Source organism: Poecilia reticulata, chromosome 16 (assembly GCF_904066995.2).
Source record: "Poecilia reticulata chromosome 16, P_reticulata-male-v2, whole genome shotgun sequence".
In the NCBI taxonomy this organism is placed as follows: domain Eukaryota; kingdom Metazoa; phylum Chordata; class Actinopteri; order Cyprinodontiformes; family Poeciliidae; genus Poecilia; species Poecilia reticulata.
The window spans coordinates 16,266,673-16,394,190 of NC_088845.1; the positions used below are offsets into that span (position 1 = coordinate 16,266,673).

The following is a 127,518-nucleotide window of genomic DNA, read 5'->3' on the forward strand; positions in this document are numbered from 1 at the left end:
AATGGAGCAAACATTATTATGTATTCATCCACTCACCACTTCTTTCAGAGTTTTGCTTCTGCTCCTTGGAGCCGAAGTGGATGGCGGCGGAGGCTTTGGTAGGACTCCACAACGTGATGCAGGCACTCTTGGGTCGTGTGCCAAGCATGGCATAGCATCATAGAAAAGAAACTTGTTCTTCACGTCTCCTGAATTTCCACTTGTCCTTAGCATGTCACGTATTTTGATGGCGAAGTCTTTTTACCTTGGTGCGGCACTGTGCAACTCTACGAGGGAATCCCAATGCCTCCATTTTCACACTAATTAGCTTGAAAATCTCGTTTTTGTGAGTGGATTACACAATATATTTTCTTCTAACCATATTTGTATGAGGGCCTTTACCTCCTCTTCACTCCACGACCTTACACGAGACGTTTTTTCCGCTAATGGTGGAAACGCGCGTTTATTATGGTTGTATTGACCCAGAATGCCCTGCGCTGTAGTCCACTTCCTGGTTTTGGAACGGTCTCTAGTGCATTCAGGCATGTTTTCAACCGTGCAAGAGTTAAATTCAACCGGTTTGAGACCTAGGTTTTTAGGCGGATCAGAGTTCACCTTTTTAGTCCGTTGTGGAATTCAAATTTGCATTCTCACCTCTCAAATGAATCGGACATTCTAGACCAGAGGTCTCATTCTCGCGGCCCGCAGGACGATGTCTCGTGGCCCTCACCATGATATGACAGTATAGCATTAGTGCGGCCCACAGGGTGAATGGACCAATGAAGGAAGTCCCGCCCGCCGTTCCTCCTCATGGCTGACATTCGGTGCTAGGCTGCTAGCTGGCTAAAGACTAATGTGAAACGTAGAACAAGAGCAACGCCAAGTGAGTGCGTTCACACTGCAGCCTAAAGTGACCCCATTCCGATTTTTTTTTTACGTAATGTGACCTGTATAAGATCTTTTCATGACAGTCTGAACAGCACAGGTCGGATTCTTTTCGAATGCGACCCATATCCGATACGTGTCCGATTCAAATGCGACCTGACGTCCAGGCCGCATTCATCCGAACTGAATGTCACTGATACTCAACAAATTCAAATTCAAAAACAACTATAACGGACTATAGTGAGGATTAAGTTGTTAATATGCTGCTCCGGTTGGACAACAATTTCAAATATGTAAGCTAAGCTCCACCATTAGCCTCCATGTTTACTTCCGCAAACACTGAGCACTTCTTCTTCTTTTTATGACGCTTAGGAGAACGCTGACGATATTGCGCCCTCTACTGCGCTTGCGGGACACTTTCAGGTCGTTTGCCCGTTCAGACTGCAGAACACATACGTGTGGCAGAATGAACGGTCTGGGGGAAAAAAATCCGATTTGACAAAAAAATCTGAATTGGATCAGGCTGCAGTGTGAACGCACCCTAAATTTTGTCACACCCTCATCATGTCGTTGTCAAAGCCAAAGCCTGCAGTTTATGTATTGGATAAATAATTAAATGTTGATGACATTTGAGGATATTTTTAAATGTTTTTTGTGGAATCCTTTATGCAGCCCAGCCTCACCCAGACTCTGCCTCCAGTGGCCCCCGGGTAAATTGAGTTTAAGACTGAATAGTTCTAGACAAATGAATTAAGAGTCTGATTCAAGACTCCAATTCTGGGCTGGTGTGAATGAACTCTAAGGGACACAGACGACAGGTCAGAGTTAAAGCTGTGGAGAGATTTCAAGCAGGGTTAGGTGCTACAACCAGATACCAAACTCTGAACATATTCAGTCCAGTGAAAATGGAAGGGGTTAAGTACAAATTCCAAAAGTCATTCATAATGCCAGAGGAGGTACACAGATCCACAGTTTAGGTAAGAAAATAGGTTGACGGAACGCTATCCCAGGTTTTGTCTTAATCTAGAGGTAATCTGTTTTTCTATATTTGCATAGCATTTCCACAATATCAATAGTATCTATTTATATAGATTCTAAATGTTTATTTAAAAAAAAAAAAAACATTTGTTTAAACAGAAAATGTTAAAACATTTTTTATATTGTACACTCCATCAAATAAAATTTAACACACTTTATGAACAAGTTTAGTGGTTTCTTACTCGGAATGTTTTAAAAAGCTAAACTGGGCACACGCAAAAAAAAAAAAAAGCTCTTTCAGTTGTAAAGGTTGCTGAAATGTGATTTAGACCAAGGCATTTATGTGTTCAATTGAAATGACCTAGTCAAAGTCCAGCCCAAAATCCAATCAAGAAATATTGATAACTGACGCTCACAGAGGTTTTCCATCCTACCTGAATGAACTTAAGCTATTTTTAGAAGCGTGGGTTAAAAACAGTAACTAGATATGCCAGCTGGTAGAGGCACAACCAATTTAATTCCAGTAAATGCTCTCCCATTGTTCATTTCTACACTGTAACTAAGTTTGGTTGTAAGAAAAACACTGGAAGTCTAATACTACATCATTTTTCAGCCACACGAATCATTTCAGGCAATGTCCCGGTGTGTTTGTCGCACCACCACAAGCCACCCCATGACATTTGTGCTGTGATTATGAAGCCCCTGTTTATTGCCTCTTATATTACTGTTATTATTAATAAATCAAGCAGGCCCGTGAAGCCAGGACATAAAGTCAGAAGGTGTTATAGGGGGAAAGAGAGAGAAGGACCGACCTAAAAGTGGTAATTGCCGGTGTAACAGTGTGTGCAGCCCCGCGGTGGCCTCGTAAGCGACCCGCTTTATTAGATCGGCCGGTATCGATCGTCGCTGCGCCGCGTTGACTAATCTCAAGGCGGAGCAGAGAGAGAGAGAGAGAGAGAGAGAGTGAGTGGATCGATGAGCCTGGATTCAATCATGTCTGGAAACAGAGAAGGTAATTTATTGTAATCACGGCTGGCTAAATTGGAAAACGTGAGAACAACGCGCCCGTGAGGCCCGCCTGGAGAACTACAACATGTGAGGAGGGAGGCAGGGAGGCAGGGAGGGGGGGCATCCCGGAGGGGCGCTCGGTTAAACACGCAGCAGCTGGCCCGTCTCTGGATATAAAACACAGATTATTACGAGCCTGCTGGGTGACCTTCAGCTCTGTGTCCATGCTGCTGCACACACGGCGTCTTAAAACCTGATTTTCCTCACCTTTTCACATTTATTCACAAATGCACTCCGATAACAGCTGTCTGTCTGAGCAGATTATTTGATTTAGAAACAAGACAAATGGATCAATGAATAAAACACCCTGCTGGGGTGCTCTGAATATCCTGCAGATCTGTGTGAAATATGACAAAGGCCAAAAAGACACATGAACTGATGTTTTATTCAGCAGCTTCGAAAACACATTACTGTACTACACACTTTCTGTTCAGTCACATAAACATTGTGTGGAGTTTTTCCAATAATCACAAAATGCTGTTTATGAGAATATTGTGAATGTTAATCATTTATCTGAATAATTACAGTAATAAAACGACTAAGAACAGGGACGATTTCAGGCACGGGAGTTTCGCTCCTCTTCTTCATTCTCCAGGAGGTAGGCTGGTTTGTAGCGCGTCACTCCCCTCTCGTCCACCACCTGGAGGGCCTTGTTTCGGTAGGAGTTGTCCATACTGCCGAGTGACGTATACCTGCAGGTGGACACAAAAAAAAAAAAAGAAAAAAAGAACTTCAAAATGTTGCTCAAACCTCAAAGACCTAGGAGAAATAAGAGATATCTCTACCCTTTATCATACAGGATACAGTAGGGCACGTGTAACGTCCTCAAGAACGACCAGATGTCATGATATGTCCAGTCCTGTAGCGTGAAGGAGACATTTGATTAAACATCCAAATTCATTATGCATCTGCTTTGGTCTATGGGGAAATAGCTTCTAAATCAGTTTTAATTATTTGGGATAGGAAACACATTTTGGCAATGGAAACACTTTTGATTCTCTTATTTTCTTGTTCCACACTTAACCAGACCTGGACAATCTGGTTTTAGACTTTTCTAGAATGCCTAGAAAATATACGGAGAAAACTTCAAACTCATATTCTAAGATCAATCCAAGATACAAACATGGATATATGTTTATTGTGTTAATTTTTCATACACAGAACAAAATCAAGACTTGTCTTCAGGACAAAATGCTTAAAAAGATTAGAGTTAACATTCCATGTAGGAACATTGTCTTTGAGCTGTCAACTTTCTCAGGAACGAGGCTGCATCCTACAATTTGTTCTCTAAATCCTTACAAATGTGATTACTTATTAATCAAACTGATGAGGGTGCTGTATTATATAAAATGTTAATATTTATACCGTGTTTGACTAATTTAATCTAAATATAACTATTACAAATGCATTTGTTCATGCACTATACTCTTTTTATATCAGCATGCAAAAAAAAAGGAAATCACCAATGAAAATCGGTCTGTATAGCAAAATGTTGCAGATTTACTTAGTGTACTCATGCTGATTAACTACAGATATTTTATTCTGTGTTAGTGCAACACTGGAAACAAAATATTTTTTTCCATGCCAAAATCCACTGCTGCATATTATCTGTAAATTCCAGAATCATAATGTATTTAGATTATTTAACTGGACTGGTAGTTCTTAAACTGGATGCTGTTTAGGTGCCAAAAGATGCATTAACTATTTTGGGGAGAGGTTTTACAAAGAATGAAGGTATCATAGATCACAAGCTGTTCTTTAAAGAATCTGCATTTACTATAGGATAATTCTACGTTTGACAATAAATTTCACATATTTCAAAAATAAAGTTGATCTAAGATATTCTAGAAGACTTTAAAAACTCTGGCCCAACAGAGTCGATGGGCCAAAAAAAAGAGGTGAGGCTGCCTTTTTTTTACAGCTCAGTTAGGATTCATTTGTTTGTGTATTTCATTCAATGGCTCAAAGCTATAAAATTTTGTTGATAAAGTACATATTTTAAAGACAATAATTTTTCCAGAAAAGTTGATTTTTCTAGAACATAGAGTAAGAAATTAGATTTTGATACTTAATTCTAAGCACTTATTCAGACTTGGAAAGTGAAATCTAATGTCATGCTTTCCAAACGTAGGACCTGTGATAATGAGCACTGGGAACTGCAAACCTTAACAAGATACATTTCTGCATTAATATTGTGGGACTGAACATTAAAACACTACGGGGACATATTTGTGTAAAGAAACATAATAGTTTCTATCAACCTATTTAATTTGCCTTTAAATATTTAGGTTATTCCTGTAAACACAGAAGGAAAGCTACAACTATTCTGCGTGAGCTGGAACAAAACTGAAAACTTGGATGCTAAATAATGGTTCACCACTAAGTGCCTTTTTAATGACTAAAGTAATAAAACTAACCTCATTGAGGGGAGAGAATTCTTTCTTTCGCTCATGGAAAATAAAAAGTGTGCTTTTAAAAACACAAGGACACTTTTGTGCAACAGGATGTGTTAAGATTGTGCAAAAAAAATTTAAAAATAAGTAAATAAAAATACAAATGTGCAACGAATAGAAATGAAACAGCTGGACTTGCCAACAACATGACGTGGACATGGGCTTACCAGTAGCGGGTTGACTCTCATGTATTCCGGCCAGCCAGGATCAGTGGGGCACATCGGTGTGAGGGTGTGGGAATAGGGGTCACTTCTCCTGGTTCCCATCAGGACGGCTTTCAGCTCCGGCCTTCTGTCATGCAGCTCGTTAAGAGCCTGCCGGATGCTTCCCTCCACCGAGATCAACTCGAGGTCATATCTGTAAAAGACTGATGTGAATATTTGGACCAGAGGCATTGCTTGTAAAAAATACACAGTGCCTTCACATTCTGTCACATTACTACCAAAATCTTTCATGTGTTTTATTAAGGATTTCTAGTAGAGCATCACGAAGTGGAAGGACTCCAATGTGTGTATCAGAGTAAAAGGGGATGAATGTGCAAAACAAATCCAAACAACATAAAATAAAGGTGGCCATTTTAACGTCACAACGCGTGAAAAAGTCCAGCGGACATGAGTTCTGCAGCAAAGCACTTTAAAATCTGCAAAAGGGGTAAAAATTGAAATTGCCCCAGAGAGAATAGACTAATCTGCCGACTCACTTTTTTGTTGTGTCTTGGAGGAATCGCTCCATCTCCGGGAATGGGGAAACGTTACGGATATACAGAGCTTTAACCTTGTCTTTCCCGTCCGGATACCGCCTGAGGGTGGAAGGAAGAGAGAAATCGGACATTAAAGATAAACATCAGGACGGCAACAGAAGATTAGATAAGACAATCTGTCAAACGCAGTCAAGAATGTAAAGAAAAATAACCCTGTAAAAAGATGTTCTGTCTCAAAGCTTATCTGAGGTCTGTTTAGATGTGTGGTGCCATTATGTTGTTCATTTTAATTCTCCCCTCTGTCTCTCTTCTCTCAGGTGAAGCGTATTTTAAACAAGCTTCCTCCTTTTTTCTCCTTTCCTTTCCAGTTACCGTTTCAGTGTAGAGTAGTATAGATGGAGCAGAGCTGTGCAGTCTTTGCCTCCATTGTAGCCAACGCAGACCTGCTCAGTTGAATACTGATCCAGTGCCGTCTCTATCGTTTTCAGCGCACACTTCACTTTCTCGCCCAACGCTGTGCCTGAGGAAAGAACTCCACGGTGAGATTATGGTTCATAATCAAAAGTAAATACGCATAAATCATTCGTAATTCCTATTTATTTTGCCATTTGGTCTCATAAAATGTAATTTTTGTGATAATCCAGTATTACATTCTTATTATTTTGTTTCTTCATCTATTGGTCTCTAAACATCTAGCCTGTTGCTATGCAGATGTGCACAAATATGTTGCCTCTGGTAAAATTGCAGAAAAACTGCAAAATAAATTCAGATTTTCTTGCAGCATCATAATCTGGTAGAAAATAAATCTGAAAAATCCAACCTTTAATTTGAGAACATTTATTCAGTAGGGGGGGGGGGGATAAAAAGCAATCACAGATAATTTCAAATCATTGTGGCACACCTATTGGTACAACTAAAAATTCATTTAAAAAGAAAGTAATGGAAGTATTTTTATTCATAGCTTACTTTATAATATTTACCATAATTTCTGTTAACTTTTAAATACTCCAGGTAGGAAACTAAAGATGAGCACGTGGAAAGTAAATGTACTCAACATTAAATCCCCCCCCCCACAATCTTTCAATGAGATTTTGTTAGTACTATAAACTATGAATGTATTTTAAGGTGTTTTTCACCTGTGCACACCTGCACAGTTAAAAACTGATATGAAGCATGACTTTAGCTTTGCAGGCCTCACCACTGTTGGCCAGTCTGTAGACCTCTGCAGGGGCAATAGTCACTGGGTCTTTGATTAAGGACACAACACTTCCTTTGGGCAGCTGATCAACCAGCTGAGCTCGGGCTTTGTCCACCTCCTCCTGGCTGTCCGAGTCCAGAACCAGTCTGACTTTGCAATAATTACTCAACCAGTCGGGGTAAGAACCAAGAGCCACCCTTCGGCCCCAACTGGCCTGCAGTTTGGTGAGCACGGGCGCAATCTCTGTTTCGTCTGCATCTACAAACACCTGAAATGGGCACGTTTAGTCAGTTCAGTCACAGTAAAACACGAGGGTTCTTTTTTTTGTGTGTGTAATTAACAGCTGTGAGGTGATGTTACCTCTCGAGAGTGAAACGTGGTCCCTGAACTAGCAAAGAGGTGCTCCAGCCCTGTGAAGGCCAACTCCATTAAAGACGGGGTCCCTGGAAAGGCGTACACATTTCGCACGCTGACCTGCAAGAGGACGAGCAAAATGTTACAAGGAAAGACACATGCAACAATGGCTGCAACTAATTTAGTCAAACTGTACTTTTAAAGTTAAATATGCATCTTTATAACTATGATTATTCTCAGTCCAATTTTAGAAGCAATTTCCAGAGAGATATAATGCAAAATAACTTTTGCCTCTCCTGCAACAACCTGTTGTCTTACTTTCTTCTGCTAAAGTTATTTTCTTAAAAGATATTTTAGTGCTGACAGAGCTGGCAGGCTGTCTCCCAGGAAACAGGATTATGCACAAGTCTCTGACTGCACACAAGTTAGATACAGAGTTTATAATTTCAAATTCAAGACCTTTTACAGACTTAAGTTTTCTAAAAATTCACTCACTTTTTTTTAAGAACATTTTTAAACCAACCTATATCTTAGTGTCACCTATTTATGAAACATTTAAAGTTTGTACCTAAAATATATATTTTAGAAAATGGATTATGGAAACACAAATATTTTACTAAGGCTTTATTTCTATATGTAACCTAATTGCTTTTTAAATCAATGGCTTCAGTTCCATTTATGATTAAAAAAAACAATGTCGTTTTGGAGTCCAGTCTATCTGAGTCGTGTTTCATGGAACTAATGATGCCAATTTTGGTGGAGCTTTACGTTTGATGGCACAAATCTCTTCACCCACATACTCCAGGAGGATGTAGCGTAAAACAGAGGATGAATGTGAGGAAAGATACCCAAATACCCACTGTGAAGTACAGTGGAGGATGTGGAGTGCTGTGTGCTACTCTTTCAACAATCCAAGGAACATTGTTAGAGTGCAGACCACCAAGAACTCATCAATAGGTCTTTCAGCAGGAAAATGATTCCAAAATATACCACCAAATCAGCATAGAAATTGTTCACAAGACACATCATCATCTTTAGTTTGTGGTGATCTCAATCCCAGACCTACAAGACCAAAACTCTGTGAGAGAAGTTTAAGAAAAGAGAGCAGGAGCGAGTCCCCGGGACTATACTATAAACACTGAGCAAAGAGGGAAAGACAATGATCACTCTCTCTACTTGCTCCAATTTTGTAAAATCCTACAGGAGAAGACTAAGTGATATCCTACTCATTTACAGGTGTGTTTTCTTCATTTTATTGTCATGATGTTATTTTTTTTATCCTGAGCTCACTTACCACAGGGTAGCGCTGCCGTTTCCCAGTCTGAGGGTCGATCCCATAGTTAAGTTTAGCTGACCGAGGCACCATGGCTAGCTTCATGGCCGGGCTGTCTGTGTCCGTCACCCCAAAGTATTCCTCAACCAGCTGGGTGAGATCAGGATGGGGATACACCTCCTCCTGGAACGCTGCGGCAATGCTTTCAAAGGTGATATCGTCATGAGTGGGGCCCACACCTCCTGATGTTATAAGGTGGGTGTACTGAGAGGAGAGGACGACCACCTCCTTAGCTATGACCTCATGTATATCCGGTATGACCGTTATACGCTGCACTGATACGCCGAGCCTTCTGAGAGCTCGAGTTAGGAAGGTGCTGTTGGTGTCCGCTGTGTGACCCTGAAAGAGATGCAGAAGTTAGTTTCCGACCCAACTCCGACAACAAATTCAAGGACTTTCAAAAAAAAAAAAAAAAAAATGGAAGTTCCATCTGATGAAATTCAAGGACCCACTGTAGGTCTGTCTGGATGGTCAAGCCCTGACACTGACTGAATCAAAGATTTCATGTTTAAATCATTATTGTTTCAAGTCGTGGCGGGCTTGTCGTTTTAAGACAAAGCATCACTGGCTCATCAAACAAGTTTTACAAGGTTTTCCAGAGTTATGACAAGCCAACAGTGCAGAGGGTGACAGAGTTTATGTTTAGAATATCAAGTACATCAAAGCCTATAGATTTATTCAGGGAAAACATCCAAAACATGTCAAAAATGTTACTCACAACTGTGCAAACCCCAAAAAAAAACTACCTTGAGTATCTCATCTCCTATGATGAGAATGGCGGCTGTAGGAGCATCAGCGCTGACTGCAGAGGTCGAACTGGCGCCCTGGCTGTTAGTGGACATGGTTGCTTTGCTGAGCTGTGCTGCCAGTCTCCTCACACGCACCACTGCTCTGTTCAGACCGGGTAGTGAAAAGCTGAGAAGAACAGAGCAGAAATACAGAAGAAGGTCTGGGAATATCGGCGTTAAATAAAGCTAAAAAGCTTGTCAGGTCAACTAAAATTAATGAGGAAAAGATACGATGTACAGTGCCATCCAAAGATATTCATACCCCTTGAACAACTCAAAGTTTTGTCACAAAATTTACATTTATTTTACTGGGATTTTATGAGATGGAACAGTAATAGTACTTGAGGGAAAATCATACATGAATTTGGTATTTTTGATACTATTAAACTCTCTGATGCATCTAAATAAAATCTAGTGCAGAAAACTACTTTTAGAAGTCACCTTCTTAGTAAACAGTCCACCTGTGTATTAATCTCCAGCGGTTCTGTGAAGGACTCAGAAATTTGTTTCAGAACATTACTGAACAAATGGCATCATGAAGACCAAGCAGCAAAAAGGAAAGGTCAGTGGCAAAACAGTTGAGAAGTAGAAATACATTGTAAAACAATATCCCAAGCTTTGAAAATACAACAAAGTGCTGCTAAATTTATCATGAAGAGGCCTGTGGTAACTCTGGAGGAGCTGCAGAGGTCTACAGCTCAGCTGTGAGAATCCGTCCACTGGTATGCATTCCACAAATTTGCCCTTCACGGAAGCGCAGCAAGAAAGCCGTAAGAAATTCCTGAAGGGAGTTAAAATGTGAAAAGGTTCAAGGGATTATGAATACTTTTGCAAGGCACTGTATGTCATCTTAATGTACACTTTACCCCTTTGTCCATAAATATTAAGACTTTATAATAATCACATGATGACCCCATGTGGACAGAAAATGATGCTTACATCAACATGGATCCAATCCACATGGAGCATCTAAAATTATTCAAGTGAAGGTCAGGCCCTCTTGTTCTTCATAAATTGTCACCTAGCAAGGAGTATCTTGGGGGAAAGATATGAAAAGAGAATAGCAGAGAGAGAAAAAAAAACAAGGGAAAAAAAGGATGAAATATTGTGATTAAGGGAGGCATTTCAGCTGCACATAAGAAATGCTGCAAAGCACCACAGATCTACAGCCAGAGACTAGATTTTCACTTAATCAAATATTCATCTTCTCCTGTCTTTTTCAAAGCAAATTTCCTGAATCTTGTAAAACATGAGTTACTTTTCCCATGTAAAACAGTTGTTTTACAGTATGGATGTTTCACTGGATATTAGCCTGCAACTTTATCGCATATACTTCGGTTATTTTCGCATTGACTTAACCAACAATAATTTCGTAATTTAGACCAACAATTAGTTTTGTCACAAACTACCAGTCTTAAAATCAACCATTTCGTAATTTAATAAGAAATCTGAGTTACCTGAGATAAGCCTCGCCGTTATATGATTAATTCACCTCCTGTAAGTAGCACAAACAGCAAGCAATAAGTACGCTATCTTGCTGTTTTAACACATGTATTTAACTGCCTTTCAACTATGTACTCTACTTACATCTATTAGTTAATTCCAGAAGCACGCTCGCTGCAGTTTAGTTAGGATTTAACAGTTCAACTCTGAAATTAACATTAAAAATCTAGGGAACTTACTCCTGAACATGACATGTCCTTCTCACGTACGTACCCTTACAGTTGTGACGACATGTCGTTCAAGTGAAAGAGACCAATCACAATCAGGAAAGCCTCACTTGACAAGCTATCATTATTATGGAGGTGGGCTTTAGCTGTTAGCAATTTCATGTACGCGGAAACCATTGTTTTGCTTCAACTAATACATCCTATATATAAAATGTTATTAAACTCAATAAACATCTAAATTACCTTTATCCAGGCACGTCGAGCGCCTACTTTTTCCGTCATAACGGACACGAGAGATTGCTATAAAATGCTACAGATGCTAAATGCTGCAACCGCTTCTTCTCCCTGAGTTCTAAATGAGTTCTTCACCATGTGCGCCCCCAGTGGCGAAAAAGTCAGGATTGAACCACCTTATCAAACCTTTCTCGCACTAACGCCTTAATATTTGGATCTGCAGTCGTATAACGTAATTTTATAAATAATACAATAAAATCATAAAACCATAAGTACATGACGGTTGCACATAAATTTTATTATATAAAAAAATATTTCAAAAAGAGCAAGAAATTCCAAAAATAACTTCAAAAAACCATAAGTACAGTATTTGTTACATAAATCATGTTCAAGGGAAATGTACTAGTCTCGATATCTGGTATTTTTTGTCTGTAGCTAAACAGGCATAATTATCACATGAATAAAACATTTTTTATCTAAAACAATTGATATAAAAACACATTGAAAATCAAGTGAAACACATACGCAAAATAATTTCTGGTATTTATTTAAAATAAATAAAATGCTTGAGGAATATATGTTGAGGCACTGTTTCAATCTGGATGTGCAATTTAATAATGAAAGTAAAGTTAGTTTGGAATTCCAAACTTGACATATTTGGGATATCAGATGTATTACTTCCAAAAGCTAGAAAGCTAGAAGATGCATAATCAATATACTAAATTAGTCATGTTTATATTGGCCTCCAGCTTCTTATCTTACTGTAATGTTACTATGGAGAGCTGTACTTCATTTTTGTGTGGGAATGTCCAGTAATTTTTATTTTTATTTTATTTATTTATTTTATTTTTTGCACATTTTTACTCTTCAACTTGAAAGTGCATTATGGACCAAGCAACCTTCTTACGTACTCATGACTTATCCTTTCTGAATGTGAGTAGTCTCATACAAATGTATCTCAATACATCAGTGTCACCAAAAGAATTCTATTAAATTCAAAAAATGAAAATTATATTAGACTTTGCACACAGTAAACTTAATCTGCTTACAGCAGATAAAAACCAAAAATTCAGTTTCAGTTCTCTGCAGTTGTTTTTGGCTCCATAGCTGTTGCTAAGGTCAACATAGAAAGATGGACTAATTAATGAATGGTTTGATGAAATTTGATTTGCCTTTACACCTTCATTTTAACAATTTTACCCATTAATATTTTAATGTTTGGTTTGGCATATGGGCTCCACAATAGCATAGTTGGTAATATTATTATCCCTAATTAGTTAATGTCTTGATCTTGGCTCTTTCTGCATGGGTTTACGCTCATTCTTCCTCCTACAGTCCAAAAATGTATACATATACATCTCTACAATGCACTGTGATGGACTAGTGACCTGTCCAGGGTGTACCCTGCATCTTGCCAAATGACTGCCAGAGATGTGGACCAACCCACTTGTAAGGAAAAGTAGGTATGGACAATGATGGATGGGTGACTAAATATAAACTCTTTCAAAAAAATCGGAAGCAGACATTTCTCTACCTTTTTGGACTGTATAGGCAACTCTGAAATAAGATTAACTAGTGATTCATAAACTGGTTCATGTGGTTTTTGGGCAAGAGGTGGTGTACCACTTAGACAGGTGGCCAGCAGATTTTAGGGCAACACGGCACAAACATATGAGCAATTTAAGTTGCAAATTAACATGTTATGTTTTTTGAAGTGTGTGAGAAAGTTGGAGTGTTTGAATATACCTTGACAAGATTTAACAAATTTAACTGGTCTAATCTAAAATGCATATGTTGTTTCAGAGTTGTGAAACAAAGAAAGAGACAATATCTGACGATTTTCAGAGCTAATAGTTTGTTCTAAAATATCGAGGATTTTATAAAATCGCAAGAAAAAAAAAACTAGTGTGGAATTTTATTAAAATGTCTGAGAAATCTAAGTGGAAAACCAGGGCAAGCATTTATACTAAAACCGCCACTGCTAATATTATTTTTAAAGGAACAGTAAAGGGTTTCCTTAGCAGATGCATTGAAGGTGTTATATTAAACTTCTAACTTGTTTTAGTTCCTGAAACTGAACGAAAACGGAAGAAAAAACTTCCAGTAGTGAACAGAAATCATCCAACTGTTCAAGTAAAACAACTTTTGGTCACTATTTCTATTTTACGCAACCTGCAGACTGGTCCAGGTGCAACGAAGTAGCCAAACACACACCCACGCAGGAACCGCGGCCAGATGACGTTGCCATTTGTTCGCGGAAGTGGCTTCTGTCGTGACTGTTGAGGGGGGGAGCGTAGAGAAGAGGGGAGGAGAAAGGAAAGGCAGGGGAAAGAAGAAGAAGAACAACAAGAAGAAGAAGAAGCTGACAAAGAAGAAAAAGAAGTTTAGAGTAACCTTCTCTGAAGTTAAAGTAACTTGGAAGTAGTGCGTCGACATAAAACCCTCTCGACGCTGCGCGCTGTTTACATGACTTTAAGCTAAAGTTTGTGCAGCAACAGCAGGCTGTGAGGCAGGAGGAGCAGCTGCGGGAAGGAGAGGAAGAGAGCTGGTAAGTTTCTCGTTAAAAGTTAGTAACTGACCGCACTCTTTTTGGGTCACGGCTCGGACGCTGTGAGTCAAGCTTTCGCACTTTGCATGCATGTGAAAAGTTTCTGGAACATTTTAGAGTCTGTAATGTGCGCTGAGAAGTGCTTTTGCATTTGTGCTTTTCGAACAGTGTAGTATGTTCACACATTGGATCAAAAATATTTAACTTGTGATGCGTTCAGGTGTGTAGATGTATAGGTGTATAGCTGAACGCTGTACAGATGAAGGTGGGCAGCTATTTATTTTTTCAAATAGGTACATGAGAGCTGGACTCTAAACGATCTTCAATCTACTGCTTGTATCAGTAGTTGCTGCAAAAAGTGACTTGCCATTAAGACAGATGAAGCCTTTTGTTATCTTACTGTAAAAACTATTTTTAATGAAAAATAATCGGAAAAACATAATTTACACATTGTATATTGAATGTTGTTAGATGTAAATCCCCGAGAACAGCAATCTGCAAAACTTTATTTAACATGTAAACAATACAGACTATGTAGAATTTGTGGAAAAATACAATTTTCAAATTGTTTTTTAATCCCACCCACTTTCATTTAGTTATCAAACTGTTTAGCAAATATTATTGTACAAAATTCTATGGTGTAAAAACTGTGACTGGAATTTTCACCGATTTACATATTTCTCCGATTTTAGTTCCCCCCACTCCCCACACCTAATTGTGTTATAACATTTCCATAAAGGAGAAGGTTATGGATTCAGTGAAAGAGCACATGAAGTTAGTTGGTGTGAGTTTAGATGTAGAGGATAGGACAAAATGGAGACAAATGGTTTGCTGTGGCGACTCCTGAAAAGAAAAGCAGAAGTATTATGCCATATAGTTTAATATCAGACAAAGCTAACGTGTAAATACAAAAAGCAGTTTGGAAATGATAATTTTATGACCAGTATCTGGAAAAAACCCAAAAAACATTCAACTCATTGTGGATTGCTGCAGCTGTTCCCATGTTAAGCCATACACTAATGCCAACTAATGATGTAAGATGAGTTTGGTTTCACCAGCCACAGCTTGTGCTTATGACTGCCAGAATTATAGAATCAAGGAATAATGTAAATAGAACCTGCCTGACAACATGAAGTGGACTAAAAGTTCCACTTCATGTTGGAAAGCAATAAAGTTTATTGCTTTAAACACAATGCCCCGATGTGATATTCAAGTTACTAAACCTCAGCAGTTTAGAAAGATTTTAAAAAGCCGTTTTAAGGTTTTGGTACTTATGTGAACAGTACTAAGAGCTGCTATGGACAAACAGAGAACATAGGGAACAGTGGCGAGCCAGTGAACCAAAATCCACTTACCTCAGTTTGTCAATGTTCACGATTCAACAGCGACAAAGAGGCTGGTCAAAAATATCCTTCTTTGGAAAGATCAAATAAAACCTCTAAAAAACTAAATGCGTTTGGGTTGCAAGATATTTTAATATTTTTGTGTAATAATCTTGCTTCCAGCAATCCCCATGACTTTCACTATTTTGGGCACCATGATCTGCATCAACTGTGGTGGGACTCCATTCTAACATGCTAAATAACTTAATGGCATGCAACGTGTGCATGCAGGACAACTGCAATCCAACCAACAGATATTGCAATTCTTTGCGGTATTTTTCATGCACAGATTGATGCGATTATATGTGCAGTTCTTGAAAATCAATGTATTATTAAAAACTAATTTAACAACATTTTGTATCCATCCCCAGTTTTGCGCATGCTGACAGTGCGCCTTGGAAGGTGCGTAGATTAAAAAAAATGCGTTAAGATTGCCTGTGGAGATCTTCACATTGATCCAGTTTAAGACGTGTTAAGATGCGGATGTGACCCTTTGGGTTTAAATTGTCTATCTCAGCTTTAGGACACGATTCAGAACCTGTGTAGCTGTCCAAGTGACATCCTTGCACTAGACTTTAACTAAACAGTTAAACATGGAAGTCTGAGTCCGTCAAATAACAGCATTAAGGCTAAGAAAGTTAAGAGATGAAGCAGATACTCAGCTTCGTGGTTTCTGATGGCTAGACAGTATATTATAAAAAGCACACTATTGTTCCTCATTTTTAGAGTGTAGTTCCTTAGAGCTCCGTAGATAAATTGAGAATTCATCTTCACATAAAATACATTTTATCGATCTGCTATGTCTGATTATAGTTTTTTTTAAATGTATAGCCAATGAGTGGGTAAAGTTATAAATTTAAAGTCACTTACAAAGGCTGATGTTTGTTACAGTTCCAAAGAAATCAAGATTACTTAACACAATTGCTCATTGCATTTGGAAACACATTGCACACAGTGTGCTTAAAGAAAAAACTAATTTGACTTGCAAAACTGAATATTTTGACAAAATGATTGAATAAACATTTTTGTTATATAATCGCTGGGAACCATGGTTGAAATATACATTTTATTTGTTGCGCAAGCACCATTGCACATTGCCGACATAATTGAGGTATCATTTGTCTTTCTGCAATGAAATTTTAGGTTGTGTAAGATTGGCGAGTTCGCTTAAGACATTTACTCTTTAAAGGACACGTCAAGGGAGTGGTGCATTTCCCCTTAAACGGCAGTAACCATCCTTCTACAATGCAGTTTACCATATCCATGTAAATTCATATCCAGAAATGCATCATCCAATCAGTCCAGCCATGTAAACAGATTTTAATTAATATATTCCAGTTCAACTTGAGTTATAATACAATGCACTCAGATACTGATCATTGAGCCAGTTGGTAAATGAGAATCTAAGGAAGCCTAGCTGAATGCATTGAGTCTTTGACTTTGCAGCAACACTTCACCTTGAGCAAGGATGTGTGCAGAAAGATCATTTGCATTGTCCTGTTTAAGAAATGCTTCTATTGCTTTATAGGTTCTGTTTTTCACACACATGCTGGCATTGCATAAGTTTAAATTAAATTTGCGAAGGACAATGATACAACCCTGTAGGAACACACACCGTGGCTTTTGGACTTTTGCTGATAACTCTCTGTGTGCCCCTTTTTATTGACTCATATTTATAACGTCTTACATTTCAAAAGCAACCTTCTCCTCCTCACTAGCATAGGGCAAACCTTCTATGAAAAGGCCCATGTATTGTCAGAGTCAAGCTATGTTGCTCCAGTCTCTGCTAAATTGTCAGAGAGATAAGGCATAGAGTCAGTCAGTGCACACATGGGCACAAATCTGCACACAGTCAGACAAAAAAAAGTTTGAGCTACGCTCCACTATGTCTTATAATTATCTGTGGAGACCAGCCAGCGTAAACACACCTCAGATGTGCTGAAACAGGGTCACTGTGACAGAGTTGAAGTTCAGAGTGAACGAATGAAGGGTAGACACACCATTATGGAAACAGACTGAAGGCAATGCAGGATGATTGAGGCGACTGAAACCAGCGTGCTTGGTGTTCTTATCAGGGTCAGCCACAAGGCTCAGGCCAGCAGCCCGTGACATGATATTAAATGGTGGAAGTTATCATCACTGATGAAATGTAGGCGAAGAGAAGGTGCAATCAGCCAGAGATCTCCCCCCGCCCCAAAAAAAAAGTCTGATTCAGACACATGACAGGAGCCCAACAAATAACGCACACACACACGCACACACACACACACACACACACAAATAAACATACAAGGACAAACGTGATACAGAGAGAAGGACAGTCCGAGACGTGAACTGTCAGTAAGAGAGGAGCGTCATGGTCACACTGTCACAACATCGCCTCAGTCTAAAATCCATTTGATTAAAGTGGGATCTGTCCAGTTCTGCTTGGATCCCATCAGTCACCAGTAAGAACTTTAGTGCTGATTGACAGGAGAGAGTGACATTTGGTTGTTATTATTACTTCACTAACACAGGTTGTGCAGATGGCTACAAACTGCAACACACTGCTGTCCCACCAATAATCTGAGATTTTCTTGTGTCATGATGTGCATATTATTCAGAATAATTGAGTCTTTTTATAATAGAAAGTTTACTGTTTCCTGACGGGACATTCAGCGTTGTTGGTGTGTGACGCTGTGAAGATAAATTCTTCTGTCTTTTTATACTGGTATTGTTAGGGTACTCTTATTTGTGTGTGTGTTGTGTGAAAGAAACATAGAAGTTTGTTTTTGAGCTCATAGCATGTGGTTGTCCGTCTCTGCCATACACAATGGCCCTGAAGCTCAGCCGTGTTTCCTCCTGTGGTTTATTGCTCAGTGCTGCAAGCTCATGGTTGAGTGCACAGTGAGCTACAGGTTTCATCAACGCTTGATGTGTAAGGTGATGAAAACCAGAAGTAAGTATAGCTGCATAGCTGTTTATTCAAACTTTATACAAACTTACATTTCAATCTTAATCTTAGCTGACATATCTGTAGATTTTGCTTAGCGTAACTATATCATCATAATGGGCTACTCCTTATATCTGGTAGCCTAATTCAGTTTGGCTTTTAACCATCAAAATATTGAATATACTGGGCAACCAAGGTGTTGGATTTCACTTAGTTTGTAGTCTGTCACTCAGTAGAACATGATTAAATAATTAAATGATGACCTACTGAATCATTATGAAGGAGAAAGCTCAATGTTAGTAGATGTGGAATCAAATGACAACTGATCCCTGTAATATCAGTCATCATTTGGGATGTTGTGACAGATATTGGTCTATCGCAACATCCCTTTTGGGGTTTAGCAATACACTGAAAATATGTTGACATTCCATTATCAGCTCAATATAAATATAACAAACATCTATTTGGATGGTGAAATATGTTAATAAAATTTAGATTTCTTGTATACAAATTCTGCATGCCTATATTTTACCTTTTTAAATGTAGTAATTCGGTAATTTCACACACTCGTTTCAGACAATAGTACTCAAGATGCTAAAGACCAAGGAGAGTTATTCCAGGTATAGTGGCAACAAGAGAGATGTGAGGAAAATGTTAATTTCTCTTAACTAATGCTGTTGTCAAAATATTTAACAATAGCTTTGGTTTTCTAGCATTTTATCACCACTCTGAATAATCTAACTCACTTATTGGTCTTGTGGTGTTCAGCAGGGATCAGTCCTTTGTTCCATATTATTATTTATCCTACGCAATTGTTTATCGCCTATAACTGGGCTTCACAGTGGAGGAGTTGGTAGCACTATATTCTACACCTTACATCAAGAACATACTGAGTACAAATCCAGGCCCGAGGTCTTTTCTGTATAGAGTTTGCATGTTCTCCCTGTACATGCATAAATTCTCTCCCTGGCTTCGTCACGCAGTCCAAATTCATGACTGTTAGATTAATTGGTCTCTAAAATTGTCTGTGTGTGTGTGTGCGTGTGTGTGTGTGTGCACGTTTCTACGTCCTGTGTGCCTGTATTTTGCCCTGTGATGGACTGGCAAGCTGTCCTGGGTCTGTCTCTCCCCAATAACAGCTGGACATGGGCACCAACTCACTCCGTGACCCTGCAAGGGTAGAGAATAGATGAGAAAGCTGAGACTGCATAATTGTGTTCAGAATGACTGTCACAGTTATTTGGTTAAATAGTAAATATCATGCTGTGGTTATTCACATATCATTTTAAACTGTATTATAATAGCAAGTTTTAAATTGTATATTTTTAAAGAAGAAAAATGAGTCGTGACAATCCTGTAGAAACACTGCTTTCACTTCTTGATTTTGTTGTTTCTAATTTACAAATTTTAAATAAAAAAAATATAGGGCCTCAGTCTAAATTTTGCAATGAGATCACACAAGGTTGGAAAAAAATACCACTGAATATATCAGAGATAACTGAGTAGATGAAGATCAACAAATGCCACAATGTCTGGGATTGCATACATCATATTCTTATTCAGTTGATAAGCGGCATTGATTGGTGGGTTGGTATTTTGACTAGTTTCAGTAACATTTATACAATCTATTTAAACCTCATTTCCTAAAAAAAAGCTAAGAATTTGATGCATTTTTGTTTTTATTGTTTAGGTTGGAAAATAGCTTAAAGGTGGTAAATGTTATGTTTGACATACAACAATTTAATCAAAGCGTGTTTAAATAAAACAAGATGATGTAGACAGAATATCATAAGGTTTGGCTCCCTCTTGATAAAATATGGAAGTACTTGATATCTAGTTTGGTCAATTTAAATTAAGTGGTCAAACAAACTGTTGCAGCAACTGGGAAGTTGTAAGTGGAAGTTGTAGAGTAAATGGAGTGAGGTTGAGTGTAGCAGGAAGGGAAGGATGGAAGGAGATAGAGATGAGGGATTGTGGCTAGTGGGGTGATTGTGGGAGGGGGTGGGTCAAACAAAAATAGCCATCTCACATGTTTGCTGTGTGTGTAGTGAGCTGTGAAACAAGCGGAGAGAGACGTCCTGTTGAATGTCTGGCTAATCTAATGTCTCAGCCTGATTTTTGCTAATGTAATTGCCTTTTTTTCAACTGCTTTTGCATGCAGTCATGTCTTTTCTCAGCTACACAAATTCTGTCTGTTCTTTCTCTTCTCTGGACGACGTTGTTTTGTTTTTAATGAGTTCTAATGGCTAAACTGTGCCTCAGATGATAAATGTCTATGAGAACGGCCAAGCAACTGTCAAAACTTATAAGCTCATTTGCATTTATTTTTTTGCCCTGGTGTATTAAAAGGGCTGAGGCAGCTGATGCAAGGTGTGTATGAAATCCAGACCACTTTGCTTAGTTTATTTTTATTGTTTGACTCAATAAATACTGATTTAATGCTGTGTTTAAAGAGTCATTTGGTCTATATACAAATCAAATCAAGCCCTTGTTCTCCTGCACCGGGCAAGCTGAAACAGAAATATTTCACTCCTGGCTTCTTTGCAGGTAATTCCTTTCATTCCGCAAGGTGTGTTTTAACATGTTGTGTGGATTTTTGCCTTTCCTTTGTCACTGTTTCTCATTGGTTGTCCTGGCTTTCATTACTTTCTCCCCTCTCAGTTATTGCTCTGTTTGTGTCTGCGCCCGTGGTATCAAGGCAGTCTCGTGATTTTCTTTGCAATTGATACTGGGAGCAAAGCATGCTGGGGGTTGAGTAGCTGCAAGGGCATCATCGGAGCATGCTGCAGCTGGCATTCTGTGCTTAATGTCTGTGTCTTCATCTGCTGATGTGTTTTTAGTTTCACAGACTCACAGACAGCCTGTGTTGGCAGATGGAATATGTGGTAAGATATTCAAATTATACAACCAGCTAATGGTAAACATAATATACCACAGTGGTTGATTATGTGGTGAGGGTAATGTGAGAATTCATAAAATTACCTGCTGGGTGCACCCCAATGCTATAAAAAAAATTGCCGTCACAGATCATTTTAAACTGTACTACATCACGGTACCCAATCAGTCAATAGTTTTAGTCAGCATTATTCAAAAAGTGTCCATTAAGTTGATTTTAGCCATGGATATCTGCTTTGTAAAACCAAAAGAAAGCCAAATGAGAGATGTTTTGCAAATGTTCAGGTTCCCTGCCTTTAAAATATGATGAGTAGCTTTTTAGCATGAAATGGAGCAAAATTCAGTAGATTACTTAAAAACATCTAAATATTGATGCATCTGGAGGGCATATTTACTGCACATCTTTTAAATACATATTTAGAATTTTTTCTAGTTAAACAGTCTTAAAGGGTGTTTCAGTACGAGTTGTCCTTTATTTTTTCTGAAGCATAAAACTAAAGCCAGCACAAACTCATAGTGCCCGGCTTCTAAAAAATTATCGTGGGATTGCACAAATTGTACTCACTGGTCAGTTTATTAGTCTCAGCTACGTCAAACTGATGCAGTCTATAACAGCCAAGCAATAAATTCTACCTCCATAAAGACAGTCTGTTTTTTATTTTCCCCAGCAATATTTTGTTGGTGACTTAAAGGAAAAGCACAGGCGGTCAGTGTAGTGTACATTTAAGTAAAGAGCTAAAAGGCACACAGAGCATCCTCAAGTTAAGAATTAGAATTGAGAATTACAAAAGACATCTATCGGAGGTACGTACAGCGGAGGAGATAAATCAGTGACTGAGGCTGCGTGAATGAAATGTAGGAATTTATTTGGCTGCAACATCATATCTGATTGGCTGTAATATAGGACATTAATAATAGCACACATTTTCATACTTGTGCATCCTTGATTTACTGTTGATATATGCAACATCTCTAGTTTGCAGTTGTGGCACACTCATTTCAGTTTTAGGCTTGGTCTTCATTATGTTTACTGTTCACTGATGCTCTTTAACAAACCTCTGAGACCTCGAGTCCTTAACAGATCATCTGGATTTATATTAATTTTAAATTCCACACAAGGAAACTTGGTTCACTTAAGTGATTTCTGAAAGTGACTGGTTACACTGAAATCTTATTCAAGGATACAACAGTAAAATGCAAATTCATATCACATTTTTCAGATTTGACTTGTTAAAAAAAAGTTAAACTCATCAGTATTCACACACTTTACAATGTCTTGTACATTAAAGTCTTTGGTTTTATTGGCACTTTTGTGAGACGCTGTGGTGTATTTAACCAACTTTGAGGTTTTACTGTATTTTTACATGGAAGGGAACTGTTTTATCAACATGTAGGCGAAGAGCTAAACTGGTTCCTCTTTTTGCTTTTGTCCTAATCTTAAAACAAGGTGTCTACTCTTTATAAGCTACAGCTCAGTATCCAAACTGTTGTCTAAAAAACTCAAAACAAAGTCAGAATATCTTCTTTTTAACCAAAAATGCTGCATTTCTGAGGAACTGAAGAAGGTTTTTTGTCTGCCCTAAACCACTGTTTATTGTGTCTCACTGGTTGTGGGTAGGGTGCAGGCTAACTGTCTCACCATTCACCTCTACCACTCGTACCACTGTGTGTCGTAATGGACGTAATTCTGAACACATGTAGTTGGTTGATTCTTGTGAGTTACAGGAAGTCTTTCTGTATTATCCACTCTGCTGAGCTTCTGCGGCAACTTTCTGCTTTTCTGCAGCACTGACGTCTCATCAGATATGCTTGAATATTGGGGCCAATCTCTTGAATATCTTGTCTTTCTGTACTTTCCCCTGTAGCTGTAGTCATGTTATCTATTATGTGTAGTGGATATGGAAAAGAAATCAGCAGTCTTTTTTTTTTTTAATTGCCAGATTTTTATGATGTAAAAATTAGGCCAAGATTAATCTTTTCTGAGCTTTTTTCCACTTTAATGATCTGTAGCCTGTTGAACTCGACAGAAAACAAATGTTTTCCAAGAAAATGTAATCAACAGGTCACAGAAAAGTGCTTGCCTTGGGTGCACACCCATACACTAATGCTTTGTTGAAGTATCTTTTCATTGTATTGTAGCAGTGTCAGTCATAATAACCAACCCTAACCCTGCTCTAGATTTGAAGCATTGGAGTCTCAAGGTTTTGTGCTATCTTTGACTGGTACTTTCTTAGTACTAAAGCTCCAGTTCCAGGTGAAGAAAAGCAGCACCAGAGTTGATCCTGCCGACAGATCAATTTTCTGAAGTTAATGTTTCAATCCAAAGTGTTACGTCAAATTTAGGTTTAGTGTCCCTTAGTTGTGCAACACCTAATTTAGCCATTGTTAGAGGATGCACAATTTTAGTGTTGCAACCAGCACCATTCTTCTCTTTGAACATCATGTTCTTTAACATGATGTTAAAGAACATCATGTTAATGTGATTTGGCACCAAATCACCAAGACGTTCATGGTGATTTGGTGCCAAATGTACTTGTGGGAATAATAACTTTTTTTTTTCTTTTCAAACCCTAAAACACATCTATCCCACACTTTATACACTTTATTTATGGGAAGTCTACGACATAGTCATAGTAGTTGCTTGAAATTGCTGCAGCTTTTTGAAATGTTCCTATAGACCTCACTGCAGCCACCCTGACCAGTTTTCTTTTTATCTGTTGTGGAGTGACATTCACTTCTTGGTAATGTCACTGTTGCTCCATGTTTTCTCCACTTCATAATGACTGCTCTCACTTTGTTCAGCTGTACATCTAAGGACCCCAACATACTTCACTCCAAGCCAAACAGTCAACATATAGTCATGTAGTGACTGACCATTCATATTTGCACAAACCTTTCATACAACTGTACAGACCACCCGAGGGACATCTCTCCCACTTTTGTATATGTCATTCCCGTACACCCGCATCCCTCTTTTCTTCCACGCATCCTCTGTTTTGGTTACAAATTGTCACAGAGCTACACGCCCACACTTCCCTGCGACAACCTCCTCCTTGAACAACGACCTTACATTTTCCTTTCAGGAGTTATTAACCATCTCCCAGTCTTATTGCCGTAGCAGTTATTTAGTGAAGAATCATACAAATGTATATAACTCCTCACTGCGTTAGTTCAGCATTACCCAAAAGTATTCATGTCTCCTGCAGGTACAAAAACCGGATAGTGGAAGCAGACTAGTTGAAGAGAAATATCAACATTGCTGTCTGAGTGCATTTCCGCATAAAACATGGCAAGTAACTTCTGACCAATCAGACACTTTTTCACAGAGCACTGCTGAAATACATCTACATAAATGAGAGCTGATTTCAGTACTTAGGATGAAGTACGTCAGGGCTTTAATGCTTTAGAATTTCATTTGTGCCTTTCTCCTGACTGATATCTTTCAGAAAAGGATGTTGGACGCTCTCGGTTGATCCTGGCTTATACTAGATCAGCAGAAATTCATGTCGGGTTTTCAGAGCAACTGATAGCAGTCGAGGACTGACTCTTATTAAGCATCAGTTTGAATGGTTGTTAATTTTGAGCACAGCCACATCCACAAAAGCAAGGGGAAGTGCACACTCATGCAACTACATGATTTTAGTCTTTTTATATTTAATTTTATCCCCCACCTGAAATATTTCAGTTTCTATCTGAAATGAGTGGAAAAGGTGTTAGGTCACCTTAAAGGCAGATAGAGTTCTGAAATGATTTGGCTTAGTCTCACATCTACTGTAGATGTAAGTTTTTTTCCCCTTCTGTCTGCTTTCATCAAGGTTAAGTAGTGTGACCTTCTGTCACACTGCCACCATGTGAATGGAGGGGCTCCTCTTCTTTTCACTCTTTAACTGTTTCTCAGGTTACCAAACATGAATAAGGGAGGAGTTGTGACAAACATTATAAAGCCCAGTCTAACACACACACACACATCCACCCTCTCTTCTATCCCTTCCTTCTTCCACATCCCTATCTCTCCCTGGAGTGAGTGCATTAACGTGCAGGAGCGCAGCATCTCGCTGTGCATGCACATGTACTCTGCTAAATGACTCTGGCTGCAGAGAGGAGATGGGGGAGGAAACAGGAAGGAGGTAGCATGGGAGAAAAGAAGGAGGGGAGGGCACATACAGCGGCGCACGCATGTGTGTCTGAGAGGGAGAGAGAGAGGAAGAGGAGAGAGACGGTAAGAGAGAAAATGGGAGGCAGCATCACCCACCCAGACCAGGAGGAGAGGAGGGGAGGGCAGACAGCGTGCTCGTCCCTCCAACAGACAGAGGTGGAAGGGAAGTGGGCATGAGAGACAGAAGGGGAGCACAATGAAGGAGTGCCATTGTCCATCCTGGCAGCATTGCCGTTTCACTATCTGCTGAAAGATAGAAAGAGACGGAGGAGGGGACAAGAAAAAGAGGAAGAAGAAGAGAACGCGGAAGAGGAGAGGATAGATGGAGAAAAGCTAACGGCAATGACTTTGTGAATTGATCAAGCAGAAGAGTGAACCAGAGGAGAAGCACGTTTTTTTTTTTTGTTGTTTTCTTTTCTATGTCAGGGAGTAGAGGGAAGGAGAGCCAGACAGAGGGAGAGAACGGATGTTCGGACAGTCCGGGGATGTTTAAACATTAATGTGGCTTTCAGATTAATATGGAACTTGGCTTTAGATAAATGGCTGTTACTTATTAAGTGCATGCTTTCTAAACCAAAAAATTAACAACTAATGTTTTGCCATTTCTTTAAAAAAAAAAAAAAGGCAGATTTGTTATACTTAATTTATACAGAGAAGTCTTTATTACTTTTCAGATTTTTCTATCAGAATAAGATCTACTCAGCAGCAGGAGTTATGTTATACAATAATCTTTAACTGCTGCAGAGAATATTCAGGTGGTTTTTATGCAACTTTTCTTAGCATTAGTTCTCTTCTAAAGTCAAGCATAACGGTGTTGTTCTTTATAGAATACTGTTAATCTGAATTTTGTTGCTGTTCTTGCAATTTTTAAGTTTATCACTCCAACTGGAGTCGGTGCATTCAGCCAGTGGCGATGTCAACATTGATTGGGTTTTATGGCTGGTGCGATGTCGGTCAAACTTTGATCATTTCCTGAACTGTATTGATCTAAGAGTCGGTGGTTCTTTTTTTCCCCTGCATTGGATCAAAAAAAAAAAGCTCTAATGTAGAGTCTTTGATGCAACAGCTAGCAGATAATTGCTTACCAAAGCAGTTATCTCTTTGAAGATTTCTGCTGTTGTTGGGACTTCTTGGCATAAATCCTCCGCAGGCATTTCTCCTAATGTCTGTTGCCATCGCAACGGGCTGCAGCTGCAGACAGAACATGATGTAAAAATCTTTTCTTTTTGTCCTTTTTAAAACTGGTGCTGTTCCATTTGGTATTTGTACGCATTTTATAGATAACTAGTCATAGTTGCATCTTGTTTCCTTTTAACTGGATTTTACTTTTATTCTCTAGTCTGTGATTCAGGGTTGTTTCAGGTCATCTGTACCCTTTTACCCTTTCTGTAGGGTTGTCCAGTTTAACAGTCAAGCTTGATGTGCTGCTATCAGGCACTACTGGATAAATGAATTATCATTCTGATTTCTCTTGTACATATCAGTGAGTACAGCTGCTTGGCCTCAAGGCTGTGCTTCATGGTGTGTTGGTGACTCAGGATTTCTGTCCATTTTGAGGGTCGTCATCTTTGTCACCTGACCTACACTGTGTTCAGTGCACTGAAAAAATATACCAGGTCTGCTACGCCTTTGTTAAATAATATTTGTAGTTTTCTCTGTACTACTTGCTTATCCATGCATACTGGATCTGTTGCCTTTTTAAAGTGCTAATCTTTTTCCTGGAGTTTTAGTTGTTCTGGATAATAGTTGCCTGGGTATGTTTTTCCAGCCATAATTCTTTACAGCTTTCTGGAGCTCGTCCCAGCCTTTCCAACTGGCAGTGCTTTAGTATGACTGGATCCTCCATGGTGCTTTCTGGCCAACACCAGATGGATGGCTAGCTAGAGTTGCTAGACAATCCCTCTGAGGTGCTAGACTTGTGTAGGCGACTGTTCCTCTGCCATGAATCCAGCGCCCACTACAATCTTGAGTGGTGTTACTTCAGGCCTAGTAGATAATTTAAATGTTATTGTGGAAGGAAGGCATAAAATAAGCCGCTTGCTTGCAATTACTGAAACTTTGGTGCCAAATTAAAAACTTTGGCGCAAGTTGTTTGGATAAATAGGCCAGTTTAAATAGGCATGGATGAATAGTGCCTCATGAGGTGGGACTGTTGGTGTAGCATTGCCTCCTTCTGAGGTTGAACTGTTTTCAGACTGAATTATTGGAGGGGTTTGGAGTTTAAGGAGACTGTTAATGCAAACAGACTGTTTGTCTTTTCTAGGTTGGACTATGCAGAACATGAGAAGTTTAAGGGTGTTTGTGCACTGAAAGCTTTGCCTTAGATAAGGAATGAATATAAATCTGGGTTTGCGCACATTAAAAATGTCTGCATCAACACTCTTCTCTCAGGTAATCTGGGCTTGCTGTTTGAACTAGGAAGTGCTAAAGCAAGTTGGTGCAAAGTGCATTGGGTTCATGTTAAACATCAGTGAGTCTCCATTCAGGGAACCCTAAGTGAGGAAGTCTAAACCAGACCTGTCAGGTCTCATCATCGTCACCACAAGCCCGCCGGTAGTCACCATCATCCTGTGACCTACATTCTGCAGCGTTACATCACCGCCGTGCTACTGCAGTGTGTGTTAGTGTACCAGACACTGGCAGAATCTCAGACTCAATGTACCACTATCAAATGGTGCTTCAGAAAATAAAAAAATGCATCATTACCTAGGTGGCCAGTTTTAGGGAACAAACTTGAACCAAGGCCGGCTCTGTTGTTTTAGCCATATCAGTAACCTTATTCAGGAATGGGCTCAACTCTGCCAGCCCAGTCTTAACAAACTTTTCATCTGTCAGTTTTTCTAAAGCCACCATGTCTAACCTCTAGCTATCCACAATCCTCGCATAGAAAGGCAAAAAAGCACGGTTCAACTTTAGTATATTCAAATAACGAACTGTTAAACTAGGCAGCCTGGAGAACGGGCGAGCAATCGCGGGAGGGGGTGAGGGGGAGCGAGAGATCATCTGGAAGAGGCGAGAGGACGTGGTGGCACGTGAGAAGGCAGAGGCATTGGAGAGACAGAGGTTGGCAGAGTACATTGTGTGGAGGAAGAGAGAGGACTTCCAAGATAAAAAAGGAGACCGAGAGAAGGGAGGAAAGGGCTCTGAGAAAGGGAAGGAGGCTTCACCAGAAGTGATCTGGAAGAGGAGAGAAGAAGAGGAAGAAGAAGAAGGGGAAGCAGGGAGGGATAGAGCAAAGGCCATTCAGAGAGGACATGAAAGCATTTGGAGGAAGAGGGAGAGGGAGTGAAAAAGGCAGCCAGTGACAGATTTGCATTGCTTTTGAAACAGGTGTTCAAAAGACTGTACAAAGAATTTGGCAGTAGTCGTACATTAGTAAGCCTCCTCTCTCGCTTCTTTAGCAGCTCTGCAGGTGTTTGCTCTGTTATCGACCAGTTGAAGTTGTATATTATGCATGTGTTGGTGCTGTTTAGTTGGTGTGCACAGCGTCTTTTAGAAACCCCATGTTGGCCGCTAATAGGATTTTTATAGTCCTACATCAAGCAAGATAGATTTGGCAAAGGGAACTACTGCACACATACACACACACACACACACACACGAAGATATGTACTGCCCCACACAAGTAGACAGATCATTAACAAGTGTGCACCCCTAAGACAAACAGGAAGGGGAAAAAAGGGGGTGCGCTTAGAGAGACAATCACTTGTGTTGATTCTTCATGGTGCTGGTGACAGCTGAATAACACCTACTCTTTGCCGATTATGTCGGGATGAGGCACTCGCGGATGTCGTTTTACATTGGGTGCAAACACCAAGAGGAACCCTCTGTGGAGAGCTAAAAGCTTGTCTTCATCTATTCAGGGGAACTGAACAACAAAACTTTACTAAAGAACTGAGGACAACATGAGCTGTACTTGTGCACTAATAAACTATTTTCATCTGTATTCCAACTTTATGGTGGAGGCCCAGCTTCTCCAACGCACCATCTCCCATCTTGCACTCATTGTGGATAAAGCCAATTTTATTGCAGTTTGTTTTCGACTGCTTGGTAACGAGTGGAGGACAGACAACCAGACAGATGGATGTAGAGCTCTTGCAGTGAGCAAGAAGGACAGATGGTTGTATGTCCTTTCAGAGGGAAACTTTGAATTGTGAGACAAAAAGACTTTAAATCGCTGCAGCCAGTGTGGACTTAAAATCTCGCCCTGCATAATTATGGAGCTTGTGCAGAAAGCCAAGTACACCCACATTCGGAGTGAGTCGTTGAGCTCAACCGATGAAACAAACTCCAACCCATCATCGTTTCCACCTTCCAGCCCAGTCACCCCGCTTACCCCCTCCCCTGGTTTACCGTCTTCTCTCTCCTCCTCGTCGCTCACTCCCATCTTGCCCCCTACATCTCCCAGACAGGCTGAAAATAGCCCGACCACTCTCTGCTCCTTCTTCCCCAGTATGAGATCGCTTCGTCTGGGTGTCTCCGCTACCCTTCTCCCAGGACCCAGGGCTGCTAGCAGGCCACAGCCGGTTCAGGCGCCTGTTGAGTCCTCTGGAGATGACAGGAGCAATTCCAGCTCCTCTCCTCCGCTTCATCAACACGTTGCCCTCCTAACTGCTCCCTGTCCCCCTCCCCGACCTCCTCTGCAGGACATGAACCGGCTTGCAGGGGCCTCCAGAAGGGCACGGGTGGAAGGAGGTCAGCTGGGAGGAGATGAATGGACACGCCATGGCTCCTTTGTCAACAAGCCCATCCGTGGCTGGCTGCATTCAGACAATGTGGTCAGCACCAGTGGCGTTTGCTATACAGTACGGGTAAGCCAGCACTCTTGTATTATCACTCTCTTTGGATACATAAGGTGTGAAACCATGCAGCCAGTCAGAGAATACACAATACCAGGTTCAAGAGAACAATCTGAGATATTAACAGTATTTTAAGGATAAAAAGCATTATTTATTGTTTTTTTTTATATACATAAAGATTCACAAATCATAAGTGCTTTGAAGAGCTGTAGAACAGGGATGCTAAAAAAAAGGTAAAAATAAACATAGACAGGATGTCATGCTTACAGCTATCACTAGGCATGGGTCGGTCATCACTGATGACTGACGATTGGTATGACAGAAAATCTTTATTCTTTTTAAAGCTTAACATTAACTGAAACTGTCTTAATACTGACAGTTAGTAAATAGTACTTTAATGCATAGTCTTCACTTTGAAGTATTGTGAGTTTTTAATGTTGTGAGATCTCATTATACCACAATATAATTTTGCTCATAAGTTTACATACATGTTAAAATTTCAGTTTTTGTTGAAGCGTCTTTTCAGAGAATATAGATGAAACAACATTTATATGAAACATTAAGGTGCCCAAAGACTCACTACCTTTTTTTACACACACACTAATCGCAAGCAGTACCAGAGGTGAGGATTGTTGCCTTCAGGAGCTATTTAAGCGATGCGTTTCAGCTTGTAAGGTATGTAATCAAAACAAAACTTCCAGGCTCTGTGCATTTGTGATCAGGGTCTCCTGTGTAGTTTCTGTTGTCTATATGGTATACAGTTATCCTACACTTTTTTGAAAAATTTTATTTTTATTATATTACTTTCCTGGTCTGAACAATAAAAATATTTTCAACTGTTTTTCTGAACTTTATTCCCTGTCCTGTTGTGTAAATATTCTTTCCACTGTAACTTATATCCTTCCTTGTTTCCTTTGTTCCTTTATTTCTTCCTTCCTTTTGTCCTGTCTTCCTTGCGTATCCTTTCTTCATTCCATAAACCCTACCTTATTTGTGTCCTTCCTCCTCTGTCATCTATTCTCCCGTCCTTCCTTGCCTCCCTCCTTCCTTTCAGCTTCAGTATTTAAAGCCTGGCTGTTGCAGAAAAATTGGTCCTAAATTTGCAGTGTATTTATGGAATCTACGTTTTAAGAGGATCATAAAATGCCTGAGATCTGCAATGTCTGGAATATTTACATGAAAAGTGTAGGAATCCTGGGATTCAAAAGAGCAAACACAATTGTTGCATACTATACAGCTTCACCCAACAACTAAATGTGGATGAAAGAGAGTGAAATGCATTTTAAAAAAAGACCCAAACACTTGACTTTTTCCAGGGTATGTAAACTTATGAGCACAACTGTAAAGGTTTCTCTGGCCAGGCTGCAATGTGTTCATGATTTTCTTTAGTTTGCTTCCTGTGTGTTTCATGTTACAGCAACAAAGGAAATGTTTCTTGTTAACTCGTTGCCTTCCTGTTTCCTAAACAGTACATGGGTTGTGTGGAGGTGCTACAGTCAATGAGAGCTCTTGACTTCAGCACCAGAACTCAGGTCACCAGGTGAGAATGTGCACAGCTCATCATGTGCTTCAGCTGGCTTTTCCTTCTCTTGCATTGTGAGTGGGTGAGAATGTGAGAAAAGTGGCAGTGGTTAGCCTTAAAGACATATTGGGTCTGTATGCCGACATGCTCTGCTCACCTCTCAAGTCTTTTTCTGCTACCTCTCTTTCTGTCCTGCTTCTGGTCTGCTTTGCTTACTTGTTTTTTAGTCTCTCAGTGTCTGTTTCTGTGCGTGCGTGCGTGCGTGCGTGCGGGCGTGCGTGCACCCCCCTGCTGTTCCCTGAAGCCTTAAATTAGAACACTCTGGAATACTGTTGGTTTCCTTGTGGTTTCCGGAGTGATATTTGTCTCACTGGTAAAGAGCAGCACAGTTGCCAGGGGGACGATAAATTCTCCTACCATCTGCCAGATTTCTTTTTAATCTGCCTAAACGTGAGTCCAGAAAAGAGAAAGTAACTTGCCTGACCTGTATATGTATATTTTTTTTGTTTTTGTGTTTATTACCCTGTCAGAGAGGCTATAGCTGTGGTTTGTGAGGCAGTACCTGGAGCCAAAGGATCCCGCAGGAGAAAGGTACATACAGCTTACACCCGACCACACCCTTACTCAGAACATTATTTATTTATACAGCTTAAGTGGACAGCAGGAGGAAGGGTTTTCTGGATGAAATCTCTGTTTAGCTTTACTGTCCACCCTGTGGTCAGTTGGCTGTTCGGCCAGGTTCCCCTTCTGTCTCACGGACTCTCATTAATCTGCATAGGGACAGCAAACATGTGGAAGAAGCTGCCATGGATCAGTTTTGTGATCTAATTTGAAATCCTGTTAGAGGTTGCAAAAGACTTTAATTTGGGGCAGTCGATCACCTTCCAACAGGAACAAGACTAAACAGAGAACCAGAAATATAATGGAATGGTCTATTCAATGTCCAGACCTTAAAAGTAATTTGGGTATGAATACTTTTGCAAGGAAAACTCCTCAAACGTGCTTGGCATGGCAATGGTGTAATTAAAGAATCCAAAGATCATCTGTACTTTTAGCCCAAAAATGTGAATCCTATTGTCTAAACTGCATGCTGGTGGAAGGAGACAGAAATACCCAGATGTTCATTTGAGCTGACTGTAAACTCGATATTGATGCTTGGTCTCTCTCCTGCTTCCCCCACTGCCACGAGGGACGCTTATGTGGAGCCAATGATGTTCTTAAAGTACTTTAGATTAGCAGACACAGCCACCAGTCTGCTGTTTAAAGATTTTGAGTGTCTGTGCACAAATGAAACTGAAAACATCCATAAAACAGGTGGCTAAATCCAGCTGCCTGCTGCCATTGCAGGATTTGACCAAGGAATGTCTGGCAGGGAAGCACCCCAGACAAAATACAGTGGTAGTACTTATACTAGAATAGATTTTACTGGGCTAGGCTCTCTTATTTGGCAGGACTGAGGTTAATGTGGTAGGGCATGCTCATTCAGTCCCGATGGTGCTTTTCTCATCACATATTCTACACACTTGGAGATAGTCGTGAATGAAAGACATTAGAACAAGAAGATTGGACTAACACATTGTTGCTGTTGAGGTTTCTGTGACGGTCTCGGCCGAGGCTCCTCTGTTGGTCACAGTTGGCCTTGGAGAGCAGATTAACAATTGCAGCTGTTATGTCACTCCTACACATGCGTGCATGTTCACACATTCAGCCAAGTACTAGACTTCACAAAAGAAGCACCTTGTAGATATTATTATGCCTTATAGAAGAGGGAGAATAATAAAATAAACACTAGTTGTTTCTGCTGTGTTCGAAGTGTTTTGTTTACAACTCATAACCATGTATGCCTCTCTCTTGCAGCCTTCTTCTCGCTCTCTGACGTCCATACTGGGGAAAAGTAACTTGCAGTTCGCAGGCATGACAATCAGCCTCACTATCTCGACCAGCAGCCTCAATCTACTGGCCTCTGACTGCAAGCAGGTTAGACTGAAAGTGTTTTTAGAAATATGTGGAAAGGTTGGTCCTTTGGTTTTAGTTTTGACACATTGTTTGAGCTGTTTCAGCTGGCTTCATCTTTTAGTTTTACTCCTTGAATGCCACAAGAGTGATGCATTGTTAAACAGGGACTGCAGCAATGCCGGTACTGCAAGTGGCTTATATGGCACAGGTGTTTGTATCACAGAAGATAAATCAAGAAGATACAATTATTACAGTTCAATTCAGTTTCACTTCAGCTTACATATGGAGTGCCGATATGGGCTTTAATTCATTGTAATCATATAATCAGATTCAGATGTGTATTTAAATCCAGCTTACAGCAGGGCTGCATTGATTTATCGACTGGCCGATTTTCTTAATTTTGGGACATCGGTGGTCAGTCGTTGCTTACATGTAAAGCCAAGCTTATTCCCAGATCTTATCTACCTCAACAAAGGTCTAAAAATCAACCGCTGCCCTCCTTTGCTCTCCCGTAAAAAAGGTTTGACTGATAGATCAGCTCACCAGATCATTACTTCATGTTTGCATTTACTGACAGTCATCCCACTGTTGCCATCTCAGCAACTTTCTTGCTATTTTTAGCGAAATTTCAGACAAAATAAAAACTGGTATTGGCCAAAATCGGAATTGGCAAGTCAGACTTTTAAATAAGTTCAGTAAAATCAAAATTCAGTTCATTAAACGATACTAAATGTTATCAAACATTTATGTATGGAATGTAAGTAGTAAGCCCAGCCAGTTGGGTGAAGTCTCTGATTTTGCAGCAATTGTTCCTACAGAGCAAGCATGTGTAGGAGTTCAGGGGAATAACCCCAGTATGAATAGAAGAAACTTCCTGCAGACTCAGTTTAAGTGTTAGCATCCTAACCTGGGGTTGAAAGGACAGGAAGCAGCCTCAATCTACTGGCCTCTGACTGCAAGCAGGTTAGACTGAAAGTGTTTTTAGAAATATGTGGAAAGGTTGGTCCTTTGGTTTTAGTTTTGACACATTGTTTGAGCTGTTTCAGCTGGCTTCATCTTTTAGTTTTACTCCTTGAATGCCACAAGAGTGATGCATTGTTAAACAGGGACTGCAGCAATGCCGGTACTGCAAGTGGCTTATATTGCACAGGTGTTTGTATCACAGAAGATAAATCAAGAAGATACAATTATTACAGTTCAATTCAGTTTCACTTCAGCTTACATATGGAGTGCCGATATGGGCTTTAATTCATTGTAATCATATAATCAGATTCAGATGTGTATTTAAATCCAGCTTACAGCAGGGCTGCATTGATTTATCGACTGGCCGATTTTCTTAATTTTGGGACATCGGTGGTCAGTCGTTGCTTACATGTAAAGCCAAGCTTATTCCCAGATCTTATCTACCTCAACAAAGGTCTAAAAATCAACCGCTGCCCTCCTTTGCTCTCCCGTAAAAAAGGTTTGACTGATAGATCAGCTCACCAGATCATTACTTCATGTTTGCATTTACTGACAGTCATCCCACTGTTGCCATCTCAGCAACTTTCTTGCTATTTTTAGCGAAATTTCAGACAAAATAAAAACTGGTATTGGCCAAAATCGGAATTGGCAAGTCAGACTTTTAAATAAGTTCAGTAAAATCAAAATTCAGTTCATTAAACGATACTAAATGTTATCAAACATTTATGTATGGAATGTAAGTAGTAAGCCCAGCCAGTTGGGTGAAGTCTCTGATTTTGCAGCAATTGTTCCTACAGAGCAAGCATGTGTAGGAGTTCAGGGGAATAACCCCAGTATGAATAGAAGAAACTTCCTGCAGACTCAGTTTAAGTGTTAGCATCCTAACCTGGGGTTGAAAGGACAGGAAGACGACAGGAAAAAACACGAATTCGTAAGCCCGAAGTGCTTTCTGTGTGAAAGAAAACAAAAGAATTGAGCATTCAAACAGGGATACTTTTTTTAAAAAAGGAGTAATAAACAACAAGAAAAAGCTTAAAACACCAAAAACTCCATCAATGGTTTGAACCTTGAAAGAGATCCAACCAAACACACAACCATTGTAAACGACTCAAGGAGGAAGTAGAAGACGCATTAGTATTTTGTCCAGCAGTAAGGCTTTTGGCAGCACTTAACCATAAAATTTATCTTAAAGAATAGTCTTAAAGACACTAACCACAAGTTAAACGGTTCTCCTAGACCAAAGTCCATAGACTGCAGAGAACAATCAACCCTTAAAGAATTAGTTTTTCAAATCCTGTTTAAGTGTCCATTCAGTATTTGCCATCTCTGACAGAGGTCTTGTAGTTATTTATGGAAATAATTTTTCTAAGATCCTTGCTTGCAATACACACACCACCTTCCTTGTATGTTAAACACAAATCTTAAGGGTTTGCAACACAATTCACCGTTTTGATCAGCTGTGGGATTTTCTGGGCCATTAATGCAGATACATTAGTTACTCCACTTTGTGAGCCTCATTCACTGGACTGATTCCTCCTGGCTTCATTCTTGCCACTGGGCAGGATGTGCTGCTCCTCTAAGACCTCTAATGTGTTAATAGATGCAAAGTGGTCAGTCTGCTGGGAGACGGCGTACAGTCATGTATACCAACACAACGAAGCATGTTGTTCTGCACACGTATCCATTCAGGCATAGGGAGCAGATACAGGCGGAGGAGCATTAATACGGTTTAATGTTGATATTGATTCGTCTTGGATGGCTGTTGCAGACTGTTTACAAAAGTGCTCCATCCCATCTTAGAAGTGTCTGCTGCAGATGATGGTGTTCAGTGGAGGGAAAAAAATGCCTTTTCTCAGTAATGACTCCATGTTTGTGTCCCATCCAGACGCTTTCATTTCACTCCCCGCATACTTCATCTCACCCGTGTGTTCTCCTTTTCTTTTCTTTGTCCCCCGTTCTTCCCCTGTTTTTCTCCACAGATTATCGCCAACCATCACATGCAGTCCATCTCCTTTGCTTCTGGAGGAGACCCAGTGAGTCGCCCAGCTCTCTCTCAATCCGTCTCTCGCTCTCTCTGAGCCCAGACCTCACTCTGGCTTTTTTCCATCTCTCTTCAGCCTGCATGTGCTTCCTTCCTATCTTAAGTCATTGTCTATTCCTATGAATTCCACTTACCTCATTGTTGCCTTACTAGCTCAGAGTCTCTGACCACATCACTTCCTGTCTTCTCCTTTTCAGCTTGCCTTACGATTTTAACCCTTGTCCCAACTTAGAGACTACAGCTGCTGCTTTACCCGTCTGGTTGTCTTTATCTCAGTCTTTCGATCTTAAACCTGCCCTTCATTTTTTCCTGCTATTGATTTTTCCCTTTCCTTTCCTCCTCTAACTGTGTTTCCCCTGTCTCGTTCCCACAGGATACAGCTGAGTACGTAGCGTATGTGGCCAAAGATCCAGTCAACCAGAGAGGTGAGCAAGAACAGCAGCTGTCTCTGTCCGAAACCACAGCTTTGACTCCTTTGTGGGGAATTTTTACATGAATCACCTGATTGCTGTGTTGAATTGTGCAACACATGGAAATGGAGCCTGAAATTGCGCACTCTGATTATACAGTCATCATTTCTGCCTAACATTTCCATTGAAATATAAATTAATCCCATTAGGTGCATGAAAAAGCTTATCCGCTTTATTAGGGTTGGTATTTAAAACACCGCCTACCACAGCTGTGACATTAAATACAAACGGGACAGGAAGAAAGAATACGCAACATATCAAACAAGCATACCATGTAGGGCGTTAATAAATGCTGAATATGTTAGTTAGCTTATATTAAATATCTGGCTTTGTGTCCCAAACATAGCCATCCATCCAGACCCAAGCTGATTGAGTTTACATTTTAGGTTCTTAAACCAACAATCTTCGCTGCAGTAACACAGACTTGTGGCAGCAGTGAAACAGCTGTCCTGAAAATGCTTGACGACTGAAGTGCCGCTTCTGTTTCTGTTCACCATGAAATCTTACAGAACAGGATTCAAAACCAGTTTGACCTTTCTGGCTTCAATATTAAAATAATTTAGCTGACTGAACAGTGGTTCTTTTGTTACATTTATTACCTATTACATGTGGGCTCCTACGTGGCTCTAAACATAGCCCTGTCCTTGTCTTGTTGCTCCGTGTTCCCCGGGCAACGTGATAAAGTAACTTACGAGCTTTTATCAGCAAGTAGATGATATGCAGTTATATTTCTCTTTATCCCCAGTTGTTCCTGCATCTGTTATGCCTTATTGATCCAATGTTCCTGTGATTCAGCTACTACTGATAACATTTGGGTTATAAAAATACATACTACTTGTTAGAAAAGGACTGAGAACCATTGGACTAGATAATATAAATTTAAGTTGTTGAACTGAAAGAACAAAATTAAGATTCTTGTTATTGAAAATAAGATGCAGAAAAGATAAGATGTTTTTTTTCTTTGCTTAAAGAATAAAAGGAGGTTAGAAACGTTTGAGTAGGTTCTGACAGTAATCTGTTCTTCTGCCCCATCAGTAATGAATGCAGAGGAGTTCAGAGCGTGTCAGGAAGGAGGAGCAAATTACTCATGGATCTAAATACCTCTGCAGGCTTCCTGTTGCTTTTAGCAATGACTTTAGGATTTATTTGTTTTTTTAGGTTTTCACTTGATTAAACCCCCCTTATCTTATAAATATTAATTAAATTAGCATATTATTGAAAAGTTTATTTATTTCAGTAACTTGGTTCACTTAGTGGAACGCATTACATAGATTCATCACAATCGGACTGATTGTCTTTTTTTCTTTAAATTAATGAAAACAATTTTATTGGTCTTTTAATCTAAAATAATCTATTTTTAACACAGAAATGTAGGCTTCATTAAAAGTATGTTTGATACCTGCTTAAAGGTTTTTGTTTTCTTTAAAAGGTACTTTCGCTTTGACAAGCCTCATATGAATACATATTGTGGTTTGTTGAAATTGACGTTCCACCTAGATTAAAAGTAATTTACTGTACTGTACATAAGACTCTTATGACGAGGAATTTTCCCCCAAACACTTTGAGAGTACTTGACTATTTTAATACCTTTAAAAAGGATCTTAGAATTAACTGTTTCACCGATTAAGTTACTTTATTGTATTTAAATCTTCATTTGGTCTGCTTTTCTCTTTTGTTATACTTGTTTTGCCTTCAACCCAATCACTTTTACTTCATTTAAAGAATTTAACACATTTCAGATTTTTATTTGCTGTTGGTATAAGTTGATTGAACTTCATTGCCATTTTTAAAAAAAAATTTCTTTGTAAAGTACTTTGAAAATATTGCTAAAAAGGTGCTTTATAAATGCATACATTTCTTTTTTGCATTCTCATTCTCTCTTCTCTCCTTTACCTTTTTCTCTCTCTTACTTCTTTGCTCTTTTCCTTTGCTTTCGTCTGTTTTTCTCCTTTTTTGTTGTGCTTGTTCTTTTCCGACTCTTCGCTCTTCTGTTCTCTTTCCTCATTTGTTCTTCTCTCTTCTTACTATTTCTCCTTCCCTCTTCTCTCCTGCTCTCGTTCTTGCCCTGCCTCTGATTCAATGGTGTTGCCTGTCTGAGTGCTGCATTTATTTCAAGGGCATGTTGCTGCAGACTTCTTATCTTTTCTGTGTACCTCCTCGACTGCAGCATGTCACATCCTGGAGTGCTCTGAGGGTTTGGCACAGGAAGTCATCAGCACCATCGGCCAGGCCTTTGAGCTGCGTTTCAAGCAGTACCTGAAGAAACCCCCCAAACTGGTCACACCTCATGACAGGTACAGCTCACATATAAACTGCAGCCTTTTTTTTTTTTTTTTTTTTGTAATTTCTCAGCCACTCACTGTTTTTGTTTTTTTTTCCCACTTTTTTTCTGTATTTCATTTTCTAAACATCTTGTGTTTGTCAGAATGGCTCCTTTTGATGGCTCTGCATGGGAGGAAGAAGATGATGAGGCTGTTCCTCCTCCTCCTCCTCCTTCTTCCGAGGTTCCTTACTATAATAACTTTCCTGATAAGCAGCCTCCCCCTGGTGGACTGATTGACATGAGGACCCGTCCAGGAGCAACACTGGTAAGAATGAGTGGATTAGAGAGGGAAGAAAATCTGCTTATGCCTAAATTCACCACTGGCCTGGTTACACTGCTGGTTATTAACTTGTACTTTAGTGCATTTTCAAGTCGTAGTCTTGGAAGCTGTGGCAAATGTTACTGTAACCCAGAAGGAATAAATCTGCTTCATATAATTTTTTGACCTTTTTAATTACTTTAGTAATCCTAGAATACCTACATTATTTTGGTCTTCTGGTTGTTTTTTGTTTGCAGCCCTACGGGCAGCCAGGTCAGAGTGACATTCACAAACAGCCTGTGCCTCCTCTACCAGGTGAGCTCCGTCTTTGCCTCTCTGTGCCTGTCATTCTTTGGGAATTCAGAAAGAAAAAGTGTTTTTTTTTAGTTTTTTTTTTTACTGAAGACATATATTTTAGCCCTTATAATAGGTAAATGCTGTCTTATTTTCTTCATGTTCTTTTACCTGAAAGAAGAAAATGTCTTTGTACACCTTTTTATACATTTTTATGTGTTTTTTAGTGGGTGCCAAAGAAGGAGGTCGGGAGCTGTTTGACGACCCATCATACGTGAACGTGGAAAAACCCAGACCTCCTGTAGCAGCTAATGGAAATGCTCACAGAGACGTTTTTGACATGAGTGAGTCTCTCTCGATAGCTTAGCTTAGTTTAAAATGTAATTTCTTAACTTTCTGAGCTCAAATGCACGGTTGTGTGAAATGCACAGGTGCCACAATAAAGCAATTTGCTGGGAAATTAGGAAACACTGATATGAACTGTTGTAAATGAGATGTGTGGGTTGTAATCAAAACAGAAGAATAACTGGTAATTACTGTGTGCAGAAAATAAAGGTTGTACATTAACAGTGGAAATAAAAAGCTGTTATTCCAGCAGATTCAAACTAAAAGCAGAAGCTTCTGCAAAGAGAAGCAATGAGGAAAGATATGGGACTAAATTAGCATTTTACTAAACATTATTGCAGAGCTTCAGTTTTACACATTAAATTTGCATTGTCTGCAGAATTATGATGCAGCTTGGAAGATATAGAAATTTATATTTTTAATGATTTGCGAGTGTTTGACTTGAATATTTTTCTGTTGTACAAAATATGAACAAGTATGAAAGAGAATCCATTTTATTTCCAGAAATTAAATTATTTGTACCTGTCGATCCTTCAATCCACCAAACAGTATTCAAAGTTGATCATTGGTCAGTCTGTTTGTCCACTCAAATGGTGCTCTTAATTTCATTCTCCAGTGTGTCAGCACATTCAGGACAGAGAACCCTAATCAAGACAACCATGTTGTGTTAATCTATTTATAGTTTAAATAGAGGAGGAAGCAGTTTGCCTAGTTGAGGAAAGAAGGTAAAGTGCAGGAGTTAGAGTGTAACAGCTGCAGCACAGTGTACAACTAGATGCGTTACGCAGCCCTGCTCTGCTCCTGTCAATGCATCCCAGAAGATTTGCACTTGATTCACCCTGCGGTTGCAACAAGCGACAAAATGGAGCTTGAAGATGTTGGAACAAAAGCTAAAAATGGGAGAAGTAACAATGCACCAAATGGTGCAATAAAAACAAAAGCAGCAAAAGCTCAATTAAAACATGTTGGGTTTAATTCAACCTCAGGCCTCTAATTAAAGTTGCATCTGACGCAGACACAATCCCTACGAGTTCGGCCCAGGTCAGGTAGGATGCTTAAGGTCTGATGTAAACTCTAGTGCAGCTTTCTCCTCCAGATGCAAACCAGGAGGAAGTTGTTAGCTTGTGCGTTCAGACCACAGCAGGTGAATAGTTCAAAATTTAAGTGGAGTCGTTTAATTTCAATATTGTTCTTAGTTGCACACTGGTCTGCCTGCCCAACTATTAATTAATCAATTTTTCGATCATTCTCCTGTTTATCCTAGTGAATGTATGTATAACTGGATGGAGGCTGATCCTCCATCCAGTTATACATACATATCCATTTGTTTTTCTTCCATCTGTTCATTTCTCAGTTCATCTGTCCTTCAAGCTGTCCATCAGTTTGTCTGTCCAACAAACCATCAATCTGTTTATTCCATCTACCCATTTTTCTATCTTCCATTGTGTTTATATCTTTTATCATGTCCTCTAAACCAGGCTACAATGTTACAATCTGTTTTCATTTGTTATCTTCAAGAACCGCTCGATGATGCCTTGGGAGTGTCTGGACACGCTGGCCCAACATCAGTGGTGGTACCGCCGTCGCTGGTGCAACAGCTGCAGAACGAAATCTGGTTCCACGGTAGCCTGAGTCGAAAAGAGGCGGAGAGACTGTTGACCCGAGACGGAGACTTCCTTGTGCGGGAATCTGGAACCACTCCCGGGCAGTACGTCCTTACAGGGCAGCAGGGGGGTCAGCCCAAGCACCTGCTTCTTGTCGACCCAGAGGGAGTGGTAAGTTGAGGGGGGAGTTGAAGAAGCATTACATTTTAGTTGGATGTAGTGGCGTTGATGGTAACACATGATGCTTTTCCCCACCCCTCCATTAGGTACGCACAAAAGACCACCGGTTTGGAAGCGTCAGCCACCTAATCAGCTACCACATGGACAACAGACTGCCCATTGTGTCAGCCGGGAGTGAAGTGTTCCTGCAGCAGCCAGTGGAGCGCAGGGCCTGAAGCCACACACGCCAATGAAATACTCCACCAAAAATAGGCTCTCACTCCCTCTCCAAATCCACACAACACACTCCCAAAATCATATGCTTTATTACACACGACACTACACACAGCACTCCCATGAAACGACACGAGTACAAGCCAAAATAATGAAAATATATCACCTGTTTCTCAGCAAAAAAAAAAAAAAAAAAACTCACTTTCTTATTGCTGTTTCCACATCTTCTGCCAGTCTGTGACCTGCAGTTTCCTAGAAACCCATTGGACTCACCCACCCACCACAGAGAGGCACTGCTGCATTTTCTGAACCAACTGTGAAGCAGGGAGGAGCCCTTCACCAACATCACAACAGGGCAGAAAACCGATGCAATTCTTTTTCTTATGTTTTTATGCGTTTATGAGGAGAAAAACAGAACTGCTTACGAATACATGTCATTGTTTTCTAAAATGGTTGAACTGTGGAGGAACGTGAACAGACTTGGATTGAGATGGTTGGTGTCTTTATTTAGGAGGGGAAATATTTCTTCGCTGGAGCATTTATGTTGGGGGTTGGGGGGAGGAGGAACCAGGCGGTTTCGGGGACTTGACCGAGTTCAGTTCACCCTTCAAGTCTCACCGGAGAAGTAAGCGTGACAAGACGGGCAAATATGCATACATGGGTGCACAGCTCATCTTATGAGGAGTCACTCCGGTTTGAGGACTTTGGACCTTGGAGGAAAGACTGTATGCAAAAGCTACGCTAAAGACCATCATATCCTTCATTGTGTTTTTGTATATTTTGTTCTGTAATCATGAGTCAAAAAACTTACTGGACATGTGGAGTGCAGGAAGATCCAAAACAGCTGTATCTCCCCAAACCTTTTAAACACACATGCAAATGTATATACACACCTTTACACGCCATGCACACTCTCATGTCATGCCAAAGATCATAAACTCGGTTGGTATTTGCAAAAAAGACAACAACAAAAAAAAGAGAAGCCATGACTATTAGCAGTTGTCTCTAGGCATGGGTCTGTATTATATTCTCATAATGTAAAAATCTATAATGCAGTCAAACAATGTAAAAACCTGTTAAACAAATTAGTGATGTGATGTAATTCCCTTTATTTGATACAGAATATCAACAGTTATTTCTGCTGCTGCTAAAATTACACATATTGGTTGTTACAGTTAAAATGATGTGAAAACATTTACTTTATTACTAAACTGTGATATTTTAAACTGTAGCTACATAATTAGTCAGGTAGATAGCACAGTCGGATGCGCTCCAAAACATGCGACTGAATTTGTAAAGTGTTGCGCCATGTTTTATCACCAGCTGACCTGTAATGGGCAGCAACAAGTAAACAGTTAGTGGCGTTTTGCTACTCTATTCTCGTCTCATCTGAAACCCATTCTGTTCCACACATGTTTAAAACCTTGGTACACACGAGTACTGGTTAACTGGCCCATGCCTAGTTGCATCATATTCATTTCTAAATGGGCTTGTTTTTTAGTGGAGAAATAATTTGAGGTGATTGTGCCTGAATCTTGCGTCAAAGAGGAGATTTTTAAAGTACACTGATGTCAGCCACAGAGAAAAAGAAATGGTGCATTTTGAGAAGCATGAAGGTTGCTTTTCAATGGCACTTTAGTGTGTTTGCATTGACAATCTATGAGTTATAGCTTCAGAGTAAAAGCAAAGGTGAGAAATGCTCAGCAGTCTTTAAGTAAGAGCGTTCTGCTCGCAAAAACTAATGCAGTGTATTCTGTCATTGTATTGTTTAATAAGATGAAATCATCTTTTTAACAAAAAAAAAAAATCAAAAACCTTTTGTGAAACAAAGTGGCTCTACATGACTATAGATCATTTTTTGAAGCAGTTTCGATCTTCAGTGTGCTATTTTCAAACATACAAGGATTCAAAAAAAGGGGGGGGGGGAGTTAATGCCGTTGTTTTCTTCTCCCCTCAGTTCATGACGCGTTTTATATCTTTTTCGATTGTGCCTTGTTTCCTCAATGCAGTCATGTTTTTTCAATGCAGTCACCTTATGTACTTAATTCAGACGTAGTCAACTGCAGGAGAATCTCTCAGTTTAGCAAAAACTCTGCAAAAAGTAACACCCCGATGACGACAGCATGCGGCTCCAGTGATGGCAATCTCCTCTGATGCACATTCCTGCATTCAGCTTCTAGTCACAGATACTTGATGTCACCGTTGGGGAGGGGGTGGGGCGAGAGGGAGGATATGTTTCTTGATCACCTGTAAATAACATAATTTTTTGAGTGGTCAGCTTAAATATTGTTTCTATTGTGTATTTAATGACTTACTCAATGAGGAACGCAGACTGTACAGCATTAAGGTTGTTCGCATTAGAATGTTAAGAGAGGTTGAAACCAAAAATGTCGAAATGTGAGAAGGGACCTTTTAAGTCACATGTGATCAAACGTGCGCACATACCCAGAGTGGCAACTGTTCAGATGGGTCAGAAATAGGAAAACCAGGAAGGAGCTCTGTCGTTACTTTGTGTGTGCATGTTGTGCTGGAATAGACTCAGCTGACCCTCCTGTCATTAGTGAACCGGTCCTGTGTTGTTGTTCATCACAGTTGCCTTTTGTTGCATGGAAATATGTTTTAAAAAAGATGTTTTGTTGTTCGCAGTAGTAATAGTGTCGTTGATGCTGTTTATGATTTTAAGCCAAAGGTTCTTTTTGAATTGTGTGCAAAGATATTGATTTGTACTTTATATTTTCTTTTCATTCTGTTTTCCTTTATAGGGAAACATGTCTGTTTACACCTGTAACTGAAAATATAGATTGCATACATAAATATATATATATATATGTATATATACATACATGACTGCTCTTTGTGGGTTTTAGTTGCGTTTTAGCTGATTTTGTTAATTTACTGACCTAAAATGCATTTAATTGAAATCAAAACAAAGTATCCTGCAGTGTGAACCGTGTTTAACTGTATTAACCAGAACTATCTACCAAAGCCTTGTCTAACTCTTTTGGTCTCGTCTTGGTAATCTGAGAGACACAAAAGCTCAGATTTTTGTCTTTCAGGATTAATCGAAGCAGAATCAGTCCAATCAAAAATGTTGTTTATTCCCTAGTTAATTGTGCAAGCGAAATAATGAAGCACAGATGCTGCACTAATTCTACTCTCCTATTACCAAGAAAGTAAAGTGTTATGATGAGGGGATTCACTAGTAAAATTACTGATTGAGATTTGGTATGAAGTATGAACTTAATGTACCAGAACAACCACAAAGAACAGCCACAAATTAAAAAGGAAAAAGTGCCTTACTTTAGTCATATGAGGCACTTGTGGAAGTAGCTTGCATTTCTGCCCAAGTTATTTGCCCACTTTCATCTCTGCTGCTGCTGCTCTAGTTTGTTTTTCTGCTACGACGGCTCAAGGTGGACCTTTGGATATCTGGACTTTCTTAATCTGGATTTGTTCTGGAAATGATACGTCTCACATACTGGAACAAGACAAAATTAGATAAATGTAGCATTTTGACAGTAACATTTTACCAAAAAAGTCCAGATCTCTGACTCTGTCAGGCAAAACCTTCTTGATGAGGTCCAAGGTTTGGTCAGTTTCCAAGCTCAGCTCTCAGCAACGTGTGCTCCTGGGACAGGAGCCATCACCAAGAGCTAATCACCCAATCAGAGACGGACTTGGAGTAAGGCAGCAATTTTCAGTAAAAACAGATTTCGTAATTTTTTTACACACTTTTAGACTGAGACAGCAAATGTATTAAGATACTGTAGAGATACTATCTCACAATTCAGACTCGCATTCAAGGTTTAAATCAATCAGCATTTGAAGTTACAACTATTAACGGATTATTAAGAAAACCTTTTGAGCACAAGGTTAAATGCTGCTCTTATTTTGAAGATAAGGTGAAGCCTTCTGCCGGAAATAAAGGATTATTTTGGGGACACCCGTGGTCCAGTGGGGACATTTTGAAGAACCGAGAGAAACGTTGTTCTTGTGGGTGAAGGGTCAAATCTGAGGTGTTTATGCACTGCAATACACTGCTAGAAATGTGTGAAGGTCCAACATTTACTGTCCTAAACAAAAGATGCAATGTGGGTGGGGACCTACTGGAACTCTCCCATTTGTCAGCAGAAGCTGTGACAGTGGGGTGTCCTAAGCAGTTTTTGTGTGGGGATTGAACACAGACGAGAGTGATAAACAAAGCTTTCAAAAAAATCAGCAGATGAGAAGAGAAAATCCTGGATATGAATGGAGGCAGCTGCAATTTTGGACAGTACAGGCTACCGTAGGGCTGGCCTGACCTGACAGGCATCCTTCCACATACGTTCTCACTGGCAGGTCACCTTTGCCTCTGCATCGATTCTGCTTCCCAAGCCATGCACCCTCAGCGTCCTCTTCCCCAGGCCATGCCTGCGCCCTCTTTGGGGCAGCACCTGCGGGACATGACCATGGGTCTCGGACGGGGCAAGAATTTCCTGGGAGGGAATTTTTCCTATGGTTTCATCCAGTCGGTTAAGGAGTGTCTTTATTTCCTCCTCTGCTGCTGGTGTATAAAGGAGATTCTTGACTGAAGGACCGAAAGAAAACACGAGCTGTAAACATTCGACGTATTAAATGCAATTTTAATCTGCATTTGTTTGGAGCAAATGAAGAACATTCTTGGAAAAGCTGTGGTGAGTGATCTCTTGTGCAACTGTGCTCTTACCAAGCCAAATAATATTCTTTTTTATATTTAGATCACTAAGCAAACTGTTTTTTCCTGGTGGCAATATTTCAAATCCATCCGTTTCTGTTTAAGTGTCCATATGAAGTCCATTTTGAGGTTTGAGGAATCATTCTTCAAAGCTACTTGACTGGGGTCAACATTTTAGAGCATCACTCTGAAGATCCTGGAATTTTTTGGACTGTGCTAACCTGCTTTTCCTTGATGTGCCAATAAACTAAATATTTCTACCTTTATATGCTGTTTCTTTTTATTTATTATTTGATAGTTAAAATATGCCGGATGAATGTCTGGCACTTTATGTGGAACAACTAAGCCCAGGTTTGTCTGTCAAAAGCATTGTTGTGGTGAGAAGTCTACTATTTCATTTTAAAAAAATCACTACAACCCTGTACAAGTAAGAGATTAATTAAGACTGATCTGTATTTGTCCGGATTACATATTGACTTCAAATATTTACCACTCAAAATGGGAATATTGTGAGAAACTAATGCTCAATAAGAGGCACCCAATCATTGCAACCCAGAAGTAAAAGTAATATTAAGCAACCTAATTTCTTCATACTGACTACCTAAAAATATAACCAAAAATAACACATAAAATAATATTAACAGATTCAACAGAAGACAACGTGCTTTTTGGGGGGCATTGTAATGTAAAACATATTAAAAAGTTGTGAACTTCTTGCAGAGCATCTCTTTAACATTTTATAGTTTTGCTTTGCATACTGAAGTCTGACGCTTTACCCATTTACTTTGCAGTAAAGCTCAGATTGGAGGGTCTGTGAATATCAGTTTGTAACTTTCAAATTTAATCAACTATTGAGTTTTGGATAAGTCAGTCTTACCCATGAAAATGATTCGATTTAAACTGTTCTATTGTAGATTTGTTTGTATGTTTTGAGTTGCTGCATTGCAGAGGGTAACCCTATAACCCAATACTTAAGAGTTTTGCTACTCTGATCAGATTCCCTGTCCCTGCTGATGAAAAGGCCACAGCATGATGCTGCTGCCACCTTGTTTCAGAGTCAAGATGGTGTGTTCAAGTTGATGTTGCCTATGGCAATCACTGCAAAGAAAATCTTAAACAGACAAGAACAACTTTTTTCCACAAGGCTTGTGGCAACTGCGATCTGAAATTGTCATGGCAGTCTTCTGCCAATGGCTTTCTTCAAATCAACAGATTGTCCCATCTTAGCTATGAAAATCTGCACCTCCTCCAGAGATACCAAGGGTCCTCTTCGTTGCTTTGTAAATTTCTCTTTTTGACAGGCCTGTGTGTTAAGCTGGAGAGTCTTGGTGGGTGTTGGGTCGTGTCCTACTCTTTCCATATTTGGATGATCAATAAACTGAACAGTACTCCTTATTATGCCCAAAGCTTAGGATATTGTTCTGTAACTTAACCCAACAGTTTAATCCCTAAAAGCTTTATCTGCTAAATGCTGGCACACTTTTTTTAAAAAACGTATAATTTTCATTTAATCTCACAATTATGTGCTCGTTTTTCTTTGCACACCAAATAAATCTTAATCACATATCCTTAGGGTTGCGGTAGTAGCGTGACACAATTTAAAATAAGTTTCACAGCGTCCACACCAACTTGTCAAACAACCCATGAGCATGTTTTTCGAGGAAAACTGATACTGGTCTTTCATTGGTTCAGCGCTGCGACAAAGGGGCGGGACTAGAACGACCTCAGAGTGTGATTGGTCAACTGGCGTGTAACTCATCGAGTTCAGACTTCACCTTCAAAGTTCCCAAGTTGGTTGGAAAGAGACTGAACAGCCTGCTGTATCTCTCACATTCTCCGGGGTCTGGAGTAAAGTTCCCCAACACGGTAAGATAAGAACAACCTGAATTTTAATGTTTCCTACTCATTTTCTGTTGTTTGTTTATGTTAGCCTCTAAAGAGCAGTTGTACATTATTCTTCCTCACACGGCACCGCCTACGTCGTTTCACGTTTTCCTGGTCGCTCGCTTCAAAAGGAAAACTTGTTTGTAATGTTTTGATGTTACAGCATTAGAGGAACAATATGGCTACTTTTGGTATTCATCCAGTATGTTGAAATTATGCAAGTCTTTGTCACATTCCAAAAAATATCCTCGGTTTTTTTTTTTTTTTTAGCTTTTATTCAACTTGAGCCATCCTCTGTTGACATTTCCTGTCTCGTCCGCACATTCAGACTATTATATTTGCGTATTATGAATGCATATCGTGGCTGCTTTGCATTGGAGCCTCTACGCACAAGTTATTTTAGTGTTTGCTTCGCTGCTACCCTTAAAGACACATCCTGTTGTGTCGTTTAATCCCTTGACCTTTTTTGGTCATTTATTTTCCCAGGAGAGTTTCAGATGAGATCCAGCGCTGCGACAGTTGATGTGTTTGTATGTTTTATTCAAAGGGAAAAATAAATATTTTGTCATCTGTGCATATAATGCACGTAAGGGAAAACATTGAGTTATGTTTATTTGAAGAAGTAAAGGGACGTCAGACGGAGCTGGGAGTTTACTGAAAAGCAAAAGGAAGGCTCCTTCTGTATATAGGGAATACATTTGAGTTTTAACTCTTGGAACTCTAGAATAAATATGCATTTTCTCCGAAAAGCATCAAGCTTTATGGTGCATGTAATCCTTTTAAAACTGTCCTTAGACTAAACTGCTGCTTCTCTTGCATTCCCTGTGGCAATCTTCTGCATGCCCCCCCCCTTCTTTTCTGTCTCTAGTCAATCTCATAGCAGCTAAATTTAGCTGCCATCTATTTAAACCATTCCACTATATGCTCCACAATGCTCCTTGTGGGGCCCGAGGCTAGATCCGGCAGACTTCTCTCGGGAGGAACTGGATTAGGAGACCTAAATTGCGCTGGGAGGAAATTGAATTTGGGGAATGAAGTGTGTCATTATCCTGCCATTGTGGGCATAAGTGAGGTGTCTCTGCATTTATAGATCACAGTCGGATGACGTGGGTTAAAGAAATGACTGTGTAAAATAACAATATTCTTTTAGAATGTAATCTGAGCGCTCTCTGTTGAAATCCTATTCCCTCCGTGTTCTTAAAAATACGGCGGACATTTAAATTGCGCTGCTTGGAAGACGTCTATTGAACAAACCAATCACTTTGAAACGAAAGGCGTCTTTAGCCTCCATCTTCAGAGCACTGCAGGCCTTAGTTACCCGAGTCTGTGCCAAAACATTTCTGTGCTAGTCAAAAGCCAGGGTGCCCACAAGGCCTCCTGTGCTCACAAACTACTAATGAAGAACTGAATTCTCCTAAAGCAATAAGACTTCCTGCACACACACACACACACACACACACACACACGCACACACGCACACACACACAGGCCCAGTTTTGCTAAATGTTTGTAACACTTTACAGTAGGTTCTATGTTAGTAGAATGGGTGAGGCCGAATAGCAAAGGCTGGCATCCAAATCCTTCGCTTGTGTAAACAGATGTAAATGTCTTAAAGCTGCAGGCCGCACAGGGATTGTCCTACTTGTCGATTATTTTCATTTTGTAGCTCGGCAGTTTGTTTATGAATAATATTAATACACAAAGTGAGATCTTCTGTAGGCTATGAGAAGTAAACGAAGAATCTGAAGTGACACCTCTTCAGACAGGCTTTCTGCCCTTTTGTTTTTAATAAATCATATTTTAATTGTTTGATTGCTTGCGCGCACGCGCACACACACACACACACACACACTGTTTTCCTATCTTAACATTTTGTTGTTAATCCATTCACTCTTACAGATGTGTTTGTGTATTAGGATACCACTGAAAAGTTCATTTATTTCAGTTCTGCATCAGTGCAGCATGGCATGGAGGCATTGTGGTTCAGCTGAGGTGCTCAGGAAGCCCAGGTTGCTTTGATGCTTTGCTTCAGGTCATCTCCATTGTGGCTTCTGGTTTCTCTCATCTTCCTCTTGACGATGCCTCAGAGATTCTCTGTTCTCATATCTACAGTTAACTTAAGTTTTGCACTGTCCTTTTCCTTCCAATCAATTTTCCATTAACACATTGGACATTTGTTGCAATCCATTTTATTTTACAGAAAAAGATGTTTGGGTGTTTAAAGATGCTACAGCTAAGTTGCATGTTTCCCAGATGGATGGTAAACAGTGTTAGAATGACAGGTCAGCAGTCTTCCCCATAATTCTGGACAAAAAAAATGCTTTAGCCTTTTTTTCCCTAAATTTACCTTATGTTCTATTTTCTGAGAACACACGGAAATATAACTTATTTTCTTCATTAAATTTACTATATAAATGCTGAAAAAGATATCGTGTAATGTGAGTATACAATTGTCACTTTTTCAGTTAATTACTAATTTGATCATTTTTCAACTTCCACCTGTTAATGAATATTGGATCTAAACAAAAATCAGATCCCAGCTTTACCAAATACCAGGTTATATGTTTGGAAAAGGTAGTGTTTAGGAAATGTTTCAACAAACAGGAACACTGCCCTTTTTTAAGGCACTTTGAAAGTGGAAATTCTGAGTCACTGATGCCCAGAGAAAATGTTATCATTTCATTGTTACCAAAAAAAGCTTATCAAATGAGAGTCGTGCATTAAATACTTCCCTTAGCAACTGTCTAGTCAGGTTTCTGTGTGGTTAACTGTTGAGTTTGTCTTAACAAAAAAAACCTCCTGAACGTCTCTCACCTTTTGGGCTGAAAATCGCTTCATCAAATGTTCTGTTGTAGACAGAACAGAATTGCTCCTCATGTTCAAAGTGGAGTACAGAGTGAGGGAAGAGGTCAAATGAGAAGCTACAATCATTTTCACAGCAGGTGTAATGATCCAGTGGCACAAAAACACCCACGCTGACTCCTGAGATTTGCATAATGTCTTACTGTAGAGAAAAATTACCTCTTATTTTCATGAATGCGATTCACATTTGCCTAAAGAATCAGAAGAAATGGACTTTACATTATTAGCATCTAAGAAGAAATGTTTTTTTAAAGCTCCCTTTGTGGAGATGTATTTGCTCAACGTTCAAGCCGACTCATTCTCAGAGCTACTTACTTTTTTATTTATTTTTTTGCAGTAAAAACTTTTGTGTTTTCCAAGGACACACATTTGTGCCAAGACTGGCCAAACTCTTATTTCCAGGTTATTTTTCTTCATCACTCCTGTAAAAGTGAAATGGGGGGGGGAAAGACCCGGTTATCATTAATGTCACAGCTGCCATATAACTCTTGACCAGAGGAATGCAATCTCAAGGTTACCATCAGGCTGTTTTTAAAATGATTTTTTTTCCTGTAGAGGAGAGCTAATAAAAGTTTTGACATTATATATATATATATATATATATATATATATATATATATATATATATATATAAAAAGTCAAGGTTCCTGTGCTGGCTTGGAAATTTTTTTTAACTTTTTTACAGATCTAAATAAGGATAGAAGAAGAAAACGGTGTACGGAAAAACACTTGTGTTGCCAGATTTTATTGTCTTTTCATATCATTGAAACGTCTGAATATTTATTATTACATATTTTTGTCGCCATTTTGTCTGTCTATCCATCAACTGCTTGAATTTGTAGGTTTTTAGACGGAGCGTTCTACGAGTAATACACATCTCAAAAGGTATCAAATTTGAATGTGCAGGAAATCTGTTCGGTGTTCATGTCTCACCATGTTTTTGTCAGTAAGTAGAGCGGGCCAGCTTCTTCTTGTACCTACAAGTGGAGGGAGAAAAGCTGAACTCCTGACACATTAAGAAACAGAAGAGCACAGTTTTTCCTCACTCTCCACTCGCTTCATTTCGTGGAACTATTACTAATCACGACATTTGTTTTCAATGCCGGTGTTGTGTTGCAGGAGACGGGCGAAGCCTCTGGGGGGTCATGTCTGGGGCCGGTGCTGCCAACAACAGTTGGACCATCCTCACATCTGAGGTATAATCACTTTGAAATGTTAAGCAGTCGTGTGTGACCTTATTAAACATGTCTCCGGAAAAAAAAAAAAACAGAGCTTTGTCCCAGTTTGTTTCTCTTTCAGGTCACCTGAATATGAATTAGGTTTGTGTCATAATGTTTATAAAACATTTTTAATGTGAAAGTTGTAAAAAGAAAAAAACAGAGGGACATTCTGTGTTATTAATTATGTCAGTAAAATGTTACTTACTGTCAATAGAAATGGTTCCTGAATATTAAATTCACCTTTTAACATGGCAATTTTTTGATGGGTCTTTAATCAAGTGGTAATGACTCTGTCTCCGTCGTCATAGGAGACAGTTGCTGAAACCCTGAGGCCCCTTGCAGAGGGAACAAAGCAGCATGAAGAAAGCCACACATCTGCCACAGGTCTAGTTACAGTATGCCTTATTTATGTGACCTTTTTCTTCATGTCCCACAAAAACATTAATGGGTTTCTGAGGTGTACAGTATATTGGTGAAATGTTAGGTTTTCACCAAACCTGACATTGGATCATTTGTTGATCCTGGTTTTCACCAGGGGACACAGGATCAACAAATGAACCAGGATCAACAAATGAACTGATCCCTCATTTCCTCCCATAGCTTAGATTAAAATCTGAAAAGTAGACCCTGATAAGTCCAGTCAATTTTTTCACAGATTTTTAACTGCTTCAGTTATTAGAGAATCTGATTAACCTGGAATAGTTTTTCTGTCATTACTCTCTAGAAGATAAAGTGATTGAGATGTATAAAAACTTTTTAAAAATAAATAAAATAAAATAAATGTTTTTCTTATTAGAGAATTAGAAACGTGACTAAAGAAAAGGTTTGAACAACCCAAAATGTTTAATCTTTTAACCCTAACTCTCCTTCCCCATAAAATCCTTTGTTTCTTCCTTTGTCTAAAATCACTTCACTAAAACGCTTCTAGTAGCCATCTACCAATCTCAGAGGACAGTGTGTCCTGCTCCTCGCTTTCGGCCATGAGATGCTTAAAGTTTTTCTTGCAAATGCGCAGCCTGTTGGTGACCTTGCAGTGTCTTGTGACATCAGGATCTGCCCAAGACTTTCTTACTTTTTCATTTTCAGGAGATTTGTGGTGAATTCATTGGTATGTGTTGGGTCATTGTCATGCTGCAGGGTCTGGTTCTACTTCAGCGTTAATATTTTTACAGATGTTCTTGCATTTTCCTCAGGCAGCTCTGATGATAAGTATAATTTATAATGGTTTCTGTGATGATAAGATGGTGCAGCAAAGCATCGTGTAAACACAACGTGGTTCTGCAATCTTTTAGTTGAGGGCTCTGTTTTATTTTATTGCCTCAGTCTTTTTATATAAACACATTTCCCGCTCTTTAATGATGATAAAGAACAGTCAAACTGTGTTCTACTTGAACATCAGTTTCCTCTTGTTAATAAAACTAAAGCCATATCCACAATCACTTTGGTCAAAGGTTCTTGAGGTGCCAAAGTTTTACAACAGACTGAATGGTTCCCTTTCAAGAACTGACTGTTAGGAAATGTTGAACTGCTGCTTTAAATGCTTTAAATGCTTCCTCTGCTTTAAATGCTTCCTCTGTTTTCTTGATGAACCAGGACCAGGAGAGAGAAATCAGCCTCCAAATAGCGCAGAGTCTGCAGAAGAAAGACTCCCAGAGGAGGGTTACCGAGTAAGACACCATAACTCATAACACCGTATTATCCTACAGTATCGTGTGCAATGTCCTCTAGCTTTATTTCTATGCATTTCTAACCAGCCGGTAATCATCTTCTGATGCTTCCTATTCAATAATATTCCCGTTTAGAGGGTCACTTATTTTTATTTTGTTCACTACCCACTGACTCGCGAGTTTCAAACTTTTTAAAAACAATAATTCTTTCCTCTAGGTTTCTGAAGATCAAAATGCAGATTCCAACTCAAATCCTCCATCTGTGGATGCCTCTGGCACCTTGGACCACGGTGACGTTGAGAGCAAAGCTGAGGCACCGACGAGGTCTTCCCCTGACCCGGATTCGTCCTCTGACTCCTACACCCTCCTGACGTCTTCCCTGGACGGGCCCCCAGTCTCACTGCTCAGCACAGAGACTCTTGGAGGTGCAGAGTTTTCACCGGCAGAAGAGGAACTTCGACTAGAAGAAACGCTTCATCTGCAAAATAAAGAGGAGCCACACCAAGAGGGACAGCAGTCAGGTAAGTGTTGCTGTGGTGGAAGTTATCCACCACAGCTATTTGCAACTGCCTGTTTATATTAAATTTCTACTGGAATGCTGCAACCTTTTGGACAAATCAAATGTACCTATGACTACCTGTTTCATTTTATTTATTTATTTTTCTTATTCAAATTTTAGTTTTTCAAAGAATACATAATTCCAGGAACTCTAACAAGGTTCCTGAAGTCTTTGAAAGAAAAACGGGCCCACAGCATCACAGATCCTAGATCATACTCAACAGTGAGCAAGAATTGCTTTTACTACTTCCAGCTGAATAAAGGACTAAACTGCTTTGTTGAAAATGACCATAAGTTCATTGTCCTCCAGTGACCTCTCCAGTCACATGATCTCAGCCTAAGGGAGAAAGTTTGGATGTGATAAAACATCCACAGGAGATTCACATTATAGATGTTCAGCTGACAAATCTGCAGCAACTGTGTGATGCCATCATGTCAGTATGAAACAAAATCTCTTACTAATGTTTCCAACATCCCGTTGAGTCCATGTCACAAAGAATGAAGGCAGTTCCAATGGTAAAAGCGTGAGCAATCCTTTCGACATGGCATACGTAATAATAAAGTGGCAGTTTGTATCTCATATCAAAGTTGAGTTTCAGCGTCTGAAGATTTTGTAGTTTGCAGTAAAGCACAGAAACTTAATTTAACAGGTGTCTAAATGTAGCCTCCTTAAAGATTCCTTTCTGTTGTCTGTTTAGGAATTGGTGAAAGGACAGAGGAGGGAGAGTCGGTGGAGAGGAGAAGAAAGTCTCTCCTGGAGCAGATCGGAAGAAAAGAAGAGGAGGAAGAAGAAGTGGAAGAAGAATTTCAGGTGCCCCAGCGAGAGAATGACGGCGTGTTCTCTCTTAACAAATGCATCCTGGCTGCTCTCATTCTGTTGGGGCTCGGCACCGTCTTTTTCTCTGGTGAGCATCACCCATGAACCTGTTGCTATGGTGTTTTAGACTTGTGTCTGATGTCAGAAGCAATGACTAACGAGACTAAAGGAGGCTCTGAGACTGAGGTGTATTGTGCCTGCAGGTGTCTTCATGGACTTCGATGAGGGTAGGTTGTTTTAGTCCTATTGTGTGTGCATCTAAGTAAAGTAATTCAGCTTTTCTTGGCCACGACATGTTTGTGAACATGCACGCAGAATTAAAGGACTTTGCATGGGATGCTTCTTAAAATTCACTTTAAAAGTCGGTTTTGCTTTTCCTTTTGTTTTGGAAGAGGGATGTTTGTTTTATCCGAACATTGATATTAAAATGACGCATAAATTAACCACACTGAATTGTAAAGGATCTTGGACCCTTCATGTCATGCTTATTGGCAAAAGGACTTTAAAAAATTGTATACAATTTCAGGTAAAAAAAACAAACAAGAAAAACATGTATATGTGAAGACTTAGCCTACAGAAAAACAAGATTTGCACATTTTTATCCAGAAATTTGCAGACTGCCCTCTTTTCCCCATTTTAGGAAACTTGATGTTGGATTGGTAACTTTGGGGTTGAGGGGTTATTACTTGTGCAAGTTGGCTTGTTTGCTAAACCTGTGGTGCTTATTTAACAGTAGTCATCCACATTGACTTGACACTTTCCATAATGATTTGCAGAGGGTGACTATACAACAAGGGAACTGAAGGATACGGAAGCACCAGGGGAGCAGGTTAGACGGATGCTCTCCTTCTCTGTTTTTATTGGCGTCACTTTTAATCGCTTTTATCCAATATCAACAACTTGCATTCTCTAACATCATAAAGGTCATAAATAATTACTTTTGAAAACGCTAGCATTTTCTGGGCTGTGCTTGTTGGAAGACCAACATGGGCAGCCTTGAATAGCAGCAGTTCACCTCAAACTTCTGCTTCCTTAGAAATATTTTCGAGATGACAAGACTGTTTTTCTCTGTTTGCGATTTGACAGGAGTGGCTTAGTCCCGAAGCAGCTCCAGGTTTAGATCACAACAGCTCTGAGCTCCTGAATAAGTTAGCTGAAGGGAACCAGCAGATTTCTGCACTACAAGCTCAGCTTCAGGTGTGACTCCATTCTGTCCAGTGCTTCATTTCTCCTTAGTTCATTTTATTTATATATGTGTAAAACAAATGTGTCTTTGCGTAAATGTGTCAGCGAGTGCATAACATGCTCATGGGAGCTTCTTTACCTTTCCTTTTTTTTTTTCCTTCCAACCAGGCACAGAAAGAGGAGCTAAAAGTAGCCAAGGAGCAGGCAGCAGAGGGAGAGGAGCAGCGGCTGCTCTGGGAGGAGGTGGAGAAGGAAAACAGTAGGTTGAAGACAGAGATTGCATCTCTCCCTGTCCTTCAGAAAGAGAACGCCAGGATGAAGAAAGAGCTGGAGTCTGTCCCGGCCCTACAGAAAGAGCTAGAAACCCTGAGATCCACTGTGACAAACTTAAAACTCTCCCCAGGTACAAGAGTTAGGAGGTGAAGGGGATTAGTTACTAAAAACAGGAAGGGAAAGCAGAGCAAGTTTAGTCTTTCTTTTACTTTTCTTGCGGACTTTGTGTTGCTTTATTGTCTTTGGTGTCTCTTCCAGCAGCCAGTGATGCTGATCAGGCCGCCATGAAACACTCTACATCACCACCTAGTGACCAAACAGAAGATGGCAGGCAGGATTCAGTTGGACCACCTGGAAAACAGCCATGGAAGACTTGGGGAGATCAGAAGCAGAAGAAAGATCCAAATAAGGTTAAATATGAAATAAATGACAAAAAACAGCAGAAGGAGAAAGATAAGTCTGTTAGGAAGGAAGGAGATGGAAAAGAGCTCAAAAAGGGAGATAAAATGGAGTGGAAGAAGGGAAAACATGAGCATGGGAAGCTTGAGAAGGACAAAGATAAGCCAGTTAAGCAAAAGAGGCAAAGTGATGAGGCAAGTGCTTGGAAGCAGAAAGAATTAAAGAAAGAGAAGGGAGGAAGAGGAGATGATGGTAGAACCTTGGAGGACAAGGAAGGTAGGACAAAGTGGAAGGAAGACAGAGATCGGAAAAAGGGAAACATTGAGAAAGTACATGAACGTAAAGAATGGACAGGTAAGGAGAAAGGGGAGTGGCAAGGAGGAAAACATCGCGATGAGAAGCTGAAGGGAGAGATGGAGTGGAAGAAAGGGAAACATGGAGGCAAAGAAAAGCAGGAGAGAAAAGATTGGAAGGAGAAAGGAGATAAAAAAGACCCTGAGTGGAAGGATAAGATTGGTAAGGAAGGGAAAGGAAAGGGTGAGAGGAAGCAGTGGGACAACAGCAAAAGCCAGGGTAAAAGGACAGGGACGGATGAGAGGAAAAAGTGGAATGAGTATGAGAGGAAGAGCAAAAACGGGAAAGAAGAGAAGAAATTCAAGAGGAAGGACGAGACTTCGGAACAGTTTAAGATCAAAGAGATGAAACTGAAAGAGAAAAAGCACCATGTAGACTGGGGAAAAGACCAGTCACACTCCCTGAAAAAGAAAAACGACGAACATGAATTTCCAGGGAACCATGGCCACAAGGAGGAGCACTTGTATGGTGAGCGAAAGCCCCATCACACCCACCCCAAGCCCTCCGTAGGACAACCAGAATACTGGCTCCAACAGAGACAACGCCTCCAACACGACCCCAAACCACCGCAGCAGTGCGACACGCTGGAGACCTGCGCCCAGGCGGAGGGGCTCCTCCCTGTCCCGTTATCAGACTTCGAATCTGTACTGCAAACCTATCTGACCAAGATGGAGGAGGCCGGAGTAGATGGATCCAAAACATCGGAGCTCAGAAAGATCGCCTTGGAGTTCTTCAAGGATGGGATGTTTGTGCACAACCAGAGGAGCTTCCAGGACTTTGTGGACGATCTGGCGGATATTTTGGAAGACATGGTGGAGGATGGCGACGAGGAAGATAGTGACCTGGAGGATGAAATGGAAGGGTTTGAAAAGGAAGTCCTGAAAATGTTTTCACTCCCAGGAGGCAGGGAGAAGGAGAAGAGGATTAAAGGTGAATGGAGGAAGGAGAACGGACAAGAACGTGGCTGATTATGATTGGATAGGCTGGAGGACACACTTTCTTTAGGACCACAATTATTTCAATGTGATTATCAGGCAGTCAACCAGCCCTTCTTTGTGCCACTTCCATCTGTTAATACATTTCGCTAAACTTTAAAATGTTACTCTTGCTCATATATTCACTGTATCGCACAGGCTGGCCAAGCTTACAAGTTTTAATGATTTTAACATCTACAGACTGATATTTTTGCCTATCCAGCTTTGCAAATAGCTCAAGACACACCTGTTTGGATGGAGAGCATCTGTTGACATTCATTTCCAATTCCCAAACAAGATCCTCAATCGGATTTAAACGTGGAGTTTCTAAGATGCTTTGATCTAAATCATTTCTTGTGGGTCCGGCTGTACGTCAATAGGGTCATTCTGCTTCAAGGTGAACTTCCATCTGCTGCCTATACATGTTTTTTTTTTTTCCAGAATTGCACTGCATCTCTTTCCCCGTCATCTCAGACCAGTTTTCTTTCCCTGCTGAATCAGGCAGCCCCACACCATGATACTGCCACCACCAATTATGTTCATGGTGTTTTCGGTCTTTTCCTAAACATGATTTTGCATGTGTGTCAAAAAGTTATGTTTTGGTTTCATCTTAGCAGGGCTCCACATGTTTGCTGTGTCCTCTACGTGGCTTTTTGTAATCTGTACACTGAACTTAAGGTTTGCTTTCAAACATTGCTCTCTTCATTCAGTAACGTCTTTAAAATCAAAAGTTTTCATATCGAGATACTTCATATTATGTAAATATATCCAAAAATGCATTTGAATATCTTGTTTAGTAATGTTAAAACTTAAACCTGCTGGAGCAGTTTGGATGTTTTGAACTTAGTTTCTAGAATTATATTTTTTTTATTTATTATTATTTAAACACTTCCTGCTCATACAGCACTGTGCACTGTTAATGTTTACTAAAGCTCCACTTATTGGAGATACAGGTTGTCATATTTCTTCATCACTGTTTTGTGGGTTACTAAACCATTGATATTAAAGCAGGCTTCAACATGGGTTACTAAAGAAAGTTGGATATTAATTTATGTTTGAGAATTTGGCATTGATTTGTATTGTTTGTAAATGTTGCATCCAACTTGTTTTGCATAGAAAAGTATTTAATTGTGTTCTTACAACAGGCATTGTGTGGAAAACAAATGTTGGGCACTTAAGGTACAGGCATGTTCAGCAAGTTTGCTTGTTTTTATGTCTTTAATTTAAATAGGTTGTGTTACTTTAAAATTTGTGTTAATATCTGTATGTTTGCACACTTTCTCGCTGTGGTTCTTTTTGTCATGTGGTGAATTTGAGTTTGGATGTTTCTTGTTGCTTCTATAACGTCAAAGAAAATAAACTTTTTTTTGTGATCTTTGGGTTTTAACTCATCAGTTAAAATAATTTCTCCACGGAACAATAAATGCAACCATCCAAAAATGCGTTTGAAATTTTAGGCCCCAAAAAGAGACTGTGCTCATTAGTTTTGATAATTGTGAAGGGCAGTCTAAAAATCCTGATGATGAATTTTCTGCCTTGTGAGATATGTTAAAATCAACCTTGCTTTCATAAAAGTTGGCATTTAATTTTCCTCTATAAGAGTGATATGTAAATCAGCTCCCTATGTGATCCATAAGCATAAAGGTTTGAACTTCCCCCAAAATATTCATTTAAATTTATCAGTAGTGATGTTTTAGTAAATAAACCTTTCCTTATCTTTTTGACCCTTCAAAAATTCCTGACAACTTTCTTGCTACACACAGAAAACTGCATTCTTGTCGTCCTCCTCACATTAACTTTGGCCAAGGTGAGATCTTGATCTTAAACTCAGAGGAGCCAGGGCTTTTTCTACTGCTGCTGCTCAATTGTGGAATAATCTACACCTGAACACTAGAGAGACTACTGGACCGCCTGCTTTTTAGTTAGAGATGTAGTTTGATCATGTCTATTTTAACTGATTGCATTGTTTCATCTTTTTTTTTTTGTTCCTTTATCTTATGATACGTTTGTGTTTTTACAGTTTGTAGCTTTGTGCAGCACTTTGTTTCAGCTGCCACAGTTTTAAAGTGCTTCAATAGTAAAGTTGGCCTGGCAGTCTGAATGTTTGAGATGAGGAAATTGTTGCCTGTCGTAAATATCTAGCTTCATTATGAAACACAAAGAGATTAAATATTTCTGATGAAATGGATCCAGTAGTGGGATAGTTGACTGTGATAGTTGTCTGTGTTGCCTTGCAGCTTTTTGGCCTGTGGTTCAAATGTCAGCGGTGAATTTCTTGTGTTCTTCTCCAGTTACTTTGGTTTCCACTCACATATTAACAACACATGTGTCAAGTCAATTATTGATTTCTCATTGTGTATGAATGAGCAGCCTTTTGTCTCTGTGATGGAATATCCATCGGTCCAGGAAGTCGTGTTATCTCTGCCCTGGTTGAACTTTTAGAAACCTACAGTTTATTTGCAAAAGCATACACACCCCTTGTAGTTTTTTTTCTATTTTATCAGATACCAACCAGATACCAGTTGTACTATTTTATGTTCAGGTGCAGCACAAAATAGTGTATAATTGCATGGTAAAAGGAAGAAGATACCTGATTTTTCCCATCTACAAATCTGATCAGATTTGTGTACATTTGTAATCTGCCTTTGAGTCTGTATAGACACACATTGCAGTGCAAATAGTATATTTCTCTTTGTACATGGAGACAGATTTTTAACATTATTCTTTGCAAAACGGTTCAGATTCTGACTCGAGTCTCTTGCAGCTGTGTGATAGGTTGAACGCAGCTCTTTGGGATGCTTCACACTTCTCCAAAACTTTCTCCCTGCTGCGTCCCTCGGTCTTCACGATGCTGCTTATTCACTAATGTTCTCTTACCATCGTTTACAGTTAATACATTTTAGCTTTTAGACGAAAAATACGGGAAAAGTTTTAAGGGATATGAATACCTTTGCAAAGTACTGCAGTTATTTTATTTATTTATTTATTTTCAGGAACTCTCTAAATTCACCCCCAGCATAGTTTCCCAGTGGAAATATCTTGATGAACCATTTAGTTTTGCTTTCCTCTTCCTCTACAGCAGCTATGGGAACGTAACGAGGGCCGTACGCTGCTATTTTAGGTAAAAAGTGATATAGATGTGCTTGTCTGCGTAACAGTCGTTCCACTGAGATGTCAAAGCGATGTTTGGGGATATGTGGATGACAAAGCCAATGTGCTTGTTAGGACCAACTTTCTTCCCTAATATGCCAGTTGTGCACATCCTCTTTTCCAAGGTGAAACCCAAGTGCCTCGTTCCCAACAGTTTCTGGAGCCCAGACTACATGATCATCGGTGATAAACTGCTTCTGGTTTTCTCTCCGCTGCATTCTGCTCACAGCTTTGTGGACGTAAAAAGGACCGTGTTTTGCTTTAACTGTGTGAATTCTCTTAAAAACTACCCTATGTGCTTGCACGCATTTTTTTTGCTCATTTAACTTTTGTTGTTTCAGTGCTTATTTACGGCCTGTTAATAGAATAAATGTTGGTGTAGATTTCCAGTCATCCTAGACAAAAAAAAAAAACCCTAAACGTTTAAGTAGAAGGAAACTATAGAGTTCTCCTGTTGCTTAAAGATGTCCTACCTCCTACCCAAGCAGCGTTTTCAGTGCTGAACATGGGCTGAAAGAATCAGAATTATAAGTTGTGATCAGAATAATCATAGTAATAGGAACTTCAGGACGGTAAAGTCATTAATAGAGCCATTAACAGGATTAGTCAGTACACCTACGCACTTTTCAACCTCTGATTTTTGTGCCAGTAAATTTCCTTGACTTCCACTAAAATGACTGCAGATGGCTAAATTGTGGCAATATCCGAAATTTAAAGGACTATAGCATTTAAATTCACAATCAAAATAAGGATAGAGAGAACAGAAGAGGCATGAACTTGGAGTGAGGCACCTTCGCTCTGTCACAAGAAAACTGACGAAGGACTCGTTACTAAGATCCGAGGTGAAGCTGTAGCGCCGCCTCTCTGTGGAAGCCAAATTTGGGCGTCAGCAGGTGCAGGGCTGCGCACACTCCGATGCTGATGAAGAGAAATATCTTGTCGCTCTCGGATCACTCTCGAGCCTCTCCTTGGCCTTTGAATGTCCTCGTTTGGACCGAGAACCGAACTCTTAACAGTGCAAAAGGAAATCTTGTTGGATAAGTAGGTTTTTTCTACACCTTGGGTGTGTAAAAGGAAATAAAAAAGAAAGTTGCAGGAACTCTAAAGGAGATTTAGCAAAAAAAAAAAAATGTAATGAATAAAAACTCACAATCAAATCTTAAACAAGTTGATCAGGCTTGATAAATCTGATTGGGCTGAATTTATTTATCGGATTGGTTCATACTCTACTCAGAAGTCGCCCATTCTTATGCCATCATGTGCTGAGCACAAGGACAAAATAGGAGTTTAGGAAACTGTGTTCATGGTACATTACATGATGGATGACAAAAACGTCTGCATCATAATCCTCACATTAGAAAAGGGTTTAACAAGCTCTGAAACATCATCAGTGGGAAATAAAAAAGCAGACTAATGTCATCCTGAAGGCCTTCTACATAAAGTCTCACGGTGAAATGTCTGCATAAGGTCGTATTTCCAATGGTTCATGTCATTATACATGTAATTAATAATTACCAAAACCAGAGACTGGTTACACAGTTGTGCAATACAGAAAAGCGTGAATTGTCAATGGAAAAAGTTGAAAGGCAATCATTTAACTTCTTTACCAGGAAAGCTTAGCTTTAAAAAGACTGAGAAGCTTTGGTACATCACACCAAACACTCTCCTGAGGAGGTGAGTTTCCACCTGTTTTATGGAGGCAAACATTGTTCTGTACATTTGCTACATTTGTGTCATTTGCTAGTTTTCAAAATGTTTTACTATTATCACTGAGAGCTTTTCTCTTTGATTTTAAATGATTACCCTAAAAACGGATCCATCCGTCTGACATTCAGCCCGTAATGGAGACTGCCATCGGTGTGCTGGTGCCCCAGTTCAAGGCGTACGCTGGTAGAGATGGTTCCTCTGACACGCTGAGCAGGGACGAGTTTCAAAAACTGGTCAAGTCAGAGCTCTCCAGCTTCGTGAAGGTAGCAGAGGAGCAGTGACAAACCGAGGTTCTGCTGAGATGTAACGGTTTCATGCAGCTGCTTTGTAAAGTCTGATGTGATCTGCTTAACTTCAAATGTTTCCCCTAAAAGGCTGAGGTTTTGTAGTGGATCAAGAATAGCTAAAAAGTCGAGTCAGGATGGCACATGTTTAAGATGCTGCCCCTGCCTCTCAGTAAACTCAGAGTTTGACTAGACCACTCCAAAACATACATCTTGTGTTTTCTGAGCCGTTCAGAGGTTAACTTATTGTTCGCAAACTGATGTCTGGATATTCTGCTTTAGGATTTTTTTTTTTTTTTTTTTTACTGGAGAGCAGGATGTATTGTTCTGTGAATTGCAACAAGTCGTTTCAGGTCAGACATAGAGGAAAACACAGCCTCCACAAAGTTTCCCTTTTGTCTTGTCAGACCACAGAATATTTTCTCAAAAGTGTTGAGGATCCTCAAGGTAGTTTTCAGCAATTGTGAGAGAGGCCTTTGATAAGCCAGGGGCGGATATTGGTGGCTTTTACCTTGGAGCTTTTCCATGAATTGTTGAGTCTTTTTCTTATTAATGTTGATGAACACTGACCTTAAATAAAGAAAATGATGTCTTAGTGCTTTAGATGCTGTTTGGGTTATTTAATGATGTTTGAAATGAGTCGTTGTAACTTTTGCCAGAAGGTTCACTGTTGTTCCACATTTTCTCCATTTGTTGGAAATGGACCTCAGTGTGATTTGTTGAGATCTTTGTGCCTACTTCATTTTGTTCTACAGCAAACAAGTGATTTGTTGACTCTGCAAATTGGATAATTGGATAATTCTGTGTTTGACGGAACAGAAAGTTTTTGGGTTTGAAGAAGGGAGCGATGACTTTTCACCGTGGTTCGGGTAAACAAAAATGTTTTGAAACAAGTAGGCATGATTAAAAGCAAAAGCAGAAGAATTCATGAAGGTGCAAATGATCTCTGTAGTCCAAAACAACAACCTTAAAAAGCTTTCCCAGCCAGCACTGCTTCTTGATACTTTTAGAGATTTTTCTTAAACATATTGATGAAAAATGTGTGTGTTCTCTTAATTCTTTGTGTTTTTGTTTGTGAGCTGACTAGATATTCAGAAGCATTGACACCATGTTTGTTCTCATGTTTTGAGTTTTCTGGTTTCTGGCAGTGAGCTCTGGATAAAGTCGATCATAAGACTTCTTCTTCCCCTGCGGCTGCATCTCGTCTGTGTGTTTTGAACGCCACGATTACCGTCACATTTGAGAAGTTACATTGTATTTCGGCTTCATCCTTCAAGACACGTGTCCATGCCCATGTATGTTGAACGTCAACTTTGCAGTTTAATCAAATGAAACACATGAGAGGAAGATTGTGTGCATAACAGTTATTTCATGGTGGGGAAGTCAAGCCTTAATGGGCGTCATCTGACTGCTGTGGTCGTCATCAATTGCGTGAATCCCAGCCATGACATTCCATGCAGCGTTGCACGGTTTCAACGAAAGGAAAAAAAAAAATTCTTATGTATATAAAAAAAAAAAAACAAGCAAAAACAATGAATTTCAAGCTGAAAGAACTGGCGTCGCTCTCCTGCAGGCACTCGTGCTGTAAGACTTTCTGTTCCTTTCGCTTTGCATTCCTAACAAGAATGCCCACTGACAGAAAGTAGCTCTTTGTGAGGCCTAACAGAGGATACAGGGCTGCCTTTTCCAAGTGTGGAAAATTCCATGAGTTTCCTCTGCGTGCAAAGCTGAGATCATCCACAGCAGCCACACGGTGGTGACAGAGCCAGGGAGTCCTGTGCCAATCCAACTCTGCTGATGCAGCATGTTTAAAGGCTTTTCTCCTCCTGATTGCCTGTGCCAGTGGCATCGCCTTACCTCTAACACTTTGTCCACTTGTGAGGTTTTTTTTTTTTTTTTTTTACAAGGTCATCTGTTGGCTGTCAAGGTTGTGCTTTGTAGTGTCTCACACATGTATTTTCCTGTTTTTCCTGCAGAATGCTGGCGACCCTGCTGCCATTGACCAGCTCATGAGCTCATTGGATAAGAACAATGATGGAGAGCTAAGCTTCCTGGAGTTCTGGCAGCTGATTGGGCATCTTGCGAGCAAGCGTGGGGGGCTCAGCCAATAGAGTGCCCTTAAATACTTTTTTTTTTTAAAGTCTAATGTGTGCTACTGAACTTTCTGTGTGCCATGGAAGAAAAGGGAAATCCTCCAAAATGGAAATCACCTCAGCCAGTTTCCTCCACTTAAGAGGCCAGTGAGTTTACTGACTGCACTAACAAAAGAAACCGTTTAAATTTACTCAGTAAAATTGATTTTTGACATTTTGCAAAGCATTTTAGGGGTAAATCCTTATTGGTATCTTGGTGTTGAAAATATGTAAAGCTGCCAGCTAAAACTTTTTTAAAAACATAGCTTAAGAGTTAATAAAACTCTAAAGATTAAGATAATTGTGTGTGGTTTGTCCTCCCACATTAAAAGAAACAAACAAAAAAAGAAATGTTTTGTGGTCAAGGTATAAAATGTCACTCAAATTGTGTCACCAAACTAAAACTGAATACAAACTTTTAAAGACTCAAAGTTAAACTCACCTTGCTAGTATGTTCGACTTTTAATTTGAAACCTAGATTACAACAAACTGAAAATTCTTACTTCAGTACAAAAACATTGTTGGCCACAATTTGCACTATTACGAAGCGGATATATATAAAACATTCCATGTGAACATATCAGTCTTTCTTCTCTCTGCAGGAGATTTGACAAGTGAGAATATGTTTGAGTAAAGTAACATCTTGTGTTAAATTTAAATCAAAATGTTTGGCTGGGATTTGTTGCAAAAAACAAACAGGCTACTTCTTAGCCATAGTGAACATTGGATTCACAAATGTATCTGATTTAAAAAAGAAAATGCATAGCTTTATTGGTTGATGTTTATTATTACCCTCCAAAATCTATCAGAAGGCGTAACACGTTACGATGCCACTTTTTTATATAGGGGTTGAAATGATTTTGAGATCTTATTTGAGTTATATGATTTAGTTCAATGTAAAAGGGACACTTTACAGTTTTCTATGTGGAAGTCTGGACTGTATTGACCAAATTTGGTTCAAACTCTTACATGTAGATGTATTACAACTCAACTGGGTCATTGACTCTTTCAGATACAACTTATTTGAATTTGAACCTGTCTGTGTTTCATTTGTGAAAACAGGAACAGCCTACAGATTGAGGCCCAAGTGAGAAACATGAAACGGTCAAGTCTTCCCTCTCTGTCTGCGTACTAGTTGACAGAAGGAGGGCGGGCATGGGCCGGCTACTGAGACAAGTCTCAGTTGTACCAGAACCAGCCTTTGCCATTTCCCAACACACTCACACACTCACTCCCAGCTACATGTGCTCACAAGCAGGTCATTAAAGCTACTGGGGTGGGAAAGCATTGTCTGAAAAAGCCCTGTGTGAGCGCTCTTGGCTCTGTTGGTTCCTGGAAAACATCACCTCCCTCTCTGCCTATCCAGGACTGAGAGGTGTGGTGGTGACGGAATGAGACAAGGACTTCATGTTTGAAACTAGAAAAAACAATTCAATTAAATAAATAATGGGGGGAAAAAAAACAAAAAACGCCTGTTTATGTAGGTCGGTTTATTCCGAGTTTCAGGGTGTGGCTCGAACATCTGGAACAACTCAAACATGCGCGCGCACTTGGTTTTTACATATAAATAGATATGCAATGATAAAAAAAAAATACATAAATTGTTTTGGATTTATAGGGCAGAGAATATTCCGTGAGTTATACTAGTTTTTTTTCTTCTTTTTTTTAACGAAAGTGTTGCTTGAAACAAGAGTTCGAGCTTCGCCTCTTTCCACATTCCTCCTCTCTCAGGCACACGCCCTGTGACAACGAAAAAAAAAAAAAAAAAAAAAAAAGAAAAGTTGGCTGGAGTGGAGGTTAAATCACGGAAAAGATATGCGCTGTTGGTTAATCTGGTGAGGAGGATCTGGAAGAAGGAAAGAGAGCAGCTGCTGAGAGTTTCTGTTCACTTCTTGTTTCCTGCGCTTTAGGTGAGTCCTGTTTTCTTTTGGAGCTTTCACGCCGCGCAAAGCTTTTTCTAATTAAAGCAGCTTTAAGATTCCAGGCTGCTTTTTTTTTTTCTCTTAAAAACTCAAGAAGACCATCTTCCTTGGGAGTGTCTGTTGTGGTGAGCGCCCGGGTTTGTTTTCCCCTCGTTAGTAATTCAACTCCAATCCCTTTTACACTTCCACAGAAACCGGACTCTCCACTCACCCTTTCTTATTTATTTATTTGCCGCCTGTGTGTGTCACTTCTTCCTCCAATCGCTTGACAAATTGTCAAGATTAGTTTGAGACTTAAACGAGAGACACCGTGCACCGTTACCGCTATGCGCAGCAGCTTTATCAGAACCGTGTTTTTTTTTTTCCTTTTCCTTTTTGGCACACGTGCGCCCAGTTCCTAAAACGCTCATATGGTCTTCGGTCTAGATCCGTGTAGTCTCTTATCAGCATGAATTATTTAGTTTTTGATAAGATAGAAACTCGTATAGCCCGGGTCTGGTGTAGTTAATGACGCGGAGGAGGCCAGTGACCTGACTGCTGACGGGGACGAGGTGGGGCGGTCACACCTTAATGAAACAAACCCGAACTGGGTGGAGCGGATCAGTCTCTGGGATTGATAATCCTCCCCCCCCCCCCCCCCCCCCACAAAAAAAAAAGAAATGTTGCGGAGGTTCTGTGGGTGTTCTGTTGAAGATCTTCAGAGATATCCGAAAAAAATAAAATAAAATAAAAACATTTCATTCAGCTTAGCTTAGCCCATTAAGTGTGGCTGCTAAATAATAAGACGCACAAGATGGACCTACATGAATCATTGAACCGGTTTGAACATGGCAGCTCTTATGTACACATTAAGTCATCACCTGCTGCACCTTCATGCCAGTGTCTGTTGATGAGCGTCTAATGTGACACTGTAATACATCAATCAAGAAACAATAAATCAGCTCAGACTGCTTACATGAATGTAACCTGAGCCTTTTCAGAATAACACCTTACTTGTGAGAATTTTATTGCCTTGCATCTTATTTCACACGTTCTAAGTACAAATGTAAGGAGTCATCTACTCATTATAATATAATAGAGCTTTGGAAACGCAAGTCGGCACAATTGATGTGAATTGGAGTTGCACAATATATCAAATCCCAGTCACATGTATATTTGGCCAACATGCTCACAACAAGTAGACGTCGTCATTAAGGAGAAGAAGTGAAGGAGTCAGGAAAATTTGGAGTTAATTCAAAATTTAGCAATATATTTTTGTAAAATTGCAAACCGTTAATGTGACTTATATATAGCAAGAGTCAATACTGTGAATTGTTTGATGCAAACATGTCCTTGTGTGAAAATATAATTTCCCGCCACACCTAATTACTTCATTTTACCGTGGCAAATCTGTTGTTAGGTGTTAAGCGAAGCTAGCAACGATTCGGTCACATCACTGTGAAGGCGTTTTGGCCCACTGCTTATTGCAGATTTGTACCAATTCAGCCATTTTGGAGGGTTTTCTAGTCTCCTTAAGGTCCAACATCTGCCTTTAAATTAGGTCTGAACTTTGGTTACTCCTAAATGTTTATTTTGTTTATTAGAGCCATTCAGAGGTGGACTTGCTGGTGTGCTTCAGATCATTGCCCTTGTACATTGAACACAAACTCAGTGCCAAAAATGCTCCTTCAGGATTGTTTGGTAGGGAGCAAAAGTCTTTGAGAAATCAATTACAGCAACTACCAAAGGCTATATTGATGCAGATATTAAAATTAGAGGATGTATATTTTTGTCTGTTCTTCAATTCTATCTCTCTCAAATAAATTGAGTGTAGGAAAACGTGTATATTTGCAGTCTGAATTCACATGAGGACCAACATAGACTGTGAATCTCTGAACTAACATGTGCTGCAAATGTCCACTAAGAAAACACAAATGAGTCAAACTCCCCCTAAACAGAATCATTGGGACAAATAAAACAAAGAGCCCAGCTTCACACAAGCATTCATTCCACATGAGTCATTCTGATCTTCACACTCTGAATCGGAGCGAACATGCGCCGAGGGGAACCTCCGAAATATCCCCTTATGCGTTTAGAACAAACCCTGACCATTGCAGGTCACTTCCCAGAGTTTCCTCTCTTTCTTTCTTTTTTTTTTTTTCTTTCTGTCATCCTGCCGCCTCGACTCAGAACGTCTTGCTGTTCAATTTTTTTTCCCCGTCGTGCTGAAAAGCGACGCTGACGGGTGGCAGTGTGCCGGGACGGTTTCGTTTGCACCAATGCTGATACGCACACTCCAGTGTGCAGTCATCTTTGCTGTTTGGTTTGTGAAGGATGTAAGGAAGGTGTTGGGACATTCATAGCAGCTTATTAAATAACAATGAGCAGCATGCTGATGATAGATGTTAACTTGCTGGTTGGTTAGCTGTGCGCGCGTTGTATGTCGAGGTGAAACCAAACCCAGGGTTTGGTTGCTGCCTCTCGCTCACCTGCTAATTAGGTTAATGCAGCAGAAGTCCAAGCTGACCTTCTAATGATATGCATGTGTGTGTGTGTGTGTGTTATTGTCTATTTGTGTATGTGTGTATCAATGTAGGTTTAGTGTAAGTTTTAAGGTGTGGCATCTGTTGTCAGATAGAGGATCTAGCAGCTTCTACAGTTACTCCCAACGCCGTCGCCCCAGGAATCCGTCACCGTCACTCATGCCGCGGCCTCTGGGCAGTTTCCGATACACACTGGAAATCCTGCAGAGCAGCCTCACTCCGCTCTGCTGATACCGATCAACTCGACTCAAGTGTCTCCAGCATTTTTCCAGGCTGGTGTTGTGCAAGAATTAGCTTGAGGCTTATTTTACAAGGACTAAAAGTATAGTAATGCTCATAGTTTACCACTTAAAAAAAAAAAAAGCCTTAACTGAGTTAACTGTCCTGAAATGAACTGGCTTGCATTTACAAAAAAAACAACAATAAAACAAAACCCTGGAGGGAAACCTGTCACAGATTAAGACAGGTGGAGGTTAATGTTTCAGTAATGACACTAAACTTATAGACGGAGACAAACATATTGCTACTCTTGTATGTATGAAAGGGGTCGTGTTTACTAAAAAAAAAAAAATCAACATATCTCTCATTAAGACCCAACAAGTTTGACTTTGTTGGGTTAAAAGCAAAAGCCATTAAGTGAAATTTTAACCAGAAATATTGTCGTCCTTCACGAATGCAGTAATTAAAACACGTTTGAAGCTGAGCAGTTGGCATTAAGTTATTCTTAAGGTGCTTTCATAAGGCAGGAAGTCTTTCTAATCAACTATCCAATATAAAAACTCGGTGCCGTGCTAAACAACATGCAGTATTACAACATTGCCATTTTTGCAGTTTCTATTTGGGAATCTGCTTGTAAGCAACAGGAAATGAAGCCTTGTGTGTAATGATGATTACTGTCAAACAAGCCGTTCTAAGGCTAAGACATGGCCACAGATCGTATTTATCATCATCATTACTGATGATGATGTTGTCGTTTCAGTCAGATCCCATACTCCTCCATGCAAGACATCAGAAGTTTATGGCTTCGGTTTGGTTGTTGTTTTCTAAAGTTGCTCGAGTCGACTTCACCAATTGATTGCAGCTGTGAGCAGCTCTTTTTTCTTCTGTTGCTCAGTATTTGTGAAGGAAACCCCCACATCAACATTAAACCTAACAGTCAAGCCTATTTTTAACAGAAATACGCTAAGATGTCAACAAATTATCTAAAAAAAAAACAAGCCAAGTCACAACTTAAATAATCATGTTTAGACTTTTGGGTTTTTAATCAAATTGTGGAGGTTTACCAAAAAGTTGTGTGAGCTTCAGCAGTTATGTGTGTAATATTTTTTAAATAAAGGAGTTGTTTTTATAGACGGATAAGATTAAATTTTGGCCTGCATGACAATGTTGGAAAAACAAACAGCCTGGAATTCTCTGCAAGACGTTTATCCTATACATATTTCAACCTTTGATTGAAATACTTAACAGAAAAATCCACTTTTTGAGTCGTAATGCAACATCCGGAAAAAGTTCATATGCATTTCTCCTCAAAAGATGATACCAATTTCCCTGTTGACGACCTGAAAGGCTGATCTGCAGATAACAGCAAAAAAAATAATAAAAAATTATAATTCCATCTCATTAGTTTCACTGACGTTTCTTTATGTTTATTTGCACCTTGTGGGTGAACCACACGATGTTTTGGGTCACCTTCATAAATTAACACCAGCGACGCGCCATCTGTAATACGAGACAGATTTGTGCCCCTGCTTGCTTCTGTAGGATATCGTTTTTAACTTCACTGGTAAAGTTCACAGAGGTCCAAGCGTACCTTTTTATTTGCCGTCAGCAGTCTTTCAGAAATATTCTCATTACTGCCTTCATTTGTGCACAGTGTTGTGAAACGGGAGCTACTGTTTCCAGCTGCTATTAGTCACTGTGGTGAGGGGCGGGACGGCGCACAGGTGTTGGTAATAATTTGCTCTGCTCAGGTGTCCCAGAAAACCACAGCGGTGCAACATAAAGATCCTGATCTTGTAGGAGATGGATGAGGTTTCATCATAGTTACCTTAATTAGAGACGCCCATTCTTTTAGCGCAGTGACATGATGGAATTGACATTTTTGTGTTCAAAACGGTTAAAATTTGGGTCAAAATCATATCTGTTATAGCTCAGCAGCTTCCTGGAGAGCTTGGTATCCAAGGATTGGTTTAGATTCCTTCAAATAGAGCAATGCACCGTGTTTGTGTTCAGGTCGTTTGCTTGACCACTTGAGTGATGTTTCATGGTTCGTACATGACCAGGGTGAGTCACGTCTTGCCGCAGCAGACGGGTATTAGGGAGGAGTAATCTGAACTTTCAGAGCCTCGAGTGTTTTTTATATTTAAGATCAAATATCTGCTGCCAGAGATCATAGCTTTACCTTCACGGACTCCCACTTCACTCCACTCATTGTTTTCTTCTCTGTGCTGACATAATTTGTGTTTCCCATCTTTCTTATGTAAAGCAAAGCTTAGCTGCGACACAGTTATGCAACCTTGTTTTGTTTTATATTCTTGTAACGTTTTCTGTTAGTTATAAGTGCTTAAGAATGTGCACACGTTATGAAGAAATGTTGCGTAACTGTACAGAATAAAAAGTGAAATCAGCTGTTTGACATCTTGCCGTTCTGCCAGCATGTCTGTCATTTGATTCTCTTTTTTTTTCTTATTTGAGTCTATTGATTTTTCTTTTTATTTCACTTCTCACCTGATGTTTTTTAAATGAAAACTTACTTTAATGAAGGTGAGAAATTAAACATTTTCAGCTCTAACAGGACGAACACAATCAGTACAGCAAAACCTTTTCTGAATCTTGTCACATATTTCTTTGGTGATATCACAACAGACCAACACAAGGTTGTGCATATTCTGAAGTGTAAAGAAAATGCTTGGATTTCAAATACTTTTTTTTTTTTTTTTTTTTTACATAAAAATATGAAAGTGTGTGTGGGATGCCTTTTTCATCCAGTCTGCATGAGTCCATTTTGGTCGTTCACTGCAATTACAGCTGCATATCTTTTGTCTACCAGTTTTGCACGTCTAGTTTCCCATTTCTATGTAGGAGATGGATGAGATTTCAAAGTAGGTCAGTCACATTCAAAGTAGGCCTTTGCAAAAATCAATTATTAAGTCATCCAGTGACAGATTCTCAACTGGATCTGGGTTGGGCCTTAGGGAAGAACAGCTGTATTTATGTGTATTATAGCTATTTATTCATGCAGCTGCCGAGTACAACAGGTTGCAGTGGATTTTATTTGGAGGCAACACAGAAAGGGGTTTCTTACTTGCAAAAATGTTTAATAACTATGTGAAATTAACTATTCTGCACTTCTTGGTGTCGGTTTGTCTCATAAAATCCAGTGAAATACACATTTATCATTACAATGTGGCAATATGCAAAAAAAAAAGACACTGTAAAAATAACCTCTTTTAATTAAATTCCCAAGATCTCCACTTAAAGGCATAATGTTTGAGAGTCTGGGAGTCTAAGATATGACCGCATCTTCCTTTGTCACTTCCCCACACTCAGCTGTCCTCCTCTGCCCTTGTCTTTCCTAATTTTAGAGATATGGAGTCAGCCATTAAGACCATAGTGACAACGTTTCTTAGTTCTGCCAAAGGGAAAGAGGGCCTCGACAGTAAAACCTTCCAGAAAATGGTCAAGAGCAAGCTCGGTGGCGTCATGGAGGTGAGACCACGTACAATCGGTTGCTCTTTTACGCATCGCAGCTGAACCCGTTTAACCCAGATTGTTTCTTTGTGTCCCACGTGGCAGGACACAAACAGTTCTTCTGCTGTCAAGGAGATGCAGCAGGGCCTGGACGCCGACAGCGACGGAAAAGTCAACTTCCAGGAATATCTCTCTCTGATTGGCTACATTGCCAACAGTATGAGTCAGAGCAAGAGTGAACCAACAGCAAACTCGTCATAGGAGCAGAGGTCCTCACAAGATCGTCAAACTAAAGCGCATCCTCTTCTTTCTAAAATGGAAACATTCCAGCCATTATGTGTACTTTTCTTCTTTATCAGAAGTCAACAGTCATTTTACTGAATTTCAAAGTTTTTTTTCAAAAAAGATTTATCTTCACAGTTTTATACATTAAAGTTCTCTCAGTTGGTCCTTTTGTATAACCGTTTAAAGAAAACATGAGTAACAAATAAACACTTTGTATTAAACTGGAGTGGAATGTAGTGTTTTATTTTTTATTTTTACACTATCTTTTCGGTAAAATTCTGTGAATTCGGTCAATTGCTTAATGAATGAATAAGTATCTTAACAAAATAATCGACGTGCTATGAATTAAATAAGAAATAAAAAAAGCGTTTGGTCCTTCATATGATAAACCACATCTACGTTTATAATATTTTAATCTCCCTGCCTGATGGAGCACATAACACCAGTTTTAAAGTCCCTACACTGGTTCCCTGTAGCTCAAAGAATAGACTTTAAAATACTGTTGTTAGTTTATAAATCACTGAACGGCTTAGCACCACAATACATTAAAGATCTGCTATTGCTGTACCAACCGTCTAGACCCCTCAGATCTTCTGGTTCTGGTCTGCTCTGCATCCCCAGAACCAGAACCAAACGAGGAGAAGCAGCATTCAGCTTCTATGCACCACAGATCTGGAACAAACTTCCAGAAAACTGTAAAACAGCTGAAACACAGAGTGCCTTTAAATCTCAACTTAAAATCCACCTGTTTAGAGTTGCTTATGGCTAAATTAGGGTTAGAGTGCGGGTTTTGATGTCTTCAATGTTTTTAATGTTTTTATCTTTACTTTTCATCTAGTTATTAACTTCTTTTTATTTCTCTTTCACACTGTCTATGTAAAGCCCCCTCGGAAAATGTTCCAGTTAAACAAATCTATATCTAGGGGTGTGAGAATCCTTGTTAAATGGCGTTTTAACTAAAACTCTGAGGTGTGAGACGTTTAACTGAAGTCCTACAAGGGTTGCGGGTTTTAATGTCTTTATCTTTAACCTTTTTTTTTTTTCTTAAAAAAAAATCTAATTGTCTTTCTGACTGTTTATTCACTGTCACATGCTGTTTTTACTTTAATTATGTAAAGCACTTTGAAATGCCTTGCTGCTGAAATGTGCTATACAAATAAAATTTGATTGATTGATTGATCTCCCAGCCTCATAATGAACAGGTTGATATTTGGCTACTAGGGGTGGGGGTGGGGGTGGGGGGGGGGGGGGGGGAAGAAAAACAGGAATAGAAAAGAAAAAAAGTTATTTCTTACCAAGACATCAGTCTAGTCTCTGTACTCTTGTCTTCTGAGAGATTATTTTTCTCTCACCACCTTGTATCTCATCTGACCAACACTCACATTTCTGGGTCAAATCCCAGCATCAGCTCCACGCTATGGTGTGATGGTGGGATATACGTCTCTTTTTTTTCCAGTATGTTTCCCAAACAACCAGTTGATAAATTACCTTTTCTGGCTATTATGGAGAAATGTTAACCCCAAGATGTCACTCTTTTCCACAGTCCTCTCATCCCTCACCATCCTGCTCACAGAAGGTGATGGGAACATAAACCTGCGTCCCTGTGAGGTTGCTGTATGCACTGTAGTTTCTCTCTCCGCATTGTCTGATGGGTAAAAATGCAGCGCTGCGTTCCTTCCCCTCTCCTTACCTGCCGCACTTGCTAAATATAGCTGTGAATTCCCTGACGAGCCGAACTCACCGGCCGTTAGATGCATGAAGTGCTGCAACCAGATCCTGACACACAGTATGCTTCCTATTGTGCCCCATCCTGCCTCTTTGCAACACTATCCACATATATGGCGTGTAGGAGCGTGCGCTCACACCATGTCGCCCCACTCACTGACACTATATACTTCAGCATAGACGCATACTAAGCAAGACGACGCTCTTACCGAAACCGCACAATCAAAGATAAATTTCAAGGCTTTTTAAAATAATAATAATAATAATAATAATAATAGCACCTCAGCAATAAATGTTTCAAACTTGCATGCGTTGCGGCTATCTTTAACACAGACACATGACGCGGGGAGGATTCGTGATCCGAACCGTTTTAAGAGTATGTTTCTGTTCCTGCTGAAGTGTGCCTGCAGCGCACTATTTGCAGAATGTTTCTGTTCCCGTTCAGAAGTGACTGTGGTTAAGCTTTTATTTTCATGCCGTTTGCTCAAACATAAAGCGCCTCGGAGTTTGGAGCATGAATGTGTTTGTTAAAGTATTCATGTGTGCTATGTCCTCTCTTTGTGCGAAGGTTTTGTATGGGGATTTCTCTGTATGGCTGCCAGGTGCAATGGCTCTGTTCACCAGCGCCGCACTAATCCAGCTGGATACTATATCAGGCATGACCCCCCCACCCCCCTCTCATCCCCCCACCTCTCATCCCCCCACCTCTTCTCCCCTTCTTCCTCTGCAAACACCTCGTCCACACAATCACCCAAACACAGAGGTTATGAAGTCATTTATCTTGATCTTGGCTCATTACTTAGCTTAGCACTCCCTTCTTTGCTTTGGCATGAAATTCAAATGGCTTGCACAACACAACAGGATAAACCACTGTGTTTATTGTAAATCATCAGAGAAAAAGTTGACAAGTCATCTGAAGACAAAAAGCCAACTGTGTTCAGAAAATCCTCTTGGACTATCAGGGGATCATAAACCAAAGTATAAATATTGCAAAAAAATAAAAAATATCCAGGTGACAACTTGGCATATTGAAACCAAGTTGTCACCTGCATGTGTTAAATTCACTGCTTGGACTAAGATCTGTTTCAACTCCAAATACAAATTCACTTAGTGTTATTTACATGTTCTCTATTAATTTTGGTGATTCTAACACACTGCTAATGAAAACCGCACAAAAAAAAAAGTCTAAAAATTTTTTGAATATTACCTAAGACCAATCAAAAGGAGATTTTTAACAGAAGTGTCAACCTGCTGGAACACTGAGTCCCAATGATGTGCAGCATCTGCTCCCAGGAACTCACGATTGCTTTGCATGACTTGCTGCACAAATGCGACGTGCCATCGAGGTGGTCAGCCTATATGGTTCTGTTGTGATCTGCAGGAAGTCCAGGTTTGTCAGCAGAGGGATGCATGAAACACTAGAAGGGTCCAAGTGACTGAATTGATCATGCACTTCAGAAAAACAATAAAAATTATGACATGGGACCTCAAGCTATCACTGATTGTGGAAACTTCACACTGGACCTTGATAGACTTTGATTATGTGTTTGAATGGAAAAAAGGATTTTGTACCACTTTTCAGTACTCCAGTGCTTTTTCACATCTGTTGTCCCTGGTTCAGAAATAGTGTAACAGAATGTGATGGGTTAAGTGCTGAAGCTCTTATGAGAAACTTTCATTTTGGATTTTCATAATCTGCAAAGCATAATTACAAACTCATCTAAAAAAATGAAACCATTTGATCTAAGAAACCTACATAATATGAGTTTTACTTTTCTTTAATAGCTTAAATAAGCACCTTTAAAAAAAAAAAAAATGATATTGTCATTTTCTGAAATGTATGTTTTCAGTATTTCTCTGAAAATGTCACGTCCAAGTAGCTCAGGAACAAGCAGCAGGTGGACCTTGAAGTGTGCGTGTCGATGACAGGTGTCTGCCGCGTAAACAGAGAAGTCGGAGTGGAGAAGATGCAACGAGGCAACAGGTGGAAGGAGGGAGAGAGGTGGAGGTGGTTTGGGTGGAGTAAATGGGTTGTATTTAAGGCGCCGTCGTCCAGAGCCTCCCTATCAGCCGCTGTCGCCTCCTCTGTCTGCACCTCGCCGTCAAGCCCGGAGCTTCATCTTCACTCAGGTAAGAACCAAAAGAAGGTCTCTGGCAGTAGAGATCTCCCTTCATATGACAAAAAAGTTCATTTTTAGAAATGCATTTTATGGATACAGTGCACTGTTTTTGTTTGATGCAAAGCAAAAACAAGCACACAATTAGCTTTCACCCCTTCCCCCCCCCCCCCTCCCCCATTTACTGAAAAGCCTGTAATCCTCATGTTATGGACAACAGTGTCTCCAAAGCTGCTGAAAAATTCTCCTCTATTCATCTCTGACGCTGCCGATTCACGCTTTCCCCAAAAAGAAAATGAGTCGGTAAGCCAAAAAAAAACGATGCAGGGGTCAGAACGAGTCTCTTACAGGTTAGAGGTGATGCAGGTCGGAGAAAGGCAAGACCTTACACACGTATCTGCTGTTTTGAGCTAAAGTAAAAGGCGGATCAGGTTGCCCCTGAGCGCATCTCTTCCTCTTGTTGTTTGGCCAGAGTTTGATTTCACCCATATCAACTGGCTCGCATGTTCAGCCACAAACTCTTAAGAGGTCCACACGCTGCAGCACAGCAGCATTGAGGACTGGTTTTTATCTTTACCAGGAAAACTGTCAGAAAGGAAACAGGTTGCCAGGTTGCTCTGGACGACGGCCCAACTCCTAGGTATTGTTTCCAACTCCTATCAGTTTATACTCAGTGACAAAATGCTTTTACTCCTCCATCAGCTTGGCTGTTTTTTTAAATCTCTCAGTAGGATTGAGAAAGCAAAGACCGCACCCTGCAGGCAGAAGCTTTAGCCACTTTTGACGTATTTTTTTTTCTTTCTACCCGAGAAAGCACCACTTAGACCATCTTTGCTACATCTCCAACCCATTAACCCTTTGTTCCCTTCCAGAATGTCTTTGCCCAACTCAGAGAATGCCTCCACCCTGGAGAACGCCATGCAGCTGATGATCCAGACCTTCCACAAATACTCTGGAAATGAGGGGGATAAATACACACTGAGCAGGGCTGAGCTCAAAGAGCTGCTCACCACGGAGCTCGGCACCTACCTGGGGGTAAGAAAGCACACCAAGATACACACACGCACACACCTACACGCATACATGCATATATTTCAGCTGAAAAGCAGTTAATGCATCTTTGACTCCCTTTTTCTCACAAATGCAGAATGCCCAGGACAAAGAGGCTGTGGATAAGGTCATGAAAGACCTCGATTCAAACAACGACGGAGAGGTCGATTTCACCGAGTTTGTCATCTTGGTGGGAGCTCTAACTGTGGCCTGCAACGACTTCTTCCTGGAGTTCAACGATAAGCCGGAGAAGAAGTGAGCGGCTCGTAGAAATCTGCTCTCGCAAACACAAAACCCCCTACGCTCCAGCGAGGAAATGGTAACAGACATCCTGTCATAAAGCTGCAGTGCAAAAACAACACAAAAACACACTGACCTGAGCTGTAATAGTTGCTGTTTATTTTGTTCTTTTTGTCTCATTGTGACTGTAAACGTGATTATATGATTTCTCATTTCATCTCCTGCGGTTCTTTGTCTGGAATTGCTTTTTGATACACCTTCGAGTTAAATGTTTCTTCCCCTGGAAAGAATAAACATTCATTTAAACCGTGCTCTGTCGGCTCTGGTTTATTGCAGCACGGAATAAAAAAGGAGAGCAAATAGACACCAGGGGGCAGCATTACTCCCTGGTTTATAAAAAAAAAAGCAATATAGTAGCAGAAGAGCTCAAACAGGTTTATACACAGATTTAAGACATATTTCTGTTGTCATACAAGAATGTGTATAGATACAGATGCATCATTGGCGCATTTTACCCTGTAATAGTATATTTCAACTTGTATTTTTGTTGTTGCGTTTGAAGTCATTACTGAGATTTTGAAAATGTTAATACAGAACCAATAAAGTGTAAATTAGAAGAAGCAGTCACTTGTTGTGGTTTGAGGGTTGATTAAAATGGTGAAAGGTTCATGTGTGTATCTATTCGTTTAAAGGGAGAGTGTGCAATAATGAATAGAGATGTATCCTGTCAATGTATAGTCACATTTTGAACTGAAGTCGCTTGATGATATAAGACTAGAACAGAAAAAATGAAAGGTACAGTTTACAGTGCCTTAAAACAGTTAAAGCTATTCAGACCTCTTGTTTTCTTTCTTTCTACAACCACCAACAATTATTGGGCTTCTATGCTACAGCCACACATGAAAGCTTTGTGTACATGTGTAAGAGTAAAGGACGACGACAAGAGCCACAGACGATTAATCTGAACCTACAACCTTTATTGGTCGGGTTAAGGTGAGCAGATTTCAGAGTCGGGAATGGGGGGGGGGAGGTGAAGGATAGTGGAGCATAATCATCAGAGAGGAAGTGAGTGGAAAAAGGAAGGAGAGCGAAAAGGTCAAGGGGAGCAAACAGAGAGTGGGCAGCGGCACTTTCTCTGGTGCAGAGCCATGCAGCCAACAGTATTCACGGGTCTCTGAAAGGCTTTTCACACTTGTATGAGATCTGAAAGGGATCCCCACGGGTGATCCCATCGTGGAGAGGCAGAGAGGGAGACGGCTCCCAGCGAGTGAAGCTGCAGACCTTGGCCACATGACTGCAGAAATCTGGAGAAACTCACAGACGACGACAATGACAGGGATGAAATAGCATTTTTTTGTGTGTTTTTAGTTCTTTTCCTTTAAAGTGAAACGTTGGGAGTCCTTTCTCTTTTCCGGTTTCCACTCAATTTTTTTAGGCATTTTCCACTTACGAGTGCAGTTGATCCTCTTGAGCTCCTTCTTTATTTCTTAAGATTTTAATTGCACATGTGATTGCAAAAGGTCCTTTTGCATCTTTCATGACCGTCTAAGACCCTGATAAGATTCTGGAAAAACTAAGACTAATTTCCAAACATTTGTGAGTTTGGAAGACCAAATATAAGGGGCTGGAGTTTGGCAGAGACTAATTGAAGGAGGGGTTGGAAGACGCACATTCTTTATGCTGCAACTCTCAGAGGTGATAATACAGAAGGGTGTTCACATTTACACATTAAAGCTCAGGCGTTGAGCGAGAGGATTAGAGATGCACCCGTCAGAATCATGTGGCGATTCCGATTTTCCGCTTTTGGAAATCTTGAAGTTGACTCTGATTTCTCCTTAGGAACAATTAAAGGATAATGGCACTGGAAATATTTTGCCATTAAATCTTCCTCATGAGATAACGCTACGGTGCAGTGATTTGTATCGAGGAAATAATGAAAGATGAAAGACAGCCTGAAATTAATTTGACTTTGTCTGGTAATAAATGAATTGGTGTGTCAAATCCAAATGTTTTTTTTGTTTTGTTTTGTTTATTGCACCAAGAACCCAGCAGGATGAGATCTGATCCAAACGACTAATTGTGTCACCAACAAGGTTTTACTATAATTTTAAAAACAGAAATATTAATGATTTTAAACTAGCTTAAGTATGCTATGGTAGCTTACATGACAAAACCAGCAGAATTAGCATGTAATCCTTAGAGAATCTATATCCTTAATCGGAGATTTCCAACTGCGTTCAGCATTCCTACTCTCTGCTGAAACTGTTGCTCTCCGGCTGCCTGAATTAACCTTCTCCAGATGTCAGGGACAACCCTGTTTATTCAAAATACCTTCTCAACATATCTGTGCTTCCTCTCACTATGATTTTAAGCGCCTTAACGATGCAATATTTAGGTAGCTTTGAGTACCTCCAGAGATGGCGTGTGTCCTGAACCGGAAAAATATCTGGATTTTCAAGTATCTGTCTGGTTTCTGGCTGGTTTGACTGATTCAGGTCACCGGCCGATTTTTTTTCTTTTCTTGGTGCATCTCTAATGAGGACAAAGGAGCTAAAAGACACTACGTCAGTCTGGTAAGGGCAACAACATTGAAGTAAACAGATGTGAAACCATGTCAACACGCATAATTATCCCAAAGCCTTTGAAAGTACCTCCATCAGTTTATCGATAATTCGATGTACACGTAGCTGTCTGCACAACCAACGAGTGCCTCCTTGTTACTTCATCTGGTTAAAAATAGAAATCACATTCCAGTGTCCAGCACGTTTACTGTTCTGTTGCAACATTTTGGCTCAGTTTAATCCACTTCTCAGGTCTCGTATGCAGCTGCGCCCTCTGGTACAGCAATCTGCAACACTTTAAGCAAAAAACAAAAAAACAAAAAAAAAAACACCCGAAAAAATGTCCATGCATGACTTTTCAGTAATATTGCCCCCTCGTTTTTCCTTTCACGTATATGCATCTCATTTATGTTTTCCTTTAATCTGCAACACGTCTAGTGTTAGCGTGCAACACGCAGGCTGTGCAGCAGTTTAAATCACATTCCTTTTTATAGCTATACAATCGTACAACACACTAAAATCTCTCTGTCATCAACAAACCTTTGCATGAACTGATATATAGAAGTATTAATTATTTACTCGATGCAATATGCTTGTGGCAGGCTGCTACGCTATGATAAAAAATACTGAATCGGTTCACTGACATAATGGATTTCTTGGGAGAAAAAAAAAAAAGCAAGACGCTCAATAAGAACCTTCCTTCCCTCTCTGATCCTCAGTATCAGCCAACGCTACTGTGGAGTCTCATCTGTGGCGGCGTTGCTGTGAAGCAGCCAGTGTGGTCTGGCTGGATGCGTCAAGGAGAAAATCTGCGTCCTCACTCCCTGAAAGGCCGAGGACGGGAACAAGGGTGGATCTTTACACTAGAGAGGGGAGGTCAGTCTGTTTTAATTCTCCAACAACAACAACAATAACAAAAATTGCAGGAAAAAGTGTGTCACTGTCTTTTACTTTATCCTCATACAAGAAAAATGGTTGTTTGTTGCAAAAATGTTATTATAAAGTCAATGGACAGGATAGCTCTTCGGTAGCATTTTTGATTCCAGTTCCATAGACACGATAAAACTAAGATCCCCAACCACCCCAAAGTACACACACACACACACACACACACACACACACACACACACACACACACGCACACACGCGCACACACACACACACACACACACACCCCCACACACACGCACACGCACACACACACACACACGCGCACACACCACCACACCTTTGTCGTTTGTCCTGCTGCTCTGATTGGTCAGGGCCGCTGTCTGTTGGCGGAAACAATCAGCCTGGCGTGTTGATGGTTTTCGCTGTGTAATTCTGGAAAAGGGGCTGCAGGAACATGCCCATCGTGCCAAACACGCAAACAAACACAAAGATCCAGAGAAAGAGGCGATCGATCACCATAGCAACGTACTTCCAGTCCTCGCTCACCTGTGGATCAGATAGGAAGGGGGAGGGTCCATATAAAGGGGTGTGAGGGAGAGGCCGGGGAGGGGGGGCAAACAGAAAGATAAATGTCAGCATTGTGCAGCGAGAAGATAAACGTGTCGCATATGTAGAGCATCACATGCTATGCTTTCCAGTTTTCAGTAACTTTATGTTTATATTCAAAATATAAAATATTAGCGTTCAATCTAAATTTGTGGCAAAGAAAGAAATGGAAAAAAGCAAAGAAAGCAAGAAAGAAAGAAGTAAGAAAGGAAGGAAGAGGAAGGAGGACAGAACATTTACAGTGAGATCCCTAAATATAAATATTTCCCTTTTTTGGCTTCCCTTCCGAAATGACAACTTGTCTAGAGGTCTGGGATCCTTCTCCTGCCGTATCTTTCACATCTTCAACTTCTATACACTCACCTACCACATTGCAATTTGATCCATTACATAAGTGCACCACATTTTACTCTGTGACCTTTATAATATACGGAAAGTGACTTCGCTCTTTTCTTTTTGACTTTTTTCCTTCTCTTTCCCCACTATTTCTCACTATTACATTTCTTCACACTGAAATCCCCTCTGGGTTTATCTGCTCGCTTTAAGAACAGGATCATAAATGTGACGTCCAGCTCAACAGCCTTTGGCAAAAGCCAGAGGAAATGTTTGACCTTTCTAAAATGCAAATCCAAAATTTTAATTGCAAAAGTATTCATAACCTTTCAACTTTTTTACATTTTGTCATATTATTACACACACTTGAATGTATTAGTTCATATGACAAGACCAATCCACGACGACGCACAAAGGAAAAGACCAGGTCATGCTTTGTATTACCCTTTATGAAATAGTATTTTGTAGCAGCCAGGTTTTTTTTTTTTTTTTTGTTATCGTCTCTACCAGCTTTCCTCATCTAGAGACAGGGGCGGGTCTACTGGGGTGGCATGTGCTGGCATTTACCACCCCAAATGAGAGCCTTGCCACCCCTGTTGCCACCCCAGCTGGCGACTATGAATTCAATAAATAGTTATGGCAAATAGGACATTAAGCGCATGTCCGATTTGTTATCGGAATCTCTTTTTTCCGATAACATTGAATGCAACACAATGTAACCTGACGTCACCAGCTTGAATTTACCAAAATTAGTAACTATTGTCAAGGCCCTCTCTACCTTGAAGGCAATATTATGCGAGTAAAAATGTCAAATTTGAACAGCGCTTGTTATCTTCCCTGCGTTCAAGTTTTTTCTTCTCTTTGTGGCGTTTTTTAAATAAATGAAAGTGTGCAATACCGCCACCATCTGGCCTGGAGTGTGAACTGGAGCTAATGCCGATGATTATCAGGATTTACATCACACATCTGTAAATTGATTGGGTATTTTCTTAAAAATTACATCATGATTATCTTTTTTTTATTGTATGCAATTTTAATAAATAGTAAAAGATTATTAAGGCACTTAAAAATTCATACTTTTTAGGTACTTAAAAAGTATGCCTACAACACACTTTAAAGGTGCCTAAAAGACATACTTCTGCATATGTATTAATTAGTTTTATTTTGTAATCAGGTTACTGTGTGATGCAGACTTCTGCCCAGGTCCCTCTTGAAAATGAGATCTGGATCTCAATGGGGTTCACCTGGTTAAATAAAGAAAATTAAAAAAGGCATATTTTATTAGCCTAAAATTTACACTGAGATGTAATTTAAAACATACTGAAATTAATCATCTAAAGTAGTGTTAAGTGAATTTAAAAAAATGATATTTTGAGCATATATTTTTAAATATACACAAAATATATTTTAATTATACTTGTGAAAGTATATGATCTCAAGTATATACTTGAGATCATATAGGGACGCAGGGAAGATAACAAGCGCTGTTCAAATTCGACATTTTTACTCGCATAATATTGCCTTCAAGGTAGACTATATACTTGAGTATATGCTCAAGTATGTACTTGAGCATAAAGTAAAATATACTTTACTTTTAAATAAAAGTAAAGTAAAGTATACTTTTATTTAACATATTAAAAGTGTATTTTGGTACAATTATGTTTAAGTGTTTTTAAAGTTCTAATTTCGCAATTGGTACAAGTATACTTTTAGTATACTTCAGATATACTTATAGGTAGTACACTTAATACTTAGTATACTTTCACAAATTTAAGTATGTTTGAAATATACTAAAGTATACTTTTTTTCACCTGGGTGAACTGAGCCATAGTTTGTCATGTTTCACCTACTGGTTATTTATTATAGTTTAATTGCTAGATCAAATCACTGCAGCCTGATATTTTATTGGGGAATCAAAATAATCTTATCATTTTACTTATTTATTTTTTTATTTAAAAGTCTGGGGTGCATTTGAGTACAGCATTATTACTCAGATACCCCAAAATAAAATAGAGTGAAATCAAGCACTTTCAGAAGTAACCTGTAATAAACAAAGTCCATCTTTGTCATAGCATAAACACCAATGTTTACACTGTTTTTCAAAGCTTCCATGCAATGCATGTAAGGCACGTATTGCTCTACACCATCCATCCATCCATCCATTTTCTTGCACCCCTGTCCCTTAGTGGGGTCGGGAGGGTTGCTGTTGCCTATCTCCAGCTATCGTTTCGGGCGAGAGGCAGGGTACACCCTGGACAGGTCACCAGTCTGTCACAGGGCAACACAGAGACACACAGGACACACAACCATGCACACACACACTCACACCTAGGGGCAATTTGGTGAGGCCAATTAACCTAACTGTGGGAGGAAACCTGAGTACCCGGAGAAAACCCACGCATGCACAGGGAGAACATGCAAACTCCATGCAGAAAGACCCCAGGCCGGGAATCGAACCCAGAACCTTCTTGCTGCAAGGCAACAGCTCTACCAACTGCGCCACTGTGCAGCCTGCTCTACACCAGTGTTTCCCAATCCTGGTCCTCAAGGCACACTGACTTTTTATGTTTTAGATGTTCCCCTGCTTCAACACACCCCATTCAGATGATTTCAATTCAGCAAAACCCTGTTAATCAGCCATCAATTGCAATCATGTGTGCTGATGATGCAGGGAAGCATCTAAAACATGCAGGTCAGTGTGCCTTGAGGACCAGGGTTGGGAAACACTGCTCCACACCTATAATTAATTTGGTGTTAAGAGATGAGCGTTTTCTAAAGGTAACGAACTGCAACGAAGTATAAATCAGATTTTTACTTTTGTGTTGAATGTCTGTTATACAATATATTTACCACTAAAAACAAACAAAAAACAACACTTTTCTGCAAAATTCAGCAACTACACAATTCTTAAGTATAAAATAAGTGGTATTTCCAAAGAGCAGAAGAAATATTATGTTTTTTGATCAATAAGAATTTTTGTTGCTAGCCTGTTGCTAAGAGATCGGTGTGTTTACTGGTAACCAAGTGCTACGAAGTAAACTTAAGATTTTCACTTTTTAAAAATTTGCCAACGGCAAATGTCTTCTATCTAATCAGATAAGCATTATTTCGAAAGAGCTTATGCTTTATAAACTATATAACTTGTTGTTAGTTTGGTTTTAAGAGATAAGCGTTTTCTACTGCTAATGAACTGCAAAAAAGTATAAATCGAGATTTTTACTTTTGTGTTGAATGTTAAAATATTTAAAACTAATGACAAAAAGAATGAACTTTTCTACAAAATATACCAACTACACAATTCTTAAGTATAAAATAAGTGGTATTTCCAAAGAGCAGAAGAAATCTTATGTTTTTTGATCAATAAGAATTTTTGTTGCTAGCCTGTTGCTAAGAGATGGGTGTGTTTACTGGTAACCAAGTGCTAAGAAGTAAACAGATTTTTACTTTTGCTAAATGTACCAACAGTAAATGTCTTTTATCTAATAAGCTAGGCATTATTTCGAAATAGCTTATGTTTTATAAACTATATAACTTAACTTGGTTTTAAGAGATAAGCGTTTTCTACTGCTAACGAACTGCCACGAAGTATAAGTCGAGATTTTAACTTTTGTGTTGAATGTGTATTTTATAATATATTTACCACTATGACAAAAATAATAAACTTTTCTGCAAAATTCACCAACTACACAATTCTTGTTAAGGTAAAATAAATAGCATTTCAAAACAGCAGAAGAAATCTTATGTTTTTTGAACAATAACAATTTTTGTTGCTAATCTGTTGCTAAGAGATGAGTGTGTTTACTAGTAACCAAGTGCCACGAAGTAGACAATTAACTTTTTTTTTTTTTGCAAAAAAAACATAACATTATGTTTGCTAACATTATGTGATAAACAAAAGCAATGTTTATCACAAACATTGCTAATGTAACTAATGCTCACATTAACAGTAGCCTTTTAACTAAAATTATTTTGTTTATTTATTAACCATGTTTAGCACACTGTATGGAGGAAGTTATTGTAAGACAACATGCTAGTTATACCCCACGTGCCACTGGCTACATTTAGGCTAATGTTGAGGAAAAATGACTATTTTTAGTGTTTAACACAGTTTAAACCTTTTAGAACGAATTTCTTAAGTTTGAACAGGTTTGTGTTAGTGATTTAAAACCCGAAGAACTATTGCTGGGTTAAGCATTGAAAGTACAAAGGAGAATAGAGATCTGCAGGAGAGCCTCGACAGCAGGTCATAAATTAACATATACAGGAAGGTGGAGGACAGTATCACTTGAATTACTCTGAGAAAGGGAACTTTGGTCGGTTCACGTAACCAGGATGAGAAGTCTTCCAAACTAACATCTGACATGGTGCAAAAAAAACTGAATATAACATAAGATGTTTTAAATCACTAACATTTAATTTGTAAGACATTTTTCTTAGTTATTAATAACATGTTTTGACTAAAAATTGTATTATCCTGTTTTAGAATTAATTTAGTTAATGATGAATGTATTTGAAATTGTATTATTTCTGACTATATTAGAATCAAATGAAAATGTTTTGTTTAGTATTAGAAAATACTTAGTTTTATGGTGAATGAATGTCTTAATTCTTATTTGTTTCTAATTCCTAATTAGAAACAGGAATTGTACTTCATTATTTTCTGTTAATATTGTCTATTGCTTTTGTTTGATATCAGGACTAAACTTTGGAGATGCTGAGTGCAGAAGAACAAAATTGGGTTTTTGGAGAACTTTTCATTGAATTAAAAGTACAGTATTAAAGGTTTGTTCCTGGCAGAGCAGAAGAGAAACCAGAATTTCACAGCTACCTGTGAGGTTCCTTCATCTGTTTCTCTTGGCCCAGATGGCTGTAGAGCCGGATAGTGTTAAGAAAAGAAATTTAAAATAAGTTAGTTTTGAAATTTATCATGACTTGATTGAAATACCATAATTATAGTTTTAAAATGTATAACTTATTCTGGCCTATTGACCTTTATTTTACTGTAGTTAAAGCAGATTGTTTGTCAAGGCCTCTGATCTGCTCTTTGTCTGTCTGGAAACAATCAGTAGGAAATTCTAGCTTTTCACACTGATCTGTGAAAGCCATAAACCACCATGAATTCAGAGAGTCTGCTTCTACCTTATTTAACAAAAGGTGTTTGATCTTGTGAACAAATTGCAGGGACTTTTCTAAAGAGCCAGAGATGCCTTCCAGTTGGTCAAGTAGAGATACGCCTTATTTGAATACATTAAAGAGGAAAACACACCTACAGGTATAAAAGTTTGTGCACAAGGGAAACAATTTAGAAAAAAGCTGATTTATTTTACTTCTGCACCAGCTCTTTCTCCAAGGACGTCCTTGATATTTCTTTGTCTTCTTGTCTCAGGTAACAATGTTTGTATCTGTGTTTCTTCAGTTTCCTGTACTATCTTGTACTTTCTTCTGATTGGATTAAATTCTGTAATGCCGTGACGTCAACACGCATTGTTGTGTTTTTGTCCCCACACGTGGCCACGCGAGAGAACCCGGAATCAAAAGGAAGAATCAGAGCCAGAGTTTTGCTAAATTTAATTGTAATATAAAAATTCTTCCTTAACACTAATATCACCATTTTGGCTAATTTCAGCTTGTACACTAATTTTAACATACTGAATGGAGTAAATCCATGTTACTCTGCATGCTTGTGACTCTCCACATGCTATTTAGTACATTGTAGCTTACTTTAGCATTGAGGCTAATTTTTAGCATCAGAACTCTGGGTTCCAACTGACGGGCACGCTTTGGCAGGCCCTGTTTAAATTTCTTCAGAAATGTTGTAGTTTTAACAAACTGTTCTTGATATTGCCTAATGTTTTGTGATAACGAGTATAGTCTACAGAACAAAAACAGAAAGATTTACAGAAAGAGATGTTCAAGCAGAATCATTGCAAAGGCAGAAATGAGAAAAAAAACCCACAATTTATCTTAAACTCTTAAGAATTGGCTTTAACTCTTTTGAGTTAAAGGAATTCTGTTAAAAAGCAGAACCCGCTTTAAAAGCAGCCTTAAAATGTTCCTTTCTATGAGCACCCTATGTATCATCTGATATTGTTCAGACAGGTTCAGATCTGATATCACTTGCCTTGTTAGATCCTGTTCCCAAGTTCTCTGACGAGGCCCAGAAATTTGATAACGAGTCAGATTTCTAAGTTTTAAAATGTTATCAGAAAGGTAGAAAGTTTGCAAATTATTTTCCTTACACTTTACAGTTATGCAGCAGTTTTTGTGTTGATCTGTAGTAATCATCTTTGTTGTAAAATATCTTGAAATTTGTGGCTGCACCATTGCAAATGCTAGAAATAATTATGGGATGTGAGTACTTCTGCACATCATGGTGCTTGTTGGAGAGCCCTAAATATTGTATGTTCATGTTATTTCTCCGAGTTACTCAACATATACTGTTACAGAAACTCACAGTTTCAGTGTTGGGGTCACATTGTATTTGGGAAACGTTTGATAGTTGTGCACATAAGAAAAAAATAATGTAGTTTACTGCAAGGTAAAACATTAGTTAAAATCAAACCTACTTGAAGCTACTCAGACAAAGTGTATATATATATATATATATATATATATATATATATATATATATATATATATATATATATATATTTATAAAAAATCCCTTTTCACCCTCCCGCAGGTGGACTCTTTCATCCTCTTAGCTCGGGTCCTCTACCAGAAGCTTGGGAGCCGCAGTATCTTGGCTGTGCCTAGAACCTGTTTTAGCCACTGCTCCAGTTTGGAGGTGACCGCCCCGAGGGGCCCCGCGCTCCTTGGCCCTGTAGACGCAGGGTGAATTCTAGCAACCTGCGGCCTCTTTGCCGGGAGTACCGGACGCCAGCTGATGGTGTAGACCCGCTGATTTCTGCCAGGATCGGTTTGGTAAATGCCAGGTCGCTGACAAATAAAACTTTGGTCATTAGGGATTTATTTTCCTCTCATTTATTGGATGTTTCATTTATAACAGAATCATGGACAAGTGGTTTGGGTGACTCCAGCATTTTTAAAGAACTTGAACCGCGGAACTGCCGCTATTTTAATGCTCCAAGGATGTCGGGGTCCGGTGGTGGAATAGTGACTGTTTTTAAAAGTTGTTTTACTTGTAAGCAGTAAAACAACTGCTAGCTTTGAGATTAGCCTATCTGAACTCGGCAGCTCTCACACTGTGCTGTGTGCAGCAGTCTATCGGCCACTAAAGTACAACAAAAACTTTATAAATGACTTTTCTGATTTCATGGCTGATATCATGCCAAGGTATGACCGAGTTCTCATTGTTGGTGATTTTAATATTAATGTCTGTTGTCCTTCTTCACCTATGGCTCAGTCATTTCTTAATGCTATTGGTTCTATCGTGTTCTTAACCCTTCTACTGCTGGTCAGTTTTCATCTGTGTTTAATCAATTTATTGGTGTATAAAGTGCTTCATAAATAAAGTTGGTATGATATTATATGGTACTGTGGTCTTCACCTTCCAGGTCTTTTCCAGTTCCTCTATGAGGACCTGGTATTTCTCCAGTTTCTCATGCTCCTTTTTCCTGTTGTTGTAATCACTTGGCATTGCTACATCCACCACAACGGCTTTACTCTGTTGTTTATCCACCACCACAATGTCCAGTTGGTTCGCCATTACCATTTTGTCTGTCTGGATCTGGAAGTCCCACAGGATCTTAGCTTGGTTATTCTCCACCACCTTTGGAGAATAACCAAGAATTCCCCACTTTGATCTTCCAGTCCATATTCTGCACAGGTGTTTCTGTACACTATGCCCGCCACTTGGTTATGTCGTTCCATGTATGCTTTCCCTGCCAGCATCTTGCACCCTGCTGTTATGTGCTGAACTGTCTCAGGGGCCTCCTTGCACAACCTACACCTTGGGTCTTGTCTGGTGTGGTAGATCTGAGCCTCTATTGCTCTGGTGTTTAGGGCCTGTTCCTGTGCAGCCAGGATGAGAGTCTCTGTGCTGTCCTTGAGTCCAGCTTTTTAAAGAGGGGCCTTTATTTCCGATAAAGGTCTTTAGGATTCTCTAAAGGTTTGGTTCCCTCAATTTAGAAAACCAAAACTCAAGGAATCACCTGCCTTATTGACCTTCCTTGCGGCTTGTGTTTAGTCAGGGTGCTGGATTTGGGGTGGAACCCTCCATGCATGGTTAGTAGTTTCCAAGTCTTAACATCTGTGGTGTTTATCTCCTCCATTGGCCAGCTAGTTATTCCTCCAGGGTATCTAATTATTGGTAAGGCATAGCTGTTTATCGCACGGATCTTGTTCTTACCATTGAGCTGGTTTCTCAGGACTTGCCTTATTCGTTGGAGGTATTTGGTTGTGGCTCCTTTCTTTGTGACCTGGTCAAGGTTGCCATTTGCTTGTGGTATTCCAAGGTACTTGTAACTATCCTCAATGTCTGCTACTGTTCCTTCTGGGAATGAGACCCCTTCTGTGTGGATGACCTTCCCTCTCTTTGTAACCATCCGCCACACTTCTCTAGTCCAAATGACATTCCAATGTCAGTGCTGCAGGTCCTGGTGGTGCGGATCAGTGAGTCGATGTCTCGCTCGCTCATAGCGTACAGCTTGATGTCATCCATGTAGAGGAGGGTTAGGGTAACATGAATGGTGGCTCCATTCTTGAGTCGGTATCCGTAGCCAGTCTTGTTGATGGTTTGGCTGAGGAGGTTCAGATGCAGAACACCAGTGGACACTTGTGTAAGTGGTTTGCAGTTTGCAGTAAATATATAAAAAAAAAAAAACTGCAACTGCAAACCACTTGCACAAGTGTCAATCAAATGGGGCAGAGAAAAAAAACTCTGGAAAGAATCATAATTCTTTCCAGGAGATGCTCTGCCCCACTGCTGTTCTGCATAGGTCTGAACCCCCTCAGCCAAATCATCAACGTGAGCCATCCCATCCTTCCAAACAGACTCCAGGATGGTGGCTCATGGGATCCTCACGGTCAGAGCCGTCATGCACTCCCGCGACATCTGCCCCCGACCCAGAGTCGGTGAGGCACCTTTTGTGGGAGTGCAGCACTGCTGTGGACCTGTGGGCAAAGGACGGCTCCTTGCAATTCCCCTACTTGCCAGCAAGGGAGGTCCTCGACACGCACCTAGTGCTGCACGGGGTGAGCCACCTGAAAATAGCAAAAAAAGACTTCACAGAGATGTGGCTCACCCTAGCCACCATATGGACCTCCAGAAACTTGCTGGTGAGCAGGCGCAGGCAGATGCCCCCCTTCTCGTAGCTGTGATCCAAATGGTGGTAGCAAAAAGAAAAACATACAGAGCTACAGGTGACACGCCTGTAGTTCAAGGACACAGCCACAAAGAAGAATCACCTGTGCCTCTTTGGACGAAGGAGCCGGCGCTCCACGGACAGAGGTCCCAGCAGCAGCGGCCTGGCTCTCCGGGTGAGGCAGGTGGGGAGAAGCAATGGGGGGGAAAGCCCCTCTGACCACCATCGCTGTTTGGAAGGATGGGATGACTCCAAACCTCAAAAGAGACTGGCTACAGATACCGACTCAAGAATGCAGCCACCATAAGTCTCCTCCTCTACATGGATGGCATCAAGCTGTACGCTATGAGCGAGCGAGACATTGACTCACTGATCCGCACCACCAGGACCTGCAGCACTGACATTGGAATGTCATTTGGACTAGAGAAGTGTGGCGGATGGTTACAAAGAGAGGGAAGCTCATCCACACAGAAGGGGTCTCATTCCCAGAAGGAACAATAGCAGACATTGAGGACAGTTACAAGTACCTGGGAATACCACAAGCAAATGGCAACCTGAATGAGGTCACAAGGAAAGGAGCCACAGCCAAATACCTCCAATGAATAAAGCAAGTCCTGAGAAACCAGCAAGAACAAGATCCGTGTGATAAACAGCTATGTCTTACCAGTAATCAGATACCCTGCAGGAATAACTTGCTGGCCAAAGGAGGAGATAAAGACCACAGATGTTAAGACTCGGAAGCTACTAACCATGCATGGAGGGTTCCACCCCAAATCCAGCACCCTGACTAAACACGAGCCGCAAGGAAGGTCAATAAGGCAGGTGATTCCTTGAGTTTTGGTTTTCTAAATTGAGGGAACCAAACCGTTAGAGAATCCTAAAGACCTTTATTGGAAATAAATGCCCCTCTTAGAGGCAGAGCGACCACAAACTTGATTTATTGGATTCTGTGAAGACTTTTGCAGTCTAAAGAGGAAATCCAACCAAATTCAGGAAGAATGGATCTTAGTGGTTCCAGCACACAATCTCCTCGTCAGGCTGAATTGTTTGGAATAAAATGCTGAACATAAATATTTTGTTGATAAATTACAGGCTTAATGTGTTTAATTTTTCTTTTGTGAGTTTGAATAAATAAATAAAAAAATGTATTTCTTAAAAGGATCAATCAATTAATTAATTTTATTTATAAGGCACCCTTTCATACTAAAAGCAGCTCTAAGAGCTGTACCAACAATTAGCCCTCAGGTTTCTCTGACAAACTGTTCCACAAACAGGAGCCATAATACCGGATGAATAATAAATGACGATCACGTAAAAGTTTAAAATAAGAGCCATAAATATAAATATATATGTATAGAAAACAACAAGGAAAATGGCAAAACAAGCCCTGATCGATTTCTATTTGCTTTCTCCCTTTTCTTCTGTCTGAGCCTCGCGCGTTGCATCTGATCTCTGACCTCAACTCCTCAAACCTGTCCTCCCATGGACCGGATGATGTCCCTCCTACAAAACCAGCCAATGAAAATGATCGAGAAGGTCTGGAGGATCAAGAAGACAAAAAAGACCTCCATCACCTCCAGGGGACAACTGTCAGTCTCCTGTTGGCCATTTGGGCAGGAAACTGTGAGACTGAGCTTTAACAACCTCCGCTGGTCTGCTGTCCAGTATCGGCGTAGAGGAAGAAAAGCTGAACATGCTTCAGAGCTGTGAGAGAAGACGACTCTGAACTGTTGACGCTTGTTTCATCTGTGGACAACATGGACATTTCCTGAGGGACAATCTGGACAACCCAAAGATCCAACGCCAAAACCAGTTGGACTGACAGGAAGCCAGAGGAGAAAGACGGGGGAGGATTTGGCTGCAGCAACGCTGAGACCGAGCGTCGAGTGGGGGAGAGGGGCGAAAAGGAAGGAACAACTTGAATCCACATCAACCTCCACATCAACCACTGTAAAGGATGACCTTTCTGTAACGTCCATCTAGACCATGGCTTTAAATTTGACACAGCAACAGAGTGAGCAGCAAAACTTCACTCAAGTATCAAGTACTTCAACTTTTGACATCAAAGAGGACAACGTCCAGAGCAACAGCTAGTTTAGATGTTTCTGAAAGGCTCTCCACTCAAAGAACTATTGCTGGTCCACTGGCGAGTGACCGAAGCAGAGAGTGAAGATTTACACTGTCCTGTTATCCTTAAATATGCATTTTTATGTTTAATTTTGACCAAAGACGATGAAATCAGATGTTGCCTGGTTGTTTATAACTTGGGTTTATTTAGAATCAAAGAGGATGAAGATCACTTTGAAACTGTTTTGTTTTAATTTGAAGTGTCGGCATTGAAATCAGATGGGGCAACATTAAAATTTTACTTGTTTATTATAATGTGGGTCATATTAAAATCAAAGAGGATGAGATTACATTAAATTTTAATTAGATTTTCATAGGAGGATGACTTAATATCACCTAAATTACATTTAGGATTTAAATTTAAATTTACATTTAGGATTTAAAATTAGTGTAAAACCTACATTTTCATTAATATAAGCACCGTAAAATAAAATTATTCATAATTATCGTGTTAGGGATTATCGCGTCTAAGGATTGAAATGCATGCTCTTATTTTGCAGAGAAGAATTTGGGATTAAAATAATTACTTAATTAAACAATTAGAAGAAAACGGTTACTTAATTACTTAGAAAACAGTTTGGTATCCCGATGGTACTTTACCATTATTTCAAATTCATCCTTTTAAAGTTTTGTGAAAGATGACAAAACACATAGATGACAAGGAGAGGTTGAAGGGTAACTTTTCCTACTTAACAGAGGTGAAACGATAAAGGGATGAATGGATGAATGCCAGTGGGTTTTTCGTATCCTGTGTATATGATTTTGTTTCATCATACGGAATAATGTTTCAATGACTGAATGAATATGTAATGTCTTAAAATGTATGGGATAATTTTTCACTTCTCACTATAAAAATTGTAGAAATGTCCTTTTAAATAAGACTCATGTTGTCTCTGCCTGGCAGAGCTTTCCATCCAGAACTGCTTCATGATTGATTGTCCACAATTCATAAATAAACCTGACTGAGAGATTTTACCTGAACAGTGCTTGGTAATAGTTTTTTTCCACAACAATGGACAAAAACATTAAAGGCTCTCAAGTAAAAGGCGTGGCAGTTTTAGCTAATGTTGGACCCATGAGCAACATGCTAACATTAGCCTGCAAAGACTTTTGTGCGTCATTCTTTTTAAAGAAAAATCAACCTTTAACCATATATGTGAGTAGTAAAGGCATACACGACAGATGAAAACATACTGAAGACGAATAATTCGCCTTTAAAGAAGCTCTGCTTCTTCCAGTGTTCAAGTCCACAAACGTTCTAGAAGCTTCCCACACTTTCCTGTGCACCGCTGAGCTGAAGCATTCACTCCAGTAACAAAAATGGTCAAATCCAGTTTACTCAAAATAACGTAGTCTTGTACTTTTCTCAGGCCAAACATGTACATTACGTACATTACTTGAGTTGAATAAACAATTTAGTGAGACTTGAGTAAAGCATACGAGCCTAATTTAAGTAAGAATAGGTAAGCCAAGATACTGCGCAGAATCCTCGAGCTCCGAGGCCTCTGGTAGAGGACCGAGCTCAGAGGATGAGAGAGAGAGAGACCAAGAGAGAAGGGATATGCATATGCTGCCACCCCTGAAAAAAAATCCCTGCCCCCCTCTTCCCACCCCATAGATATTTTTCTAGATCCGCCCCTGTCTAGAGAGTAAAATCTTTGCACATTCTTCTTTCTGAAACAGCTCAAGCTCAGACAGATGGGTTGGCAGGAGCCTCTGAACAGCAGTTTTCAAGTCTGACCACAGATTCCCAATTGAATTTAGGTTTGGACAAAACCACTAAACATGCTCTGATCTAAACCTCTCCACCGTCGCTCCAGTTGCGTGTTTGAAGTTCCTGCCTGCTGGAAGTGGAGCCTCCCTCCCAGTCTTCTGCAGCCTCTGACATCCTTCCCAAAGAAATGCAGCAAAACGACATGAAACTACCTGCAACCATGATTCACCGTGGGAATGGTGTGTTCAAGGGGATTTGAGGCGTTAAGATTTTTCTCCACACATTTTTTTTTTTGTGAGTTTCAGTTTAGGTCTGATCTTCTTTCACATTTTCCATGTATCTCAGATGGCTTGTGGGAAACTACAAGTGGGAATTCTTACCTATTATTGGTTCTTTCATAAAATCCAGGTTCAAACGATTTGTAAATGTTCCCATATATTTCCCCTCCTGAGCTGTGGCTCTCTATGGTGATCAGCTAGTTTAGATTTGGAGTCTGTGGCAGTTCGTCTGTGTGTTTTATGCATCAGAATATAATGTTTCCGACAGAATGACATGACTTGTACAAGGCTTTATAAAAGCCATACCAGTTTAGCTGCAAATTATAAATTTCAGTTGTAAAGAGTGGTCTTTTTTTTTTCTCTTTTGTGTTCTATAAATATGGGAAGGACTCAGTCAACTAGCACCTTTCTACAGAAGATGCAATTTTTTCGTTTGTACAACTTTGACAAATTTAGAAACAGAGCTAAAACCCCAATACTGATTCTTTATTTTGTATACAAAAACATTAGTCATGTTTATAACTTTGTGCAGGTTAAAAATCAGAAAAGGTTTGACAGGCAAGAAGGCTTTATGAAGCCTTTTTGTCTGTTAAGGAATGTATTTTACTCCTCCTGTTTGGATGTGGGCTGTTGCTTTGTTGCCGTGTTTAATTTGCAAAAGATTGTCTATTAACACTAAGTAAGAAAAAACCCAGTAAGCAGAATCCAGCGTTCTGTCAACTCTGCCTATCGGCTCCCCTTCCTGCAGTCAGGCGCAGGGTTAATGGAGGTGAGTGGTTAATGTGAGTTGAGACTCTTTCTGGCACACAGCTCTGATGAGGTTCGACTCGAGTCAAGGAGGAGGAGAGGAAGGTAAGAGACCCAGGAGATGGAGGACACAGAGAGGGTGCTGACATTTGAACCCTGTGATGATAACTTGAGGAGGGGAGCAGAGGAGAGAGGGAAAGCGAAGAGGGGGAGGGGATTGAAAATTTACACACTGGACAATGAGAGGAAGGATTTTAACTCAGTTTTCATGGCTACAGAAAAGAAACGTTTGTGATGGACGGAATCAGAACAAATTGTAAACTCCTGTGTTCTTTTCTATGTTTCCAGGTAAAAAAAGAGTAAAAAAAAAAAAAAAAAAACACTACACCCTCACTCCTCCATCTCAGCGCCTCGGCTTTCCCCCCCACTTCTTTATGCACACGTCATGCTGCTGCTATTATTACATACTGCGCTGGATAGTCGCTGGGCTACGGATGCATCATCAGATCTGTCTGCTCTGCTGCTGGTCTCTTCCAGCAGCCCGTGCATTTTCAGAAGGCAGAGTTAAACGACGGAGCCGAGCAGCCACACAACGTGATATGGCACTCATCGGAGCAGCTCAGGAAACCATAATGGCTGGTAATGCAGTCGGATAAAAGACAATGACTCACTGCCAAGCCGATCCACATGCAGCCACGAGGAGTTAAATCAGAGTAACACTCAGGCGAGCCGACAGCATCGGCAAAGACTTGTCATCACAGGCCATGTGTTGGCCGAGCAATTAGCCGGAGGAAATTTACATGGCACCAAGAAGCAGCTTATCAGAAAATCAGCTAACTCAGGAGGCAAGAGAGACAGCAAAGCTGCAGGTTCTTAAAGCTGAACGTAAAGAATAAAGGTTTTATTCATTTGAACAAAAGATATATTGAAATATTTAATATAAACTGCAAATATAATCAAAGGAACGATAGGAATGTATTATGAAAGTAGGTCTCTTCTCCACATCACAAATAGTAACAATTCGATTTGAAATAAAAAAATGACGCATCTAGTCACTAAAAGAATTATTAGTTAAACTGATACAGTTAATAGCAATACAATGCTTTTTTGTTTTGGAAGGAACAGGGAAGATGGTGAGAAGTAACGAGAAGACAGCGGCGGTCCTAGAAGAAAATCTTTTGCACAGACCACAAAGAATTGAAATGGCCAAATAACTAAGTGAAGTGGCTTAGTCAAAGTCCAGACCTAAACAAACCTACGTGAAATCTGTAACGAACCTTGAAAGTTGATGTTCACAGATATTTGATGCAATCTGTGTTACGATCCAAAGGTAGATGGACTAGTTTCATTTATGTTCCTGTTTTGTTTATTGTTTATTTGCTGATATGTTTTAGTTTACCCTTTATGCTACTTCACTGTTTTTCAGCATTTGTGCTTTGGAGTTGTTACTTTAGATTAGTCTTCTTCTTTGTTTACTGTTCATATTGGTTTCAGGTCTCTTCTCCCCTTGTCTTTCTCTCTGCTTTGTTCATATTCCGCCTTTCCGTCTCCCTGGTATCTTGCTCCTCTGCCCAGCAGCTTCACATCTCTTAGTTCCCCAGCTGCCTCCGTTTACCTCTGATTCGTCCCTCTGCTTCCTTGCCACTCACTTCACTTCCTCAGTATATTTCTGCTCCCTGGTTTCCTTTGTTTCCTATCTCCATGTCATCCCACACCATCACTGTTTCACCTTTTGTAAGTATTTTTCTTACCTTCCTTAAATTATTAATTCCATGACAATCCCATTCTCCTGCCTACAACTTTGACAATCTGACTTAGATTTCAGCCTCTAGATGTTGGTAGACACGTTGGAAGACTCTGCAGTGAAAGGTAGTTGCACAAAATATGAACTCAGAGGAGGCGACCACAACCAGGTGTCAAGCGTTTCTGATTTTAATTTGTAAAAAAAGAAAAACAACCACATTGTGGTTGTAAATGTCTTACCACTCAAAAATGTTTTTTAATGTTTGGAAACTGCAATATTTTGATGGGTAATGCTTCTCTGGTATTTAGGTTGTGAATAGTCTATCCATTTGCTTTTGGCCATTTTACGCAGCTGACTGACCGCTACAGATCGGGATTGGGCAGAGCAACACTTTCCTGTGTCCTCTCACCAACACGAATTTGAAGTGGAATACTGGTCTAATGCAGCTTTTTTTAGAAGGGGTTAAAACAGTGATGTTCCAAATTAAAAAAAAAGAAAAGGAAAACAAAGATAATACTTGAAACTGAAAAAACCCCATGCCCATATACAGTCTAAAGGACTGGAAAAGAGTTGTGAAAATGTAATACTTACACTCTGGTCATCATCTTCGCTCTTCATGTGGTTGGCGATGAAGCGAACTCCTTCCACCGCCTCATCGAATCCTGGACAGGCTTGAGCCAGCAAAGCCTGAGTCAAAGCCGGACCTCCAGCCGCCTGCTTCCCCCGGGGCAGGTTTCCAGACCCGCCCTCCCGGCCCTCCCTCACTCTGTTCAGACCGTCCGTTGATCCCCCTCCGGCGCCCACCAGTTCCCCTCCAAACTGTTTGACGGACGCCCGGTTCACGTAGCACGTGCAAGGGTCCCCGTCGTCCTTCCCGAAAACAGACGATGAGGTCGCCCCTCCATTCCCGCCGCCGCCGCCGAGCCCGAGGCCGACCATCAGGGCCGCCGGCTCCCCGCTGCGCCCGCCCTCCTTCTGCTCCTGCGCTCGCCTCTGCTGGCGTAGCCGCTGGCGCTCGCTGCTGTTCCTGGGCTGTCGCATGAAGAGCAGGGCGGGAAGCTTGTTGAGGAACACCAGTTTAACCCAGGGAGGCATGGTGTGCGTGGTGGGCGAGCGGTGGTGGACGTTGAGCACGCACACGCTGGTAACTATGGAAAAAGTGACCAGGACCATGGTGAACATCAGGTACTTCCCTACCAGAGGAACGTCCAGGGAAGTTGGCGGGACGATCTTGGAGATCAGCAGGAGGAAGACGGTGAGCGCGAGCAGCACAGAGATGCACAGCGTCATCTTCTCTCCGCAGTCGGACGGCAGGTAGAAGACCAGGATGGCCAGTGAGGTGATGAGCACGCAAGGGATGATGAGGTTGATGGTGTAAAACAGCGGCTTCCTGCGAATGATGAAGTCGTACGTGATGTCCACGTAGGTGGGGTCGCCCGGGTTCTCGTTTCGTCGACCCGGCAGGGCGATGATGTCCCATTCCCCGCTGGGCGTGAAGTCATCCATGCTGGCCACGTCGGCGCGAAGCACGAGGTCTATTTCTGTGCGGTCGTAGGTCCAGGAACGAAACCTCAGCGTGCAGTTCTGCTGGTCGAAAGGGAAGTGCTTCACCTCGATCTTACAGGCCGATTTATAGATGGCTGGAGGCAACCAGAAGATGCTGCCATCGTAGGACACCACCGCGTTAGAGTAGAAGGACACCTCATAGACCCCGTCCGCACTGCGGGACAGGAAGGAGGAGACAATTCAGGTACAAGTAGCTTTTATATTTACACTGGTTATCTTTGTCTCAGATAGAACCGGCCAACTCTGTTCTCGAGTCTATGCATAAAAATCTTTAGTTAATCAATGTTATAGACAAGATTATACCAGCTGTTGTCTACTCATAATTGCTCCACATGACTCCTCCACTTCAAAAGAATAACATTTTCATCATTTTTGAGTGAACTGATGGGCGGAGAAGAGCAACACATTTCTCATTTTAAAGCAAAACACAAACAGAGAAGCACTCTCAGATGAAAATTTTAATTTATATATTTTTTATGCTTCACACAAGTTCCTGGATATTTAAAGAAAATGGTAAAGGTATTAAATGAATAGATGGTTCAGACAGGAAACAAAGTTCATTGATGCTTAAGACAAACTCTTTCGTTTGGAGTGACCTAAAAACATTTAAACTCAGATTTGGGGGATAAATGTGATGCAAGAAAAGTAACCAGCAGTTATTTTTCCTGTTCTGTCAAGAGTTTTAACTCAAAAAATGATTCTGAATTTGCAAACAATATCTCTGATGCTGTTATACAATGAAATAATCCCTTTGCTCAAGAAAGCGACAGCAGCTGAGAATTGGGGATTGGCGTGCTGGCCTGGGGTCCATGGGATTATCGGGATCACTTTATCCAGAGTGAGGTGGGTCAGTGATCTTTTAATCATCACTACAGTAACGAAAGAAGAGAAGGTCACACAGATCCCTGTTCTCTGATGAGCTGATTTGCAAACCATAGGCTGACACGGAGTTTCCATTACACCGAGACGAGCCGACTGCGACATCCGGAACGTCTTCAGACGTGCAAGCAAACCCTCTTCAGGCGCATGGGTTTTGACGATGAATGAAATCTGATGAGGTTCGTTTCACCCGCAGCAAAGCTGCTCTAATGCACTGCGCATGATTATCAATCTATGTCAGGAAAAAAATGCAGTGTTTTCCTTCCTCTTCCCACTTGGATTACTCTGAGATGTAGCCACAGTAAACACGTCTCATCGATATATTATAGAAACGCAAATTCACTGTCCACTCATAAGATATGAGAATGTATGTATTCTTCAACTGTCTTTGTACACTTCAATATGTTCTGGCTTTATGAAAGCCTTTACAACACAGCTGCAGCTTAAGGTAAATATTAGACGACACAGAGCCATAGAAAAAAAATATAGCAAAACATCTTTAGGAATATATAGTGCCCTTGTGTAGCTCCTGTGTGAAACCCATTTTTTGCTGCAGTTTCAGCTATAAACATTTAGAGGTATTTCTCTACCAGCTACCACAAAAAACAAAAAAACAACTAACTTTCTTTTTTCTCCATTTCTCTTCTTTGGACTTTATATTCGGCCCAGTCTCAAGTCTGTGGAGACTCAATTAGCTTTTCTGGTAACACTTTATTTGAAGGGGGGTGAATAAGACTGACATGACACTGTCATAAACATGACATAACACATGTCATGAACATGAATAAGCCTTCATGAATATTTATGACTGTTGTCATAAAGCGTCATTTGGTAAATTATGACACTTTTAATACAAAGTTGACATTTTTCAAAATGTCTGTTATGACAACTTGACATTAACCAAGAAATTATTACTGTTTAAACTTTACCTTTAATAACATAAAGTTATCTAATTTTTAAAGTAGAATCAGTAATACTTTTATAACACATTTATAACAGTAATGATTTATTGGTTAATGTCAAGTTGTCATAACAAAGACATTTTGAATCGTTGACCTCTCCAGGGTCATCCTCACTTGCTTGTTCAACTATGCTCTCTATCAAACTTATGCATTGGACCAGATGTAGGCTGACACTGAACTACACAGAGATGGACTCCGAAGGCAATCGGGTGCATTGGACTTTATTTAGGGGTAACACCGAAAAGGGGCCCAAATGTTAAGCCTTCTTTTCTGAAGCTTGTTATAACGTGACAATATGTGCAACGTTTTGAGGAGTGTGAATACTTTTACATGATCGCATATGACATCTGCTGCATGTCTGCTCCTCCACAGCACGTCAGTGTGCAGCGAAGATGATTGAATCTTTCGGACATGTCTGCGGTGGTGGAGCAGCATGGTGGCATGAGCAACGAGAGGAGATTCTAGTTGACGTATTCAGTCATGTGTTGCGAACTTCAGCGTATCGCCCGCTTAAAATGACTATTTAATTGCCGCGTCCGCTTTCGCTGGACGACCCTGACCAGAGAACCGGCTTGGAACGTGGTCAGGAAAAGGAAACCCACACGTCTTCGCTGGGCGTCTTGCAGTGGCATTCGTGTGTCAGTTTATCTTTTCTAAGTGAGGCCGAGAGCATGAGAGGGTGACTCACTTGTTGTAGAGGACCACGTCAGGAAGCCAGATGTGTTTTGAGGGCAGCCTGACCTTCAACATTCCATCAAACTCCTCGGGGACCCAAGTCAGCCGATAGTCCTGCCACTCCTGAGGGCCAGCAAAAACAATGTGCTTAGTCACTCATTTGCTAATCACACAGCAGCAAGAAGACAGCAGGGAACAGAGAATTTGCTTTTCGTTTCTTACAAGTCAATGGAAAAGATGTGAAACCTAGGCGGTCGCTACATCACCGAGCTTTGGTCCATGCTACACCGTCTGCAGCAGCCGTAAAACACTATAATCATTGGTTTGTTTGGGCTCAGGATGGCTGTCCTCGGCTTTCCAACTTTCTGATGGTGAGGGATGTATCGAGCCCTCATAGTCATTCTACGCTTGGCTACCAGTCATAAATCTGCGCCTGCTCAGGTTGCAAGCGTTTGTGTGTGTGTGTGTGTGTGTGTGTGTGTGTGTGTGTGTGTGTGTGTGTGTGTGTGTGTCTCTCTCACTATGAGGCAGAGAGCACAAACTGAAATGTAGAAACCATGGGATGTTTTTTTGTTTTTCTTGATATGAAAGCACAACAGAATATACTTTCTTGATTTGTGTCACAACAAAATTCAGAGGCGCCCAGGAGAACAACTGTCCTGCAGCTTTTACATGAATCCCTTCTCCAACACACCTGAATCAAATGATTGGCTCGTTGCTGTGCCTCTGCAGAGCTGCTGCTGTGATTTGATTCAGATGTGTCCTTTACCCTAAAATGTCTAAAAGTTGTAGGGTAAAGTTGCATTTATTAAAAAAGCCAAAAAGTATTCAAATTGCCGCAAAAATGTTTTGTTAATGTTATTTTGATATTGATGCAGATTGTAGCAATTGTATAATGTACACTGGCTGTACACTGGATTTACAAGCAAATTTCAAATTAAATAAAAAAAAACTTTGATGTTGCCTGATCTGCTCTGTTCTACAGAGTCATAATAGTTTATACATCCTACTAGCAGTATTTAAGAAAAAATATTGCTTCAGTCAGAACTGTCCTGATCAGGATACACAACCAAACCCCCCAGCATGTTTGTCTGATAGTAACTGCAGACAAATTTTCACAGAGCTCTGCACCCAAGTTAAATTTACTTTATCCTCAGCAGAGCGAACACAGATGGCACGCGAAACCTTCCACTGTGGACTGCTGGGTGGAGAGCAGATCCACTTTGCGACACACAAAGTGGATCAGGATGGACTGCACAGACATAGCGTTCTGCAGCATCCATCACTTCATTTGTAAACGTACGGTTAAGAAGTATTTTGTCTGTCAAATGATGACTTAATTTGCTGAAGGAACTGACACTGTAGAGCAACCTGGCTCTACTGCGCTGTGCTGCGTGGGGATGACGACTGAGTCTCATTGTATCATGTAATGAGCCGTGCTACATAGAAAGGTTTAATTGTTGTTACTTTGTACCATATTCAGTAGCATCCAAGTTCTTCACGGTTTAAAATCTCAAATAACGTATTGCCCTTTTCGAGGCTTTATTTGCATGTTCCATACTGCTTAGCGCCCCCAACAGGTCAGGGGGAGTAAAATGTAGCATAAAATAGCATTTTGGGCCATTCTCTGTGTTTTTGTGTGGATGAAAACATTACTGCAAATGTTTCCATGTGGACAGGAATCAAAACCCCTTTTTTTTGCAGGAATTGTTTTTTGCCTTTGTGTGTGTTTGGTGAGTTGGCTGGATGTGATGAGGCGTGTGAAGTCTCACCTGTGTCAGCCAGACATTGGTGGTCATCACCTGCTCTCTTTCATGCTGAAAGACAACACAAAAACATATTTAAACAAGGAAACCATTGCTATCCTTCTGTGATTGGGGGAGCTTTTCAAATGCCACACTGTGCAAAGTTTTTTTTATTTTATTTTTTATGTTTTCCTCCAGTGAGCCACACTTTTTTTTGTAATCTTTTAAGGTGTTTTTGTTTAACAGTTTCTTCAAACTTTCTGCAGTTTATGCTTTTAATTTAGGGGAAAATAATACATGAGGAGCTTGACTGATTATGTTAGATTCATTAAAGCATGATGAATCTAACATTCATCATGTTAGATGAATGTTGGCTACAAATGTTTTGTCTGCTACAAAAAAGAGGTCTTTTTTGTAGCAGACCTCTCTCTACAAAAAAGCAAAGAAGAACCAACAGATGACCTGAGAGATGCCTTATGCCACTTGACTAAAATTTTTGCAGAGTCTTAAGTCTGAGTGCTAGAAGCACTAAAAGTTCATAGATTAAAAAAAAAGAAAAATCTCAAGAAAAAATAATCAAGATCATTTTAAAGGCTTTAGAGTTCGGCTGTCAAGAAATTAGGATGACTCAAGATTTTGCACATCTGTATCCTCGCATGTTTATGCTTTTAGACAACTCTGTGCAGTTTTTACTCAAAAAACATCTGGGTCTAACTCTGTACAATATGTTAAGGATTAGAAAGGCCTTCACCTTCCTCGCATTGAGACATGGCGGTGGCTGCATTCTGCTGTGGGGGCAGGCAGGTGAGCTCATTGGAAGACGGATGAAGCTAAATACTGTTAGAAGGTCCTGAGGTCAAACAAAAATGTGCTCAGGGTTTCGTGTAGAAGGAAAAGCTTTCATTTAGCCGCGTATCATCAGCACTGCTTGGTTTGAGTCCTTTTACTAATCACCCCAAGGAAATGAAGCACAACCTGTGGATTGTAACTCTACAAAACGTAGGACACGCTGGGACAAAGTCACATTGACACTCACCACACTGATGAGTTGGGCCAACGACACCATCAGCTGCACGGTAACCAGCTCAGACCCATTAGTGGCGGGTCGGATCAGCTTGTTGTAATATGCCGGGTTGAGGAGATGCTCGACCAGCCGCTCCTCTGTGTCTGCCCCGAGGCCAACTGCAAACGAGAGCACGCCATCGTCATCAAAGAAAAGTTGCACCCATCTGTGTGTCTCTCCCCCCAGCGTTTTCCTTTTCCAAGATATTTCTCATGCTGGAATACGTTACAACCACGCGGAGCAGAAAATCAGCTGTGCCGCCGAGTTTCCCTGTTTGGCCCATGCTCTCGCTGCCAGCATTCGGAGCTTCATGGCTGCACATGTTCACTGAGAGAGCAAAGATTTCAGCATGGCGTTACGGATCGCTGCCAGCTCGAGCGTGTCGGCACGGCTCGGTGGAGACTTCTTACAAGATCTGACATCATAAGAATGAGTCAACCAGTCTTGACTGTCTCTATCGCTGTCCATCCTGTCTCCACCGCTCTCCTAGCTGCCTCGACTCTGTCTCGATCTATTCCTGTATGGTGGTGAACGTCTCCCCAACTGCCAACTCTGGTTTAGCTTTGGGATTTTTTTTTTTTACTCCATCCCTCCCTTCTGTCTGCCATCCCTCCATCTGCAGCTGCGAGCGGTCAAATTTAAACAGAGCTGTCAGACAAACGCTCACAAATGATGAGGTTTTTTTTCTTCCTTTTTTTTGAGTCTGGACACAGTGAATAGGGGAAACAACTGTTGTGTCTTTCCTTCTTCCTCTGTGATTGCGTCCTTTTTTCACTCCCTGCCTGTTTGGCATCTGCTCGCTGCACATTACCTCACACGTTCCCATCGAAGATAAACACAGGCTGCTTGCTGTGAACTCAGCATATTCACACATGCTCTTTTCCAGACTACTAAGAGTGCAACGTGCTGATGGCAAAACGCTATCTGCAAAGGCTTCTGGGGTTGGATGCTTTCCTTTGAATGTTTATTATTAGATTTGTTACTTCTCATTTTATTAATTTGGCAGGGATAAGTATGTACATTTTATATGTAGCAGACTTGGCAAATTTGCAATGATGATCCCTAGAAAGGCCTTCGCATAGATATTAAACCACACAATGTGTCATATTTTAATGCTTTCATTAAAATTTCATGCTTTCAAAGACGATGAACTTACTTCATCCTCTTTGTTTTATTTAGAATCTGTTGCTGTTACAAGTGGCTATCAGTTGTTAATAAAAAGAATGACATGTAAATGAATGTAAATAGCATTTTCATGCAAAAATGAGGTAATGACTGACTGACTGCGGTGGAGCTTAGGTAAGACACTGACTACATTCATGTATGCTGCACAAGTCAAATTCAAATTAAATCAGACATTATTTGTAAAACACTTGTCATTCGGATGACGAGTGTGTGTATGTACAAATGTTAGATTAAGACCAGAAAAAAAGTGAAACAAACGGAAATGCGTAGTCAGCAGCGAACAAAGCAAAATTAACCATGCAAGCCAGATGAGCAAACGAACAACTTGAGATGAACTTAAACGAACTAAAAGACAGAAACCCAAACTAAAACCTCCAGATGGTCACCCTGTCCTCCTCCTCTGTCTCCCTGCCCTCCCCTGCTGTACTCCTGTGTTCACTGAGCAGGAATGATGGCCTCTGTCTGCAGATCAATGACGACTCTCTTCATTCCCCGCCAACATGCAACTCCTCCCTCTCTCCTTTCTTTCTCTGCTGTGTGTTTTTTTTTTATTTTTTTTTTTACCCCTAATCTTTCCATCACTGGAATCAGCCCACATCTTGATCTCTCACGGAGCTGATAGTCTCCCTCCCTGCCTCCCCTTCACGCTATCTCCATCTCGCTGTCAGTGACAGCCGCTGTCCGTTTATTAGCTCTTCCTTCAGTGATCCACTGTCATCAATACGCCTCCTGTCAGCAGCTGCGTGTAGCACTCACGTTGCTTATTGTGCATGAATGTCGGCCAGGCTCTTTTATATGAGCCTGTTTGTCTGCATGTGATCAGGGGGGAAATAAGCACGACTGTCTGTGTCTGAACAATATGAGTTATGTATATTACTCCCAGAAGCTCAGGGCAATAACTTAAAAGAATGAGAGACGGGAAGCAAATGCAGTCCACTTAAACAAAGATGGAAGTAGAGCAGTTCACATCTCACTAAGCTCATATTTGCTAAAGGTAGTGCTGTCCTCAATGTGGAGCAGGAAGATTTATATTCATATTTAATATAAATCAGGGAAAAAACATAAGTTGTGTTGAACATTATGAAAGATTGTGCATGATTCTAATGGTGTGATAAATGCCAGCAGCAAAAAGACTTTCATGGAGTAAGAAGAAAAAAAAATGTCTGTTTGTTATTGAATGCTAACTTTAATTTGTTTGAAATAGATTTTAGTGATGGAGAGTATAAAGGTCAAAGTTTAAATCTCAGTTCAGTTTCAAAGTGTGGAGGTGAAACACCTGAGTCAGCAGGATGATTTTTTTTATTTATTTTTTTTTAAAAAAGCAGATGTACCCAGTGATGAAAAACCTGCTTGAAAGTACAGAACAAGTGCTGAATAAATTTACTTTGTTCTAAAATAAACCGGCTTACTGTACAAAATAAAACTGCTTTCTCACTGCTCCTCCAAATGGCTTGGTCAGTATTATAAATATTTACATCCTTACAGTTTCCATTGTTGAGATACTTTAATGGCTCCGATCATCAAACGAATTACGATCAGATGTGATAATTTGAGCATAAAATCTTGTTTTTAAATAACTTTATTTACTGCAGGAGGGGGAAAAGCTAATCACATCAACCTGGTCACATGTAATAAATGTTTTAAGCAAAAACAGCCATGAAGCATTTGTGATTTTTTTTTTTTTTTAATTTTAGCCTCCTCGTCTTTGCAGAATTGTTTTAATTCAGCTACATTAAAGGGTTTTTGAACAAGAATAGTCTGTTTAAGGTCATGCTGCAGCATCCTAAATTTACAGCTACATTTTGACCAGGCCACTCCAAAGTTTTATTTATTATTATTATTATTATTATTATTATAATTATTTGAGCCATTTGGATGTGGACTTGCTGGTGTGATGTGAGTCAATGTCCTGCTGCATGACACAAGTGAGCCTGAGCATAACTGATGGTTTATGGATTATCTCTCAGGGTTTTCAGCAGTAGAGCAAAATTCACAGTTCCATCAATATTCAATGATGACGATGTTCTTTCTACTTGTGTGGTCATTCCTGTCGGTCACTCTCTTTCCTCTCGCAATCGTGGACACCGACTGTGTAAGAACACCTGCGTGCGTCGTGGCACTCTTGCAGTAATTTAGGTAGTCTGGCCACTCCTCTGAAGGTTTCCCACTGTTACATGCTTTTTATATTTTCAAATATTTAATCTCACGGTTGTTCACTAAAGTCCCAAAACCTTAGAAATAGCTTTGTAGCACTTTTCTGATACGCTGCTTTTTGATATCTTTTGCCCATGTGCTGTTAAAGAGATGATAATATGTACTTTCCAGTCAAACAGTGCCATTTTAAGAACTACTTAGGTTACATTTGAAGTCTTATTTAACTCACCCGGTCCTTTTATCTTCGATACTTCATGGTTTAAGTTTCACGTGGGCTCGAGATGAAAGTCTAGACTAATATTTTATGGCTCTGGCACCGAGAGCCAAACAGAGAGTCTTTTTTATCTACGAAACAAGGGTGCAAAAATGTCTGTACGTTCTGACCTGGTCGCCATCATGTTATCCATGAGGCTCTACTCGTGTGTTCATTAAAGCTTCTGCTCTCTCTCTGTCTCTCTGTCTGCATGCGACGCTGACCCTGAGAGGATGTAATGCTGCTCGTCACTCAAGTTGTATTCTGGTTGTTTTCCACTGCAAATATTGCATACTTAATGTGACACGATGAATTTTTCAGCAGGGCTCCCCATTAGAGCGCGGAGCAACAGAAGTGACACACCAGAGGGTGCGTACGAACCCAGACGCCTACCTCAAAGGTCCGGTGAATCAGACGAGACGGTTGCATCATGACTACGTAAGTCTGGGTTTCAATAGTTGTTGTGTTGAGACGGATTCATTTGATTGGATCTGAACCAGATTGTACAGACACAAAAGTGTTGGAAAATGAGAATGAAAGACTATTTACAGTGATAATCTCTATTTATACATCCAACTCATACATAAAGAAAAAGGTTGAGTGAGGAAAAAGGTTGCTTGTTCCTTTCTGTGGACTGCCAAAGAGGCTTTTTGGCTGAGATGTTTGATGCTGAACTATTCTTAAATGAATAAAAGAGAGATACATTGATCGCCTGACAACACCCAATTTGGCTCTGTAGTGGCCAGAGAACTGAGGTATTAATATTGATTCACCATCTTGCTTCCACATCACAGCACTCAGAAACAAAGTCATCCCACTTTGGACTAACTGGAAGCAGAAGCTATATGGTCTTACTAAACTCTGCAGGCAGGAAGAGCTCAGCCTGAGCTATAACTGCTTCTACAGTACTGCAGATGACTGTTGGTTCAATGCACTTCCTTCCACTTAGTCTGAAGTCACCTTTTATAGAAGCATAAACAGTTCAAACTCTTATATTGCTGCATTCACGAGGCCATCTTAAGCCAGCCACTGATGAAGATGTATAAAAATACTCAGTAGGCTATTGAAAAAAAATAAAAACAGAATATGGAGAAGATTTTAGCATAGACCCTTAAACAATTTGGGAATAAAAACTGCAAATATGCAAATGTGTAAGGGCTACATTTATATTAAGACAGTTAATTTAAAATGACAAACCTGAGAAGCATTTACAAATGTACTAAATTTCAGCAGTGGCAGCCTTCTGCAAGCTGTGTTTAAAATAAGAACTTTCATTTTTTTATGTTCACCCATTCTTATGAAGTGCCAAAATAAACATTCATCTTTCGGTACTTTTGAATTTGACACCAATGTTTAAGTTAGAACTTAGAAGCAACACCAGCCAAATTTCATACCACTACTCAAAGCCTACACATTTTTATTTGAAAGCAAAACATCAAGCAGCCTTCTTTCAGCCAGCTGAGCAGCAGTGTGCAGCGACAAGCAGGATAAGGGCAACCCTATGCTTCTCTTTGCAACATTAAGGTGAGGAAAACTCCAATAACGTCTTCAAATTCAGTTAATCATCAAATGCCAAGTAATGATTACAATGCCAGTAAAAAGTTATCAATTATCAAGTACTTTTTCTGCATTGAGTGATCAACCACTGGTTCTTCTGCTTGGAGTACAAACACCCCCGCATCTATGAGACAGCATCATTTCTTACAGCCTGCACCGAATTCCAGTGGCACGATAGGATTAAACTCACCGAGACACGGAGTCTCATCTTATTGCAATTTAGTAAGCAATGCATATATACCACCACACGCCTGAGCCGCTTTCATTCATCAGACTTTAACAGAATAAAAGACCTCCTCCAGACACTCCATCAAGAAAATGGCTTTCTCTGCCATCAGATCTGTTTGTTCACAAAAGTAATTAAGTTCACGGTTTTGAGCGGCCCTACAGCTGTGAATCACCGGGATGAATCAGAACGAATCCAAAAAGCGCCGCTTCACCTGAAACTGCATCAGCAGGAACACGAGGTGAATCTGAAGCTGAAAGGTCTGCTCTAAAAGGCCTGTAAATCCTGCTGCATGTGCAGACTGCATTAGTGCGGTGCGTTTTATTTGTGAGAGAAGCTCAGTGGTTTGATGATTGGCCTATAGCTTGCAAACAGTAGAGCTTATTTCAAGGACTGCAATAAAATACATCACTTAAACTGTACTATGCCGCTCTTGGCAGCTATTATTATGTGCTATCGTTTGGATGCGTATAAATCTGAGACCGATGATGTGAGCACACAAGGAGGCGGGAAAAGGGAAAGCCAGAGGGGGCAAAGTGCGGGACATGATTCAAGATAAGAGTTTGGAGTCAGTCCTATTTAATAACTCATGCTCTCTGGAAACTGCTTCATTCTGTTGTTTCTTTTATCTTATCTTCTGAGCCAGTAGCTACAATTAATCAACGAGAAGAAGCTAGAAAAGATGGGAAGCCCTCATTTACCTAAATATACACCGACCAGGTCGAAAGTAAAGCTCCTAACTTACAAATATATCTAATCTGTCTTCCCTACTTCTTTTTTTAGTAAAACTTCTTTGCGTTCATAATCTGCAGGGCCATGAATTCAAGCGTTAACATTCTCCCGTACAAATCCAACCCCCTTTTGGGCACTTTCACAGCGTTCTCTAATCACGAATCCTCCTGGCTAATCTGATCCCATAGCTGCTGTTTCCTCTAGAAATATAAAGGCAGAAGAAGTAAGCAAGCTAACGGCAGAAAGTGGTAGGCAGTTAGGGGGGGACGAACGGGTGTCATGTTCGGGTGGAGAAGAGACACAGACAAGTCAGGCTGAACAATGAAGCAGGGATGTGCAGCTAAACTTCCTACAGCGTTACATAGCAGAAAATAAGAACGACAGAAACAGGCTCCCACTGCGCGCCGCACTCCTGCATCAGGTCAACTCAGCACCACAACTGTTTTTTATTATGCATGGCCTGCTGGGGAAATGACAAGAGACATCCTCCTCACACCAGCGGATGGCTGCATCGTCTCTGCAGTGTCTGAGACAGGTGCTGAAATGTCCTTGAGCATCCTTGCACGCACAGTCACTGCTTTTGCTAAGGCCTCCGAAGACAACAACTGATCTAAGTTGCATTCCCAGAGTTTGTGTTTTACAACTACAGGGCAGAGAAAAATATCCTTTTTTTTTGTCAATCTTACATGTATCAGATGATAAAATACATTTGAATGTCAAACAAGAATAATTAAAAACGGCATTTTTCCATTTACTTATTTACGAAGGAAAAAGGTTCCAAATCAACCTGACCCTAAGTTTTAATTGGCCTCCTGGGTAAATCCTGAAATAATTGTGATTGATCACTTTTTTTTTTGGATTAGTTTCAGTGTTCACACCCTTTTCTGACTAGTAAAGTCAAGAATTCGTTTAAAATGAACCTGTTTGATAACACGAAGTAGGCTAAAGCATCTTAAAACAAAGAACAAATCATACTCATATTGAAAGAAATCCAAGAACAAATGAAATCGTTATTGACCTCTATCAGTCTAGAAAAATGTTAAAAAACGATTTCCAAGCATTTAGGATTCCAGTGAACCACAGAGAGAGCCTTTATTCTCAGATGGGGTAAACGATGAACAGTGGGAGCTCTGCAGGCCCAACTTGCCTTAGTTAAGGTCAGTGTTCATTATTCCACAATAAGAAAGAGAAGCAGGGCAAAAATGAACTCTGTGGGAGAAATCTAAGGGGAAAAACATGGCTAACCAAAATGAAAGCAAAGGCTAGTCTCTAATTTATCAAGAAACATCTTAATATCCCCTTTAGGAAAATATTTTGTGGAACAAAGCAGAAACTTTTGAAATATTTGGATCCTGTTACATCTAAAAAAAACAAAACTGTCACATTACAGAAAAATAACTTTTAAACTATGAGTAAACATGGTGTGATGTTCTGGGGTTGCTTAGCTGCTTGAGGGCGTGGATGACTTGTCGTAACAAATCGAACAATAATTTCAACTTTCTGCAAAAAAAATCCTGATGGAGAATGTTTGACCATCAATCAATGTGGCTGAATTAAAACATTTTCAAAGAAGAGAAGCAGTTCGTCCATTGTGGTGTAAAAGTTTCACTGCCTGTTATTGAATTACTGCTGGTTGGTACAACTAGTTTTTAGATTTAGGGGGAAATTACTTGTTCAAATAGGACCAGACTGGTTTGACTAGCTTTTCTCTTAATTGATCAAATTGATCAATTCTCACTCTGTAGTGGGAAAAAAGTAAACCGCGTTATTCTAAACTCACGCTCCAGGTGTGAGTATGTCTAATTGCATGATCATTCAAATATGTGTCTGAGACAAAGTTAATGGTCCCTGAGACTTTTGCTAATCAGATTTTCTCCCTTAAGGCAAGATGACTCATTAGTAGCCCAGTGATTCTCAGGCTCCTTCAAGTGAAGTTTCACAATGGCTGCATTTTCTCCATCAGGTCAAATGCCCCTGTGTTTAACAGGGCTGGTCTGAAACTGTTTTAGGTCTTTGTGTTTTATCTTTGATGAAATTATTGCACCTGATAAGCAACAACCACAATCCCAGGTATATCAAATTGTGCCCACCCTGACCTGTTGCTGCACACTACCAGTGAGGTAGTAGATTTTCTGCAATTAAATTTAATTAAAGCAATTAAATTATGTTGCACATTTTTGTTTGAAATGTTTGTGTAAGCACCATTATTTATTCAAGTTTATCATACAAAAAAATATCACAATTATTACTATGAATTAATAAAAATAATTAAACTTCAGCTTTAGTGTTTTTTTTTGTTTGTTTGTTTTGTTTTGTTTTTTTACCTCGGAAAAAAAATCAACTATGTGTGAGGACCTACAGTATATCACAGCATACCATGAGTTTCAAATATGTTTAAAAAATTAAAAATCCATCAGATGGTTTGTATGGATTGAAATCTTTTGATGGAGATGCCAGAGTGGATGGAGTTATTTCCAGTCACTCTTTCAACACTTTTCCCCCTACTGCTGTGCACTGCCGGTCAGCTGTTTAAAAATAAAACTAATACCACTTCCTTGGACTTTAAGAAAGGACAGCCACAAACTGGAAACTAAGAGTGTCAGCAAACATTGTTATTCGTATAACACTGTTTTAAAAACATAGTTGGCAAGCTATGAGCAGCATGTCTGTTAGCAGGCTGTGCAATAAGCACATTTACTTGAAAACAGTTACCTAATGCAGTGGGTGTTTATTCTACATTTTTGTATTCTTTTATATAAATCAAGACAACAATAAATACATCTAATAAATACTATTTTACTGTCAGAATTTTGATTTAAATCTTTATGTTAGAACAACTAAACCATCCAAATGTGGTTATGAAAACCAGGACATACCTTAAGTTAATGCTTACTTCACTTACAAGTTCTGAAGCGGCTGCATTAGAATAGAAATAAAAATGTCTACATCCTAATTGGCATAGCTGTATTTTTAAATCCATCACCAACAATTTAAGGTGTGACAGTAAACACACTGTTTAAAGACACGGTCTTGTGTTAACATGTGCGATAGTATCTGAGTTTGCTGGGCTAAACCTGGGCATTGTGTGTATGCACTGAGAAAGAAGGAGTGTCTTGGCACCATATGGTAGCTTTTCTGTGTGAAGGCTCTCATATGAGGGGCCTTCACATAGTCTGTGTGAAGCTTGAATGTTCTGCTTGAGCATTCGTTGGTTTTTGTTACACACTTCCTGCTACTTTTATTGCACATTACAAAAAATATACTTGTTAGCTGGTGTGGAGATCCTAGATTGGACTTTGAGTGAGTGGATGGATGGATGGATGGATGGATGGATGGATGGATGGATGGATGGATGGATGGATGGATGGATGGATGGATGGATGGATGGATGGATGGATGGATGGATGGATGGATGGATGGATGGATGGATGGATGGATGGATGGATGGATGGATGGATGGATGGATGGATGGATGGATGGATGGACAATCTGAGCTGTCCTCTGCTGTGTCTCTACTGAGGCTATTGTAATTCAGCCAGCTGATGTCGGATGGTGAACCATTTGAGCAGACAGCAGATGTAAGCAGGCAGAAATAAGCGTAAATGACATCCACAAACACTTTGCTGATTTGCTGTAAATGGACTACAGAGACAATTGTGTAAAAGATGTCTGTAATGAGCCAACGTATTGACTTGACACGTTTACAGTACGCCTACCAGGTTGGACCCCCTTCTGCTTGTAGAGAGCCTTAATTATTTTTAGCAGCTTTCAGTAAGGTGTTTAAAGCATTCCCCAGAGATTTTGGTCCCTGTTGGCGTGATGGCGTCACACAGAGGCAGAAAATGTATGCGTGGAAGGCAAATACGTGACTCTACCAAAGATGTTCTCCTGGGCTGAGATCTGGGGAGGCCATTGGAGTACAGTAAACTCACCGTCACGCTCAAAAACTTAACCGATATGATTTGAGGTTTGTTCTGTGGTGCATTTGTTAAAGGGACACACTGTGGTCAAAATGGGCTGAACATGGTCAGCTACTATACTCAGGTAAGCTGAAGTGCTTAAACAATATTCAATTATTGTCAAGAGGCTTAAAGTGTGCAAAAATATATTCTTCACACCATTACTCCACCACCAGTCTGAACCGTTGATGGAAGGCAGGACAGAGCTATGATTTTATCCTGTTTACACCAAATTATGCAACGATGAAACCGATACTCAGACCAGGCAACGTTTTCTGCCGTCAGTCTGTGTGAATTGCAATCTCTGTGTCCCGTTCTGTGGTCTTCTGCCACTACGGCCCATCTGCTTCAAGGTACCACGTGTGCTACGTTCAGAGAACGCCTTAGCTGGAACGACATGTTTCCATTATCTTGATTTTCTCTGAACGTATTGGTGTCATTCAAGTGACATATTTCCTCTTTAATGGACTGTCCTCTATAAACTAGAGAGGATGTTAAGTGTGAAAACCAAGAGCAGATTCTGAAATACTCAGCCAAGCTGACACCGACTCCACCTCGAAAGTCGCTTCAGTCCCCCGTCTTCCTCAAACTGGTGCTTCAGCAAGCCACATCAAGATGTCCGAGTTGCTCCCACGTGATTGACTGATACACAACGTGCTAACAAGCACCTGAACAGGTGTACATGACGAGAGTGTGAGCTCGGAGCGTGCCTTCCGTAAAAGCAGGAGGAAAACATATTTTCCAGTGGATGAATGATAAGTAATTTGTCCTTGGCAGACAGGATGTGGAAGCTGTTGCAGCTCCATGCCTCTCATTAACCTACCCACTCAAATCAAGACCTCAGTGTTAATGAGTGAGAGGGAAAGAGACACAGAGAGGTGAGTGATAACACAATTTCTTTCACTCAAACTCCCTTTAACATTCACGTGCACTGCCTCAGCCGGATCCTGTTTCCTTATTTTTATTATTAATTTACAGATAAATGGCTCTTTTATAGAAAAAAAATAGATTACCTGCTACTTAGATTACAGGATTACAGACATTAACACTACAGTCTTAACTGCTATTCCAAAATATAAAGAAACTAGAAAAAAATACTTTCTTAAAAAAAACATCAAAAAACACGACTTTCATTATAATAAGTCAGTAAAAACGTATTATCTAATAAACAAAACCGCACAATAGTGTGCATTTGCCAGATTGCGCTCAGACATGGAGTGTGAGGATCATTTCTCTACATCATCGCGCTCGCTGCTGTTACAAGGAAAGATGGTGACACAGCAATGAAAGAGTCCTTTTCTCCACCTGCCTCCTCTCCATCATCACGCCGCTCATGTTTGTTTATTTTTAGGCTCGCTCCATCTTTACTTCCAGGATTCCCCCGTCACGGCCAAAAGCGTCGAGGGCTTTTATGGCTTGACAAGGTGATTATTGTCGCACAGGCGCATCGATGAACGGCAGCCAAATGGATGGAGAAAGTACTCACCTCCCACAATGGCGAAGAAAGCCAGCAGCAGCCGCGGCGGCAGCAGCTGCCGGCGGTGCATCATCGTGCGCGCTTTGAGCCCGGAAAGGTGTTCACCCGGGATGGAGAGGCTACTCCAAGCGCACCCCGCAGTGTTGTTCCCCCACCTCCTCACGGCCCCCGAACCTCCTCTTCACTCTCTACCTGACATGGTGACGTCTCTCCGGGGGGTGGAGGGGGGTGGAGGTATCTGCTCCGTTCCTTCCATGCCTGTCAGGGAGGGAATTAAAAAAAAAAAAAAAAGAAGAACAAAAACAGAAATGATGCAGTCAGGTGAGCTGTGGGGTGCTGCTGCTGCTGCTGCTGACCGAGCCGAACGCCGTTTAGAGATGCGACGCGCTGGACAGGCGGGGGCGGGGCGCGCCGGGCACGATGGAGCAGCAGGGAGGGGAGGATGCACCTCAGAGCTCCACATCAGCCAGCCATGCCAGAGTCTCTGCTCACTCATCTCCATATAATATTAAGCACTAGCAGGCACGAACAGAATGTCCAATATTGACTTTCCAGTGACCTTGTCAAACTAGATGGCGTCTTGCCTGTTTTTCTGGCTGCTTCAAGTTTAATTTCAGCCCTGGGCCAAATATCTTTTTAAATGTTATCATCTATGAATTATGTTTTTTTTTTTTTTTCTAATCAGCTTGGAATGGAAAACATGCTTGTTCCATATATATTATATGAATCTAAATATTGTATAATATATTTAAGCTTTATGTTTACGTTTAGACTTCCTTTATACCTCTCATGTCGCCCTCTGACAGGATGCTGATGCCCTATTAGAAACCACCACAGCATTTCTCCATTAGTTTTGCACAACTACAAACCAAAACATTCAAATTATTACAAACCAAATTACAAATTACAAACCAAATTATTCTTCACAAAATAACTCAGTCTGTCAAACTGGATGGAGAGGAGCTGTGAGTTCAGTGGTCAAATTAGTTCAAAAGGTTTTCTGTTCCCCAACAAACCTCTGTCGTGAACTGAGATTATTTATTCTATTTAATCTGTTGGGACTCTATTTACAGATTAGGTAAATAGAATATCTGAAGACATTTTATTGGATTTTATTTAGGGGTGTTAAATTAAAGAGGGATCATTTTCTGATTTATTTTTTTTTTGTAAAAGGTTTTGGGGAACAAAAATCACGTGTCCTTTTCCATCTCACCAACATGCACTACTTTGTGATTGTCTATCATACTAAATCTTGATCAAGTATTACTTTCACACATTTCCTGTTCCTCTTGTCTAAGGCTTCTGACTCAAAGTTACGTGTAAAGAAGTTACAGAGAAAAGTGGGGAAAAAAATAGACAGGAGGAAGAAATGCATGCAAGAAATGAGACTTAATGGTCAGGTAATATTGAAACAATATTAAATGAAATGTGAATCTCATCAAATTTGCCGGACATAAAAAGACAAGAGAAGACACAGGAAGTCAACAGTGTGTTGGAGGAACGTAGGAAAGGACTTGAGGGATGAATAAACAAAGTAAAAAGCAAGACAGAGAGAGGAGGCAGTTGCTGTGGTGACTAAGAAAAGGTCCACCAAAGAAGCAGCCTGCCTCTTTTTTGTATTATCTATTTTCATCACACACACACACACACACACACACACACACACACACACACACACCCCCACACACACACACACACACAGAGCAGAGGCATGTACAACTGGCACACTATGCAGGTATTCCCATAATATATTCACACACATGTGCACAGAGGAAAACTCTTCCATGGATTCATCTTTAAACCCTCTCCTTACAATCTCATCCTTTCCCCACCTCCGCTCTGCAGTGAATGAGCTGACCTGACAGTGCTCCTCCCCTGCTCTGAGTGCAGCTAGTCTCCACGTGAATTATTTAGAAGCTGGGACCCCCACAAGTGCTTGTCTTCCCCTAACACCCACTCAGACTCCTTCTCTCTTTGCTTTTTTTTTTTCTCCGTCCCTTCCTGCCCTGCTGTCATTCTGTCTTCGCGTTGCTGCTATTACTTCCTCTGACTCTGTCACAGCTGGGAAAACACAGGGCACAAATCTCATCGTAAGTCACAGTCTGATTATCGGAGTAGGATAAATGAAGCAGAAGAATAGAGAGGCAGAAAACTGATTTTTGTTTCCAGCACAGTTTATTGTTTCTCCTTTATGTTTTAGAGGATTGAAGATATTTTATTTTTGGTTAGTGTTAATCTTGAGCTCAGTTGTTGCCAGATCAGCTGGAATGTTCCTCAGTAGTAGTTCTTCACACAGGCAGCATGGCTCACTGCCCAGGTCAGGCCTCTCTGGGAGCCCCCAGTTGAGATATTTTTATTCGTTATCTGTAGGTTCACTCATTTTGAAATGTTTTCCTGGCTGCAGAGCCGCAGTTTGACATTTGAATCATCATCTTTAAAAAGTATTTATTTGTTTGCTTGCTTACTTACTTACTTAATTTTGGTCATTTGGTAGTTTTGGTTGTTTTTTACCTGACGTTTAATAGACCAAGATAATTAGACAAACCAGGCATCAGTTCATACCCACTGCAGGTTTTGCACCAGGATTGGCAGGTGACTTAAGCCATTTTCTTTAACCAGAGCCGGTCCTAGCCTGTTTGGCACCATGGGCAAACCACCCCTCTGATGCCCTGTTCCCTCCATGAAGTTGCTGACCTTGGGTGTGGGGGTCAAGTATGATAAGTATCATTAGGAATGAAGAAGCGCTGGGTGAAATGACCCAGAACTGCTCCAGAATAAAACAGCATTGGTGTGTGAAGATGCTAAAATATAGCACACAGTCCATTGTGTAAGTTTAGCAGGTTACATGCTTACCAAATTTTTGCAAGGAAACAACATAACCCTTAGGGAATGATGCTCAAGATAATAATAATAGTTTAGACAGTGATAGAATAGAAAGAGAGAGCCATTCTTATTTTACAATCTTACCATTTTACAATCTTTTTCTTTGTACAAAAAAAACAAACAAAACAACTCACCGTTGTGAGTATTTGCTATAATTTGTTGCAATTAAGGCAAGCCAATATTAAAAACTGTTTTAGACACTAGCAACAGCAGATATCAGCCTAAAATTTGTTTTGATTGGCAAAACCTTTCGAGCAGTGGATGCTACTTTTCTAACTTCCGTTTGGATCCAACTTAATATTACTTAAAAAGAAACAATAATGAGGCTACAACTCTTTCTGCACTTATACTGTGGCATAGTCACAGTATGCCTCGGTGCTAATTGCATACAAATAGGACCAACAACTGGGGATTGACTTTCCCTTTTTAAGCTTCGTATGCTACCTCTTAAGTTGCTATAACCTTCAGGCACCACAAGGAGGTGCTGTAAGAATCATGTGTCCAGCACCCCAAGCTTAATTTTAGTTTTGCCCTGCTTTATAATTTAATTAAGAGAACGTACTTGAAACAAATCATTGTTGTGTAACCTTGCAATCTGTGACCAACTGAGACGCAGAATACCAACGATGTAGAGTCTCTTCCTGACTGCAGAAGATTTGGCTTAAAGTGGAGCTAAAACAAGCCGCTTCGGACGTGTATGTTCTGGAGGCAGTCTTGCACTCTGACCCACCAAGGAGGTGTTGCACAACCAATGAAGCGACTCAAGGAGCTGACATTGACATGAGTGAGCCATGTCTTGCTGGGCGATTTCTAACACTCACATCTCATATTGCAGCGGTTCATTCACAAACCATCCAGGTTTGACATACTATGACTACAATTATTCATAGTTCTTTTTATACCGCAGCCCGTCTCTCCTCCCACTTTCTCCTCCCTCTCACCATTCCCTGTAGAGACGGCGCTACCTCACTCCGACTACTCACCATGGCAACATGGTAATCCCTGAACAGAAATATTCTCACTGCCTTACTCTCTTTTTTAGAGACACGGAGAAAAAGGAACAACATGTTCACACACACTCACTTACACATGGGTGCACAGAGTCACGCCTGCACGGTCATGCACACGCTCCGTTAGAGATGCTCATGCAACCCAGCACACTGGTGTTTACTGGTTAAGTACATATTACCACAAGACCATGACTTCGATAATTGTTGAGGATTCTTGCTGACTGTTCATCTGTGTGTGTGTGCGTGTGCGTGCATGTTGGTGTGGATTGAAGCATCAACTAGAGAGTGGACAATTCAGTCTGCGTGCGCTCAAGTTTGTTAGTGTTGGTTGAACGTGAACCTCAGCTAAAACGTCTGCTGAAACATGTTATTAGAAAATATCTCTTTGGTGCTTTTGCACCTAAAGTTATTCACTGTTCACCTAGGGTGCAGACATATATGGGCCTCATATGGGATACATAACAGCAACCAATATGACTCCCAAAAAGTATTTTTACCAATGTTTCCATCGTGTCCCTACAGAGGTTTACCCATGTAGTTTTCAGTGGGATCCAGGTGGCACTTGCAAGAAACACTGAAGGGATCCATGACCTCCCAGAGGTCCAGAGGAGGAGGAATAGATTCATATATGATGCATGGGCATGGGGGTGGGCGGTTCAAGTTACAACATACAGTGCAATGTAAAGAGCACAGAGGCTCTGAGTTACAGAAACTTTATTAGACAAAACATATCAACACAAAGACAAACAACAAAACGGGAAAAGAATGTTAAGAAATGAGAGAACAAAAACATTACATGATAGAAATTTAATCACATATCATCTTAGATACAATAACAGCACATGTATAAAGTGTTAACAATGTTTACAGTTTGGTTGTAGCCTACTTTTTGTCTTTTAGTTGTGCTTGCTGTTATTTTGCACTCAAAAAAGTTTTTCTTGTATATTTTTTTTCTGTTTTCCAGTGTTTTTTCTGTTATTCCCAACCACAGGGCTCCAATATTAGCAACTTCCTTTTTTAGCCTAAACTGCAGAGGCTTTTATTCCAGACGTGTTTGCAGAGTCACACATGCCAAAACACTTTCTGACTGTGTTCTTTGCAGTTTAATGAGAACTCCTCAGTTACACTCACTCTAATCATCCAATCAATAATGTTCATTCTCCTGACAGACAAAGAGGCTGGAAAAAGGAGTTTCAGGGCAGATCAATAGGCTCATTCACAAGTCAGGATACCTGTACATACTCTAATCAGGCATATTGATCTAGCAGATGGGGCTTAACTGGATATAAGCAAGCTAATTAATTATGTTGTCACTCTTTTTAGAACACTCCTTGAGTATTTTACACAGATCTTGTAGTGGCTACTCTATATACGTGATTCAATTTGACATAGAGGTTTGTATGCGTCATTAGGGTGGTCAGGTAATGTGATGTGAAGATTTTCTGTGAACTTATAGATAAAGCAATGAGTCAGATGCAACTTAGTGTAACAATAAATTGGCCATCTTCTTGTTCAGGTCACAGATTTACTTTTTGGCAATTTGATAAAAGTAGGATGCACTGAATATTAGTGTCTCAGTATTGCCTCAATACACCACTAGGTGGTGTATTGAGGCAATACGACCCACGGAGGTACACTGATCACTTACAAAGGAGAATATCCTGAAGTCTCATCCTGAAGTCTCTGTACAGATTTATTCAAATGTTTTATCAGAGAGTCACGTGCAGTGGCCTGCTAATGCACTTCCTTATATTTCCTTGGTCTTTTCATGTTTTAGTGCTGCCGCGGCACTGGATGCTGCAGGGTCATATGTTCTGCTCCTGTGAAAGGCAGCCTGTGAGAGCAGTAGTGATAGACCAGCTCAGGGATGCTGGAAAACACACAGCTGCTCTGATCCAGGGTGTAGCCCAATCCCTTGCTGCTCTTAGTCTGGGCCACAATGATGTGAACACAATTGTGACTGGTCCTGATGGAGCCAAACAAAAACAGAAACGAGAAACATATAAATAATACATATTTATGACTACACTCTCAAAAAAAAAGAAGACAATTTTACAAGCAGTGGTCCTGAAACTACTGATGTTGTAAACTAGAAACATCATCACTCCCCTAATGAGGCTGTGTATCTCCTGAGTTCAGTGAATGGTTAAATGGGGTTAATGATGTGAACTCCCAAGTGCATGAGCAGTGTACAACAAATGGGCACTGAGGCGCATGAAGACACACTATTACTCAAATCGCACACATCCTCTCATTGTCACTGCTCTATATAGTCTTGGTATGACTCTGGTAAAAGGAAAAAAAAAAACATTAATAATTGTTCCCCTTATATTTCATCTGAGGATAACAACGTATTAGAGAAATCTGCTGGTGACTGAAATCAGTCATTTTTCAGCTTGATCAGCCCTGACCTGTGACTCTTTTTGTGTCCTGATCAGTAAATGCATCACACATAGGAATTACGAGATCATATCAACAATGACATTTTTTACAGTGGACGCTATCACTCAATGAAAACACATTGCTACATTGTCAGGTCTTTTTAACACCAGCAGAGTAAAAAAAAAAAAAGCCACGTTAAACTCCGAATAAATTTTTTATAGATAATTTTCAGTTTAATCAGTCCTTATCATTGACCAGCTGGTGGAAAACTAAAGCAATCCAACGTTTTCTCCAATTAGTGAACACACAACTAAATCTATTAACTATAGCGCTCTTTAATGAAGACACAGTTACTGAAATAAACGGATACAAAGTTTGCTGTTTTCAGTGTCATAAATGTTGCAAACTATTTAAAATAAAACTCTGTGATATGGAGACGTGTCTGCGGTTTCTTCAGGCTTTGAGACAAAAAGGAGAGCAGGATAAAACAGGAAAACTGAATACGATACAGCAACATTACTCTGTTTTATACTTTTGAGGTCACAAAAAATGTCTGTCATTGAACACAACAGTTTTGCAAATGTTAGTATCTTCAAGTTAAATCAACAAACTGTAGCTTTTCTAGAATATCCACCCAAAGACTGCTTTTTAATTACTCCTAATTGGGATGTGAAAGTAATTTCACATTAAAAAAATTACTGAAAACAATTACTGAAAACTGGAGATTGGAAGTTGGTCACAAAATTCTGATTAGTTCATCTCTACTTAAAATATTGCAAAAGATTAAAAGTGATTGAAATGATCGGAAACAATCACTTAGAAACTGAACATTCTGCATGCTCTGCACTTACATACATGCATTTGCTTACTTTAGGGCGATGGAGTATTTACTAGTCCCTGATTCGCTGTCTCTGACCAAGAAGCTGGCTTCCCTGCAGCGCTGCAGCTGAGCCTCAGCCTGCTGTCGACTCACGCTGCCATGGTACCAGCTTGAAGAAATGGATGGAAGGGGGTGGAAGAGAAGGGGACGAGATGCAAAGAGAGTAGATCACTATCATATAACACAGCGACATACAGTCATCTGACATCTGTCAAATGTTATGTAATGATCTGATACAGATCATTACATATGCAAACACAAAAAAGGCAGAAACAGGGGAACATGAAGGATGAAAGTCAGCTGTAATTTACTGTCAACTTGATTAACTGTTTACAGTTTGGCAGATAAAGGCGATAGTCATAAATGTAGATGTAAAAGGGTAAAGTGACTGTGACAACATAGGTGGCTGTGCGTCGTGTTCAGATCCATAGTGTTGCTGACAGTAGCTGCAGGCAAGCGACCTATAGAAACACTAAAGTTATTCAAGCATAGCATGAAAAAAATAAATTCAAACAGGCTCAAAGCATGTTCCCCACATTTAAAGAAAGGCCACGCTTAACCATATAAGGACAGCTTGACAGGTTTACAAGTAAAATAACACTTTTCTGCCTGCCCTTCGTTAAGGTTCACCTGAAGGTTTCGCCCTGAATCCTTTATTTACATTTAGCGCCAATCCATGAGGGAGAGCTTTGCTTCTGGTAACAAACAGCTAAAATTGCTAACTTTTTGCAGGGTAACATACAGGTCCTTCTCAAAAAATAGCATATTGTGATAAAGTTCATTATTTTCCATAATGTAATGATAAAAATTAAACTGTCATATATTTTAGATTTATTGCACACCAACTGAAATATTTCATGACTTTTATTGTTTTAATACTGATGATTTTGGCATACAGCTCATGAAAACCCAAAATCCCTGTCTCAAAAAATTAGCATATCATGAAAAGGTTCTCTGAACGAGCAATTAACCTGATCATCTGAATCAACAAAGTAACTCTAAACACCTGCAAAAGATTCCTGAGGCTTATAAAAACTCCCAGCCTGGTTCATTGCAAAAATGGCAGTCTTACCATGGGTAAGACTTACCATGGGTAAGACTGCTGACCTGACTGCAGTCCAGAAGACCATCATTGACACCCTCAAGCAAGAGGGTAAGACACAGAAAGAAATTTCTGAACAAATAGGCTGTTCCCAGAGTGTTGTATCAAGGCATGTCAGTGGGAAGTCTGTGGGAAGGAAAAAGTGTGACAGAAAACGCTGCACAACGAGAAGAGGTGACTGGACCCTGAGGAAGATTGAGGAGAAAGGCCGATTCCAGACCTTGGGGGACCTGCGGAAGCAGTGGACTGAGTCAGGAGTAGAAACATCCAGAGCCACCGTGCACAGGCATGTGCAGGAAATGGGCTACAGGTGCTGCATTCCCCAGGTC

At 40.1% G+C, this 127,518-nt stretch overlaps 9 protein-coding genes across 25 annotated transcripts in view; 6 read left to right on the forward strand and 3 right to left on the reverse strand.

Annotated features, from left to right (window-relative positions):
• Positions 1-3,275: 3,275 nt before the first annotated feature.
• flad1 (flavin adenine dinucleotide synthetase 1) lies at positions 3,276-11,803 on the reverse strand. Of its 9 annotated transcripts, none has more exons than XM_008431720.3 (12): positions 11,650-11,789; positions 11,194-11,231; positions 10,676-10,771; positions 9,695-9,863; positions 8,910-9,287; positions 7,622-7,735; positions 7,262-7,529; positions 6,436-6,583; positions 6,064-6,162; positions 5,531-5,720; positions 3,696-3,769; positions 3,276-3,602 (listed from the first exon to the last, which is right to left on the reverse strand). In XM_008431720.3, exons 3-12 carry the CDS (start codon positions 10,696-10,698, stop codon positions 3,467-3,469), a joined length of 1,599 nt encoding a protein of 532 aa, XP_008429942.1. In that variant the 5' UTR covers positions 10,699-10,771; positions 11,194-11,231; positions 11,650-11,789; the 3' UTR covers positions 3,276-3,466. The 9 variants fall into 9 exon arrangements, with proteins under 9 accessions (XP_008429942.1, XP_008429945.1, XP_008429941.1 ...); XM_008431723.3 differs by lacking the exon at positions 11,650-11,789 and adding an exon at positions 11,324-11,543 and having other exon boundaries at positions 3,708-3,769; XM_008431719.3 differs by lacking the exon at positions 11,650-11,789 and adding an exon at positions 11,324-11,524.
• Positions 11,804-13,935: 2,132 nt separating this feature from the next.
• Positions 13,936-45,356, forward strand: shc1 (SHC (Src homology 2 domain containing) transforming protein 1). Of its 4 annotated transcripts, XM_017309593.2 has the most exons (14): positions 13,936-14,188; positions 24,604-24,686; positions 30,200-30,364; positions 31,822-31,892; positions 32,405-32,465; positions 33,732-33,851; positions 36,773-36,826; positions 37,208-37,259; positions 39,472-39,598; positions 39,730-39,892; positions 40,144-40,201; positions 40,408-40,524; positions 42,044-42,300; positions 42,396-45,356. In XM_017309593.2, the coding sequence occupies exons 2-14, from the start codon at positions 24,684-24,686 to the stop codon at positions 42,522-42,524; spliced, it is 1,377 nt and encodes a 458-aa protein (XP_017165082.1). In that variant the 5' UTR covers positions 13,936-14,188; positions 24,604-24,683; the 3' UTR covers positions 42,525-45,356. The 4 variants fall into 4 exon arrangements, with proteins under 4 accessions (XP_017165082.1, XP_017165083.1, XP_017165080.1 ...); XM_017309594.2 differs by lacking the exon at positions 24,604-24,686 and having other exon boundaries at positions 13,937-14,188; XM_017309591.2 differs by lacking the exons at positions 13,936-14,188; positions 24,604-24,686 and having other exon boundaries at positions 25,532-30,364.
• Positions 45,357-45,440: 84 nt separating this feature from the next.
• Positions 45,441-47,479, forward strand: lenep (lens epithelial protein). Its single transcript, XM_017309595.2, has 2 exons — positions 45,441-47,195; positions 47,321-47,479. The coding sequence occupies exon 1, from the start codon at positions 46,899-46,901 to the stop codon at positions 47,091-47,093; it is 195 nt and encodes a 64-aa protein (XP_017165084.1). The 5' UTR covers positions 45,441-46,898; the 3' UTR covers positions 47,094-47,195; positions 47,321-47,479.
• Positions 47,480-48,937: 1,458 nt separating this feature from the next.
• Positions 48,938-60,781, forward strand: pbxip1b (pre-B-cell leukemia homeobox interacting protein 1b). 5 transcript variants are annotated; one of them, XM_008431709.2, is made up of 11 exons: positions 48,938-49,081; positions 53,081-53,157; positions 53,490-53,565; positions 54,775-54,848; positions 55,066-55,369; positions 56,105-56,311; positions 56,427-56,450; positions 57,000-57,052; positions 57,310-57,420; positions 57,577-57,811; positions 57,940-60,781. In XM_008431709.2, exons 2-11 carry the CDS (start codon positions 53,107-53,109, stop codon positions 59,400-59,402), a joined length of 2,598 nt encoding a protein of 865 aa, XP_008429931.1. In that variant the 5' UTR covers positions 48,938-49,081; positions 53,081-53,106; the 3' UTR covers positions 59,403-60,781. The 5 variants fall into 5 exon arrangements, with proteins under 5 accessions (XP_008429931.1, XP_008429932.1, XP_008429933.1 ...); XM_008431710.2 differs by having other exon boundaries at positions 57,943-60,781; XM_008431711.2 differs by having other exon boundaries at positions 57,577-57,667.
• A 116-nt stretch (positions 60,782-60,897) lies between these two features.
• LOC103478161 (protein S100-A11-like) lies at positions 60,898-68,311 on the forward strand. The gene is made up of 2 exons (XM_008431713.2): positions 60,898-64,528; positions 66,526-68,311. The coding sequence occupies exons 1-2, from the start codon at positions 64,400-64,402 to the stop codon at positions 66,658-66,660; spliced, it is 264 nt and encodes an 87-aa protein (XP_008429935.1). The 5' UTR covers positions 60,898-64,399; the 3' UTR covers positions 66,661-68,311.
• Positions 68,312-68,439: 128 nt separating this feature from the next.
• Positions 68,440-75,326, forward strand: LOC103478159 (protein S100-A1). The gene is made up of 3 exons (XM_008431708.3): positions 68,440-68,591; positions 74,710-74,833; positions 74,921-75,326. Exons 2-3 carry the CDS (start codon positions 74,714-74,716, stop codon positions 75,074-75,076), a joined length of 276 nt encoding a protein of 91 aa, XP_008429930.1. The 5' UTR covers positions 68,440-68,591; positions 74,710-74,713; the 3' UTR covers positions 75,077-75,326.
• Positions 75,327-77,613: 2,287 nt separating this feature from the next.
• On the forward strand, positions 77,614-80,543 carry s100t (S100 calcium binding protein T). Of its 2 annotated transcripts, none has more exons than XM_008431706.3 (3): positions 77,614-78,955; positions 79,815-79,977; positions 80,090-80,543. In XM_008431706.3, the coding sequence occupies exons 2-3, from the start codon at positions 79,816-79,818 to the stop codon at positions 80,249-80,251; spliced, it is 324 nt and encodes a 107-aa protein (XP_008429928.1). In that variant the 5' UTR covers positions 77,614-78,955; position 79,815; the 3' UTR covers positions 80,252-80,543. The 2 variants fall into 2 exon arrangements, with proteins under 2 accessions (XP_008429928.1, XP_008429929.1); XM_008431707.3 differs by lacking the exon at positions 77,614-78,955 and adding an exon at positions 79,117-79,582.
• A 645-nt stretch (positions 80,544-81,188) lies between these two features.
• On the reverse strand, positions 81,189-119,560 carry chrnb2 (cholinergic receptor, nicotinic, beta 2). The gene is made up of 6 exons (XM_008431704.3): positions 118,942-119,560; positions 107,363-107,508; positions 106,354-106,398; positions 104,595-104,704; positions 101,091-102,219; positions 81,189-84,230 (listed from the first exon to the last, which is right to left on the reverse strand). Exons 1-6 carry the CDS (start codon positions 119,003-119,005, stop codon positions 84,081-84,083), a joined length of 1,644 nt encoding a protein of 547 aa, XP_008429926.1. The 5' UTR covers positions 119,006-119,560; the 3' UTR covers positions 81,189-84,080.
• Positions 119,561-123,522: 3,962 nt separating this feature from the next.
• she (Src homology 2 domain containing E) overlaps positions 123,523-127,518 on the reverse strand; it is a 10,638-nt gene continuing 6,642 nt past the window's right edge. The window contains exons 5-6 of the mRNA XM_008431703.3: positions 126,077-126,196; positions 123,523-124,791 (exon numbers count right to left, since the gene is read on the reverse strand). Of these exons, the coding sequence (XP_008429925.1) occupies positions 124,599-124,791; positions 126,077-126,196 (313 nt within the window). The 3' untranslated portion in view covers positions 123,523-124,598. The remainder of the gene's footprint in view (positions 124,792-126,076; positions 126,197-127,518) is intronic.

Coding starts and splice junctions, on each gene's coding strand:
- s100t (XM_008431706.3), top strand. CDS start 79,816: ATGTCTTTGCCCAACTCAGAGAATGCCTCCACCCTGGAGAACGCCATG. Junction 79,978..80,089: donor AGCTCGGCACCTACCTGGGG/GTAAGAAAGCAC, acceptor TCACAAATGCAG/AATGCCCAGGACAAAGAGGC.
- shc1 (XM_017309591.2), top strand. CDS start 29,771: ATGGAGCTTGTGCAGAAAGCCAAGTACACCCACATTCGGAGTGAGTCG. Junction 30,365..31,821: donor GCGTTTGCTATACAGTACGG/GTAAGCCAGCAC, acceptor TTTCCTAAACAG/TACATGGGTTGTGTGGAGGT. Junction 40,525..42,043: donor CAGAGACGTTTTTGACATGA/GTGAGTCTCTCT, acceptor GTTATCTTCAAG/AACCGCTCGATGATGCCTTG.
- LOC103478159 (XM_008431708.3), top strand. CDS start 74,714: ATGGAGTCAGCCATTAAGACCATAGTGACAACGTTTCTTAGTTCTGCC. Junction 74,834..74,920: donor AGCTCGGTGGCGTCATGGAG/GTGAGACCACGT, acceptor CCCACGTGGCAG/GACACAAACAGTTCTTCTGC.
- pbxip1b (XM_008431709.2), top strand. CDS start 53,107: ATGTCTGGGGCCGGTGCTGCCAACAACAGTTGGACCATCCTCACATCT. Junction 54,849..55,065: donor TCCCAGAGGAGGGTTACCGA/GTAAGACACCAT, acceptor TCTTTCCTCTAG/GTTTCTGAAGATCAAAATGC. Junction 57,812..57,939: donor AAACTTAAAACTCTCCCCAG/GTACAAGAGTTA, acceptor TGTCTCTTCCAG/CAGCCAGTGATGCTGATCAG.
- LOC103478161 (XM_008431713.2), top strand. CDS start 64,400: ATGGAGACTGCCATCGGTGTGCTGGTGCCCCAGTTCAAGGCGTACGCT. Junction 64,529..66,525: donor AGCTCTCCAGCTTCGTGAAG/GTAGCAGAGGAG, acceptor TTTTTCCTGCAG/AATGCTGGCGACCCTGCTGC.
- flad1 (XM_008431721.3), bottom strand. CDS start 10,698: ATGTGGATTGGATCCATGTTGAT. Junction 7,530..7,621: donor CCACGTTTCACTCTCGAGAG/GTAACATCACCT, acceptor TGCCCATTTCAG/GTGTTTGTAGATGCAGACGA. Junction 3,603..3,695: donor TGTATCCTGTATGATAAAGG/GTAGAGATATCT, acceptor GTCCACCTGCAG/GTATACGTCACTCGGCAGTA.
- lenep (XM_017309595.2), top strand. CDS start 46,899: ATGCACCCTCAGCGTCCTCTTCCCCAGGCCATGCCTGCGCCCTCTTTG.
- chrnb2 (XM_008431704.3), bottom strand. CDS start 119,005: ATGATGCACCGCCGGCAGCTGCTGCCGCCGCGGCTGCTGCTGGCTTTC. Junction 104,705..106,353: donor CCAATGTCTGGCTGACACAG/GTGAGACTTCAC, acceptor GCTGGCCCTCAG/GAGTGGCAGGACTATCGGCT. Junction 102,220..104,594: donor GACGTGGTCCTCTACAACAA/GTGAGTCACCCT, acceptor CCTGTCCCGCAG/TGCGGACGGGGTCTATGAGG.